This window comes from Dermacentor albipictus, chromosome 7 (genome assembly GCF_038994185.2).
Source record: "Dermacentor albipictus isolate Rhodes 1998 colony chromosome 7, USDA_Dalb.pri_finalv2, whole genome shotgun sequence".
Taxonomy (NCBI): Eukaryota; Metazoa; Arthropoda; class Arachnida; order Ixodida; family Ixodidae; genus Dermacentor; species Dermacentor albipictus.
In genome coordinates this window covers 110,399,706-110,521,601 of record NC_091827.1, presented here as the reverse complement: position 1 = coordinate 110,521,601, position 121,896 = coordinate 110,399,706, and the positions used below count along the sequence as shown (strand labels likewise).

Here is a 121,896-nt window from a genome sequence, read left to right as displayed (position 1 = left end):
GACACAGCTAAAAAGCTCCCCAAAGCCATTGCAGTGCATTTCAAACAAGGTCGGAACATTGATGACCTTAAACTCTACATCCTTCAGTCAAATTTTAGTTGGGAAGGAGAAATAAAATACAGAGAATCATAACTTATCTGTAAGTTCAAGACATTGCAAATTATAGGTATAAAAATTTAAGGGGACCTTTAGAATCTATTCGGTATGCTAAATTTCAGCCTATAGGCAACAATACTTAGTTTGGTTGCTTAGTCTCTTTTGTTCCCTTTCCTTCTTTTTTTCCTTTCATATATTTATTTATTCCATTTGAATGTTTTTTTATACAAATTGTTTTCCCAGGACCGGTTTCTGTCGCTCTTTCTATTATCTCATTCAGACACACGATAGCCCACGACCACCAGCAAAGCAGGTCAAAGAGGGGTGCTTGCCGTTGACAGGTGGCTGACAGACAGCCGTGTGAACGACATTGTGCACTGGACTCCTTTATTCTCAATTCTACACTTTCGCGGCTAACACACCTTCACTCGTTGGTGCTACCCTTTAGAAGGACCCTACCTATATATACTGTACCGAGTAAACCATTTGTCGCCTTGAAAAAGACAAGTCCACTTGCCAAAACGTTGGCTCCCACTTTCACCTTGTTCTTGTTTTGCTCATAGTCTTGAATTTCATTCTATCGCCTTCCACCTGTTTTTCTTGAATATTGCGTGCAGTATTTGCGCTATCAATGAAAAAAATAGTACTGGTGAGTTTTAAGTTGGTGCTACCCTTTAGAAGGACCCTACCTATATATACTGTACCGAGGAAACCATTTGTCGCCTTGAAAAAGACAAGTCCACTTGCCAAAACGTTGGCTCCCACTTTCACCTTGTTCTTGTTTTGCTCATAGTCTTGAATTTCATTCTATCGCCTTCCACCTGTTTTTCTTGAATATTGCGTGCAGTATTTGCGCTATCAATGAAAAAAATAGTAGTGGTGAGTTTTAAGTACGAGAGGCCCGATTTAAAAGAAAAGTCTGTATAACGACTCCCTTTGTACCATCAAAGAAGATTGATGAGCATAACTTTTGTGTTATTCCCAAAAAGGATACAAAGCTCAAAAGACACCATCCACATGCACGCTCTGTTCTGTATGCGCAGAATCACCTAAGGTTTAAGGCAGCATGGCTTCAACATTCTGTTTCTTAAGCTGCCTATTTCTGCTCGTGACCTTTTGTGTCCTCGCTCCAGCGACACGTAAGTAAGATGCGCAAGTTCACTCGATGTTAGGTTAGTGGGAAACTAATCACATGGCTAGCAGCCTCGAAAATGGAGCGAAAGGGCCACAGATATTTACATTACTGTGTGCGTGGGCAAATGTGGAGCCTTACTTGCCGAATGGTTTCTTTTTTGTGGCTCCTCGTCATCTCTCATTCTGCCGTTTCATTTCAGAAGACAATCTTCCCCGTTCTTGTCTATCAATGGCTTGATTAACACGCTTCATGTACTCTCTTTTGAAAGAGTGCGCGCAGACAGGAACGAGAAAACGGAAAAAGCTTATTTTTAAGAAATGGCGAGCTTCTCCTAAATGTAAAACTCTTTGCTATATCACTTCTTAGAAAATAATATTGGCGAAAATGAATAGCATAGTTATGGTGGTCGGCGCATCTACAATTTTATTTATGCTTCAATATTTATGGTAATTCATACTTAACTTAGAAGAGCGCATAAAGTAAGGAACGCCACAGAGAACCCACATTATCTGCGTCATCGTGCCGGTGCTTGTGCCTTGTTGCGCTGTTCGATATTCAATATGGTAAATCATCAGCCCAAATTCTGACGGCTTTCTTTATATAGCTGCGCATGTACAAGCTGACGAATATATCGTAGACATTACTTTTGTTTATGTGAATTTTTTATCGTGCCCTTCAGTGAAGAGACAGAAACGAAATATTAAAATTTAATGGTAACTTTATAGCTTTCATCCAGTAGCTCCGCATTTGTAGCTCCGCAATACAGGCGGCTTTCACATACACTGCTGTGTCATGATTTTTGATCATGGGTGTCATTTTTATTGCCAGGGGTCTACATTCAGAACTGCAAAAGATCTAATGCGGCCTATAGTACTTGATATCAAGATCATCACACCATATACTCATATTTTATATCTCCTTCCTTCCCCTCTGATTAGAGTATCATGCTGGAGGATATAACTTTAGACGAACCTCTCTGCGTTTTCTCAATAAAATCTCTCCTCTCTCTCACGTAGGAGAATGCGCTAGAGATTTGCACGAGTGAACGAGTGCATATTCAGGACGTTGAGATGTGAAACAGAAAATTCTCGTTGAAGACTTAGTAAAATTGTACGAAACAGTGATAGCTGTACAAATATGCCGCCGCAATAGTGGGAAAGTCCAAAGGTCATTTTGTGATGTGATGGTTGAGTATTGCACCATTTTATCTTTGTACGCTGGAACATATTACGCGAACTCATTCCTGAAGGTGCACCAGAAAATGAGGGTAGACAAACGAACAGTCACTAGAAACATTTCTCTAAATAGTGTACAGCACACTTCGATCTGGCATAGTTTCCCTATGCGGGATCGTTGGTAGCTGCACGGTGCCACCATTACGCTTACAATAAGATATAGATAACTGGAGGAATGATTTGGTATCGTTGTGGGGTTTATTCCAGGAAACCTGGACATGTGCAAGTCCTAGCGCTGCATATCACGCAAACGCCTTTTATTCAAGTTATTTGCATTAAGCAAATGGTAAAACCTTTCTTGCACACTCTAGTCAGCCTTCAATAGAGACAATTGGAAAAATAATTGTTTCGAATCTTGGAAGCAATGAAAATTTGTTTGGCCATTAAGACGGGCATGACAAATAATGCGCGATTTCGAAACACTTCAACGTTTCCCTGTGCAAAGAAATATTGTCTAGGTGATTATCGCTTCAATGGCATGCCACTTCTTGAGATATATGTGCGCATGAAATTATACAAACATGGGCACTGAGTTTGCATGATTTATTGTTCGTGCATGACTCGACAAGTGCGTGTCCATTGAATCGATAATGACGACCTAGCTAGCCTATTATAGCACCTGAGATAATATTTGAGCGTCCGCGTCAAAATGTGAATGCGTGGTTAGGGCAGTGTTCCACCTCCAAATACATCGCTGATATATTGTGCTGTGTGCGCTCCTATTTGCCAATTAGAAGCAGAGTTTAAAGTAATGCGACATATCTCCTTGACGGTATTCCTCCTCCGCCTAAATTAATTATTTGCCAATGCAATCTAATATGCAGAAATATTGAATAATGAAGTTCAATATTTATTACAACGTCAATCGCACATCATTCAGTCCAATATTTAAAGGAACAATATCAGTTACCTTATCCGTTTCATTCAAATATTATAGGCTGATAGGTGCGCTTGGACATTAATTTTTCCTTATTAGTGAGATATCAATAAATACCCTGGCCAGGTTTACCTCACGGTATTATCCAGTTATTTATTTGATTTCCGCAAATGAAGATAATGTTCAGTGCACGTGATGGTACTCTGAAATTCATACGGCAACATCATTGATATAAATAAAATTTTGTAACTTACCTTTTATGATGTGACTAAGCATTTCGTGCCACACAGAACGTTAGAAGAATTGCCATTACATAGATTAAGGCGAGCATAAAATATCGTAGAAAGTCAACTTACTTCTCTAATCGATGACATCGACAAGGTCTCTCCTAGGGTTTATTTATTTACGAAAGAGTTACACATGCAATGAAATTCCGCTTGTACGCCAGTAGGAAGCTCCGCAACAGTAGGTACCAAATATTACGCCTTCTGGTTATTTTTACAATGCGGCGACTGCATCATTATGGCATCCTGCTGGTAAAACGAAGTTATGGGTTGAATAATTGGTCTTGCAGGGGAATTGTGGCAGGATGACGTGAAAAAAAAAGCGGTGGTGTAGCTTCGTTTTACAAGTCAAGAACAAGGAATGGGTTCAGCCGCATATACTCACTATAGCGACTCTTTCTATTTGCATCCCTCTCAACGCACGCCTTCAGCGAAACGTAGATGCTTTTAAACGCTTCAATGGGCGAGATGAGAAACACAATCTGACAAGTTCCAGTTTTTCTAAAGAAACATCTGAATATTCAATATTAGATAAGCATAACTTGATTTCATCATGTTTTTTTTTGCTTCATTGTTTGTTTTCCGTTATGGTCGTGTTGATCACATCACAGTTGTAATGCTACATTGGCCAGAAAAGTGGTGTCTTTTTAGAAAATTTTTCTCATAATGTGCATTTGTTCAATATAGAAGTTCTCTATGCCAGAACAGTAATCGAATGGTGCCGTTCTTTCGACGTTCCAGCGACTGTGCCAAACCACCATGATTGGGAGGTTAAAATAGTTCTCATCGAGGACGGTATGAATCAACACCCCGGAACTAGCGTGCATTCGAAAGAAGCATACTACAAGGAGGTGTTTCTATCCGTAAGATCTTAACTGCATATTTTGTACTGTTCGGTGCTAAGTTGATAACCGCTAGCTTCTTTGAGGTAACGGCATCATGGTATTGTAACAATATATATATATATATATATATATATATATATATATATATATATATATATATATATATATATATATATATATACTGATTTATTTCCATTACCATTACGTTGATGGAACTATTCATCCTTATCTTTATCTTCCAAACGGTTAGAATTTATTTTTCCTAAATTTCCTGTTTGCTCTACACCGCTCACTGCAGACATTAAACCAGGCAGATAAACAATGTTAGTCATCTGCACAGCAATGCCACAAATAAGGATGAAGATGTATGAAGCACCCTGAGGGAATAACATTGATGGCAGGTTCATTCAGAGACATAGATTCGGGGGCTACACTTCAGAATTGTGTACCTCTTGTGCCACAGTGGCCCGTAAGTAATGTGGAGGATTGCAGAAGAAAGGACATACACCGAGGGACACATCGCGAAAGGTTATAGCAAAGAATATTAGGAATGTATATTATCTGTTTATCTGATTAACGGCATATTTTAGAAATACCTGTAAGCCCACATGATAGGTTGAGATTTTTGTTTTTTGTGGGAATATCTTTGGTTTCGCAGTTCAAATGTGGGGTTACTGATACTAATTTGTCGGGCACCATGAAATTCATAAAAGAAGAAACGCTTATTTTTACTTGAATTCGGAGTACATATATAGTTAATATGGAACCTTCACTTATAACCTTCAATCACAAACGTATTGACCGAGATAATTGTGATGTTCCGGCGAAGAAGAAGAAGACAGAAGAGACAAGAACAGGAGGAGGAAGAGAAGGAAGGGATCAAGATGGATACCTGTAAATAAATGAGTGTATTTTAACTCGTACTTTATATTTGGCGCAGCCGACAATGTGGCTTGAAGTGACGTTGGCAAGAAGAACAGATGGGCAGACGACCATGAAGACCTACCAGCTTGACGGCGAAGATCCAGTGCTTCTTCAGGAATCAGCGACTTCATCGGAACTGCTTCGCATCATCGCTGAGAAGAGTCAAATGAACGAAGCGGCCCTCGTTGAGAAAGGTGTGGTAAGAATCGATGCTTCTATGTCTGAATTTGAGGTTATGTTTCCGGGACATTCAAGGATAGATTCCAAGAACGAGACTGAGCACACGCATAACGCCTTGTTGCAAGCGCTGTTTCAGCAGCAGACCACGCAGTATAAGCAACAGCGACTGATTTTCGAAGCAGTTAGCGACTCACTAAGAGCACAGAAACCACATCAAGAGGAGTTCAAGCGGGATAGTTTCGATGGGGCGTCTAATTCCGCCAACTTGTGGCTCAGATTTTATGAATATGCATGTGCGCAAAACCACTGGACGTCATTGGACGACAAAGTGTGTAACATGCGCCGTTTTTTATCTGGCAATGCCAGAAAATGGTGGTACATGCGAATCGCAACTCAATGCCGTGATTCATGGCAGAAGTGGAAAGATAGTTTTCTTTCTGCTTTTGAGTGAAATCCGGTTGACAGATGGGACGACGCATTAGCTTTCAGACATAGAGAAGGGACAGTCATGGATTATTTTTTCGAGAAGAGACGTTTACTCTACATTGTCGACCATAATCTACCGGACTCTGCAATCCTTCCCCTGATAATTGAAGGCATGACTAACGAATCGCAAAGAGAGGTTTGTGTTCACCATCCAACCTCCACGGATGACTTACTTGCTTGCCTTAAGTATGTGTCCAGTGATTTTCTGATTCACGGTCCCATCAAGAGGCATAGCACTCTACCACTGAGCATTGACGCACATGGCGAAACGGTAGAATATTTTGATACCGAGTCTGACCAATGTGACACGATGGAAAATGTATACCTTCTGAAGTCAAATCTCCTATTTGTTAAAATGATGGTAAATGGAAAAAGTCTGGACTCCCTGGTTGATACTGGAGCATCTGTAAGCCTGGTAAATCAGGAAATCATCCAACCGAGCAAGGTGTATGAAGGAAGAATAGTTAGTGTTCAAAGCTATGATGGAAAAACTAGAAGGTTGCAACACTGGACAGAAGTAGAGGTTGAATTTGGTGGACATCACCTAATGTAGACGCCCTTGTCATGCAGGGTGTTGATTTCCTGTTTATTTTATCTAGGCCTGATATGAAGCGATTGAAGATGAATATTTCTTGGAGAGACGAAGTAACTATTGACGGATCATTTAAGCCTAACTTGCGTGGAATTGAAAATTCACATCGAAGAGTTAGAAATGCTGATGAGATACTGACAAATTTTCCCGAACTTACTTGTGTTGAGACGTATCCGCCAGCAGCAGATGTCTTCGAGGTACCGTTTAAGCTTCGTGACGTCACAGTAGTGCGTAAAAAGCCGTACAGTCTTTCCCACGAGAAAAAGACCTGGCTAAAGGCCGAGCTGCAGCAAATGCTAAATGCCGGTATTATAAGGCCATCAACATCCACTTTCGCGTCACCAGTCACCATAGTACCGAAAGACGATGGTTCATTTCACCTGTGCACAGATTACCGGCAGATCAACGGCCAGACTGATTTGTTTCCTTTTCCCATGCCCCGAATAGACGAGATTATCAATGAAACTGGTGGATCAAATGTTTTCTCTCGGATCGACCTCTGTAAAGGATACTGGCAGGTGCCACTACAAGAAGATTACAAGCAGTAGACTGCTTTTGTAACAACTTTCGATGTGTACGAGTAGAACCGCTTACCATTCGGTTGGAAGAATTCTGGAGCTTGGTTTCAGAAAATGATGAATGGCATTCTTGATGAGTTCCTGGGAAAGTTTTGTAACGTATACATTGACGACATCATCATATACTCACGCACAAGAGAAAACCATAAAAAACACCTTTCGTGCGTGTTAGAAGCCCTCAGCAAATCAAAGTTAAAGATTAACAAGAACAAGAGTGAATTTTTTTCAGACAAATGTTGTCTTTCTAGGAATAGTTTTTGACGGCAAAAATAAAACAACCAAAGAGGAGTCCACACGAAGGATGAAGAAGCTCGTCAAGCCATATGACCTACACTCAGTCCGTGTTTTCCTCGGACTCGCCGGTCGTTTTCGTGCGTTCATTAAGGATTACGCTTCAAAGACACGATGCCTCACCAAGCTGACGCAAAAGGATCTGCCATTTATCTGGAGTGAAGAGTGCGAGAAAGCGTACGAGTACCTTGTTGAAGCTATATCGTCGGATCCTGTGCTTGTGCTACCTGACTTCAACAAGCCTTTCGAGCTGTGTACGGACGCTTCACAATATGGTACAGGGGCCGTTCTATATCAACGAGACACAAAGGAACAGCAAGGACGCCAGCTCAAGGTGATTGGCTATTATTCTTCTCCGTTCTCAAAAGCTCAAGAACATTATACGACCACAGAAAAAGAGGCTCTGACTGTTGTGATGGCACAACGGTATTTCAGAAGCTACATAGAGGGTCGTCATTTCCGGCTTTTCACTGACAACCGAGCGTTAACCTACCTCTTGGGATTAACCCAGCCCAAGGGCAGAGTGGCGCGTTGGATCAGTGAAATACAACAGTTCACTTTCGATGTAAGCCATCGACCTGGTGATAAGCTTCCTGACGCAGATGCTCTTTCCAGGCTTCACATCACAGAAGTGAGAACATCTGATCATGAACATGTTTGCAGCTTGTGGGAAGGCACCGAAGACCTGACTTGCAATAATGGCAAATTTTGTGTGCCAGGAACTTTGGTGAAAAAGGTTTTGAAGCTGTACCATCACAGCCCAGAGTCAGGAGGTCATGATGGATTCTGGAAAACTTATTGGAAGATAAAAAGTCGATTCATGTGGAAAAATATGAAGGAAGATATCAAGAACTTTGTGCAGACATGTCACCAGTGCCAAATTAACAAGGCCAAGTATCGTCCAAGAGGGAATCAAATGGTCATCGCTAATCATTCTCAAGTACCATTTGAAGTATTTCATCTAGATTTTGCCGAAATAAAAAGGCGAGGAGAGGGAGTCAGTAAGACTCAGGCATTCCTTGTTGCAATAGAAGAATGCACACGCATGACAGCTGCAAAGCCAGGAAAGGAAGACGCCAATTTTGTTTTGACGTTACTGGAGCGGAATATGTTCAAGAACACCAAGGTAGTGGTCTCCGACAACGGGCCAGCTTTCTGCAGTTAGAAGCTTCAAGAATGGGCCCGTGATATAGGAATTGCCCTGAGATTTGCCACACCCTTCCATCCAGAAGGAAACGGCCTAGCTGAGAGGCTCATTCGGGATTTGAAAACATTCATCGCAATTTACCATGATTTCCATGGAGGATGGAAGTGTGCCTTGGAAGCAGCAGTCAGGCACCACAATCGTTCTCATACCATGGGATTAGGATGCACGCCTAACTTTGCTGCATCAGGCGAAGCAACTTGGCTACCGGCCGACTACGCCCTTGGAATCGTTGGGAAAGTAGATCTGCAGGAAAGGCGCAAGAGGGAAGAGGAGCTTGCACGCTACAGAACAACAATGAAGAGACACTTCGATCTGCGACATAGCTCAAAGATGCCTGTAATAGAGCCTGGAGACACAGTTTTAGTCCGGAGGAGTTTAGATGGACCGAAGTATAAATTTTCTGGGCCCTACACAGTGATAAAGACCGTCAAGCAACAAGGAATCTTGAAATCGCTACACTATTTGGGACCGGAAGGAAAAACTGAAATAGCAACAGTGGGAAATGTCATACCCTATCATCCCAGGAGGGATGAAAACCGAAGTCCGGGAGCATGTGATGTTCCGGCGAAGAAGAAGAAGACAGAAGAGACAAGAACAGGAGGAGAAAGAGAAAGAAGGGATCAAGATTGATACCTGTAAATAAATGAGTGTATTTTAACTCGTACTTTATAATAATTAACAGTGCAGCCGCAGGAGTTGCCATGCCCAACTTAGGAATATTGAATATAAAGCTTCAGCTTAAGGTCACAGTGCAGCCGATAAGAGTTGTTAGCGTTAGACTCACTGTGTAATCTCCAACACACGAAGCAATCCAACAGAGGGCCAGAACGGGGCTTCTCCTAGAACTTCAGCAGCATCGACCGCAAAGTAGGCATGCTCCGCATTCATACCCAAAATTATTTCTTAAACTGAGAACACTTACAGAGAAGAATAGTTTTTAGGTTCATTGTTTTTACCCTGTGTTGGCCCCACATGAGTAGAAGCTAGAATGCCAGTCATTCGCCAATGCTCGTAGCAAATGGTCTTTCCTATTCTGAATGTTCTTCCATTGCATGCTTGCCCCCTTAAGCTAAAAAACTTGGCTCATAATCCTGGCATCACTTTGAATGTTCCACACATGCGTGACGTGGCACCAACGCACACACTAGTATTTGTATAGCAGTACTCTCGTTACAGCAGGCATGACAGGCGTAGCAGGTGAAGCAAATAACATTACTCCACAGTGGTATTCAAAATATTGTGTTAGGTTTCGCTGCGTCATTCCTTCATGTGGCCAGAATATAGTGAAACCACGGACACCATGGACGCGAAGCAAGAAATACAAGGTGCCGTCCACCTGTTGCTCAGAAACACAATATACAAGAACAACGAGCTGAACGAAAGCGGCTGTTTTCGAAATAACCACAAGCCGAAAAGCTAGAAAAATCGTGCATCAGATGGACAATGCGTCACAGACAATACCTATTCATTTCGAAGCGCCAAGTTGCAAATCGCATATATGAGTCAGAACAATCTGGAAATTCAAGACATGTGGAAGATGCGAAGCTCATGGTAGATAAAATATATTCTAGAATATTTACATAACATGTAGAAAGCATAGTCTCCTACAGAAATTACTAGAGGGAACTATGGCACCGCAGTCGTTGTCCTACCATGAAAATGATGGGAAGTACATGGATTTGTCTGATCTTCGTGCTTGTGGATTTAGACGTTCTTGTGGCGTTGTATATTATGCTATGTAAATCTTATTGTCGTATATTTCAGCGCAATCTATGTTGTCGAACTGCAGAAGACGCCGGGAACGCGTACAATTGCTATTAATTGCAAAGATAGAGCTTGTCCAGGTGGCCAAATCAAAACGCGCCAAGCGTCTCAAGGCACTGGCATGCCCGCGATAAATTCATAGGGGTGTTTCATTCGCTTGTCGTTGCATGCGTCCGTGGCTTAATGGTTTCAATATCAGGCTTCTTTGGTAGAGTCCCTGTGTTCGAATCCTCTCGTGGGACAATCTTAATGATGCTTATTTAATTATTTATTCCGCAATATACTGTTGAAAATGACGAGTTTACGAAGTCACAAAGCCGTTTGAAGTCAAAAGAACGAAGTTTAGGCAAATCCATGCACTTCGCATAATTCCCATGCTGGGACAACCGCTCCCCTTGCAGCTCCCGTAGACACTAGTGCCAGGGTTCCCTCTAGTATTTCGTGTAGTAAACTCTACGTTAGAAAGACAAATCGTGAGGACGGAGAAAACTTCCAAATTATTTTCTTTGCCCTAGCAAACGCGTTATTCTTTTTTTGCATTTGCTGCATGTAAACATGAAAAACAAGCACTACTTGTGCCACTGATATTATGGTAATCTTTTTATTCCAAAAGTGCGTTTGTTCTGCGAACGCAACATTTGTTTGCGTAATATACAATGGTGCTCTAAAAACAAAAGCATAGCTCTGGATTGTGACCTCGAATAAAACACTGCTAAGCTTGAACGGGATTGTCTTCCGCAGACGAGCGCTGTGAACATGTTATGTGGCAACTTTCTACTGACAGCTGGAAATTCAACTATCAAGTTACAGGATACAAATTGCAGTCTTACTTTTATCCTTGCGGTCCACCCTTTTTTGAAGGCACGTCATTCACAATGACAAAGCTAAATAGGAACAGCAGAAGTAAGAACATGTGAGCTGTAGCCTATCCAGATTGTCCCCTGGAGAAGCTCCGTGCATACAGTTTTAAATTGGTGGATGACGGTGGTGACTAATCAATACTAATTAGTCACCACAGTGCGAGATATATGGAAAATATATGGGAAAACACATACTTCTAGTGTTTCAAGCTCGGGCTGCTTTTATATATCATGGAATATATTTTTTCGCTATAGTGAAAGCCTACTTTCAAATTCTATTATTGCCGATCTCGTCCATGCCTGTGAGGGACCACTGCACCAGTAGCGCTTGTAAGTGCGGAAAGAAACTTCATGTGGCCAATGAAATAGAAACTTGTAATGAGCACAATCCTTCGAAATAAAGTGGGTTTAAATAAACCAGCTCTGTGTACAGCCTCTCTAGGTCTGCATGACTCTAAATGTATCGTCCTCCGAATCGCTCGAAGTTTTAGCTGAAGAAGCAGACAACATTATGGAAGTTGACGACCGAGGCATCACTGCCGTTCACCTGTTGCCGCCGACACACCGTCTTTTGATGATCATCACGATAGCATCACTGAATCGAATGCAAACGTAGCGTGACAGGTCAGCAAGCTTGCGTCTCAGCTGGCTGGATTTCCTCAACACGGTGCTCGTTTATTACTCGAGCCGCCATTACATGGGCTCAACAACCGAGTTTCTCCTTCACCACCTCGGTCGTCTTGAATCTGTTGGTACTACGCTCGTTACAGCACCCGCGCCAGACAGTGCCGACTGCCTGGCAGTACCGCGGGAAACTACCGTGCTTTTGGCTGAGGACGGCTAGTGTGGTCGGCCGCGGCACCACTCGTCTCTTCCACTTGACCAGTTGTGTGACCATGGTTAGCTACTTCGCAGACATAGGTGTTGAAATTTGCGGTACCACGCCTACGTTGTCAGACCATCACCGGTGTGACAATTCTACGGCTTCATTCACCGACATCAATGGCTCAACTGTAAAAACTTAGGGTCAACGATTGGCTACTGTCAACATTTCACTGAAGCAGAAATTTTGCTGGTGATTTCTTGTAGCTGACGCCCGAGTACCCCATAACAGGCGCTGCCCTTTTGTGGCGTATCAAGCTCATTGTCTATGCCAGAAAACATCATCTCATCGACAAGGAAACTCACTCGAGTGTCGAAGGCGCCTTATCGCATGTTTCACCACTTCAGCTTCGCCACACGCACTCCAGTACTCCAACTCCCTAATCTGCAATTTTTTCGCAGTTTCCCGACCTTATCCTTCCGCACTTCACTGATATAGCTGTCGCTAATAAAATAGCGCACCATATGGTAGCACTTGACCGCCTCAAGATTACGTTCAAAGAATTCTAGCATATACTCGAACTTCGTTTTGTGCGGTCCTCATCCAGCCAACGGTCGTCAGTACTCCACATGGTGGCCAGAATGAGTGGCAACTGGGGACCTTGCAGTGATGATGCAGTGATTAAAGTAACCATTCCTGAACAATACCCGATTCTACATATACAGGAGTTCACTGCCGTACTCCACGGCGGCATATGTTACAGTAAAACTGGCTTTTAAAAGCGTTTCACGAGATCCCTGTCCACATACCGAAGATTGCTATCGTCACTCCTTTTGGCATTTTCGGGCACCTTCCTACACCGTTCGGAATCCGCAACGTGGCCCTGACGTTTCAGCGTTTTGTTGAAGAAGTACTTCGCGGGCTCTGATGTTTCATCTGTTTAGATGATATGCTTGTCCTAAGCTGCAGCACATCCGAACACAAGACACACCTGCTTCAAGTTTTCGCAGGAATGCCGCAGTACGGTCTCGTTGCCAACGCCACAAAGAGGGAATTCGGTGCCTCTGAGTTAGATTTCCTTGGCCGCTGTCGACCGTCATGGTACCACTTTTCGTTTCTCAGTTGTGTCACTTCCATTTCCCAGTTTCCCCCAGTGAAAAGAGTGAGAAATATTTGTGAGTTTTTAGGACTCGTGAATTATTACCGAAGATTTCTACCGCGCTACGCCACCATCTTGCACCCACTTCATGACTTGTTGGGTAGCCACATAAGACCAAGTCTTCCTTTACCTTGGAAAAAGCAGCCACCACAGTTTTCAAGAACATCAAAGTGAAACTTGCCGAGGCGGCACTCCTTGCTAATCATATTTCCAACAGATTCACCACCGTTATGGTCACGCTTCGAGTGTGGCTGTTCATGCCGTCGTCCAGCAGTTCGCTCTAGGCACATGGCAGCCACTTTCCTTTTTCTCTAAGATGACACCACATCAGCGACGCTACAGCACTTTTGACCGCGAGTTGCTGGCTTTATACCTTGCCGTCAAACACTTCCGCCAGTACATCCAAGGTCGTCAGTTGTTCCTACTGAGAGCCTGTAACGTGTGCCCGGAACTTAGACAGCACCTCGTTCACTCCCCGTGAGCTTCAAGCCCTGGCGCAAATACCTGAGTTTATAATGACATTCGCCATGTCAACGGAAAGGAAAACGCAGTCACCAATGCAATATACCGGCTGAACGTAGGCTCCACCTCCGTCATCAGACCCGACATGAATTTCACACGCTTGGCCGCAGCACAGCGCGATGACGACTATCTGCACAAGCTCCGCGCCATTGGTACTTTACCAGTACTTGAAGACGTTTTCATCCCTGGCAGTGACGTTCCTGTTATCTGTGACATTTCAAACAACCGCTGTCGTCCATCTGTGCCATCAGCTTCTTGCCGAACTGTCTATGTAGCCCTACATTCCCTTTCACACACACGAACGAGAGCGACGTAACGTCTACTAACCTCTTAATATGTGTGGCCCCGCATAAAAGCCTATGTTTCGACATGGTCACTCGGTTGCTTGAAATGCCAACTGGCTAAAGTTTCTAGACATAGAGTTGTCCTTATAAAGATTTTGCACCTCATCATGCCCGCTTCAGGCATATTCACACAGTAGATATTGTTGGCCCTTTTATACATATTTTATAATTGGCCCGAAGCTGTTCTGCTTACAAACATAACCGCAGAAGCAGTCACGCAGGCTGCTGCTGATGTATGAATATGCCGATATGGCGAACCATCCACCATAACAAGTGACCACGGTCGTCAGTTTTAGTCCACATTTTTCGGTAACATGTCGAAAACACTTGATATCACACACATTAAGGCAACTGCCCTACCATGCAGCATCTAACGGAATGGTCGAACGTTTTCATCGAAAGTTAGATGCTGCTCTAATTTGTTCAGACAAGAGTCTCATGAACGGAACGACTTTCTGTGGCCCTCCTCCGCCTCCGGACTGCACTGAAACCGACATACAGTGCTCTGCGGCGGAACTTCTTTTCGGCACACTTTTTTGACATGCAGTGATCACAACTACTCTTTGAAATCACTATACACGGATGCTGGCTCCTTGAAGTGATGGACGCCATTGTTGCGCCAGCTGTTTGCCCCACTCGTCAAAACACGTTTGTCAATCCGCACCTCACCGACTGAACACACGTCGACATACGCCGAGACGCAGTGAGTGCTCGGCTACAACCACACATACGACATGTCCTTCAGGCTACTCAACGGCACGCCCAAAGACGTTACAGTGGTGGTAAAGGGTGTGAATACATTCTATCGACTAACTATCTCAAACCAGCTCAATTAGACAATGAATCAATATGCATACACACCACAGCAAATGCCTTGGAACCTATATATAGCCATCCTAACAGCCGTTTTGCTACAGATAAGACACTCATTTCTTTTTCCTTACGCACACTCAGCAGCCTCTTAGCTTCATAAAAGGAAAATGAGACACCCACCCAAATGTAGCAATTGCTATAAAGGAAAACCATACGTGTTCCTCGAAAACAAAGCCACGCAGTTGAAGAAAAAAACTTTCTTTTCTTCAACTGCTAGTATTTAATTCCGACGAACTCGTATGGGTTTCCTTTGCAGCAATTGCTACGTTTGGGTGGGTGTTCTCAACTTTCCTTGCTTCATTCTTCTCTCCACTTTGTGGGTTTCCACAGAACTATTACGTCAGCCCCTTAGGTTCCTCACTAGGCGGTGGGTCTGTCGTGTCTACTTCTTTTTGTATAATAAGGATAAAGCTTTATATATAGCAATATTATCTTGGGTAAAAATGCAGCCCTCGAACACCTACAAATTTATACACTGCTAGCAAGGGGTAGCAGGTATCTGCGACATCTTTGTTGCGAACATTCTAACCATTATTGAGTGTATTATCTAAATGTTAGGTTCCTGTACGTCGGTGTGTTTGTGCAAGCGCCAGCCGAGCATATAACTTATCAATGCAATAGCTATGATCATCATCAGCAGCAGCACCTGGTTTATATGTGCACTCCACGTCGAAGGCCTCTCCTACCGTTCTCCAATTAGCCATGCCTTGTGCTAACTGATTCCAACTTACGCCTGCAAATTCCATAATTTCGTCACTCCACTTAGTTTTCCGCCATTATCGACGGTTCGTCCCATCCATTGGCACAAATTTTGTAAATCTAGGGATCCACAGCTTATCTATTCTACGCATTACACGTCCAACCCAGCTCCATTTCTTTCGCCTAATGTCAACTAGAATATTTCCTATCCCCTTTTGCTTTCTGGTCCACATCACTATCTTCCAGTCTCACAACGTTAAGCCAGACATTTTTCATTCAATAAGTTATTGCGTGGTCCTTAATTTATGTTCGAGATGCTTTGTATACCTCCAAGGTTCTGGTCCACACGTTAGCACTGGCAGGATGAAATGATTGTACAATTTTAAATTCAACGATATTGGTACCACGCCCAGTTAGAATTTTGTAATACCTGTTGGATTCAACACATTTATTTCTTTTGTGATTTTTTTTTCATATGCAGGGTCAGCTCTGAGTAAATCACTTGGGTAAATCTACTGCACAGAACGTACAGGCTCTGCGCATTCATGAATTTTTGTTCCCTTCCTAGGCAGCTGAACAATACCTTGGTCTTCGTATTAATATTCAAGCCTACTTTTACACTGTCCAGGTTAAAGTCCGCAATCATTTGTTGCAATTCATCTTCAGTATTGCTGAACCACACAATGCCATCTGCATGCCGTAGGTTGCTGAGATCTTTGCAGAGGGTCGGCACTCCTAATAATTCTCAGTATAACAGACTAATACATTCGCAGTCTCAGATGCAGTGAGTAGCAATGTGTCTACTTGCCTAGCTACTTTCTTGATAAGCAATTTCTACTTTTGTTGTGAAAGGCAACAATCGAATTATTGTATATATTGACACATCTACTTGTCTTTTTCGGGTGACCATTTTTGTCCGTCTAACAAATGTCATCACTATGCACGCGACGCGCCCGGATATATCGGAATTTCCTCAAATATTACCGATGGTTCTTTTTGCTGTCTGTTGTCACCGAACACTATATAATCTGATTTCATGTGTAGGGGATGCAAATGGTGTAGAACTTTATTGAAGGCACACGGGCACAAGTGATTACTCTGGAGCCTTCGATGACTGATGTATAAAAACCGACTCGCTTGACCCACTGATAAGATTTTAGACGATGGCCGACTGTGTTGGCCGCAGTCGCCGTTCTTTGAGTGCACTGTTTTTGAGGGCACTAGTTGGTTCATTCCCAGTTTTGTAGCTTTCTTTCCCGTCACTACTACTTGACATCTGCCTTGTTAGACGGGGAAAAGCGGTCACCTGATAAAGACAAACAAGTACACGTGTCAATGTATTTATTTGTATGGTTGGCATTGCAGCGACAGGTAGTGGCCTGGTGAGGGCAAACGGAACGGCTGTCGAGAACTCCATTGAGTGACGGTAAGGTAGTCGGCGATGTCATGAGGGCGCTCTCCCAGCTGTGGACGCGGTGAGTTGACGGTAAGCCCTCTCAGTCCCAACTCGCGATATGGGCACCGGCGGTACACATCACCGGCTTCTCCGCAGTGATAGCAGAGCGGGTGGTAGACGGCGGCTCGCCAAATGTCCGTCTTCCTCGCGTAGCAGCGCTCGGCGACAGATGGGCGTCCTGGAGGTGGCAGTGGTGGACGACGGGATTGGGGCGTTACGGGGCTCTGGTGCCGGCACTGAGGGGGAGCATGACGGCGGGTGATGGTGGCGTAGGTCATCGTTTCAGGCACGGGAGGCGGTGATTCGTGCTGCACTTTTGAAACACCCCGTGACCGTCGAAGTTCGTCCTGCACCATGTCAGTTACCGAGGACGCCTGAGGTTGCGACGAAAGTAACATTTTGCGCAGCTCTTCGTGCACAATGGCCCAGATAGTCTCGTGGAGGTCACCGAAGCCGAGTGCTTGTGTGGCGTACTGTGACGTGAGCACTTGGTGGTTCTATTACCTAGTGCGCATTTCCAGAGTTTTCTCAATCGTTGTTGCCTGTGTCAAAAACTCAGCTGCGGTCTTCAGTGGGTTGCGGTCAGTCCGGCGAAATATTCTAACTTTACTCCTTGCATCCAGATGTGGACTTTTTTTTCTTCGAACATTTCTTAGTCGGCGTGCCGCAAAAGACGAGTCATCTCTTCCGTGAATATAGTGATGGTCTCATTGTGTAGTTGTCCTCTTGTTTCCAGCAAAATTTCGGCCCTTTCTTTTCGGACAATGCTCGCGATGGTCCTCAGAAAGTTACGGCGGAACAGGTACATCGCACGTTGTAAGGGTGGACTCGCGGATCTCGAATCAAGTACTCGCGGTATCTTCCAAGAGGAAGTACACATGGCGTAGCTTATCCTCAGAGACCCAGTAGTTCAAGGTCGAGATGCTTTCGAAGGTTTCATAGGAAGATTCTGGATCCTCCGACGTATCTCCACGGAAGGTAGGGGGTACTCTGGTTTGTTGAAGCACGATGGGTGGCCCTGGGGCTGTCATTGTTGTTCTTGAGCATGATTTTCCTGGTGGTATCAGGCAAAACTCGTCCTTCGGTGGCAGTCGTTACTGTATGCGGCTAGCTCGCTGGTCTTTGGGGACGTTGGTATACTCCTCTGGCTTCGGGCTTGGATCGTGGCTTTGCGGGAGCGTTCGGTACAAGAACACCCTAGCACATCCACCAAACGTCGCGTAGTAGTGACGGTGAAGAAAGCAGCAAAACTGGGAATGTCTAAACTAGCGTTTTATTGGACGAACTTGCACCCTCAAATACAAGCGACTGTCAAAGAATGGCGACAACGGCGAACACAGTCGCTGATCGTCGAAAATCTGATCAGGGGGCCAAACGCGTCGGTTTTTTACATCAGTCATTGAGGGTTCCCGAGTAAACTGTGGTGTGCGCGCGTCTTCCAGAATCTTCTTCACTATTTGCGTTGCGCATAGATGAAATCGGATTACACAATGTTCGCTGATAACAGACAGCAAAAAAAACATCAGTAACATTCGAGAAACTTCTGATACGTGCCCCGTGCTGAGAGATAACAATTGTTAGGCGGTGGAAAGCGGTCACCCAAAAACGGCAAACAAGTACCCGTGTAAATATTCTTCAATATAACTTCGTACGCCTCCTGCACACGTTGATTAGGCATCACCCTCATAGTTGCTTGTATCCCTTCTGGATAAATTGCCATACCATAATATATGAAGCCCACATAGAGATAGATGTGCAGAGTGCGCGAACGCCACCGCCGGGGCTCTTCGAAGACAGTCAGCGACGCCTAACGGTAGCTGCTGCGCTCAAAATAAGAAGCACCTTGGCACGCATGGCCGACGCATCTAATATCGGGCCCAGCCACTACCGCTGCCACCGGAGCGTCTCGGCGGCAGCCTTTCCCATGCTCTACGCAAGGGCGACGCGATCTGTACTCGTGAAGTTTTTCAATTACCTGATTGCTCACATGGACGTGAGCTATTGTATAATATTTTATTCTGAAGCCAGCCTCTTTGCTTCTGAGATTCAGGTAAAGTGTTGGCCTCATTTCCCAGGAAATTATCTTGATTATTATTTTATACAATAAAATAACGAGTTTGTGGGGCATATGTACTTCATTTCGTTACCGCCTCTCAACTTATTAATTAGTATATTGTTGGCATTCTTCCAGCTCTCTTGTACATTTGAAGTCACGTGGAATTGGGTATAAAGGGCTGCAAGCTATTTAAGCATGTCTCCTCCACTTTAAAACACATACGAGGTCTGTTAGAAAGTATCCGAGGTGCGAACACCTGATGGATATGAAACAAGCGCGCTTGCATCAGCCGACCTTGAACCTTCATGTGCAGGCACGAATTTTTTCCCGCCTGCCGATAGCGTTAGTCTCTGGGACGCAACGTTTAAGTGAGGTAGTGCGCAGTGCTCGCATCGGTTTTTTATTGCAAGGAAAATGCCGGAGTGACTTGAGCCGTGCTACTGTAGCAAATTTTGCCAGTAACTGAGTGACAGCAAAGTAGAAACTGTTCGGAAGATTCAGACGGCTTTCGGCAACGATGCTGTAAGCAGCACACAGATTAGGCAGTGGTACAACCGGCTTAGAGATGGCCGCGCATTGGTGAAGAGGGAGCCACGGTCCGGTCGGCCTTCAACATGCCGAAATGACCAGGTGATTGCCGAAGTGTACGGTGGGGTGATGCGGGACCGTCGTGTGAGCATCAGCAGTTTTTCTGCACATTCCATTATGACCGAAGCTTTGGCCATGAAAAGAGTTACGGCGAACTTTGTGCTGAAGCTGCTTACGGTGGAGCAAAAGCAACTTCGTTTTGAAGTGGCACAGGACATGCTGGACTCCACAACGAGTGACTCCGACTTCGTGAACACCATGATCACTGGTGACGAATCTTGGGTGTACGGATACGACCCGGAAACGAAATCGCAGTCATCACAGCGGAAGCATTCCACGTCACCAAAAACAAAGGGGTCCCGCCAAGTGCGCAGCAACGTCAACGTGACACTGAGTGCTTTCTTTGAATCCCACGGTGTGGTACGCTACGACTACACACCACAGGGTCAAACAATCACCAAAGGGTACTACAGGGATGTCCTCCGTCACCTACGTGATGCTGTGGGGTGCAAGAGACCGGAGTTGTGGTCAACAGGAAATTGGCGCATCCCATCACTAGAATGCTCCTGCACGTTCCTCGCACTTGGTTCAGACTTCTTTGGTGAAAAACCCGACACCTTTTGTTCAACAGGCTTTTTACTCTCCTGATATGGCCCCTTGCGACTTCTGCCTGTTTCCCAAAATAAAGAGGCCATTGAAAGGAGCGTGATCTCAGACAAGAGAGGACATTATGGCTGCAACGACAGCTGATCCATTCCGAAAGAGGCCTTCTTGGAATGATTCCAACAACGGTAGCGCCGCTGGGAGAAGTGTGTGGAGTCCCTAGGAGACAACTTTGAGGGTGATTAGTTTCCAACACTCCAGTTCCACCAGTTTTTTTTTCTTCGGCTAAAGGTCGGATACTTTTCTAACAGACCTCGTAGACTGTTGTTCAATATTTTCCCACCGCGTTTCACTGGACATGGCTTGCAAGACCCAAATAACTTCGTGGCTGGTTATAGAATGAGCTTGTTATACACTACTTCTACTGGAAGGGGGTGTGGCTAATCTGGGTACTGAAAAGGTCAGTACAGAATTCTTCTACTGGTTTATTATATCATTTAAATTGCTGATGAAATTATCCTGCTTATATTTCGCTGGATACGTATAGCCCTATATTATGCAAAGTTATTTACTCACGGACATCAGGTTGCGGCTATTTTTCAAGCTTCTTCAATTTCTTCAATGTTATTTCAAATATCACCTACTTTCTTCTACTTAATAAAGTAGGACAGTTCACCAAATTCTGTCTGATTTCATGAGTTGAACACTATCAGGGTTTGTCGTTTCTTCATTAGGTATTTTGCTAGTTGGTATAGGTTACTGCATGCTGCCTGGACATGTGGTGTCTGATTTCAATCGCTGCCTCGATATAGAGCCTGATTACGGTTTATATTGATAACTTTATGTTATCCATATCTCGTTTTTCCCAAGATTCATATTTATTTGCAGATAAAAAAGAGCTTCAGTCTTTAAGAATACCTAGTTGCAAATGTAAGTAAAAATAGTCTAAGTTGACGAAAGAGAAATGAAAGAAACTTCCGTATTTTGGAACAAACACAATCGTAAAGTATTCACTTTATTACGCAAAGTAAAAATAAGAAATTGAATACATTAGCTAAACTAGTAATGATATACTTAAACGATATTGTATTTTTATCATCAACCCCTACCGCTGATCCAGGAACCAGGCTGTCAACACAGGTACCCAGTGCAACTGTTTATCTACCTGTACAGGGTGTGCTCGCCTTGCATCCCTGTTTAACTGGCGAAGAACTTCTTCACAATATCCTTATGCCCGGCATTTGTTGTCGCCCTACTGTAGCTTGTTGGTTTATTTTCTTGACGACAGCCTACGAGCATGCACATCAATGCCAAAAGCATTTGTCTTCATCGACACCCTCTAGCTGATCCTTTCAATTTCACATCCTGGTTTCCCAAGCCATATATAATAAAACTGTGGAAGTGAAAATATGTGCAAGAAATTAACATTATGACCTGTTTTTGTCTTCAGATATTACCGTAAACAAGAGCATGCACTCTGACCCTACAAAGACAAGCAGCAATACAATTGACAAGGATGTTCCTGCATAACGGAATTTCTGTTCTAGACGATAGCATGTGGAGTGTAGGCACGCCTAGCCACACAGCAGTACCATTATCACATAGTAGTGACGACAAAGAACATGGAAGAAATACTGTGAATGATGAAATTAACCTTTGTTGGGCGAACCTCTGCCAACAAAAACAGGCTCCACTTAAGGAAACGACAGTGGCCAGCACAGTCGGTGATCGTGGAAATTTGATTTGTTGGTCAAATGCGTCAGCTTTTATACATTACTCATCGAAGGTTCCAGATTCATTGGTGGTGTCAGTGTGTCATCCAGAAAGTTCTGCATAATTCGTGTCGCTCTTGCAAACAGATTACACAAGCTTCAGCGACAACAGACAGTACATAGAACCATTGGTAAGCTTCGATAAACTTCCTATGCATACAGGCGCATTCCGTGCTGAGCGGTAACAATTATTAGAAGCTGAAAAGGGATCATTCGTAAAAGATAAGCAAATACACATGTCAATATATTGTAGATCACTCGCTGCTTTTTCTCTGGTCTCTGCTTGAACTTAAGATGATGTATGAATGCCTGTACAAGAAATTTCTGCCGTCTGATGCGAATGTCAAACTATTGAACTAGGAACAAAATGCAGGATTTCGGCGTGTCATGGAAGCCAAAATACTCCAAATGGCAAGGCAGAGTCAGAATGGCAACGCTAAAAACTACAGCATAGCGTAGTTATTGCCATAGGAACAAAAAAACTCACATCAGCCATGTTGTGACATTTCATAAAGAACACATGCTCATAACAAGTAGACTCACCATACGGAAATTCGCTAAAGAGCTGGACACAAATGCTTCTGAATTGCTATATGTGTGAAGAAGAAGACGCGTCTCGCGGCACAACAGCATCGCCAACGCGCGTCATAGCTCGGCTCACGCTGTTAATTGCTGGCGTCTTTTTTAGAAAGTGCTTCGGGCTGTCTCGCCATTCCCGGTCACTGCGCCTTTGCATTAGGAGCCGCCAATAAACTTCTTCTCAATTGGTGGAGGTGCTGGGACCCAAACCCCGTCGCTTGAAACCCTGGAGCTGTGATCAAGAACGCTACCACCCGCCATGACCGACAGCTCCTCCCAAACGGCGCCGACGCCACAGTCCGTCACCTGCACCGGCGTTCCACGAATACGGGACCCCACGATCTTCAGCGGTTCCGACGACGGAAACGTAGAAGGCTGGTTCACGTCATACGAACGGGTGAGCGCGCACAACAAGTGGGATGATCCAGCGAAGTTAACCCACATCATCTTTTATCTGGCAGGTGTTGCCCAACTCTGGTTTCACAACCACGAAAGCGACGTATCCACATGGTCAATCTTCAAGGCAAACTTTACGGAACTGTTCGGCCGACCCGCTGTTCGCAAGCTGCGCGCTCAACAACGCTTGCGTGACCGATCACAGCAGACGGCAGAAACGTTCACGAGCTACATTGAAGAAGTCGTGTACCTTTGTAAACGAGTCAACGTGGCAATGCCCCAAGCGGAGCGAATTTACCATACACTGAAAGGTATCGAATACGGCGCATTCCAAATGCTCCTAGCCCGGAATCCGCGCACTGTGTCCGAAGTTGTCAGCCTATGCCAAAGTTAAGATGAATTGAGGAAGCAACGTGCTTTGACTCGGTATGATCTGGGAAACGACGACTCCTTGGCGAGCCTTGACAGCATGTACAACCCATCATCATTCTTTCAGTGGGTGAAGGACTTCGTGCGTGAGGAAATTGCCCGCCAACTTTTTTTAGTCCCTTTCACTCAGGAGCCCACCTCCCGTTTTCCAAATATGCTGCGCACTCTCATTTCCGAAGAGGTCACTCAAGTTGTCCCTTCCGCGCACCATCAGACACCTGCAGCCACGAATTTCAAATCTGCGCTGGCAGTGCAGCCTGTCAACACGCCTCTCACCTATGCGCAGCCAGTGCTTCCTGTGACCGCGCCTCTTACGTACGCGCAGGCACTAGGCAAGGCCTCCGCTGGCGTCTTTCACGAACCAGGCCCAACCGGTGCCACCGGAAGCCTATGCTGCACCTTGGACCACAGCGAGAGCTCATCCTTGGAGGACGCCTGGCAATTGTCCCATTTGTTATTCCTGCTGCACTCCCAGCCACGTCGCCCGATATTGCCGCCATCGCCCTCAAGCGTTCGGCGGCGCCTCCCGGTCATTCCAGTATGGCAGCCATCCTTTCGCCAATACGCCACTAACCGTATAATAACCGTATGCTCGTGCTGACCTCCCAGAATTTCCTTCGCGTCGCTCGCCATCCCCTCGCTGACGCTCGCTCTCCCCAATGCGTCAGCGACCCACACCACGTGACCAGGAGAACTGAACGTCGCAGTTCAAAAGGCAAGAACTGCGCCCCATTTGAACTGTCTAAGTCCTCGCGCCTGTCCTGCTAACGTGGTCTAAATTTGTGTAGAAGGTGTTCCTGCATTCGCTCTTGTTGATACCAGCGCAGCCTTTTCTATGATAACCGCCAAACTGCCGTTCGCTGCGCAAGGTGACCACGCCGCTTTCTGGACTTTCGCTTCGTACGGCAAGCGCGCTGCACGTCACTGCTCTGGCAGCTTGTAGTGTACGTGTGCTTATTGACGGCATTGTTTACATTGTCGAGTGTATGGTTCTTCCCACCTGCTCGCATGACGTCATCCTCGGATGGGACTTCTTATCCCGTCATATAGCCGTGATCGACTGCGCACGCGCCGAAGTTGAATTTTCCCCCTGGGATGCACCCTTGGACGAAAATTGTGACCAGCCTGCTAAACTTACCGCGCGCGAGGACACAGGTATTTCACCAGGCTGCTGCGCCATCGTAACCGTGTCTTGCGATGCCATGCTCGATGCAACGGTCCTCTTCACACCGTCCGACGTCTTCATGAGCAGTAAATCTCTCCCACTACCCTTCGCAACGCTTGACATGGCCGGCAGCTGGCAATGATGGCAATGAGACTTCGGTTCCTAAATGATGATGTTATAATGGCGGCAGCGTGACGATGAATATATGAGGCCAACGAAAAATCGACGATGGTATAATGACAATGGCGCGATGACGACAGCATGACAACAATCGTATGACAACGCACGCATATCTTCATCGTTCTAGCGATGACGCAGTGACGACGATGGCATCAAAATAGCGCATAATCTTTACTAACTAACGACACTATCATTAAAATATAATGAATAATTATTCATGTCAGTAAAATGACGAGCGCGGAGTGACGACGACGGAACTATGACAACAGGATGACATTAGTGAAGTGATGACGAAGGTATATGACGGCATGATGAGAATCATATCCTGAAGTTTTAATGACTACAACAGAATGATTGCGATGGTATGTATGGCAACTTATATGTGATGACTCTCGGCGGCAGCGACAACAGCATGGCTTCGACAGCATCGCGAATCGTTTATGATGACGATGGCCTGATGATAACCACATGGCAAGAGTCGAACGACGAAGCTGAAGTGATGACGATCGAACGCCCACGACGGCATTCAAATGGCTGTGTAACAACGATAGCATGACGAATGTGTGACGACGATGGTATGAAGAGAGTGGGATAGAAAAGTTCGAGTGATGGTCATGTAGCGGCCACGACGGCCTCACAGCGGTGTTGTGTCAACGAATGCATGGTGCCTGTATGACAACGATGGCGCGGCGACGGTGCTATAAGGATGCTTGAATCAGAAAGTTTCAATGACGATAATGCAACGACCATGACGGCATTACGAGCAAATACTTGTGGCGCAAGCTACTAGACTACTTGTGTAGACATTGTAACGACGATGTATGACGAGTCAGACCATGAAGCTGTAATTAAGCAGATGGGCGGCGGGCAATACGCGCCACCCAGTGGGGCGGCGCGCTGATTTAGGGAAATTTTCGTAACAAAGCCACTAAAGTTCTTTTGGAGACTGTAGTACAATAGAGCACTAAACTTCTGGTTTCCGGCGCAGGAATGGCTTCCACAAAGAGACCAGTCCTCGTGTCTAGGAGGCGCTGTTGTTTTACGTCTACAATCATGTCATGGTCGGTGAGAAAATCAGCACCGATTATGGCTGAACTGGGGCGCTATCACGCAAAGCTATATCGAACTTTTCTATTCGGATTCTGCAATCAACCCTCCGTAATTGGTCAAAAACTTTTTTTACCACCCCCATTTCGTCTGTCTGCCACGCGACGTCACGAAAACCACGATAGCTCCCAATCCGATACGACGTGAGCACTATGACTATGCATGATTGGACCAAAAAAATAGTGATTTCTTATTCCACGCCTTTTTGCCATTAGCCCTCGGCTATTGATCAAGAGTTCTCGGTCTGCACCCACTTCACCTGTCTGTCACGCGACGGCACGAAACTACCCAAACTCATCGCGTCAAAGTGACGTGTACGCGTTAAAGATGCACGAACATGCCGAACAAAACTGATATTTTTTTCTGAATTGTGGCAGGCGGCCGCGTTCTAAAGGAATGAAGGTAGACTGCCGCCGATCGCTCACGACCGTCTACACGCACCTGCCGGAAAGCATGGGTTTATTTGCGTATAATAAATATTTATTTTTTAGAATTTTCGAGCACTTTCGGCACGTTTACGACCTAGTTTGCCCATACTTCCTCACTGAGGATCCGTTTTAGCGACATTCTTAACCTTCCGTTGCACGCCACTGCAATTTTTGACCACCCACCGCACGCTATGTAAGGGAAAGCCGACCGGTCGCAGTCGCCTGCACCATCGTCTTGATATAGTTGTCTATGGGCCCCATAACGTAAAACTATTCCAATATGTTTTTATTCCAATCTTCTGGCGTCAAATTTTCGTAACCACCTACGCAAGCATCGGGCGCTCACCCGGAGGGCTGTCTCAATAGACCAATCAAACGCTCTCCTCGTTCATAGGAGGTCACTTTTATTTGCTTGAAAAACGAATAACATTGCCTACACTGAGCGGCGTCTCTCATATAATTCGCTCGCAAGAGGCGAGGGGCACGCTCAAGCGGAGAGGGATTCGATGTGGCCGAGCCACTGCACTGATAATCGATACCCCGATGAAGAGGGTCGTGCGGGTGTCTGTGATTGGTCCGCTTTCCCTTACATAGCTTATCGTGGCTCTTCGACAATTGCGGCGGAATCCAACGGAAGCTTAAGAATTATGCTAAAACGGATCCTCAGCAAAGAAGTGTTGGCAGAAAAAGGTCGTAAACGTCCCGAAAATGCTAGAAAACGTTACACGGCCACGCAAAAAGATTTATTAGACGTAAATAAACCCATACTCTCCGGCAGGTGCGAGAAGCCGCAGCCATCGGCTGCAGCAATCTTTTATTCTTTTCGGTACGGGGCAGCCTGCGGCTATTCAAAAGAAAATTCAGTTTTGTTCAGCATTATAATGCATCTTTAACGCGTACACGTCACTATTACACGGTGCGTTTTTGCGGTTTTGTGACGTCGCGTCACAGGCAAGTGAAGTGGGTGCAGCCCGAAAACACTTCAGCAATTGCCGAGGGTTAATGGCGAAAATACGTCGAATCGGATATAACTATTTTTCTTTCTTTCAGGGAAATCACGCATATTCAGTATGAGTACGTCTTATCAGATGTTGAGCTATGGCGGTTTTTGTGACGTCTGGTGGCAGACAGGTGAAGTGGGGTGGTCCAAAAAAGTTTTCGACCAATCACGAAGGGCTGATTGCAGAATTAGAAAAGAAACGTTTGGAAGAGTTTTACGTTATAGCAGCCTAGGTCCAACGCGATGGCTCCGCCTCATCGAAACCCTCTGCCCTTGAGCGTGCGCCTCGCCTCCTGGCAGCCAATTAGCAATGACAAAGCGCTCAGTGTAGGCAATGATATTCGCTTTGATGCAAAGTGACGTCCTAGAAACTAAGAGAGCGTTTGATTGCGCTTACGAGGCAGCGCGGTGGGTCACTACACAGTGCTTACGTTGGTGGTTGGGCATATTTGACTTCAGGAGATTGGATCAAAAACATATTGTTATAGTTTTACATCATAGGGCCCCGTATGTCGGTAACCATGAACACCCATTTTAACGATCTTCGAAGGCCCAGATTAAGCGTGCGCGAGCGTTGTCGAACTAGCGCAATTCCAGTTGTACTCAAGGCTTGCCAGCGCAGAACAGGAGAAGCTGTGTGATTCGCTCGTGCAGCAGGGCGAATGCTGAGCTGTATACATGTTTCGATGAGGAAGGGTGGACTGTTGACCTTATCGATGACGTAGAACAGGCGTTGGCGTGGGTCAGTCATCGCTCGTCGTCGTTAGCGGTCGGCCAGACAGTTTCCCAACCAAGTACGAGGAAGGAGGCAGTGGCGTACTAGCGCAAAAACTGGTGGTGATAACAGGAGATGGCTGGCTGATCTGCTGCACAGTAGCGCTGCGCTCACTGGATGGACCGCGCTGATGAGATGGAGATTGATAGTGACGACGGGAGCGAAGAGAAACGTTCCTACTTGCGGTAGCGACCAGGAGCTCGTCCTGTCTATCACACAGATCAGCGACGCGGAATATCGTCAATGCGGACTATGGCCGGTTTGGAGGTGAACAATTCGCAATGTGCGGCACTGACAGCGGCACAACAGCTACAACCAGCGGATGTGGATTGTAAACTTCGATTACCTTGTTTGCCAATTACACTGATCTTTGCCAGATCCTGGGTTGAAGCAAAGGCCAGCCTCATCTAGACTTGAGTGGGAAATCGCTGAAGAAATCGCTCACGTACGAGGGTGTTGTCAGTGGCGGAAGCATGTGGGCAGAGACGATCAAGGGGGCATTCAGCGCGGTAAGTGGCTTGGACTTTAATTGCCCAGCGGTCGAACAAGAGTAGCTGTTGTAATCGTGAGCATTCCGGCGAAGCTGCAAAATTCGTTATAGTGGCCTTGACTGCATCTTAGTACGACGTTAGGAAGTTGTGCGCGAACAAAAGAAGGTCATAAATCCCGTCGATCACGGCCGCTGGAAGCACGTCAACCACAAGAGGGTTCTTACGCCATAGTATTCTGGTTCCAAAATTGCGACAGGCGGATAAAGTTCTAGACAACTGCAGTGGCTGAACCGGGCTTAGCGGATTCCGTGTTGGTTGAGGCTTGCTGTCGTTTGTTGTCGGTATTCCTGGCCCCAATTCGTTCTTGCATGACGCATTATTGCCAGGCAAAGTTCGCGCGTTGATAGAGACGTCCGCGGTCGTCAAATGTAGAGCACAAGAGAGAGAGACAACGAGAGGTTGTTATAGGACTTTGCTTCAATTTAATTCATATTTTTTTTATTTCTTCTGTCTCCATCACCAGCCAAGCTGCCTGACCTGGTCTTATTCTGTCAGGGGGCTCGCGTCGCTGGCGCTACAAATACTTTCGTGTCTCCCTGTGACATCTATGAGCACAGCCATGCCCGAGAACGTCATTTCCGAAACTGGTGTAGATTCCGGCTGCTGAAATGCTTCCTGGAGAGGTTCACGCTTGACTTCATACCGGGGACAGAGACCTAAGATGTGTTTCATTGTTTCTATAGTTCCAGAAAATCGCTCATGGGTGTATCCCCACATCCTATGCCGAACGAGTTGGTCTTTGCAGGCTTGTAAGCAGTGCCGCCTGAGAAGGGGAAACTGAAACTTTTGATGGATTTGTAGATTTAGGGATTGTTCATGTGTCTGAAGATTACATCTGGGCATGTTGGAAGAACATCACTGTTTGTGTGCCATAGCTTTAGCCACAAAATGAAGCTTTTTTGGAACATCAGTTCTGGATAAGGGAGTCGAAAGGGTCGGAATCCTACATAGGAAGACCGGGTGACTTCGTAGGCGCGGTCATCACCTGAAATTACCTGTTGGACATAGGATGGCCAGCAGCCACTGAACTGTAATTTCATGTCCTTTCGCCATAGTTTGAAGCTGGTCTTCACCTACGTCTTATTGTAATGGGAATCCGGCGCCTTGAATTTGATCCAAGCGATACACGACAAACGAAATCTCAGCTGTCTCAAATCCAACTGGTCGCTCTATCCACTGTTACTCTATCCTCCTGCTTGTCTTTCTCTTCCTCTCTTTCACTTCCTGTGTTTTTCGTTAGCGGTACACTCACCACCCCCTGTCCTCTCGAGCACGCACATAAGTGAGACAAGAGTTCAGAACAGGTTTCGCGAGGGATGTGAAACTTCACCTGGCTGGCATGAGCAGGCAAAGTGCGTTAGCGATGGTTGTTATGAAGGCTGGGAATCGCGGCTAAAGAAAATGACACAGAACCCAGAGCGTCCACAACACGGAAAGGGCTAGGAAACCGGGGTAAACCATTTTTCGCAGCGGCAAGGTAAAGGTAGTGTATTTCGAGCGATGACTAAATCACCCGCCTAGAAAGAGCAAGGCAGACTTTTCTGAGAATAAATATCGAACTGCGCTTGGTGGCACAGGTGTGCTAGTCGAGCTCGGAGACGGGCGTGGCGCAGGGTCTTGCTGGAGTCTACTTCTGCGGGGTGCCTTTGCAGATACGTGTCGAAGCCAAGAACGTGTTCTTTCGATAACCTTGAGGTCCTCCCGTAGAGCAGCTAAAACGGCGCAGCACGTGTGACTTCATGTTGGGACGTATTTAGAGTGAATACCGCAACGCAGTACTCGCAGCTGTCGTGCGTGGGGCTGACGTAGAAATGAATGCTGTCTTATATGGGGCAGCTGGTGCACTGAACCCGTCCATTGGTTTGTCGATGCTGAGTGGGACGTGGCGGCGTATGATATTCAATGTTTATACAAGAAAGTGTTGAAGGCACATGACCTAAATGCTGTGCCACGGTCGGAAATCGCGAATTTCGGCGTGCCATGCTGGAACTTGGAGCACTCGTTAAGGAAGATCATGATATGAGTGGTTGCAGAATCAGGGACAGCTCGAACTTCTACCAAGATAGCGAAGTAGTCCGTGGCCACAAGAAGAAATGTATGACTGTGCTTGCTGCCAGGATACCGGCCCCTGTAATCAATGCACAAGATATTGCTACGCGCGTGTCGTGTTTGATTGTTTGAACGAGGCGCGTGAGTGCCATCAGTGAAGAAAAGAGGAGGAAGAACAAACTCGGCTCGCACTGTGAATCTAACTGGCACGCGCTGCAACCGCTGTTGTAAATATAACCTGTAAATAGTTGATCGTCTTACTGACTCGTCATTCGCGTAACATTGTGGAAGAGCTTCCGATGGAGCTTCCGTGGAGCTTCCGATGGAACCACCCCGTCACCACCTACACCTGTGGCGCCAACCACAATGTACGTTACGGTTCCTAGTCTCCGTTATCCTGGGACATTCTGTGACCAAAATTACGCAGACGTCGACGAGTGGCTCAGCATGTATGAGCCTGTTAGCCAAAGCCACCACTGGGACCCTGCCATCATACTTGCCAATGCAGTCTTTTATCTGGACGGAACACCACGTGCCTGGTTGCGCACCCATGATATCGAGCTCTCCAGCTTGGACATTTTCAAAGAGCGGCTTCGTGACCTATTTGGCAACCCGTCAGGTCACCACCAGGCTGCACGAAAAGACCTTGCCACACGTGTCCGGTCGTTGACCAAATTGTATATCTCCTACATACAGGAATTGCTCCCGCATTACCGGAAAGTCGACGAGCACATGACGGAGGTTGACAAGGTGGGCGATATCCTAAAAAGCATCGCGGACAACCCCTTCAATTTACTCGTCTATAACGACATTTCTATCGTGGACGTCAACGTCAAAGAATGCTGGCCCTTCGAGGTAGCCAAAAGCCGCCGCGTCGTGCCACAGTTTTGCCGGCTCCCAAACACCCCTACCACATCCTCTTGCTCCGCTTTTATCGCAACACGACTATTTCAAGAGAACGTCACACGTATCGTTCTCCATGACGTTGAAGCGGCGAGTCCGGCTCCCCTTCATCCACGACCCCCTGACGGTACCTTTGACCAAGCGGCCCCACTATTTGCGTTATTGAAGCAGTTCTGCGACAACAAATTGCAAACCTTGGGATCACTACCACCTGCTCTGTCTCCCGACCTGATTCGGCATCGATTCTTGTGTAATTCCCACCTGTAATGAGCAGTATTTCGCTCCCCGACCACGTAATCCTGCAGAATAGCGAACCCCAGACGACAAACCGATCTGCTTCAGCTACCACTGTGTTAGCCATGTATCCCACCACAGCCGTACCACCAGGATGCCGCCGTACTGGAGCTCATTCCCTGCTCCTCGCTCATACGCCGACGCTCGCCGGTATTCACCTCACCGTATGTACCCTACTTCTGATGCCCCTGACAGCCGCTCCGCCATGCGATCGCCGTGGCTCCCCATCACCCCAACCTTGCCGCTTTTCCTAGCCAAACCTACAGAAAAAAAACAAGGCCATGCCACTCTTGGAGGTAGTGCTTCATCACGTTCGTCCTCTCCAAATCCTACATTAACTCTCCTGACCAACATGAACTTAATTAAAGTAGGCGTACATGGTGCTCCGTTGACGGCATTAATTAATACTGGAGCCCATGTGTCGATAGTGAGCGCTAACCTATGTCATAGCCTCAAAAAATTGGCAGAGGCTTAGCTTGGCTAAGCCTAGTGGATTGCGAAAGCAATCTTCTGTTCAGGCTGTAGAGTTCCATACTGCTCATCGAACGTGAAGGCGCAGTCTCGTCAACATTTAAAGCATCCATAAACCAGGAGACACACAGCACGATTCGGCGTCCGATCCGACGTGAGTCCCTACATGCTCCGGCATGCGGCATACGACGATTCGGGGCACACGGTGCGTGCATCCGAGAGATCAAGTGGCGCGTAATCTCCGCCCAGATCCAACCCCCCGGTTGACCTCACATCAACGTCGAGAAACGCAATATAAACAACTCTGCACAACACTGCTTCGCTTCACGCGAACACTGTAAATAAAATTATGCCCCTAGATGTGACAGAACACTGCATGACGGCGTTGTCCACTGACGACTCCGCTAACAGCTAGCGATAGGGCCGGTTGGCCTAGCTAGGCGGACGGCGCTTACAATCCAACCCGAGCTCGTCGAAGAGCGCTTATGTTTGCCAAAACAATTGTCACTGTACACTTAGGTCACCCGTAATTAAATACAATTTGTTTACTCAACGCAGTCGTTGCGAAGGGCAAGCGTGGAAGCGAAGCGAACAGCCTCGCTCAGACGGTCGGTGTGTGATGTCTGCCCGCGAAATGCCCTCGCGTCGCAGCTCCCGATCTCGCCAGTAGCTTAGTGCTAGTGTACTAGGCGCTGCTTTGCATAACAAGCACACGTTCGAGATAGTTTTACTGAACTGGGAACTATTCCGTGTTGGAAACAAACTGCAGAAACCGGCCAGCCAGCACCGCCTCCGTGGAGGGAATGTCAGAGAACGTCACATGCCAGCCGCGCTATCATTGGCTGCGGCAAGATGACGGTCCGGTTGTCGGACGCGTCGGACGATGAAAATCTGCCCAGTTTGTCGCACGCCGGACGTCCGATCCGGCGCTTCGGCATGGCAAAACCGGCAAAACACCTCGATTCCGGCTGCCATTCCGACGCGTCCGACGCCGGATTGGACACCGAATTGCGCCATGTGTCTCCCGCTTAAGGCTGGCTGTCGAATGATCAGGTGTCGCCAAAGTCGCGGCGGCATTGAGAGCATGCATGATACTTGTAGATGCTCCCACATCAAGAGATGTTCAACGCATTCGCCTGGCTGCATAATATGAACGCCGTTTAGCTAAACCTTGTTCCCGCTTTTCATCCGTTTCTTCCACAACGCGCTGCTTCTTAGCTGCAGCACATCGTTGCAGCTTCAACCTTACAAACACCATCCAACATACCATGGAGGATTCGCTAGGACGACTGCGATGAGCCGAGTGGGGGAGGGGGGGTGCTTTTCCACAGCTGGCATGACGTCACGTAGAGCGAGCGCCTCCCCCACGGCAGCGGCGCGTGCAGGATTCGCTGGGACGATCGCGACGAGCCGAGTTGCGGCGGGGGGGGGGGGGGGGGGGGGTCGCTTTTTCACAGCTTGCATGACGTCACGTACAGCGAGCGCCCCTCGTGGTAGCGGCGCGCAGCTGCAGCATGGAGGATTCTCTGGGACGATCGCGACGAGCCGAGTTGGGGCACCGCTTTTCCACAACTGGTATGCCGTCACACATATGTCAAGCTAAAGGTCAATGGTGGATTCTCCGGGACGACGGCCAAGAGCGGAAACCTCGAGCAGTATTGCTTTCGCAATAAAAAGTTATTACGCCTGCTAGCACTAGAGATGTACGCGTCGCCAATGGCACCACTGCTGCCGCCACGGTTATGTGCACTGCTCGCATAGGAATTGCTGGGCGCCAAGTTCCAGTCCTGTTCACCGTGCTGACCAGTTGCCCTCATGACCTAATATTCGGGCTCGACTTTCTGACGACGCATTCTGCCTTCATCGACTGTGCCACCGGTATACTGTGCCGAGAGTTTCCTCTTGTTTCAGACGTTCGCCCCGACCAACCGAGCACCCTCTGCACTACAGTGTTTGTTCGCTTTCCTCAAAAAGCCCTAACGTTCCTCGAATTGGCCTCAACAGCAACCGTTCCTGATGGCGTCTGTGTCATCGCACCAATTTGTCCTCCTGGCGCATGACATCTCTGTGTCACACTCCGTCGTAACCCTTGCTGCTGATTGGATGTGTATCCCCGTTATCAATTTTGGCTTGACGAAGCAAGCGTTACCTAAAAGCAACGCTACGGTGAGTGACAGACGACCACGTCCCTGCTTTTGCAGCCGACGCGTCTCCAGATCCTCCTGATTACCCGCAGGATGCCCTGAACATTGCCGGCCCAGTACGCCCCATGGTCCCTCCGGACCTCGCACCTGACCAAGCAGCCATCCTATATCGCCTTTTGCTTTCCTACCGCGTCATATTTAGCACTGACAATCAACCACTTTGTCAGACAAGGGACTTGTTAACTATCGCATAAACACTGGTGATGCGGTTCCCATTCACCACCGACCATAGCGCGTGTCCACGGCAGAGCGGCAAGTTGTTCAGCAGCAAGTAAACAAGATGCTAGCCAGAGGCATTGTTGAGCCATCGTCGAGCCCCTGGGCGTCACCAGTCGTGCTAGTCAAAAACAAAGTGGTCACGTGGCGTTTCTGTATTGATTACCGCCACTTAAACAGAATTACTAAAAAGGACGTTCGCCCTTTACCACGAATTGACGATGCTCTTGATTGCCTTCACGGTGCCAAGTACTTTTCGTTCAACGACCTTCAACCTGGTTATTGGCAAATTTCCGTCGATAAGCAAGACCAAGAAAAGACCGATTTCGTCACTCCAGATGGCCTCTACCAAATGAAGGTTATGCCGTTTGATTTGTGCAATGCCCCCGCCATGTTCGAACGGATGATTGCCTCTCTGCTTCAACGTTTCAAATGATCAACTTGCCTTTCCTACCTCGACGACGTCCTTGTGTTTTCTCCTACATTTGAGACGCACCTTGAGCGCGTGGCAGCTATCCTTGACTTCATCCACAAGGCTTGACTCCAATTGAACTCATCGAAGTAACACTTCGGGGGCCGACAAATTACAGTGCTAGGCCTTCTCGTCGATGCTTCCCGGGTACAACCCGGCTCGGAGAAGGTTCGAGCGGTAATGGCTTTTCCTGTACCTCAGTCTGTCAAATACGTCCAGGGTTTTGTGGTTATCTGTTCTTATTTGCTATGGTTCGCGAAAGATTTCGAAGCAGTCGCCAGACCACTCCTAAACTTCTGAAGAAAGACGTGCTTTTTTTACGTGGGGTTCCCCTTAGGCTGCCGCATTTTCACGCCTTATGATTCTCACCAATCCACCGGACTTAACGCACATTGACCCGTCCGCATCTCGAGAGGTCCTAACCGATGCCAGTGGTTATGGGTTCGGCGCCGTCTTATCGCAAAGGCAACATGGACACGACCGCCTTATAGCCTACGCCAGCCGGATCCTGAGAACTGCAGAGCGCAACTATTCGATTACCGAGCGCGATTGTCTTGCTCTTGTGTGGGCTGTTTCAAAGTTCCGCCAATATTTATATGACAAGCTCATCTCAGTAATCACACACCATCATGCGCTCTGTTGACTTTCGTCACTCAAGAATCCTTCTGACCGGCTTGGTCGGTGGGCCCTCCGACCACAATAATATCCCCATACAGTGACTTAGATGTCGGGGTGCCAACAACAGGACGCATATTACCTCTCTCCACACCCAGTAGAAGACGCGACCTCTACGTCTGATACTGACACCGACGCCTGTGTTCTCTCTATTTTTCCACTGCTCCATGTCAACGACGAGCAGCGCCGTGACCCTTCCTAGCGTATCATCATTGACCACCGACAATCGTCACTTGCCGAGAATTCCCATCTGTGATTCACGCTTCAAGATGGCGTACTCTACCGCCACAACGTTCACCATGACGGCTCTGTATTACTCCTTGTCGTCCCTAAACACCTTCGCTCGGCTGTTCTCCACGAACTTCACGACCTTAGAACTGCCGGTCACCTGGGTGTGTCACGTACCTACGACCGGTTCCGCCGACGCTTCTTTTGGCCAGCGCTTACTCGATACGTTCGACCATACTTAGCTGCGTGTGAGAAATGTCAGCGACGCAAGACACCATCGACGATCCCTGTTGGGTACGTTCTACCACTCGACATTCCCGAGGAACCGTATTTTAGGATTCGCTTGGACCCACTTGGACCTTTTATTTTTCAACCTCTGCGTGGATCGATGTGGCCACGGATTACGCCATGCGCTACGCCATCACCCGAGCGCTTCCTACAAGCTGCGCGACAGGTGTCACTGATTTTCTTCTACGCGACGTGATTTTATTACATGGAGCTCCGCGACCACTTCTCACAGACTGTGGCTGAACATTCCTATCAAAGTTATCGCGGACATCCTGCAGTCCTGTGCCACGAGACACAAGCTTTCCATGTCATTCGCAAAATGGCCTCACGGAGCGTCTCAATCGCAATATCACATACATATTCGTGAAATATGACTCTTCAGGCCACACTGAGTGGAACCTCTCTCTGCGGTTTGTCTCATTGATTTATAATTCATCGCGCCAGGACAAAGCCGGTTATTCTCCATTTTTCCTTTTGTTCGGCCGAGAACCAGCATTGCCCCTCGATGCAAACCTCCCTGTTCACGCGGTGCCGACAAGTTTACATGATGCCACCGCCCGCTGTGGGCACGCAAGGCAAATTGCCCGTAACCGCCTTCTAAAATCCCAAGTGTGCCAAAGGCGTTTGTACGACAGGGGACACCGAGACGTGCACTTCCCGCCTGGCTCTTTGTGCTTCTATGGCCTCCGTCACGTCATATCGTCCTGTAAGAAAAACCGTAGGACACACCTAAATTCTGAAGCCCGGTATCGGCTCTCTGGTTCACTGGGGCGGTGACTGAAAAGGCAAGTGCGTGCATGTTCCCAGTCGGAATGTTGAAGAACCACCCCAAGGCCAAAACAAATGGTGGATGACGCTAGGGGCGCCCTCTTGATCGGGTGCGACGGTCGGTGGAGCCATCAGAGCCGCTTTAATATTCTGGAAGGCTGATAAATGGTTGGGGCAACAATGCCGCTCCGTATTTTTCTTCAGAAGTTCATTGAAGGGCTAGCGTGAGCAGCAACCGAGGTACGAAGTGGCGGATGTAAGAAACGAAGCCCAAAAAACATTTCACTTGTTTGGTGATTGTAGGAGGCTTGCTAAAGCTTGTTGGCTCGAAGGGTCGCGGCTGTTGCTGTGTGCGCTCACAACACGACCCAACTTCATAATTTCTCAGTATACAAAGAAACAATTTCAAGGCTTCTTGCGCAGCCCACCATCATCTAGAGTGCACAAGACAAGTTCCAAATACTGTGTGTGTTCTGGAAACATGGGAGCGCAAATGATGATATCATACAAATACAGAACGCCATCGACCCCTTAAAGTGTCCAAGGACGCGGTATAAGCCATCTAGTGTGATAAAAAGCATCTTTTTTTTGCGTGTTTATTGTTGAGCCCGACCTGGCAGCCGCCTGAGCAGAGGTAGAGTGTAGTGAAAAATCTGGCCCCGTGAAGCCGATCTATGACTTGGTCGAGGCCTGGGAATGCTTGTACTTCCGGCTTGGTAATGCTGTTTAGGCTTGAGGCGGCGATAGTCTACGCGAAATCGCGTGATGCTGTCCTTGCTCATGCGAGCTACAGGGGCCCAGCAAGGACTAAACGAGAGATATATGATGCCACGCTGTAACATATCTTCTACTTGAGTTGTAATTCCAATGCGTTCACAAGCAGAAACACAGCGATAGCTGTGTCGAGCGAGTGCGTGAGAGCCGGTGTTGAGTTTGAACAATACAGCCAATTTTGCGCTTTTATATAGCCAAGCGCCTTTCAAATTTCACCATCAATGCTTCCCTTTCAGACTTCTTGGACGGCGTCAGGTTTGGGCCAAAATGGAACGTATTCTAGTCGACGGAGTCATCGCCGCTTTCAGGAGAAGTACAGTGCTACACTGTTGTGAGGACGGAGCAGCGCTAAAGAGTGACCCTGGGCACCATCACAGTTCTAGAGTTCAGACACAGCTCTACGATAGGTTGGACACCAAGACAGCAAATGCAGAATAAGAGGAGCGCAGTAAAGCGCGTGAGATAACAAATTTATTGCCCGGGCGCGAGCAGATACAGCAGTCAACAAAGACATCCAAACCTAAGCATGCGTACATGTCGCAACGATCGGGTACCTACACTGCAGGCGACAAGGGTATATTTACCCTATAAGTTGCCAATAGTCCAAAAGACAGTGGTGGTGGTGGAACTATATGTGCATTTTTTTCCTGGCTTCATAGAAACGTAGTTGTTAGCGCACATATACATGTTAAGAGGGCGCGTATTCTGCTGCAAGAGCACATAAAATGCTTACGCAACGATCAAGTGCTATTGCTTAGAAAGGAGCTAGCTCTCGCGGCGGCGTGGCTGACCGACTGAAATATGCAGCGCACACACGAGGACACTGTGACTGTGTCGCCTTCGAGGTCAGGTGTTTGACCGGGAAGGAGCTGCAGCTACAACCAGCTGCAGCCTAGAAATTTAGTATGTGCAGATCTTTTCATCCACAATGAGAATGGGATGGAATGGAGAATGGACACTTACACTTTTCCGAATAACAGGTAGGACGCTTGCAGTCTCGACTGTAATGGCCGACCTCATTGCTTTGATAGCAGCGCATGGATGCACAGCGCTGACGGTATGTTCGGAGCAGCTCGCTTGATCTGCTGAATCTTTCTGTCTTGGACAAAGACGGGAGGGGGATACTGCAGTGGAATGTTCTACCATGTAAACCTCCAAGGCAAGAGCTAAGGTACGTGACCTGTAGAAGTGCGAGCGAGGCAGACAAGACATTGTACGTTGAAGTCCGATGGCGTCGTTGGAGGCATTAGAAGCAATGAAGCTTGAGCAGTTCGCCTAAACAGGCAGGGTCTCTCAGAACAGACATGACATGAGCAGCGAGCTCTTGCAGGCTCTACCTAATGTTAAAAAAGAAGCACTAAACACGTGCACCGGACAATAATTTCTTTTCCAACAAACACAGCTGTATATCAGGGCCGTGTGTGCTCAATCTTCTAGTAAGTTGTAAGTTGTCTGGTGTGCGTGTTTAGCGTTGTTTTTAAACATTTTCGACAACCGCCAACTCGCCCAATCTGCCGTTCTTCTCACAGGCTGTAGTGGCCAAGTTACACGTGCTGTAGTTCTATAAAATTTAAATGCTGAAGATAGTCATCACCATAGTGAGACTCGAGTGCTGACACGAGATTTGAGTAGTTGGAACGGCTGGCTGCTGTCAGGAGCTCTACAAATTCATCGGCAGCTTCACGTAGGTGAGCCACGAAGATTTGAGCTTTGTGATGGCGTGAGCTGTAGTGGAGTGGAGGGCAGCGACAGGTTCAAACTGCATACGAAAAGCAGACCGTAATGTGCTACCTTCAAAGGTAGGTGAACTTCGGAGGAATCTCTCACAATGCTGCGTGACGTAATAAGCAAAGAGAGATTGAGGTGCTGAGACAGGTGTAGTTTGAGCAGTGGAAGAAGACGATACGAGACTGGAAACACGTCTGGTGAGGTCGTCGATACGACTCTCTGCGGAAGAAATACGCTGTAATAAACAGTTCTGAAAGGCAAGTAGTCCCTTGTCAAGGCGTCCTTCAAACCAGTCCAAGATAGTCGCTAAGCCATGCGTATGCTTGCGGCGAGTGGAATCAGAATCGGCAGGGTGAATATTTGAAGGTAGCGTACCAGAATCAGAAGCCTGAGAAGGAAGCTACAGATGCATAGTGGTGGCGTCGCTCGGTCCAGGTGAGTGTCCAATGACGGCGCCGTCACAGATTTTGGTACTGATGCGAGGGAAGGCATTGTACTGGGGGACGTCTTGCGGCGGGTTAGCATGACCGCTGCCACCAAAAGGTAGAGTTCAGGGCCTTGAACCGGTGTGCAGTGTTACACGACGCAGCCAACACAGAAATCTAAGTCATCTCAAAATCAACTATACCCCTGACCTGCTGCTACTGTATTGTCCTCCTCGCCTTTGTCTTCTTCTTCTCTGAGTTGAAGCGAGTTGAACTTCAAACTTCTTCATGAGTCCTTTTATACAGGGCAGTCTCTGAATTGCTGCCTTAGAGTAGCAAAATGTGACCCATCCTGGAGCTGTATCTTGCAGGAGGTATTATACAGCAGCACGCAAGGCAGCGAGCTCAGACATCATTGATGTGATGTGTCACAGATTGAATTTGATTGAAGTTCCCTTAACCGGAATGACAACGCCAAATCAAGAGTGCGTAGATGCGACCGAACCACTTGTATCAATGTCTGTTCGGTGTCCATATGTCGCATTTAGTTATAGCAGCGCCAGATATACTTTTGGGTGATTTACCTTTTTTACACCCGGAAGAAAGGAAGGAAGGAACAAAAATGGAGGACGCTTAAGCTTCGCCTTCAAGAGTGGAACACGTAAGCGTTCCCATCGACCCGCCAGGGGGTGTAAGACAATGCGCTATGGTGCAGCGATCACTTAAGTGGCACCCCGCATCAAAATTTACACCCACCAATGAGGCGGTGAGCGCAGAGCAACGCAGCGTTCTGTGCGGCAAAGAAACGTGCGCCTGAGCAAGCGGAACGAACCAAAGAACTGGGTGTCTCGGAGGGGGAAAAGATCTACGCGAGCCAAACGTCGTGACCGGCACGGACAGCCGGGCCGTCACACGCCTCGCACCGGTCCCTGCACAGCCCCAATGCACTCAAATGAGATCCAAAGCCGCCTTGTGCCAGTAGTGGCACCAGGCGGCTTACTTTCCATTCGTCAGGAACATTTCCCTTCTGCCATGAGGAGGTGTAAAGACTCAACAATTCTGTCCGTGTGGATTCTCCGAGATAGCTCAAGGCTCGGTATGATATACCATCTAGACCCAGAGATGATGAGCGCCTGCAGAGAGGTAGTGCTGCCTCGAGCTCCTCCATTATAGAAGGAAAGTCCAGGCGGCAATCACGGAAATGGAGAACGTCAGCTCGGGCTGGAGGATCTGAACGAGTCGCTTGGTCTGCGATCTGAGCACAAAAGTCTTCCGCGACATCGATGTCGCAGAAGTCTTGCCGCCCTTGCAGAAGCGCGAGCGCCTTGAATGAAAATGCTGTTCCGGAAGGCTACGCAGACCTTGCACCGTTTTCCAAATGTGAGACAGTGGCTTGCGGGTGTCAAGTGTCTGGCAAAACGTTACCCAACATTCCGACGCTAATCTATCCATACGGCGTTGAAGCTTCTTTTGCGTCCTCCTGGCTGCCGTAAGGTCATGGATTGATTTTGTACGCCGATATCAGCGTTCCGCCCGGCGACGACATGCTCGAAGTCACTCCAATCTTATGTAAAAGTCATTTCGTCGGGAAACGATTGTCATCATACGAGTGGTGTCTTGCATCGTATTTTAATTGCTTGCTCTAACCCATTGGGTAGGCCCTCGCGGCAGGCATTTTCCATATCAGATTTGAAGTTCGACCATTCAATCGTCCGAATGGCATTCCGTGGGCAGATGTAGACGACACGCCTTTGATGTTCGGATAGGTGGAAATGTGATCACTTCCATGTGTCTCAATATCTGGAAACCTCTTCACACACTGGCATAAAAGTTGGAGACGAAAGCAAGGTCAATGCAGCTGCCGTATGTCACGCCTCAAAGAAAGATGGGGCTACCATCGTTCAGGAGAGCAAGGGCATAGTTGTAGGCGATGCTTGCTAATCTTCGTCATCTTGCATTTGCCCTTGTACTTCCCCATGCTGGATGGTGTGCATTGAAATCTCCTGTGTTGACCCATGGGGCGGGACAAACACTCAAGATATCCGCTAATTTTTAGTATCGAAATTGCTTGAAGGTGATATATACGCGCCTATGAGAGTAAACAAGAGTTTGTTCTTTTTAACTGTGATGCATATATATTGATTGTCGCCGTGGGACGCAATGGGCTGCAAAACATATGTGAGTTCACGAAGAGCAAAAACGATGATATTACTGCATGCACCACTTGCTGATGACATAATAAATTCCTGCCCTGACAGTCTGATTGGCTTGACAAATTCGGCTCACAAATGACGATGAGTGGAAACACATTGGTGTACACAAACTGACGAAAATCTGAAATTCGTGATTTTATCCCTCTGGCGTTCCAGTGGATGACGGACGCTGCCTTGACTTCTTTACAGAAGGATGGGGTATGGGTCAAGGCAGCCAGCTTAAATCCCTCAATCATTTGAGGGATTTAAGCACTTGGCTTAAGAAGTCCAGCACTTTAAGTGCGCTTCGAGCAGACGGTGTCCCCCTGTGCACTAAAATTGCTCGGATGGCCTCCATGAAGTAACGTAGCACAGAGATGACTTGATGGTCTGTTTTAGGTGAATTATCCATGGCAGGAGAGGGCTCCGGTGGGGCCCCGACCTTCTTAGGTTCCTTAGCAAGGCAGCGGCTGGGTAGCGTAGGCCATTCCCCTAAAGAAAGAGTTATCTGCTTCCTTCGTGGAAGTCGTGGGCCTTATCGCGGCACGACTAACTGCTACCGCAGTGGAGTGGTTACTGTTACTTCGTGCATGTGCCTTCTTTGAAGACATACAATAGTGCCGACGTCGACGGCGATGCCGTGCTATTTCGGCTGTCTGCCTGTGGGCTGAATTATCTCTGGCCAATCGCTTGAAAACCACACGGTCCCTCTTGATGCAGGGACAGTCTTTCGATGAGGCCACGTGAGGGCCGCTACAGTTGGCGCACTTCAGAACCGTGGCGCACTTCAGAATACCACAGGTCTCTTCTGCATGATGTTCAGCAGCGCGATGGGAACTCAGTAGCGAGTTGGGACACACGCCCTTGACGTGTCCGGGCCTGAAACACTGATGGCATTGAAGCGGCTTCTTAATGAATGGTCGAAACAGATGTCGGAAATGTCCGACTTTAATATGTGGTGGTATACAATTCCTCTTGAAAATTACTTTTACGCAGCGCGTATTCCCAAGGAGGCGAACTTGCGTAGTGATCGTGCCCTCGTTTGCCGGCTAGATGAGCATAGGCAAGTCATCAATGGGAATAGAAATGTCAATGTCGTAAATTACACCGGGTATGAATGTGTCATCGATCGGGATAAAGGGGCGCATTTGATTCCACCTAGCTCCGTGATTTCTTGAACTTCTCCAAGTGCACTTGCGTTCTACACGGCTATGGCGAGTAAATTCTTGCGTGGATTTATTCTTACGTCTTTAATTTGATCCGGCACCACAGATTCCAGAAAAAGGGATAGGGTTTGCCTGTTCAGCAATCGTAGGTTGCTTGATGGTTCTTCCGGCATAAAGATGATGACGTGTGGCCAGTGCGCAGGCCTTGACTACATAGTCGCTGTGCTCGCAGAAGTTGACGGCGCTGTGTTGACGATCTTTCTCATCGCCCTCTTACTCAGGAAGGGTATGAAGCCGTCGTCGAATTAATCATCCTCCAACATTGCGTGCAGCTCGGTGTCTTCGGTGTCACTGGGGGAGCCAACTCGCTTCCTTGCGGTTGACGGCCGTGATGACTTCTGGCCAGGGCCTCTGGCATGCTTCGCGTCCATGACCGCAAGACGAGGGAAGATAATGAACGTGTGCCCTGAGACAATCTGCACCGAAAGATCGGTGGTTACAATCATCCTTGGCGAGCATTATTGATGTATGTGTTGATCTGCAGCGAGCAAGACCTAAATGCGTGTGCAGTGCATGACAGTGTAAGCTATCTTATGAGCAAAAATTTTAGTTGCGTGCATTGGACAAAACTGGAAGGCTGTAGCGTAGAAATACTGGAAATAGAGCTCTGAATGGCTGAAGCATAGAGTGTACAGTTGGATCCAAGCTTTTCTGCATATTTATATCAGTATATGGGTAACCGACAACAGCTTTTCTTCAGACACGCTCCATGAAGGTTGCAGAAAAAGATATCGGTCGATTAATGCAGTGAAAAAACCGTGAGTGTTTGCATAATTGATACCGTGTCCACTGATAGAGAATTGGTGTCGTGTAATAGATTTACTTGTGAAAACAACCAACGCGCATTTATCGGTTGATACTGGAAATCCACTAGTTGGAAAGTATGCGGATGTCAAAATTGCTGCCCGCTGCAATCGCATACCCGCCTCAAGGCCAGCAACCGCAGGAATCCAAAAGCAAGTGTCATCTGCGTATATCATGATGTAGAGTTTTTCTGAAAAAAGAAACTTCAGCTACTTCAGTATATGTCACATTGAACAACGGGTGACTCCAAGCTCCTTCCGGAGGCACGCCGCCGTACGTGTAGTGGTGAGCACCGCCTACCTTTTCTCCATACAAAAAATGACTGGCGAGTTACGAATCCAGATAACAAAAGAAGCATATTGCCGCCTATTCTAATAGGCGCCAGGGTGTTGATGGCGTCCTGTGCAACGTTCTCATGAACGCCTTTTACGTCAGGAAAGGGCGTAACTGATATGTACGTACGGCTTTTCTACAGTTGCACAAACGTTGCGAGGTCAATGATGCTCTGAATGCTGGAACGGCGCCGACCAAGACTTGCCGTTAAAGCGAGGTAGAATTGTAAGCTTTATATACTGTTCTAAGCGTGCAGGGATCTTCTTTTCTATCCCCTTTCCGACACAGTTGGCCAGAACAATGGGGCAGTTTGCCGACAAATACAACGGGCAGTTTGCCGGCTTCATGTCATGGGTTGGTAAAACTGTCGAGAAGTGCTGCTCTTACCCCTTGTTCAAGGAGTGAGAGGATGATCCTTTAGAAACAGCCAGTGGAGCTTCGAGTTATTCTAGGGTAAAATGCACGTCCATTCCTGGTACCAAAATAGTAGGGACAGCACATACATAACTATTGCGCTGACAGATTCGCCAGTGTTCCTCGCCGAGAAACCCGCGCCACATCAAGCTCAGTTTGGCCTTGATGGAGGGCTAAAGATGCAAATGGGTTGTCTTTGAAGACCACACACCGTCTTCTAGATATGTGAGAGTGGTTTGCGAGGATCCATTGATTCAGAGAATGTCTTCCATTACTCAGTCTGTGGTGTGAATATGCGACGCTAAAATTTCTTATTTATTCATTAATGAGTCTCTCAGATGATAAAATCATTTAGTGTGTCTGTGTCGTTTGGCGCATGCCATTGAAGAGCACGAAGTTTCTCAAGTTCAACGCCGAAATACATTCACTTTGACGACAGCGATAATGAACACTTGGCAGTTGTCATTGCAGCTGATATGGTACCTTCTATTTTGATGTAGCGCAAGCTGAGCGACAGGTGCAAGAAAAAGGCACATTTGACACAACGGTCTGTGGGTGTCAAATGTGCCGTTTCGTTGTCGCTGTCATTCACCTTGGGCTAAAACAAAATAGATTATACCATACCAACAGGCCCGTATGGCTATCTTCAGCTAGGCATGGACACGTGGACTTGTTTATTTTGTTCGGGTGAGAGATCTGCACCGTCTAACAAATGTTATCGGTCAGCGCTGGACACGCCTGCATGTATGTGAAGTTTTTCGAAGGGGATCGAATGTTCTAGCCACTCACCGTCATCACTGAACCCTGTGTTATCTAATTTATTGTATGCGCCATACGAATGTCGTAGAACGTTCCGGATGAGAAGCGGGCGCCAACGATTACTCTGGAAAATTTGATGGCTGATGTATGCAAGCCGACGCGCTTGATCCGCTGACCAAAATTCGACGACAGTCGCCCGTGTTCGCGGCTTTTGCTGGGCTTTGTGTGTAACTTGCTTTTGTGTGCACAAGTTCGTGCAATAAAAAGTCAGTTTCACCATTCAGTTTTGCCACTGTATTATTCAAGACCACTACTACGTAACAGTATTGTGTATGTGTACGGCGAAATCTCCCCGGCATGTCTCTTTCATAAGCGACGTGCACAATACAATCAAGTCTTGTGAAGACAGCAGGATGAATAGACTGAGTGAGCGCAATAATCTTTACGCAGGTGGGAATGTGATCACCACTGTGAGTCTCGATGTCTCAAATCATTTAAGTTGTAATATTAACCTTCGTGACACTAAATTAAAGCCCAGGCGGCTGCTATACGTACTACCCCACAAATACGTTGGGCTACTTTCGTTATTGATGTAGAGGTCATTATCAGAGTCCAGTGACGCATTCCTCCCCTTTGAGCTTGCCCAAATCAAGTAGTGCCCATTGAAGTCCCGAGTGATTACCCAGGTGCCACCCGTTTCCATTATCTTATATTTCGGCCGTTCGCAGACAAACCACACTGACGGGGATATATATCAACCAGTAAGAGTGAAAGACACTTTTTTTTATTGATGGGGAGACATACGTGTTGGTTGTATTCATGCAAACACTCTGCAAAACATAAGTCAAGTCGGTGCGGATATAAGCGAGAACTTTTCTACATTCGTGTCATGTGAAAGAAGCAAAAACTTTATAACCAAATGTACTGTAAGGAGTTGATGTGGGGCGCTATAATGTAAAACTATTCCAATATGTTTTTCTTCCAATCTCCTGACGTCAAATTAGCGTAATCGGCGAAGCAAGCATTGGGCGGTCACCTGCAGAGTTGTCTGAGCCGACCAATCAAACGCTCTCCTCATCCATAGGCGGTCGCTTTTGCTTGCTTAAAAAACGAAGAACATCGCCTGCACTGAGGGGCTTGTCTCATCTAGTTGGCTCACCAGAGGCGAGGAGCACGCTCATGTGGAGAAGGATTCCATGGTGTCGAGCCAGTGGATTAAAAATCGATACTCGGATAAAGAGGGTGGTACCGGCATCTACGATTGGTCCGTTTTCCCTCATTTAGCTGGTGGTGGCTCGTCAACATTTATGGCGGCATGCACCGGCAGCTTAACAATAACGCTAACAGTGATCCTCAGCAAAGAGTTGGCAGAACGAGGTTGTAAATGTGCCGAAAGGGCTCAAAAACGTTACACGGCCATGCAAAAAGTTTTATTACACGCAAATCAGCCCATGCTCTCCGACAGGTACGAGCAGCCAGTGCCTGAGCGATCGGCGGCAGCCATCTTTGATTCCTTTCGGAACGGCACCCCTTGCGGCTATTCAAAAGAAAATTCAGTTTTGTTCGGCATATTATAGCTTCTTTAACGCGTACACGTCACATTGACGCGGGAACTTTTGGCGGTTTCGTGACGTCGCGTGAGAGGCAGGTGAAGTGGGTGCAGCCCGAAGACTTTTCACAAATAGCCGAGCGCTATTGGCGAAAAGGTGCCGAATCAGAAATTACTATTTTTCTTTTGATCGGTCGAATTATGCATAATCATAATCAACAGTAACTTCTCACGCCATGTACTAGCTCACGATTGTCGAATCGTCGACGCTTTCGTCGCTGTCGTCTACATGATCCCAGCATGCTCTACATAAAGCACTCCTGTGAACACTCCTCTACATGAAACGCTCTACATGAAACACGTGGTCTGTAACTGAGGAAAAGGTAAGGTAGGGTGTTCGATCCCATAAATGAGGTTCATCTCTAAAAACTATGTGAAACTCTCAAACCTGTTTTTCTCAGGACATGACAGCAGTGTCCATAGGAACGTATCACGGGAATTTAATTAGGAAATTGCCGGAGTTGTTCTCCAAACCTAATGCGAAATGACAAAGATTATGTTGAACGCCAAATGACAGTTTAAGTAATGTTTTGGACTCGATCTGCGCAAGTCACATGGTCGACATCATTGGCAGGAATGAAATGTCGCTCGTTTGAGTTTCTGCCGAACATTTACTACCGCAGTTTGGTCGCTAACGTTGAGTAAAATAATTTTTCGCCAAACCAGTTATATGGTGCCGAATCAGCCAGCGAAGCTGTGGATAGCAGGCTGACCAACTATGGCCAAACTTGCGTCCAGAAACATTCTCTTGAATTTGGAAGTCGTCCCGGGGAAACTCGAAGGAGGTGGCAGCTCACGCTTCTGCCGCTTGGGCGTAGACTCGAACGACTTAGCATGACACTAACGACCGGTCTCCAGTGCGAAATATTCATCGGTAGCTTGTGCTCGACTCTGACGATTAGACTGTCGAATCTGCTCTCGCTGACGCTCTCCAGAGGCAAAGTCACTGGCCACATTCTCCGCTTTCGCATGGGCACGTTGTCATTGGTTATAGTCGCATCTATGCTGTCAAAACGTCTCGTCGTAGTCGGCTTCTCACTCCGTCATGCGCACGATGAGTGATCTTCCTGTGTTCCTCGTTTTTGCAGGTGTTGCAACTGTTGCTCTTCGCTACCTCCGCAATGCACAAATCGGTTCTCATACACTAAGCAGGCTACCACGGCTCACATACGCGTGTTTTCTCGCCACAACTCCTGTGCCATTGTATTGAGGGCACATGATAGCAGACGCAGCTGGTAGCAACGGCTACCAATGCGAGTGCACCCCCCCCTCTCCCAGGTGAGGCGCGCTGTGTGAATCACGTGTACTTTCTTTCTTCCCCGCCATTAGATCAATCGCTCTGCCCTATTCGGCGTTCGCGCCGCCATCTTCATTGTTCAGTTTACAGACGTTGACCAGCGCAAACACACCCTCCAGGAGACCTCACATACGGCTCATTTACACAGGTTCGTGAGGTGATGAGCTTCGCAGTTAAAGCAAAAAAAAAGCTCCTTAGATTACGCACTGCGGCGAAAGTCTTATTAGTAAACCTTACTAAACAGTCGCTATCCTATGGAATGAAAGGAAACACAAAGTAACACAATATTTCATAGATAACGGTAGGCATAAATTACCACATTTAAATATGTTCTTCGAACATTACTTGTTGGACTACGTGTTGACAGGTAGCTATCAGAACAGGTGCGAAAATAGACAACACATACACAAAGCAAGAAGACAGGACGAGGACCGGCTTCATGTTCTTAGAGTGGTCAACCGTGACCGAACAAGCAATGTAAACCAATGATTTGGGAATGTGACTTGTCAAAGGCAAGTCACTTTGTAGAAATATTGGCGAAATCAATATTCCTCGTTCTAGCAATGTTGATTACTAGGAACCACCATTCTTCTTGAGCGTCTGCCATGTTCTAGAATAGACCACAGAACAGTCACGAGCTCCTTCGTAATGCACGAGATAGGTGAGTGCCGTTTTCATTCTGCCACTTGCCGAGGCATCCACATGGTCTCGCTCGGTCGATTCACTTCATCAAACAGTCGGCCGTAATTGCAGAGGAGGACGTGTGTCTGTGGAAGCTGAAGGGCAGGTTGGGAAACCTACCTTTACTAAACGAGTGCAAACTGTCATCATTCTAAGTGCACGAGTCCGCTTATTCAAATGAGTAGGTGCCCGATAAATTATATCAGAATGTCCTTGGCGGAAAATGTTTCATAGACACAGAGCTTTACTGAAAGAGTCATGTTCAATCACATTATTTACGATTCTGCAAGTTCATCATCTGGCAGCCAGCCAGAGATTGAGTTGAATATCTTCGCTAAAACATAACATATTCGTATGTGCAAACATCATTACATGGCCTTCTTACTTTTCCAGTTTAGGGGTTACATTCTGTAGTAATGGAATGCTCTATCTTGGTTTCCCGACGCCTCCAAATGCTTCGTGCCGGAACATTCTATTTCGTGAGAAAAGGATTCTTAACGGTGAGTGCGTACATTTTCAAACTTTTCACCTTGTACAAATCCTGCTTCAGCATGCAACTCCTTATGAAGATCATCCCTACATAGTCTGTCAAGGCGTATTCAATGTATAGAGTGAAGACTGCAGCCGCATGCGTTGAGTCCACCGTTTTAATGAGCCGCTTTCATGAGTCGTTTCAACTGTGATTGAATATTGAGTGCGAAAGAATGAGGCTATGCAGCACGAAAGTATTCTACTATTTAGGCTGATGTTTTGGCAAGTTTCTACCTGCCACTGCCATATTTTGCTTGTCTAAATACAATGTCCTTAATGCTCTGGTTGCTGTGTGCCGCAAAGCGTTTTGTGTGTGTAGGTGTCAGGGGGAGTGTGGTGAAAGCAATTGAATAAGGCTTTCGCAGCAGTTTATATTTGCTCAAGCAGCACAAAGCGAAAGCTGTCTTGGAAGAGATTGTGAATCAGAAATAAAGACAAGTTACGGATAAATTTTGGCGCAAGAAAAATCCTGCGAAAGTAGCGCAATCGGAAAGCTTAACATGTTCGTAACATCAGTAATTTCCACCAATAGTAAGCGTAAGTCGACTCACAAAACATCAAGAACATTCGCAGATGGCGACTAATGAACACATATATATTTTAGGGATGTATCAATCTGCGGAACAGAATTACTTCTATCTGCGCTGCTGGAACTGAAGCGGGCAACGGTTTGCGACACGTCGTTGCGGCTGATTGGCCGGAGGCCACATATGATAGTTGATGATGGTGCCCGCTTATATCATTGTGGCATGCTTGGTATCGTCATTTCGAAATGAATCGGACAGTTTCACTCCATGATGGTATTGAGCGAGTGCGGCTGTAGAATTCTGAAACATTAATGGTCTGCGGCTAACTTCTGCCTAATGTCTGATAGGCTCTGTTTCTCGGTGCACGCGATAGTCTGAATTTTCATAGTCTTCGTGGTATTTAATTGGGGGTTAGCAAACAGAAGTTAGCAAACAGACAAACTTGACGGTTGTCCGTCGCTGACAACCGTCAAGTCTGTCATTGATGTGGCATGCGCACTTCTGTCGTTTATCTTTCTTTATTGTTTGAGCTGTCTCTTGCACATGGGGCTGCAGATATTTATAGTTTTACAATGCTTAGAGGCTTTAATTCTCCATGCGAGATGAAACAAGGAGAAAACGCCTAAACATTTCAAATTATCAAAACTTCTTGCTGTTGCCCAATTCGCTGTTGTCTTCCGGGCTGTTAGCCTCAGCCTTCTATTATGTAACTGACAGTTTCAATTCAGTGACGTTGTCATGTAAAATATACCTCAAGAAGGAGGCGAACAATTGTCGCATGAGTACACACACGCACAAGCATGCACGCAGGAACGCACTTTTACATTGATACAGAGTGTATAACATAATTTGTGCCAAGGATTTAAAAAAAGTAGTTAGCCGCAGCTGGATGAAATCAACGGCATATGGTTTGGCGTCATATGGGAAAATTTATATTTATTATATCATCAAGTGCGTTTCCTTGAATTTTCTGTGACGACGTACACGCCGCGTAGCGATTTCTTTCAGCGTGTAATGAAAGCCCGCAAATTAGAAATAAAACCACGTGGCTGTGCTTTTGCGTTATCGTACTGGAGCGCTCTCAACCATGCATCTAGCCTGTCGCTTATCAGGGGCTATGGCGCTTCCCTTCCTTGTGCCTCCACCAAAGATGCTGACCCACTATGAAGCCAATGCCTAGAGAGAGAGAGAGAGAGAGAGAGAGAGAAAAAACCTTTATTTTTACGCCAGCGTCCGGCGCTCAACCCTGGTCGGTAAGCTACCAGTCCTCACCCAACACGTCTCTGACGTGCTGGATAAGCACCGGCAGGAGAATGTTAGTTGCATCGGATGGTGGAGTGAGCCAGTCCATCCATGACCGTGGGTTGATGTTAGTGGGAGTGTTAGAGAGGGCTGACTGCAGTTTGGGCTGAGTGTGAGGGCAATGCCATAGACAATGCTCTAGGGACGGATATTCCATGCAGTTCAGGCATTTCGGTGGCTCAGGTAGGCCTTGCATATAGTAACGGAAAAGAGGAGACACTATTGAGTTTGTTTGAAGTCTTCAGAGAATAGCGCTGTCTTCTCGCGAGAGGTTAGCAGGGGGAGTAATAAAGGCGACGGCATTGGCGCGAAGTTGCTTTAAAAGTGATGTGCGCTCCTTGTGCAAAGTCTTTCTGTGTTCCCTTGGGTTAAATTCGGATGGCCATAGGCACGGGGGACCCGACAAACTAACTACGCGGGGGAGCTCATGAGCTCGGAAGTACCCCCCCCCCCCCCCAATGCCTTGGTGCCCAGGTATCCACTGCGAGGTAACACAGAGCGAAGGGTGTGCATCCAAGTAACATTGAAGTAGGCTGTGTATATGCTCAGGTAGCAAGTTGTCGCGAAACATGCGGCATGCATCTTGGCTATCGGTGGGAATTAAGATGCGTTGGGTACGATGATGAGACCGGGCGACTGCTTCGAGAATAGCAAGAGCCTCTGCGTCGGATGGGTCGGGGACTCCTATGTGTGCGTTTACATGCTCGTAGTTGGGGCCGACTACTGCAGTTAGACATCTACCCTCCGTGTGACTAGCGTCCGTATAGTAATACGTAGTGTCTGGTAGTGGGTTTTCCCTATTTATTCGTTTGATTAACTGGGAGCCGCGAGCTTCGTGTTTGTGAGGCTGCATATGTTGTGGTATGGGTAGGACCGTGAATCTGGGTAGTGAGTCCCATGGTGGTGAATACAACGCTCGAAAAGACGGTATGGCACCTGTCTGGTATCCTTGGTGTTCGAGCAGTTTACGCCCTTCTTGGGATTTTGAAGCCTTTGAATTTGCGCGTGTCTGCAAAATGTAATGCGTTCATCAAGTGTGTTGAAAAGCCGAGTGGCGGCCACAAGGTCGTTTGCGGCGAATCGGGGTACTCCTAAAGCTAATCTCGTATATTTGCGGAGCGCCGTTTCTAATTTGGAGTGCTGGGTCTTAGTGAGAGATTGATATGGAAGTTGGTAGAGCGCATGGGAGTAGACAAGCGCTTCAATAATCCTTCGAAGTTCTTGCTCCTTTAGTCCTCTGTGTTTACGTGTTGCTCTAGATAGCATGTGGTATATCTGGTTTAGTTGTCGGATCGTTTTTTCCAACCATACTTCAACTCTACCGTCATCCTGAAGAATGAAGCCCAGTATTTTGATGTTAGATCGACGCGGTATTTCAGTGTGTTCGATATGGAGACTGATGCTTTGGCGCTGCTCTTCCGCGCGGCGGCCTATTTGATTAGTTACTAATATGTACTCAGATTTAGTTGGAGAACACTTAAGCCCAATACCGTTAACGTATTCGTGAATGGTATCTAAGCCTGACTGGATGGTGTGCTCCTGTTCACCTAGGGAGCCCTTGCAACACCATATAGTAATATCGTCTGCATAAATATTGTGTTCGAGTAGTGCGATGGAAGAGAGCCGGGCAGGCAGACCGAGCAAAGCAATATTGAAGAGAGTGGGCGATAGGATTGAGCCTTGAGGGACTCCTATACTCAGAGGGTATGGCGCTGCAGCTCTCCATTGATTTGAATTTGTATAGAGTGACCTGTAAGAAAATCTTTAATACAATTGTAGAGGCGGGCGCCGGTTCGTAAGGTCAAGAGATTCTTGAGGATAGCGGAGTGTTTTACGTGGTCGAACGCCTTGTGTATAGAGCCGCGGCCACTAGCTTTGCCACGGTTCGCGCGCACGGTTCCATCGCGCGAACCACGATTGAGAGCTCTGCAATACAATAGGGCATAGGCGCATTCGCTTGGTTGTGTTTCAAATATCACGGGATTTCATTAAACGCCGTAGAAGATCACCACGCAACATGTCACTACCACAAAAAAGTGGATCGGTTGTTTGTGACCCCATCAGCAACTAAACGAAATGTACTTCGCGCTCAAGTGAATGTTAAAAGCTTTGCATAATTCATTTTACTGAATTATCGAATAAAGAGGAATCTAAAAAATATTCTAAGGAGCGCCACATGACGGAAAACCATTTTTCGTTGGTTTCATTCATCTGCGGCTTACTACTTTCGTTTCAATCCTTAGCACAAGTTACGTGATACACCCTGTAGAGCCACACTAACTACTATCACGGGAGATACTCCATTTTTGTTAAAAAAGGGCGCAGCAAAACGTTCATAAAGAGGTCACTGAGTTTTTCAGCGGAGCCGCCGTCGGCTAGTTTCCAGCGTTTCGTGATGTGTGAAGGGAAAAGCGATGGCGGCGTCTATATAGCTAAAATTAAGCATGACACAAAATTGTATCTACGTTCGTGTCCCAGCAGCGTCTGACGCCAGACGTGCCGAAACAGGCAATGGATGAGAGTTGATGCGTTGAGGCCTACTCAAACAACGACTGTGTGGCCGTTGCGCCTTATGCCTTACCGATTACGGGCGAGAGCCTCGACGTTGATTGCGCCGACGCGTGGACCGTACTGACAGGGGACGGAATCGTTGTCACCACCGTATACGTTCATCTCGAAATGTCAAAGAGGGACCATGAAGACTTTACGATCGAAACATTTCGGCGGAGCTTCCAGGTGGACGCCAGTCTCATCGTCATTGTGGTTGACTTTAACGTCGATCTGTCTCGTCCCGATTAAAAGTGGATCTTGGTGTGGCTCTTCGATAGCTTCGACCTTCAGTTTAACACGAAGGCTTCAGGTACACCAAGGCGTGCCGTGGTCTCCACGGCGTACCATCCGTCGTAGATAGACTTAACGTTCACTGAAACCACCTGCAGGGTCGTCACAGAGCCCATGGTCATACTGGATTACGGTGGCACATACGGAGTTACCCAAGCTGCAGGTTGTTCACTGCAGAGCCACACATACTCAGCGCAATAAGGGCTCTTCCGGCTAAAAAGTTGGCTGGAAAGACGTTCTAGTGGAAACGTGGCAGATACCGAGTTCATCTGGGGGACCCGGTCAGATGGCTTTCCTGTAGGACCCCTTTTGACGTAGGGTTGATCTCACTAAGCATAAGAAATTGGAGGGATATGTTACGTCATTGTAAATCGACACATTACCGGGCACATAACTAGTTACCCAGTTGGCGTCAAAGAACCTCATTGAAGCGACACGCACCTACTGCCACATACTGAATAACCTAGCTAAGCTTCTATAGAAAAAGTTTCTTGATAACGAACACTGACCGAGTGGCGCTCATCCCGCGCTCCAAATCGGCGTCATAGAACTTTTCCGACCAGCTGCACCTAACCAGCCTCTCATTCACTGTATCTCGTGTCGGCACGAAGCCTGTGTGGTGCATCGGTGCGGGCAAACGCCACGAAAAGCGTCATGCGGATCCCGAGCTCTTCTCCCGAACTTGTTTATGGACGCACAGCGCCATCTAGGGGCGCTCCATAGAAGTGCGCGGGTGGCCTCCAAGGCGAGAAGCGTGGCCTGCGACTGCCTGCGGAAGCTGAGAATGGTTACCCGCTTGCTGCACACACTCTTTCACATAGTCAGGTACCCCATTCGCAAGTGAGGTTTATTGAACAGCAGCTTCACCCACGCCATTCATTGCGCAGCTCATTAAATCGTTGCTAAAAAAGACGTTCAATGATAAAGTGTAACAACTAATCTCCCAATGACTGTCAACTGTAATGAGTTAACACTGAATCAGTGTAGCGACAGGGCGTGTTGCCACTATCGATACGAGTTATGTATCAGGCGTGTATTGCATCGCGATTGAGGCGAGGAGTGTGGCGCGGCGGTTCTTCCGGAAGCTGAGAATTGTTCCCTCGCTTGCTTCTTACTCAGTCGCATGATGCTAATTGTAATCGCACCGACGCCCCGTTCATTGCAATATCATATCAGCCGGATTTTTATTGCAATGAGCCCTCTAGGGTGCATCACGCACTTTCCCGGGGCTAACTGAATATCTATCGATCTATCTAACCATATTCCCAGTAACCTTGGTAAGATTTCACGCTGACCTTGCGACTTGTGTATGAGGCAAACATCCTGTGCTGTTTTTCAATGAGCCTCTTTGATACCAACTTTGGTATCTAGGTATATATTCGATATACTCTATATTGTCACAGACAAAGCCACAAAGGACTTCGGTCGACGCTGGAGATCTCTTTATTGATCGCTGTCCTGGCACCTTCGTCGTTCTCTTCTTCTGCGAGCCACCCAACATGCCTAGCATGTGGCACCGAATTGCACCGTGTGGCTGTCAGCTGTGTCGAGGTCGTGGCATTACCCCCCTCCCTAGGAGCATCGTCTCGATGCGGAACATTGATGCACTGGAGATTGCCACGGGGATACTGTTAAGATAGACGCAGATGGTGAGAGAGGTGCTGAGCTTTGCGTTCAGCGGCTGTTGTATAACTTCAGTCGAGAGACGTGAACGACATCGGACAGGGGTGGGCGTCGGGGACGGTGCGTGGTGCCTTCTCCTTCAGGAATCACTTCGTATGTGACGTCGCCGAGTCGTTGAACGATCCTGTAAGGTCCAAAGTAGCGGCGCAAAAGCTTCTCCGACCGACCACGCTGGCGGATCGGTGTCCAGACCCATACTTTGTCACCGGGTTGATAAGTGACGTCGCGGTGACGAAGATTGTAGCGGTCGGCGTCATGTTGTTGTTGGTAGCGGATACGCATTCGTGCGAGCTGGCGCGCCTCTTCGGCGCATCGAGCAAATTCGGCAGCATCAGTGACAACATTAGAGCAGCAGGTGGGTAAAAGCATTGCGTCCAACGTTGTGACAGCTTCCCGGCCGTGCACCAAGCGAAAAGGGGTGAAGCCGGTAGTTTCTTGAACGGCAGTATTGTATGCGAACGTAACATATGGGAGAACGTCGTCCCAGTTCTTGTGGTCGACGTCAACATACATGGAAATCATATCAGCGATCGTTTTGTTTAGCCTTTCTGTGAGCCCATTCGTCTGGGGATGGTAAGCAGTGGCTTTGCGGTGAACTGTACCACTGAGAAGCATGATATCTTCTGTGAGCTTCGCTGTAAATGCTGTGCCCCGGTCGGTTATAACCACTCTAGGGGCACCGTGGCGGAGTACGATACCATGTACAAAGAAGGTCGCAATATCATTAGCGGTGCCTCGTGGGAGAGCTCTGGTTTCAATGTACCGTGTAAGGTAGTCTGTGGCAACAGCAATCCAGCGGTTACCAGCCCTCGACGTGGGGAATGGTCCAAGCAAATCTATGCCAACTTGCTGAAAAGGGATCCTCGGAGGATCCACGGGATGGAGAAGTCCAGCAGGACGCACGGGTGGTGTCTTGCGTCTCTGGCAGTCGCGGCATGTCTTCACGTATTGCTTTACGTCACGGCGAAGGTTAGGCCAGAAGTACTTTTGGCGTATGCGTGAAAACGTCCGTGCGAAGCCCAAGTGGCCCGAAGATGGCTCGTCGTGAGAGGCCCGCAGGATGTCGTCACGTAGGGAAGACGGCACTACAAGGAGGCAGGCGGTTGCGGTCGAGTGAAAACCTAATTTGTAGAGCACGCCATCGCGGAGAAAAAAGGAGGATAACTTGCGCATAAACATACGAGGCGGCTCTGGTAGACGGTTCTCAAGGTAGTCGATGAGCGGCCGGAGTTCTGAATCATCGCGCTGTTGCTTGCTGATGTCTGATGCTGTGATAATGGACAGAAATGCGTCCTCTTCATCAAAGTCATTTGGCGACGGTTGAAGTGGAGCACGTGACAGGCAGTCGGCGTCGGTGTGTATACGCCCGGACTTGAATACTATCGTCATATCGTATTCTTGCAAGCGAAGACTCCAGCGTGCAAGACGGCCAGATGGATCTTTCAGATTGGCGAGCCAGCACAATGAATGGTGATCTGTCACAACTCGAAACGATCGGCCGTACAAATATGGTCGGAACTTAGTAATTGCCCACACCACAGCCAAGCATTCCTTTTCCGTAGTGGAATAGTTCCTTTCAGCTGGAGACAAAGTGCGGCTTGCGTATGCAATCACGCGTTCGGCTCCATCCTGCCACTGGGCGAGGACGGCACCAAGGCCAACGTTGCTGGCATCCGTGTGCAACTCGGTGTCACTGTCTTCGTCAAAGTGTCCTAGAACAGGAGGTGTGCGCAGACGTTTCCGGAGTTCACAGAAGGCTTCTTGTTGGTCCTGCTCCCAGACAAACGGAACATTATCCTTAGTCAACCATTGCAAAGGTTCGGCTATCCGTGAAAAGTTAGCCACAAAGCGTCGATAATATGCGCAAAGCCCTAGAAAACGGCGGAGTTCGTGTTTGTTCGAAGGTGTTGGAAACGAAGCAACAGCAATGGTTTTGTCGGGGTCTGGTCGAATGCCCTCGTAGCTGATGACATGGCCTAAAAATTTGAGTTCGTCATACCCGAAATGGCATTTGTCAGGCTTTAAAGACAGACCAGCAGTACGAATTGCGGCAAGAACTGCTTGTAAACGCTGGATGTGCTGCTCAAAAGTTTCTGAGAACACAACGATATCGTCTAAATAGACAAGGCATGACTGCCACTTGAGACCTGATAGAACCGTGTCCATCATGCGCTGAAAAGTAGCAGGCGCAGAGCACAATCCGAAAGGAAGGACCTTGAATTCGTAGAGTCCGTCAGGCGTAATAAATGCGGTTTTCTCACGGTCACGCTCATCAACCTCTATTTGCCAGTAGCCGCTGCGAAGGTCCATCGATGAGAAGTATCGAGCATGTCGAAGGCGGTCCAAAGAGTCGTCGATGCGGGGAAGGGGATAAACGTCCTTCTTCGTAACGTTGTTAAGCTTGCGATAGTCAACGCAAAAACGCAGTGTGCCGTCTTTCTTTTTCACCAGAACCACAGGTGACGCCCATGGACTGGTGGAGGGCTGTATGATATCGTCGGTAAGCATTTGTTGGACTTGATTTCGAATGGCGTCTTGCTCTTTACGAGAAACACGGTAGGCACGTTGGCGCACAGGTCTTTCATTCGGATTTGTAATAATTCTGTGTTTCGCAATAGGCGTTTGGTTGACCTTCGATGTTGAAGCGAAACAGTCCGCAAAAGACTGTAAAAGGCTCCAAATGCTAGCCTGTTGTTCAACTGATAATTTAGAATTCACATCAATATTGTTGTTGGCTGGTACGTCACAGTTAGAATCTTCATCAGTGTGTCCTACAGTTAAACAAGCGGGAAAGTCACTGACTGGCTCCAAATAGGCAATGGCAGTTCGTGGGGCGAAGTGCTGGTATTCACGACTGAAATTGGTCACTAAAATCTGAGCAGTCCGTGACGACAGCTGCAAGATGCCGCGGGCTACGCAAACCTGTCGCGCCAACAAGACTGACAGATTGCCTTCAGCGATTCCGAGACGGGGAGGATCATCGTCTGTTTCTACGGTGATCAACGCAGTACTCCTGGGTGGTAAAGTAGCACAGTCACCCGAAACGCGTAACACCGTGGACTGTGGGTGGGAGTCGCCCGAATGAGTTGCGTGTTCGCTGGAAAAAGTGACAAGTAACTCGCGAAGGTTGATGATTGCGCCGTACTCCCGAAGAAAGTCCATGCCGAGTATGACCTGCCTGGAGCACTCTGCCAGTATAATAAATGAACCGACAAATGTGGCCTCACGAATTTGTATCCTCGCAGTGCATTTGCCGATCGGCGTGAGAACATGACCGCCGGCTGTACGGAGTTTAAGTCCTGGCCATGGTGTCGTCACCTTGCGAAGTGCAGTAACCAGTTGTCCGCTCATGACAGAATAATCGGCACCAGTATCGACAAGAGCGGTTACCGGGTGGTTATCTACAGAAACAAGTATGTCGGCTGAAACAGGTTCACGGTTTTCGCAGGAAGGTGTCGAAGGTACGCAGTCGTCGTTGTCGTCATCGTTATCGTCGTCGTCGTCGACGCCGTCGTCGGGGGGTCGCAGCGGAGGATCTTTCGAAGTGCGTTGGACAGCGGCCCCACCCCCAGAGGTCGCTGTTCTTAGTTTCCCCGACTTGGGCTCGTGGCCCGGTTGCCCACGGAAGCGGAGAACGTAGTGTAGCGGCTAGGTGACGCCGATCGTCGAGGAGGTGGTGATCGTGACTGGCGCCTCTGCGGAGACGGAGATCGGGTCGTTGGCAGGGACTGTTCAACCGGTGGGAACTGCGCGTACGGCAACGAAGGTTGACTGGCCAGATATTGCTGGATTTCTCTCGGGCGCTCTCCCTCACGTGGGCGACGAGCGCCGGGGTGATAGCCCTGGAGTCCTATTCTTCGGTAGTAGCAGGCACGGTACAAGTGGCCCGCTTCGCCACAGTGGAAGCAGAGTGGCTGATAGTCCGGTGTGCGCCACACGTCTGACTTTCGCGTATTGATTCGGGGGCTCGTGGACCCGTATATATTTGTACGTGAAGCTTGGCCCTGGAAGTGGCACAGCGGTTCTTCAGAAGAAGGCGGGTTACGGTGGTTCCCGGGTTGCGATGGTAGCCTCACTGCTTGTGCATAAGTCAGTACGGGGGCGGCTTCAGGTCTGGTTTGCACGAATGGCTGTGCCGCCTGGCGGACTTCTTCGCGGACGATATCTGTGAGGGACGTTACGGTCGGTTGAAATCGTGCTCCCTGTAGTCGATCGAGCTCCTCACGCACGACACTACGCACAAGCTCTCGAAGCGCATTGGTGTCATAGGGCAACGAGAGAGAAGACGCTGATCCCAGGCTGATTTGGCGATCGTAGGCTGAGGAACGTTGCTGAAGGGCTCGCTCCATTGTCGTAGCCTCACTGACGAACTCAGCTACTGTACTTGGAGGCCTTCGCATCAGTCCAGCAAACAGCTGTTCTTTCACTGCACGCATCAGCAGGCGTACTTTCTTAGCTTCTGTCATGCCAGGGTCAGCACGCTTGAAAAGCCGCGACATGTCCTCGACGAACATGGCGACGCTTTCGTTCGGCCTTTGAACCCTGTTCTGAAGGGCTTGCTCTGCTCGTTCTTTTCTTGCAGGGCTGCTGTACGTATCGCGTATCTGCTGCTGAAATTCTTGCCAGGTGGTAATGAATTGCTCGTGGTTAGCAAACCATGTTCGGGCAGAGTCCTCTAGGGCGAAGTACACGTTCCGTAACTTTTTCTGCTCGTCCCAATAATTGACGTCAGCCACACGATCAAAGTCGTCAAGCCAGTCTTCTACGTCCTCAAAAGGCTCACCATGGAACGGCCGCGGCCAGCGTGGGGTGTGGAGAACCAGCGACGCAGGAGGCTGTCCCGTACCGTACGTCTCCTGTGTCTGGCTTGCGGTTGTGGTGGACATCCTCGGCAGATCTTGCAGGCCGTATTCCGGAGGCAGTCTCTGAAGCCGTCGGCTTTTGCGTAGGTTGTCCACTTCCAGTTCCTGGGAGTCAGAGTACATAGACGTGTACCCAGCACGTCCACCAGTTTGTCACAGACAAAGCCACAAAGGACTTCGGTCGACGCTGGAGATCTCTTTATTGATCGCTGTCCTGGCACCTTCGTCGTTCTCTTCTTCTGCGAGCCACCCAACATGCCTAGCATGTGGCACCGAATTGCACCGTGTGGCTGTCAGCTGTGTCGAGGTCGTGGCAATATACTCTACATATAGGTATATATTCTATATACTCTATATTCGCAAGAACAATAATTTAATGTATCCTGTGCTCGATGGAATTGAACCAGCGCGGAAATTACGGCGGGGGATAGACGCGGAAGCCCATGGAGTCGGAAGCAGCTTGTAGTAGCAGCAGCGTAGCTGAAGAGGCCACCAGCAGTATTTTTACCAGCCGGTTGTACAATCAGGAAACATTTAAAATTTCGTTCGTGCTCAGCAGAATCGAAAGCACTTTAGTCGGGTTCCTCAAGGCCAAAAGTCGAATGCTTTAGCAACCTGCACCAGAAGTGCACTGGGTATTTCATGCTATTCAATGAACGTCATTGACGTCAATGCTTTAGCGGGCTGCATCATGAATGTGCTGGGTACGTGCCGCTCTTCTTTGAACCTCTAGCCACCTTGAGTCAATATGTACGTCGCACTGAGTGTTCGACTGGTGAAGGAACAATTCTCAGCGTTCGCACGCATCGGTGTGCTACGCACCTACACTCGAAGGCCACGCGCGGTCTTCTCGGCAGCACCACTTGAGGGCGCAGCGCGTCCAGATAGATCCGCGGCTGATGTGCCGGGCTGCTGCATAACGCGTTTCCCAGCGCATCCTCCCGTGCGCCATCAAGCTCAGGCGCCATGCGCAGGCTTTGCGACGCCGGTCCTAGATGGCGCCGTGCATTCATAGATAAGCCCAAGGGATGAGCGCCGTTGAACTAGACGCTGTATATATAGGGCATTTCGATGGTGGCAATAGGTTGTGCCGCTAGGTTGCTGCAATTATAAGCGCGCTACCGGCGATAGGAATCGAGAGTGGGATTCTGTCGTATTTCTTTAAGTATACGCAGATGGCACATGTCGGAGCGATGGAGCACAATACTAAAGTGATGCTTCCAGGCAGTACAACGCCATGGCATTTATCAAATAACTAATAATGCTGGCGTGACGAAAGCTGCAGGCGTCGCCTCTTGCTCGTGTGCTTTATGATACCGATGGTGCACCGTCGGCCTTAAGTAGAAATCTTGGGCAGCAATCCTAGGTAGCATCAGCAAGGTGTTTACGGCTCACGCCGTAGCCTACCCACGTGAGCTCAGCAGGGACGCAGCAGTGCTTAAATTGTCTGCGGTGAACACTCGTGCACGCAGCGGAAAACAGAACGTGGGCATTGCTCCCTCCTTGAGGCTATTGAGCGTGGTGTTGACGGTGCCCCCAGTTACCTTCCACATCTGTTCTTTAGAGAACCTCTAAACCTCTGCGCACGAAGCGTACATGCGTCGTTCGCGAAATTGTACTACAACGGTTACAGCGGCGACGATTAAGTCAATGCGCATCATGAATCTGTATAATTTCTGTCCGGATTACATTTATGCGTATTTGTTTAACACATGATATAGGGGCGGTAATAAACGTAAATGCTTTTTCTAAATACATTACTTTGAAAGGCGTGTGTATTTTGCTCCCCTAATGACCAACGTGCCCTATATGCCGCGTGGGATTTTGAACAATAAAACGATTATTGAGGCCTGGAAACTGCACTGAAAGTTCCCATACAGTTCTTGATAAGCTCAAACGAATTTTCGTTTGGGACAACTCCAAACACTGAGCTAAAAAATTATAAATGGGAACCAAAAATAAAATATCGTCTTATTGTGCTTGCACAGGTGTAATCTGTTTTGCCTAAACTAAACGCGAACAAGTTGAAATTTTCGTACGTGATGCGATGTAAGTAACCGTTATATGTTTAGCAAGCAAACATTTACTTTTAAGTGATTTGTAATGCTCATATCTCTTGAACGACAACAGCTCACACATCCACGTTTTCATCAATCAAAACATTGAAATGTATTTTGTTTTAAATATTTCTATCAATATTTTACTTGGGATTAGGTAATTACGCATGTGAAGAAATAGAGTGTTCTGTGACTTTCATAAAGACTTGTATGGGAATTGACAAATATTTCACAGAACCAAGCACATTCTATCCTGAATTTTTATTTCGTTTAGCCATACACGTGAACTGACACCAGCTTAACTATTAGGAATACTGGGCATTAAATTTAAATTGCTTAAATTACTTATGAAAGTCAATGTTGTTTCCTTCATTTGAAAGTTATCACATGAAGATAGCCAAGCTCTGTTTCTGAGAACTGGGAGGCCAGCGAATATAAACGAAGTATTTCTCCAATGGAAGTCAACCTTAGCTAACAAGTATAGAAGACATACAGTTGGCAAAGATTTGGTTATCTTGATAACGAGGTAAGCAAACAGAGTTCTTGTATATATCTCCCACTCATGCTTTTTGTTAATTTTTAGTTATGTTATGTTGTGATCATGCATGTTTATTTGCAGACGTAGAGTCACAGCACCTAACGGGGATGGGGGCTCTGGCAAGTATTGCATGCATATTATTTGAAATGTGAAACGCGTTTGCGTTAGACAATCCCTATTCATAGTTGCCTAGGGGATCGGGGTAAAGGCACACAAAGTCTGACAGAGCGTCGATCACTACAGTAATCAATACCGAGCAAAACATTGAACACAAGGGGTAATATTACACGATGATATTATACCACTTTTTTTACATTTCTTGCTCGTTTTGCGCGCAGACTTGCTGCAGAAATAAAATAAACGCTTTATGGGAACATTGCTGTTGGCGAAACGTAGTGAGTGCGTGTTGATGGTGCTGCAAACCACATCCACCATTCAATTTAACACGCACCTCTAATAACAACGATACCGACGTCGAGGATGGGTGACGACGTATTAAAGGGTAAGCGCCCACAATAAATGGGACGATCCCGCCAATCCGAGCTACGTTCTCTTCTCTGTCGCGGTGGGACCATTATCTGGAGCAAAAACCATGAGACCGACATTGCGACGTAGTCCTCCTTCTAGAGTTATATGGTCACTGTTTTTGGTCGCCCTGCTGTGCGCAAGTTTCGAGTGGCATCGCGTTTGCAAGAACGTGCACAGCAGACGGGTGAATCATTTACCATCTGCATAGAATACGTGGTGGACTTGTGAAAGGTAATACGACGATGTCGGAGTGCGACAGAATCAGAAATGTTCTAAAATAGATAGAGGACGACGAGTTCAACTTGCTACTCGCCAAGATCCTCAGTGAGTGACAGACGTAATCAAACTTTGACAATACTACGAGGAGCTACGCAGGCAGCGCTTTTTGACACGTCGCCCTTCCTCGCACGACAGCCTCATTGCTAGTTTGGCTACCATCTCCGACCAGTCAGTGTTGCTTGTTGAAATGAAAGCGTTCGTTTGGGAGGAAGTTGCACGCCAGGTCTCCTCGATATCCTTAGCTCAGCCGCCAAATCTCCAACAGCATGTATCAAATTTTATGCATCTGCTCCGTCACGCGGTCTACCAGGAAATCGACAAAATCCTGCCAGACGTGACCCAACATCTTCTTGGGGCTGCACCACTAAGCTAGGCTGGCGTCGTTGCGCCATCCCAACAGGTCGCGGCGGCTGAAACACTCAGCTAAGCATAAGTCGTCGCGAGGAGCCAGGTACTCACTTCCTGTAGGCCTCTCCGTTCTGCGACTTCGTTCCTAGACTCCTAGTACCAGCCACCATGCAGTCATGCCATCAGCTGCCCCTAAAGCGCGTCCTAAGGCATGGACGGAAGCTGCCCCGGCAAGCCGGTGGCGTAGTCTTGAAAGCCCACCAATATACTTTGTTTGCGGCTACGCCGGTAGCGTCGCAGGTTTTCGTAATTGTTGGCACCCCCCTAGCGCCGCAGCACCCGCGACAACCCAGTCCAACAGTGTTTATTGCTGCGCCCTGTAGGCTATGTCGCCGACATTGCGCGTCGCCGCAACTACCCGCCGTTCACCTTCTCCACAACGTCACTCCCTGTCGCCCATGCAACCTCACCCCGTAACTCGGGATGAGGAAATCTAATCGTAGCTGTCCAAGATGCGAGGGCTGCGACTGCGCCGAAATGTGCAACATGTCACCGCAGTCCCTCGAACGTAATCGAAGTTTTTGATGATGGTATTCACGCATCCGCACTAGTGCACACTGGAGAAGCCGTATGTTTTATGAACGCTAAGCTTTGCCGCTTAGATCGGAAACTAACGATGCCCCTTTGTGGACTGGCCCGCCGCACAGCCAATGCTTAGCATGTTCACCCCTTAGCGGTTTGCGTTGCTCGTGTTGTCTTTGCCGACGTCTTATCCTTTCCTCGTGCTCTCGTGACTTTATCCTCGGCTAGAATTTTCTCTCGCTTCACAACGCCGTTATACAATGTTCAAGGGCCGCAATACAACTCTCGTGGCTGTTAGATTTGCCGCTCACCAACAATTCTTCACTTTCGAGGAAACTACTTGTCCAAGCCGACTCACCCAAATTCATTCGAACGCCTCAACGATCGTGCCCATATCCTGCAGCGAAATCTCAGACGCTGTTGCACTACTGTCTCCAATCTGACCGCTATCTCACATGGAAAGGTCTGCTGCTGCCTTACACGACAATCGACATCACACAGGGCTGACCCACCGTTTTAGTGTGCAAGCCGTTTTCATACTCTGTGTTGCTGCTCCGAGGGGAACGTCTCGGCAATGTAGAAGTGATCGCAGATGTGCAAGTTATGGACGTGCCCAATGATAATTATTGCACTAGTTCCAGTGTACTCAGTGGTTTCTACGTGTCACCTGTAGCTCAGTGATGTGTTCTGTTTTTCTATTGCCCAATGCTCTTAGACCGGCTTTGGTTTGTGGCTTCATAAAGAAATTTTTCTTTCGATGTAGGACAATCTTCCCTGGGCAGGACGCTTTATCTCACACATGGCATCGATATTGTCCGGCAACCGCCATTGCGGCAATGTGCTATCGTTTATATCCCGTTGAACGTCGTGTAATCAACGAACAAGTCGATGATCTGCTTCGCCGCGAGAAGATGACCTTGGCAGAATACCCATGGCAGACGCCAATCGGCCGAGGACAGCTTTTGTCAGACGTGAAGGCTTATACGAATTTTACGCAAAGACTTTTCGATTTTGTAATGCACCCGCAAAGTCTGAATGCATGATGGACACAGTTCTGCTCATCGCGGCACATGTGTTTGTGCTCTCTTGACGACATTGCTGCTTTTCCACCGGACTTCTCCGCGTACCTTCAACGGCTCCGGTATGTTTAAACATGTTTAACAAACGTAGGACTACAACTAAACCGGAAGAATAGCCGATTTGCTGCTTGGCAGCTGACGGTTATACGTTACGTCGTCTCCAAGGATGGAATTCTCCCCTATCCAGACAAACATCGGACCGTTGCCAGGTTCTGTAAAAATTCATCTGTGAAAGACCTGCACAGTTTTGTAAGTCTCGTTTCCTTTTTTAGGCGCTTTATCTGAAACTTCGCCACCATCATATCGCCCTGACGAAGGTCCTTCGAAGCAACGGGCCCCTTACTTCATGTTTGTCAGAGTGTGACTAGGTGTTCGCAATCTTGCACTGCTTGCATATGTCACCTACAATTTTGCGTCACTATGACCCGACGACACCTACAGAGGTACACACTGATGCTAGTGTTGTTGGCATCGGCGAAGTCCTTGTGCAGCGCAAACGCGGGCTTCTCAATATGTTGTGGCTTATGGAAGTCACACGCCTAGGAAAGCGGAAAGTATCTACACCATAACGGGAAAAGTATGTTTGGCGATCATCTGGGCTCTTAATAAGTTACGGTAATATTTGTGTGGCCGCCCATTTCCCGTCGCTACGGACCACCATGCACTTTGTCAGTTCTCGTCCCTGAAGGACCGCTTCGGCTGCCTGGCCCATTCGGCACTTCGCCTGCAGGACTACGATATTCGTGTGCTCTACCGCAGCGGCCGCCAGCATTCCGACGCCGACGCCCTCTCGCGCTATCCCTTGCCCGTCGACAATTACCGCTTCTTCGTATCCCAGCGTGCTGTTTCTTCCCTCGACGTTCCCACCATCGCTTCCGAGCGACGCAAGGACCTCTGGATCGCCTCGATGATAGACTTCCTCTCGGATCCATTGCCACACCCAGTCACTCGCGCGTTACGTCGTCATGCCCACCATTTCACCATTCGCGATGACGCACTCAACCAACACAATTACACCGCCGATGGCCTCCAGTGGATGCTAGTATTACCCCGCAGTGTGCGTCCTTAATGTTCTCCACGTTAATCTTGATAACAACGTTCAAATTGATGCCATCGTTCTAGACTGCTCTAAAGCTTTGGACACAGTGGCTCAAAAACCGCTTGCTAATAAAATTGTCCAGATCGAACTTGGATCTTCCGTAATACAATGGTTAAAAGAATTCCTTACTAATCATTCCCAGTTCATCCTTGTCAGTAACTTTTTATCCGAGCTTCCTCCTGTCACTTCAGGTGTCCATCAAGGCTCAGTCTTAGGACCGCTGCTTTTACTAATATATATTAATGACATTCGGCTGCATGTATCTTGTCCTATTCGCCTGTTCGCTGAACTCTATGATTTATCGTACTGTGACTAACAACTCTGACCAAGCATTCCTCCAGAATGCCCTTTATAACGTGCAGGAGTGGTGCAACCATTGGCAAATGGCCTTGAACCCCGACAAGTGCAATTTTATATATTTTACGCCGTCGTAATCCTTACCTCTCTACTTACAATTGAAAACGTACCAGTAGAATCAGTTCTAGCCTATAAGTACTTAGGCGTAACTCTGTCCCACGACATTTCCTGGAATGTGCATGCGGCTAACGTAGTTTCGTCAGCGAACAAGACCCTTGGGTTCATGAGGCGTCAGTTTCGTCACGCTCCACAGCTCGTCAAACTACTTGCATCAACTCATTTGTCAGACCACAGCTGGAATATGCTACCGCCATCTGGAACCCTCATCAAACATATATTACCAATGCACTCGAGTCAGTTCCAAATCATGCGACTAGACTCATCCATTCTTCTTATTCACATACCATCAGCATTTCACACTTGAAGGCCAATGTAGCTTGACATCTCTTGCTTTTTGTCGTCGCATCGTCACGCTTTCTCTTTATCACTGATTTATTTACAGCTCACTAAGCCACCCACCTTACGTCACGCCGTCATCTCCACGCATGACACAGCGCACCAGCCATCAACTCCAAGTTTCTCTTCCACAAATACGAACTGTCACTTTTAAACTTTCATTTTTTCCCCCGAGCTCTTAAAGAGTTGAGCGACGTACCCTTCAATGTCGCTGCCATCAAATGTCATTCGTAATTTCTAGAAACTTTTCAAACTTGTATTCCAATGCAACACCTGCTTTTTCTTGTGTCCACATGTTAACCACCCCTTATGTAATACCCCGAACAGTAGCTCCGCCCCATCGAATCCCTCTACACCTGGGTGTGGTCCTTGTCTCCTGTGAGCCAATTAAATAAGAGAATCTGCTAAATGTAGGCAATGCTATTCGTTTTTCGAGCAAAAAGAAAGTGACCTCCGATGAACCTGGAGAGCTTTTGATTGGTCTGTTCACCCAACCCTTCGGGTGACCACCCGATGCTCGCGTTGATGGTTGCGCAAATTTGACGTCAAGAGTTTGGAATCACAACATTTTGGAATAGTATTACGTTATAGCACCCATGCTTTTATTGCGATTACCACTATTTGCCTTGTTCAGCCGTTTGAACCTTACTATTTACCAACATATCTGTCCCTCTAGCTTCATGCGCCAACCCAGTGGCCCAAATTGCCACCCTGCTTCGGCTTCGACGTATGAACTCGTGGTTTTGATGTCGTCGTGGTCATTCTATTGTAGTCATTCCAGCTTTAGGACCTAACTCTCGTCTTGTGCTCGTCGTGACCCGTTCTACCCTCAATGAGTGGGCGAAGTAGTCCCATATCTTACACCTATAAACATTTTCTTGCGGTAGTGATCCCGTAATATACGTTGCGTCGACGTAATTCTACTTTGGTCGCCGAACTCTCGTCATGCCAAATTCACACCGCCAACTTCGCAATACCGCTGTCATGTATTCGTTCTCACACGCCATCGTCATGCCGTCGTGGTTGTTCAACCATCGCCATTATAGTTTCGTGGTGTGATGTTCGTCACGCAGTCGTCGTCACAACTTTTACTCCTACCTGTAGTCAAGCCGGCAGATGTGCGAACAACGAGTTTATTTCGGTTGAGCAAGTTACATATATAGAGAAGCAAACGCTATGTAACAGATCACGGGAATACGGGTCCTCAGTGACGACTGCAGATTCAGCCGTGCTACACTACCCAGTGGTAGGAGTAAAATGATTGCCTCTAGGTATGTAAATAGATATAGATGGAGCGTAAAAGATGTAAAATGTATTCAAAAGGATTGGCATTTAGGTAAGTGGCATTGGTTGTGATGCAGCCGGGATCCTTGCCGCGTCCTCATTCCAGTTTTGTCATACAATTCTCGTCAAGCCTACGCAATCACGCCACCTTCATACAGTTTTCACGCATTCGCTGTCCCAGCGACGTGGTGATGCCATCGCTGTATTGTCATTTTAACTACGACATCCAACACTGGACATGCCGTCCTCGTCACGACATCGTTGTCAAAACATTGTCTTCATGCCGTTATCCTCAGGGTGCCCTTTTTATTTCGTTTTCGCTTCGCTAACTCCAGCTATTGTCGTTGTATCACCCTTGGGGTTTCATCGACGTCAATATTCCTTGGTGATTCTACTGTATTTGCACTGTCGTCATTCAGGTGTCGTTATGCCGCCATTTACATGTATTAATCATGAGGCAGGCGTCAAAAGGCGGCGGGCTTGAGGATGCATCAAACTGTAGCGGCGACAACTCCTAATTTACGTCGTTAACTTGACGTAGGAATTCATAGGGCCCTGTGTAGCGAGAGAGAAGCTTCGGGGAGAAACAAACCCGACGACAAGGTTACCAAAGGAGCACCAAAGCACCTGGCGCGAAATGAACATCGCGATGGCACCGGTCGCAACGCTGTTTTTGTATACGCTGCGAGCCTAATAAAGGAGATCAGGCGACTTGACGTGCCTTGTAAGTGCGATAGATGACTTCACGAGCATACTCAGTTGAAACACGTGGCACAGAAGGGAGGATGGTGTCAAATGGCAATGTGGGGTCACGACCATACAAAAGATAAAAGGGTGAATATCCTGCGGTGTCATGTTGGGTTGAGTTATATGCGAACGTCAGGAAGGCCAGCGTGGCGTCCCAGTCGTGGTGATCACTGGAGATGTACATCGACAACAGCTCTCTGATTGTTTGGTTGAGACGTTCCATAAGACCGTTCGTTCGTGGATAGTAGCAGCAGACAGCTTGTGCCCGGTGTGTACAAGAGCGGAGGAAGTCGTGGACTATTCGAGACAAGATCGAGCGGCCGCAGTTCCTAAGTAACTGTTGAGATGCACCGTGGTGGAGGATAACGTCATGGAGGAGAAAATCGGTGGCGTCAGAGCCGCAGCCAGTCAGCAACGCCTTTGTTATCGCGTAGCTTGTTGCGTAATTAGTGGTGATGGTGATAAACTTATTCCCTCTAGTCACCGTCGGAAAAGGCCCAAGCAGGTCATGGCCTACGCGAAAGAGGGAACTTCAGTTGGTTAAGAGGGATCTTCAGTTGGATAGAGTAGACGAACAAGCGCCAGGCGAGGTTTCTTTCGGCGCTTACACAATTCACCAGTTGCGACATAATGACACACCGAGCGGTCGAGACCCGGCCAGAAGAACCGGCGTCGTACGCAAAACTCCAAGGTGTCCTGCCGTCGGTGCATCGTGAAGTTGTTCGACAGCGACAGATCGCAGGTGACGAGGAACCACAAGGAGCAACGCAGGGCCGTCAGGGTTGATATTGGGGAGGTAGAGAATGCCGTCGGGCAGCACGAACATGCGGCACGTGCCGTCAGTGCTGCCATATTAACGCGATAGCGTTAAGGAGCTCGTGTCGCAGAAAAGCCGGTGTCGTCGGCGTCGGTGTCGGTGTCGGCGGCGTTGACCGTGAGCGATAAATCACGGCAGGCGCTTCATAAATAAAAAGCAACTTCCAAGATTGGCCCGGTGGGAATCGAACCAGGGTCTCCGGAGTGTGAGACGGAGACGCTACCACTCGGCCACGAGTTCGATGCTTCCAAGTGGTGCAAACGCGCCTCTAGTGAATGCGGTGTTGCCTTCGAAACGAGCCGTGGAAAGTTATACTGCGGTGTATATCGGTAATTATGAACATGTAACGTACAGAAGTCACAATTACACGAGTTGCGAAGTGCGTTTCCGCTGCATTTCTTCTGCGCTTTCCGCACACGCAGAGCCATCTTGCGGCAAACACAGAAGACCCCCTCCTCTCAATGTACGGCGCTGCCCCGACAGGAGGCGCACCGCGCGCGCATTGGGACCGCTGCCAGGCGCGTCGCGGGACTCCCTCTCCCCTGACGACGCTTCGCCGTGCTCCCGGTCCTTTCTTTAGATTACTATCTATCTCTCTGCCCGTGCCGATCGCGACGTTTGGCTGGCGTAGATCGTTTCCCCTCCGAGACACCGAGTTCTTTGGTTCGTTCCGTTCGCTCAGGCGCACGTTTCGTTGCCGCGCCGAACGCTGCGTTGCTCGACGCTCACCGCGTGATAGGTGGGCGCTAAGTCCGATGCGGGGCGCATCGTAAGTGATCGCTGTGCCGTAGCACATTGTCTTATACGCCTTGGCGGGTCGACGGGAACGCTGTCGCGTCCCACTCTTGAAGGCGAAGCTTAAGCGTCCTCCAATTTTTGTACTCTGGCGACGATGCATTGTAAGTATTGGTCGCGTTGTTGTACAGTGTCCATGTCATTCATGTCATTCATTCATTCAGCCAGATCACGAGGTTATACGGGGTGACGAGAGAGGCAGTCAACGTCCTTGTGGTGGCGTCTGGTGTATTAACTGACAATAAATGGCAATTTCTTGAGCCACAAAGCCCAGCAACCACGCCGTCCTTTCGGGTCCCGGAGGTAAGACAGCCAGCAGAGCGCTTGCTAGTCTGTAATGACCGAAAACGTGTGGCCATACAAATATCGCTGGAACTTCGTGACAGCACAAACTAAAGCCAAGCACTCCCGCTCTGTGATGGAGTTATTTCTTTCGGCAGGCGACCGCAGGAGGCTGGCGTAAGGTATCACGCACTCGGTATCATTCTGTTGCTGGGCGATAACAGCTCCGATGCCATGGTCGCTAGCGTCAGTGTGGACTTCGGTCAGTGTAGATGTATCAAAGTGGGAAAGTATAGGTGGCTGGTCAGAAACCAGATGAGGCCGGCCAACGCGGAATCGTGCTCCGGGCCCCATGAAAAGGGCGTGTTCTTTTTTAAGAAGATCTTGTAGGAGATCTTTTTTAGAAGTTTTTGACGAAATGGCGAAAATAAGAACATAGGCGAACGAAGCAGCACAGGTCAGAAGCAGAACGTGACAGAGGGAAACTGCCTACGGCTCAAACTTTTTGCGCATCTGGTTGGACACCAAATGCGTCAATGAGGTGTCCCATCATGGTAATCTGACGGCGCTTGAGCTGACACTTCTTGGCGTTCCATTGGAGGCTGGCTTTCCGGAAGACCATAAGAATGGCAGCGAGACCGGTAAGGTGGCTGCCAAACGTCGGATATAAAAACAATAATGTTGTCAAGGTAACAAAGACAGATGGTCCATTTCTAGCCTCGCAGAAGAGAGTCCACCATAGGCTGAAATGTCACAGGAGAGTTGCATAGGCAAGAGGGCATGACATTGAACTGCTATAAGTCATCCGGCGTGACCAAGGATGTCTTCTGGTGGTTCATTCCATCAACCTAAATCTTCCAGTAGGCGGATCGAAGATAGATGGAGACGTATTTAGCTCCGTTCAAGCGGTCGAAGGCGTCATCGATGCGTGGCAGTGGCAAGACATCTTTTCGCGTGATCTTGTTTAAGTGCCAATAATCGAGGCAAAAATTACAGGTCTCAACTTTCTTTTTCACAAGGACGACAGGCGAAACCTAAGGATTGGCTAATGGCTCGATGATCCTTTGCGGCGCATTTTGTGCGGTTCTGACTGTATGACTCGACGTTCAGCACGCGACACATGGTAGGGACGCCAACGGATACGATTCGTGTCTCCAGCGTTTATACGGTGGTAAACAGCAGATGTTTGGCGTAGAGGCCTGCCACCGAAATCAAAGATGTCACTGTACGATTCAAGCTGGACACATATGTCCGCGGCCTCAGCAGAGTTGAGGTCAGGTACAATCATTTTCGCGAAATCATCCGGTAAGCAACCAGAGCTGTGAGGCGCAATGGGCGCAAATAAAGCACAATCGGCATTAGGGCTCTCAGTGTGAAATTCAGGACCACAAGAAACGTTGGCTAAGAAGATCCCCGCCGGAATCACTTGTGGGCACAAGCTGAAATTCAGAAGTGATAGAGCGACGTCGGTATTATTAATCCTGACCAGCGTATGCGGAACAGCAACGTTCCGGCTGAAGAGCACGCCGATGATGTGGCGAAGCACACATTCACCGTCAGAAACCTGTGGATGGGTGGTCAAAGTGGCGTAAATAACTGCCTCGAGAGACAGAGGCACATCGTGAGGCAAGCCCAAGTGCGGTGGGGCGGTGCCCGCAGCATAGGCAAGTTCAGGCAATTCAAATCGAACGCCAGTTGCGCAATCGTAGAGTGCAGAATCAGTGGATAAAAAGGCGAATGCACGGATAACGTCGTGAGAGCAGTTGTCAATCGCACCAAAGAGAACAGAAGTGGGGTGGCCGGCTATACTTAAACGCGCAGTACACATTCTAAGAACAACCAGCACGCCGCTGTCGGCCACATGAAGCACTCGGGTGGCTGCTGAGGTGAGGACCTTCTTTAAACGTCTACGTAGGCCAGCATAAATCACACATACGTAGGCTCCAGTGTCGACGAGTGCTTGGACAGGTACGCCGTCTATTTTAACGTCACAAACACTTTCTATGGGCACAAAAAGATGATTTGCTGCAGTAGTAGGCAATGGAGCACCACCTCCGAAGGCTGGAGTTCTTAGTTTTCCGAAAAGTTGCAGCCAAAAGCTACATGACACGAAAGGCGACGTGGCTGCGGAGAAAGGGAAGATGGGCGAAATGTTTATCGACTGTACCACGTGTTCCTAGCAGAGTTCTCAGCGCTGTTAGACATGGTGCTGGGCGAAACATTGCAGGCATTTCCATCAAAACAGCTCAGATTGGTCGGTGTGCGAGGTGTTGAAGGTCCCGAGTTGCGAGGGCAACATGAGTGCTGCGGCGACAGGTGAAACATATCGTCTTGTCAGCAGTTCTGCACTCACTCGGGTTGCGATAGCGCGGAGAGAAGCGTCGGGGTGCAGGGAAGAATAGTAGAAGGGCGTCCGTTAATTCTGGGATGCGCGACAGCACACATAGAATGTAAACCAATGTTTTCAAGTTCCTGGTGAACGATGGCTTGTGCGAGAGGAACGGAAGGAGTGGTAACATCAGGGCTACGCGAACAGAAAGCTGGGGGCGCCATCGCATACAGTTTACGTCGAGCGATTCGCACTACGTTTTCTAGTGGTGACGCATGATTTGCGGGTTGATCTTCACACATCGACGTTGCGGCAGTATTGGAAAGTCGCGAATGGGTGAAAGACGCGTTGGCTTTATGCCTGCTTGAATTGTCGGCACTCTTTAAGGGTAGCATCAACTGTACAGCCGCTTTTGCACATGAGCAGATTAACGGTGCCGTCAGCAATGCCCTTAAGCACGTTCCCAACATTCTGAGCCTCTGTAATGTCGTTATCGGAAGTACTAGCACGTCCTGGAGGGACGAGACGTAGGACTCTGTGGCGGATTGGGCACGGTAGGACAGTTCCTGCTTTTCAGCAATTTTAGGGCAGGCTGGTTTGCTGGTCAACTTCTCTTTGCATTGGTCCCAGCTGGTTAGGTCCTCTTCGCGGTTTTTGTACCACCCCTTTGCCGGGCCCCTTAGGTAGAACAACTGGTTATCCTAGTGTCGTATCCTAGTAACCCTAGTGTCCTATCTGTTGTTTCCACTCAGGCGTTCGTACAGAGTCATCCACTCTTCAACGTCGGCACCATTGGTCCCGTGGAAATTTCCAGGATCCTTGGGTTGCACAACGACAACCGAAGGTTACAGCAACGCAACTGGTGACGGTGACGTTGGAGATGGCAACGATGCTGATTCCGCGTGCTCACCGTCAGTCATGGTGCGGACGGTGATTCGACGTCCGCTGCGAAGCTCCGTTTTCAGCCGTTGTACCCCGGATCATTACCATTATACTACGGGGGTGTTGGGAGTATAGAAAGACTACATTTACAATGTATATACAAAATTGAGTCAGAGTAGTTAGGATGCCTGACCACCGGAAACACAGCATCCAGCGTCTCGCGAACTTCCCCTTTCTTCTTTCATCCTTCCGTAACACTACCATGCATCCCTTATTTCACTGGTGGTCGAGCCTTGAACACCAGTTCAGCTTCGTCATCCTACTTTTGTCATACCGTTCTCGTCACGGCATCGTCACGTGTAGTAAGCTGGAAAGCTGGGCGAGTTAGAATCAATCCATTCTATGAATCAGCGCGTACGCAGAACGGCAGCCCTTGTCCTGCGCTCTGTTTTTCTGTTGCCTTGTTTTCTGCGCTCATCCGAAGAAACCTTCGTCGTCATACAGATTTCACAACACAGTCGTGGTCACGTCATTTTTATCATACACTCGTCGACAGCCATAGTCATAGCACTGTTGTCAGCATGTCGCTGTTATGTATTTGTTGTCGAAGAGCTGTGAAATAGTCGCGGTCGTAGCCCATGTAGTGAATCGAATATTGGCCGCCGGAACTTATGGGGCACGAATAGGCAAGGAGCTGCCTGCGTTGAGTTGGATGCAACCAATGTTGTATTGGGAAGCACGACCTCCTCAAGCTAAGGTGACAAGCCTTTCTCCAGCAATTGGCGGCTTGGGGTCGTTTTGCTGGGTGGAGGCTAGAGCTTGGAAATCCATAGGACCAGCAGACACACCGGCGATTCACGACAGTGCGTTAGCTTCGTGATTTTCGGTCCCAGATATATGGCGGATGTCCGTAGACAATTTGGAGGTAGAGGAAATTTGCAGAAGTTCACGTTCTGAGAAGAAGAAATTGTTCTTATAAATGAAGGTTACCGGCTTGCGGTTGGTCAGAGTGTAAAAGCTACAGCCTTCCCCCCGAAAAAACTTAAATGCTTGAGAGCGCAATAGATCGCCAACATCTGCCTCCCGAAGGTGCAGCAGCGAGATTCTTTAGGTTGAGGCGCTTTGAGAAGAAGCCCAGCTGCCTCTAGTCTGTGCCATTGTGGTGCTGCTGTAGTACACCCACGGCTGGGGTCGACGTGTCTACCATAAGGAGAATTGGCGCGTCGGACAACATATGAATCAGCAGCACTGCAGTCGCCAACAGTGTTTCGGATTCCTGGGAGGAGTGTTCGTGCTCCGAGCTACAGTGGCTGGTAGGCGTTCTTTTTTTTCTTGAAGTCCCAATGAGGCCGGTCGTAAGCGTCTGATGAACTGGCGCACATGATTGTATGAAGCACATGTGAATGTTTGTGGGCCCCTGAAAATCGCGCAACTTGCGGAAGGAGGTTAGAGAGGGGAATTCCTTGATTTCCCACGCTTGTGATTCATGTTGCTTGATGACTTGGGGTGAAATGCGATGACCGAGAAAATCCAGGGCTTCAACTCTGAAAATGCATTTGTGGGTGTTGAGGACCAGGCCGTGTTCATCCAGCCGCTCAAATAGAAGGCCAAGGTGCTCTTTGTGCTCGTCGTCTGTGCGAGTTGCGATGTGAATGTCATCAAGGTAGACAAAAATGAACGGGAGTTCGCACGTAACCTCCTCCACGGACCTTTGAAACGTTGACGCCATTCTTCAAGCCGTAAGGCGTACGGGCAAACTAAAATAGACGATATGGAGTAGTTATTGATGTCTTCGGAGTGTCGCTGCGTTTGAAATAAATTTGGTGGTACGCGTTCATCAAATCGATGCTGCTACATATTTTGTTTGTGGGAGATGGACGCCGAAGTCAGGTATGTGGGCAAGGAAATATTAACCCGGAGTATTGACCGCATTGTAAGCCAGGTAATCACCACAATGCCGCCAATCACCACTCTCCAGCTTTGGAACTAGATAGAGGTGAAGGTAAATTGATAGAGGAACGACGAAAGCGCCGAGCTCATGCATGTGTTTGAGCTCATGACGGGCGACTTTCAACTTTTGTCCAGCGAGCATTGACGTCCTGGTAGTGAAGGGTGGGCTGGAGGTTGTGATATGATGCATCAGGTTGTGTTTCACTGGGCGCGCACTGTCTCCGGGCTTAGGTATTTTCTGGGACTCAGCAAGTATGTTGTCGTACGCTGAGACTGGCTGAAGCACACGGATACCGAATGGAATGCAAGCCAAGCTCATCGAAGGATGTAACGTTGATTTTTGGCGCCGATAGTGAACATTCACATCTAGGTTGAAATAACTGAGGATGTCCGCCCCCAGTATGGCAAAGCCGACGTCTGCGATCACACTATTCTGTGCTAGCTACGGAGTCCGATATTTAACCTTATTACCGGAGCCCATACGACGCCATGTCATTGTTGTTTACTGCGTGGAACATCGGCGTGGACTTGCGGCGTTGGAGGCCTGTGGCCATGGTGGGATCCATAGACAGCTCGGCTCCTGTGTCGACGAGAAGGCGGATGCCGGCGAGGCGATCGACTACGAAGAATGGGCGGATTGCTCCAGGGCCGATGTTGTATTCCGTCGTTAGTGACTTGCCGGTGCGTTTCCCGTCCACGAAGAGAGCTGATTACAAGGAGTGGCTTGTTCGTGAAAGCATTGGTGGTACCAGCAAAACTCCCGTGGCGAGTCTCAAGGTTCACTGCGAAACTATGAAGGCGAATGGTTGCGCCGAAGTTGGATTCCCATCGTCAGCTTCTCCAGTGTGCTGGAAGATGGTTGACTGTTTTATCCAGGCGCGACATTCGGTCTCCTCGCTCTAAAGCTCTCCCAGTGCCTGTAGGTAGCTTTGGCACAATCGAGTAATCGCATATATGGTCAGCGAGTGCAGCTAGCTGTCTCGTTTAAACCCACTTGCACCACGCATGCGTTCTGTGGGAGGCGTTGGAAGAACAGCTCGCGCAATATGGCAAGCTGGCTCATGTTTGCGGAGTGTTCACCCAGTGAGGGACGCAACAGGTGCAGTGTTTGTGACATTCGTTGGTCGCCGAGTTTCTCGGAGTGGAGCTCTTGGAGCCCACTCTTTTGCAATGGATCGTGGCACTGCATGGCCATGTGTCTCATATGGTCTTATGCTGTGGCCAAAGGCGTACCCACTTGCAAGTCGTCTACGGCACTGGCGATGTCGGAGGGTCTGTGCAGGAATGCGCTGAAGTGGAACACCGCCTTCCAGTGGCATAAACCAAACTCGGGGATTCTTGGGCCAAGACGTGCGAAGCTGAAGCCCTGCGGCGATGACATGAGACGTTATCGTGGCGTCGTCTCTGGCAGCTGGAGTAGGAGCAGTGTCGTGCATGTAGAGTGCTCGAAAAAGAAAACGTTCTTGTCCTGGGTCACCACTTGTTGGTAGCCTGGCTTAGCAGACGAAAGGAATACGCGTTTTGCCAGGTTGAGAATGTACCGTCGACTGGCTATATTTAAACGTAACTGCAGGTTGGCCGAGTGGAAATGGTCACCCCCCCAGTCTTGCAGCCGCCTCGTTTCCAAAAAAAATCACCCCCATGGCGAGGCAAGGCGCAGTGATGGACGGTCGCTACATCATCATTAAAACTTGGACATCCGACTCTCGTGATCCCGTCCTCATCACGCTTTCGTGTTGCCAGCTTCATCGCTTCAGTTACGTCATCCTTTTATCGTCATGCCGTCATCATAATATGCTTTCGTCATGTCTACAGCTTCGCTTTAAGGCAATCTGTATTCTTTCAATCGCAATTAAGCCATCATTATCATGCCATAGTCATCATTGCGTCGTCTTCTGGCACCGTATCAGGCATGCATTGTTATTTATTGTCTCCATGCGGTGATAGCATTGCCATCGTCACCATTCAAGATTTTCATTCGGCTGTCATCATATCGTTATCGCCACTCCATCGTTGTAATGCACTCGTCATCCTTTCATTATGCTCAAGTCACTGTCGTCCTCACGCTGTCATAGTTAAAACAAATCTCTTCTTTTAAGAATCGTCCGGCGTCGAATGCCGGTGTCGTTATATCACTTTGTCTTCGGCGTGACCTTCCTTCATCGCCATTCCATGGTCTTCAGTACGTCGGCGTCTTATAGTGTTCGTCCCGCCACCATGTTAATGGGCTACCTTGGCAAGCGTATGCCATCACAGTTTGGGGTAATACTGGCATATGTCACATATAAACGAACGAAGGCATGTCGTACAGTGACCACTACTCTTGTTAAATAAATCTTACTACATGAATAAGGATCGCCAGTACATTGGTTGAAATTTTGTCCCCTTACAAGCGACAGTCGTCGTTAGTTGACTTCTGCCGTAATTTGATTTGTGCAAATAAGCCGAAGGTTTCTGGTCTTCCGCTTTCATAATTCTTGGTAAGCAGCCTCATTTCATTACAAATTGCATTTTGTATCCGTTTTAAGATAAAATTTCTATTTTAGGCTTCGCTCTGAAAGGAAGCTTGTGCACGCCAGACAACCTTGTGTTGGTGAAAGATGATGGCAGCTTTTTAGCCGTGAACAACCTTGTGAAGGTTTTCCTGAATTCGTAAGTTATGCTCTTTAATACTGAGCCAAGTAAACTAACCACAGATGCAGAATATTTACATACTTCGTCATTACAAAAATTATAAATAACATTAAAATTTAATGGGCCCCTAATTATCCCTACGTGCATGAATGCAAAAGTATTGCGGCTGCGCCAGCAGAAGCGGTGCGACGTCCGATGGCGCTACTGGTGCAGTTAGGCGACTCGAGTGGCCACGTCTGAAGAAGCAACGCAACATCGCGTGACCAACATATTAGACCAGCACGCTCTTTGGTGAGCTAGTGCGGCGGTTAGCGCTTGTGCAGAGCACCACTTTGTCGGGTCACAGGAGGGCAGCGGTGGCACCACTATGTGACCTTCATTGTAAACAAACAAATCAATCTTCTGGAACGCAAAAATTTCATTGTTCTACTGGAAAAATAGCTGTAATTCACTTTGTTGTACAGGCGTTCCCAATGGATAGGAAGTATAGGAATTTGGCCAGGTATAAATAAATACTTTGTTATACCAGTAATTTCAATCTAGAGGCGCTAACCGCATAAGTGTTCCACTGCACCTGTCTCCAAATAGGATGAACAATCTTATCAATTTCCAAGGTTTACTTAACATTTGAAGGCATTGCTGAGTTTAAGTAGATTTTACATTCAAAGCTTGATCTTTCCCCTAGAGCTCTCCTCAAAGGCTATACGAAACCCATTTACTGGCAAGTTACTTCCAGGACACTGAACTACCACACCGATGGGGTCATGGACAGACAGGAACACCAATATAAACGTACCATTTCTTCAGCGTTATTGTGTCGCTGATCTTATATCAATACATTTCCAAATTGACAATTCCATATGTCTCGTGATAGAAGGAGTTTGTCGAAAAGTACGTGCTAGAGACTATGGTTTGAGGGCGTGGGACAATATAGCACAAGAAAGAACAAATTTTGAAAAACATCGTTTGTTTATCTTTCTGTGTTACCTTATAATGTATTGATTTTTCGATCAATACAGGATGGGCATAGATGTAGACGGCGTAGGCGCTGCTTGCTCCTGTCGGAAGGATGAAGGACACCTCATGGGAACAGACCTCCACCTCCCTTTGACTTTCTCGGACTGCACAATGCGTCAGCTGCCATAGGCAATAAGGTGACAACTAAAACACAGGACATTTATTTAAAAGCGCATTGAGACTGATGATATTAGAAAAGGCATGCACCATCTCGAGCTGCCAGATTTGCATTCGCACACCCTTACTGAAGAAAACATGAAAATGTTTTGTTTGTTTGAAGCCGTGTGGGAATGTAGTGACAAGGTAAACTGAAGCTCCGACTACCGTGACCTTACAAAGTTGCTGCACCAGTAGAGACACTAAATAACCCACCCGCACCAAATTTATACCAAGAGAGTATGGCGCAGAATAACTCATGTAGCCGTGCAACCGACAATACAAGCTACCCCGCAACTTAATCACCAGCGCAGCTCGCACCACCACGAGGGACCTGCTCATACAGGCACAATGTGCACCCCATGCTTACATCAAACCTCAAATATTGCACAGCTTGTAAGTCAATGAGCAGCAAATTATTCGAATTAAACTTATATGATTGACTGGGAAATTACCAGCATATGGTGCTTAATCGCATCAAGGCCGACTTCGAGTATAGGCCTACACTCGATGATTCGAGGATTATACCAGAAAAACAACCCTTGACGTTTTATACAATCAGAACGACTAAAAAATGTGATGAAACCAGGGAAAGCATGGACAAAACTCATTCTTTCATTTATTAGTAGTGGGTGCATAGTGAAATAAGAGCAAATCATCGTGGATGGAAAGCTGACCTGCCACATGTGGGAGATGAACCCACACCTTTCGTGATACGCGTGCGGTGCTTTAACAATAAAGCCTTACTTCCATTCACCTATACCGGTATTTTTATTTGAGTACAAGACCATCCCTGGTAGTTTTAGACAAGGCTGTTACGGCCAAGGTGGTGGATGCGGAACACCCTCTTAGCAACAGGCATTCGGTAGTACACTAGTTTAGGAGGAGGCCACTGATTCTTCAATCCTAGTATGCCACCTGATGGCAACAAGACTGGCAAGTCTTTAGCCGATCTATGCAATGAACGAGAATATAGAGAACTGAGTAGTCGTATCTTTCTTTCTTGTTAGTCGGAGCCGTAAACATGAACACATACTGAAGGCATGGAGGAAATAATTTATTATTTGAAGTATAGGAAATAGGCAGAAATAATAAAAAAATATGCAAAAAGCCTTCCGCATTTTGGTTGCAGAAATGCAAGAAGAGTTTATACTTGTGTACAGATATAGTCAACATCCAAAGAAAAAAAGATTATTTAATGATTTATTTCTTCATGTACCGTATAAGCGCCAAGTATTTTCCTTGTTTACTGCTTGTAAAACGTTCCAAGGCAGTGGTGGCGGATGGTGTTTCTGCAGTATTTCGTATCGCACACTGCCCACGAGTACTGCTCAAGAGCCAGTCCATCATTAGCTGAGTGAATTTGGCTTTCAGAGTGTTGCCTGACTATTATTTCTAATAAAGTTGCATTGCAGAGCACAGGAAATGAATGCTGACTCACGGAAAGTAAATTGCTGTGCTCTAACGATCATTTGGTGAATTTGGCAATTTATGTGAAAGTAGTACAGTAGACGTGTCAGCTAAAATAAAGTCCCCGTCTTTATCTGTGTTTGGCAATTTTCGGCTCTTTGCACTGATTCCTTCCAATGATAAGTAGAAAGGATCGTAACCTGTACTTATAAAGAAATATCAGTACCTAAAGAAGGTGATACAATTCGCCAACGTTTTTATTTTCCGCACTTCGTTCAAAAAGGTTCCATAATTATGCTTAGCAAAGTGCTTCAATAACCACCTTATCAGTCATCAGTACAAGCAAACATATTGGCGCAAGAGTGAGTTAAGAATGCTAATGTTCCACCTCTTTTGTGCCTTAGCAAATGAGGTTCTCAGTGTTTGCAAAATGGCAGCACCAATGTGTAGATCCGGTATTATATCAAGGAACTTGAAAAGCAAAACATAGTGAGACATGAAAGTGCTGGAACTTGAGATTGGCAGCGTTCTGCGTTTTTGCTTAAAAAGGTATGCCGTACTCATAATGTGCCATATTTTGCCCACAAATCTCTACGCAAATTTAGTCCACGCGCAGACAATGCTTCTTTAGAATAGAGAACTTGGCGGGGAGGATGAGAGAGGAACCAATAGAGAAATGGGTACTTACGTTAAAACGCGTTTACACCATCCGCAATGGCTTTTATTATTCAAATTATTCATGTAATCTTAGAGCTTATTCCTTCAGAAAAAATCTATTTAGGTATTTACATTTTGTCATGAAGGTTGGAGGCTGGTATGCACTATCAGTGCATCCTGTGGACAGCCTGAAACGCTATGGACTTGGAAGCTAAATACTTCCCCCTTGAAATGATTTCCCATAGGTGCCGTGAGACTCATAATAAATGATCAGCAACTGCTATCAAAGCCTTCAGCAAACAATGTTGGCCTTGGCATATTATTAGCGAAGGCAGCCGGCCAAAACATAGCCGAATTCACAAAGTGTTTTGTTCGTAAGCACACTCTTACATATGGTGTACGCGGTAGGTACATCACATAGCACATAACCAGCTTATTATACTGTCTACATCTAGTTCAGCGGCTCTTATATTCGCTATGTTCTTTACAGGAAGCTGACATGTCTAAGGAAGGTTGCTTCTTCAAAATCAGCCAAGACGCTTCCAATACCTCCGTATATTTCAAGACTGGCATATTGTTCAGCGTTGAGCTTAGGACACTGTGACGTAAGCATTTGGGGTGACGTGGCTTTGAACATTTTTGCGTATGTCTTTCCCTACTTGAAGCATGTCAATACTTTGGAGCTCACGTATATGAAGGAGACTAGAAAATTCAGACGGGACCGCTTCATGGGCATATAACGCCAGGCGGTAATTGTGGTGAATGGTTCCCCTTTGCTCTAGCACATTTAGCCCTGTGTGAGAGAATGTTTAGGACAAACAATGACAACCTTTCTTTTAATGTTCCGTGACTAATCCAACGGGCTCATTCAATTTTTTTTTTTACGTTTGCTCGTTGAACTGCTCTATGTATTCTGAACTAGGCATATGACACCAGATTCTGATGAGGCTAGACCAAAGTAGGTGTACGTTCAGGTAACTAGAAACTGAATTTATTTTTCTGTGGTCACAAGCTTACATGCCCCTCTAATAACGGCAGTCTTAGGTAGTGCAAATAGGTGTGCAGTTTCTCCGTCATGTCATTGCCATCGTCAATATGCAATGACATATTGGTTCTCAACTCTTACTTCCACCAAAGAAAATATTGTGCTGCAAAGCTGCATAGGCCAGCAAAGAATAATTTTTCTTAGCAGTGTTGTGGCTTCTATCGTTAAAGCACTTTCTACACGCATGAAGAAGCCCTGCAGCGCTGTGTCGCAATGGCAAAAATTGTTATGGTTTATTCTACTATACGTGAGACAATGCTGCTTTGGACACCCAGTACAAATATTTCTAGCATCTATGCTGTAGGGAATTCAAAATATCACTGTAAAGGTTCTTCATGCTATCCTTCAGCTTCGACAAACCGCGTCTTATTAGCTAACTATGATTAATCAATGGCGCCCTTGAAATATATATTGCCGGAGATTGCGGAAATGTCACCCAAACATTTATCTGAATGAAAAGTCGCAACAGTGTTTATATTATGATCCCTTGCCATATTGCTTGACCCATTGAAATGTGACAACATTCTACCGCGTTCAAAGCCTCTATAAAAATTGTTTCGCACTTCTGCTGTTTGGCGGCCGCGGGCTGCTCGAGTCACGCTAGCTACTCCGGAGGTAAACACGATGCTCCACCAGAGAGGATGCGTTGCTTTAATCACTCACGAAGGTGGTAAGCTCCGAAAGTCCTTACCATCGGGAAAAAGCAACGCTACGAATTGCCAGCATAGCTTAAGGGACTCTTATGAGCCGGATTCGGAAGTAGAGGAGTTAATATCAACACAACTACAAACATGCACTACGACGTGCACTTGGCGGAGTGTTTACACATCATATCAATAAATTGGAAGAACCCCGTTTTCATGCTCGTCATTGTACGCTTTTCAATTTCAACATGAAAGTAAAACAACTAGCCCAGTTGTCTATTGCGGTATAGTAAGTTAACTGTTTGCCCTAAACAAACTAGGACTGACAGTGTTCTTTCTTATACTCCTCATTTCTCACATAGACGTCTAGCCTACTAACGTTTAATGGCCAAACTCAGTCTTATGTGACAGGACGCCACATGGTAGAAAGAAAAAAACCAGTCAAAAAACAATAAGGACGAGGGGAGAGGTTCACACCACAACGACCTTTGTGTTTTTTGACTGTTTTTTTCCTTCAAGTATGTACCAACTGGCCCGGATTGCAACCCTTCTACAAACGTACTTTATGTTTTTTTACTGGTTTTTTCCTTAAAGTATGTACCAAAAGGCCCGGATTTCAACCCTTCTCCCACATGGTAGCAAGGTCTAAGTAATTGATTTCATTCTTTTTTTGCGCAGGACAGCACAGTAACAAATGACCCCAAATCTGTGTTTACATTCAATCAATCAATCCTGCCTATATTAGCACCAGTAACAAATCACCCCAAATATTTAATTACATTCACTCAATCAATACTTACCTATATTACAGGCTCCACTTTTTTTCACAAGGCCTGTTGATGCCTGAAGTGTAAAAAGTGAAGTGTCGTTGTGTTAGGGCAAATTATGGTGCTCAAAACTTTTAGCCACATTGAAGCTTCAATATACTCACCTCGATTGGGATTTATTTGACGAAAAGGAGAGGTTCTTCCTACTGGCAATGAAAAAAGAACAGAAAGATAGAAAAAGTAGGACAAGAATAGCAGGGAGTTTAACCAGATGCACGTCTGGTTTGCTAGCCTGCAGTAAGCGAAGGGGTACAGGAACGGAGAGAGACACAGAGTGCAGATAGAGGGAGAACAACATTCCAAGGAATATGTGGACCTGCTCCTCAGGCACAAAATATCTTCCCACACATTCCTTGGGTTTTCTGGCCAGGTTAAGCGGAAATAATGGACGATAAGTTAACGGTGCATAGAGCCGTCTTTGCCAGATGCCTATTTGCCTAATATTTTCCAGGAATCTGAATGTTACTACTGCAACGGTGACCTGGAACGATGAGAGCGGCATCAAATTCAATTCGTGCTGTGCTTAAAGCTGTTCAAGTGCAGTAAAATGGAAATGTGTGTGGCCAATAATGCGCGCACCATGCACGCTGGCTGTGCAGGCTAACGCTGAAGTTCTTACAATCACAACCTGTAGCGCATTTCCTAACGCTGCAGTTCACCCTCAAATGAGCCTACACAAGGTAATGCTGCCACGTGGCAGAATTAGGGAAGCGTAGGCTAAGTATAAGGTATTTACAAGTTGCAGCAACTGCGTACACAAAATGGCTGCCTGAACCAGCTTAATACTCTTCTAGCGAAATCGTCGTCTTTCTTCATGGGTACATTGTGCCCCACCGCTATGAACATCACACTCCAGTTGGAACGCCGTAGTGTCGGCGGTAACGTTTATGGAGGCGAAGTTGCGATGAAGTAGGGTTTCAGCCTACACATGTGGGTAACATCAATAGGCACAGGGGGCGGACAATGAACGATATTGAAGCGGGGATACTTCGCTGTTTACATTGCCGAGATGGAGCAGAGTATTGTGAAGGCCTGGGTAGAGCCGGAAATGTTTTTCAAACAATTCGATGTGGTAGCATGGTGTCCATAGAAGAGCTTGGGACTCAGGGGAGAAAAGAACGTCCAGGTGGCGGCTGTCGTACCTCCTCTTCTGTGCATCCTGTGAGGCAGTGAGCAATGAGTGGGCGAATCGGGCAAACTTTACGAGCCCTGCTGAAAATGTAGGGGGCATACTCAATTGTAATGTTTGTCGCGAGTGGAAGGAGGGTATCGAAAGGAAAGTTTGTTGGTGGCCGAACAGCAGATAAAATGGAGAAAAAAAAGCGATGTCGTGACGGAAAGAAATATATGCAAATGGTATGGAGGACAACGTGTCGTACAACTCACTGTTACATGAACGGCATCTCGCTCAACGACCAGTTGAGCCACTGAGTTAGTCGATTGGTGTGCGGGTGATAAACGGTGGAGAGTTTCAGCATGGCAGAACAGCAACTAATAAGATCTACGACAGTGCGGGGCAAGGAGGTGCAGCCGCGATCAGTGAGTAGCTGCCTCGGTGCATCGTGACGTAGTATGACGTCATACAGACGGAAATATGCAACGTCCGCAGCGCAGCCTGTTGGCAATGCTTGCGTGATGGTATGACGCATCGTGTAGTCAGTCGTGACCGCAACCTACTTGTTGCCAATTTTATACGCAGGAAAAGGGTCTATGAGATCGATATCGCCGCGAAAGAATTGTTCACAAGGGGCATCACTGGGGCTTAGCCGTCCATCGGGTAATACAGAAGGTCGTTTGTCGCGTTTACAGAGGGAACTAGCTGGAACGTAGTGGTGCAGCGAGCGATACAGTCCGAGCCAGGAAAGTGGCGTCGTACACGGTCCTACGTACGAGAGACACCGAGTTGGCATGCTGTGGGTGCGTCACGTAGCTGCTCAATAACTTTTACCCAAAGATGGCGAAATTTGCGTCGTTACAGAATGCCGTCATGGTGCAGGGATGCGCTGATAGCGGGTTCAGGATGCACATAAGCTAAGCGATCGAGGAGACTTAGAGTCATCACGGCATTGTTCATTCCATTGTCACACCAGTCTAAAATGGCTAGGACGCAAGCATCGCAGTCGCCGGCATCATGGTCTGGGCTGTCGATTGGGTAACGGGGGAGACAGTCAGCATCCTCATGTAAACGGCCAGATTTGTATAGAACTTTCAAAATGTATTCTTGTAGCGTCATCGCCCACCGACCCAGTCATCCCGTCAGGTCTTTCAGCGATAATAGCCAGCACGGGGCATGGTAATCCGTTATAACGAAAAATGGGTGACCAAAAACGTAAGGCAGGATCTTGCCTACGGGCCAAACCATCACCGGGCACTCGCCGTCCATGATACAAAACTTCCGTTGTGTGGGCGAGGGACGGCAGCTAGCATGTGTAATTATGCACTTGGCGTTGTTCTGATGTTGAACGAGAATAGCTTCTGTTCTATGGCCGCTGGCGCCCATGTGGATTTCACAAGTACCTGATGACTCGTATTGAGCAAGCTATGGGGGAGCTGTTAGCAAGCGGACGACAGCAGTGAAGGCGCCTGCACGCGCACGGCACCATCAGAAGAAAACATCATTTTCGAGTAGGTCATTGAGCGGTCTGGTGGTGTCGGCAACGTTCTTGACTAATCGATGGAAATTGGAGTGTAGCCCAACAAAGTTTCTGATATCTGCTATAGATGACGGTAGAGGAAAGTGCTCGATGGCGCGAACTTTGTCAGGGTGGGGTAGAACTCATGTGGCATGGACATCGTAGCTGAGAACATCAATCTGGTAACAGCCAGAGGGGCACTTGAAAGAGTTGAGTTTCAGACTAGTACGTAGCAAGATTGGCTGACAGGCGTCTAAGTAGACTCAAATGTGGGCCAAAAATCTATCATATCGTCTAAGTACCATAAGAAAAGTGTACCATTTATTGCCGCCAAGTAGAGTCCAGCATTCGCTTAAAGGGTCATTTCAAAGAGCAAACGGCATAACCTTGAATTGATAAGGGCTACCCTGTGTTACGTAAGCGCGCTTTTGCGGTTCATGTCTTCTACGGAGATACTGGAATATTCAGAGCAAAGCTGTATGCACGAGAGGTACTTGGCTCCATGCAGCCAGTCCACGGTGAAATCAATACGTGGCAGCGGGTAGACGTGTTTGCACGTGATCCTATTAACATGCCGGTAATCGACGCAAAAGCGCCAGCTGCAGCCCTTCTTCTGAATATTGGCAACTGGGGACGCCCACGGACTAGACGAATGTTCGATGACGCCTTTAGTCAGCCTTTCTTCTACCTCATGCTTTATAGCTTGACGTTCGGCATGTGAACAGTGGTAAGGACGTCGACGTATGGAATTATCATCTCCGGTATACATGCGGTGAGTTACCACTAACCTAAGACCTAAGGGATGATCACCAAAATAAAAGATGTCGTGATACCCTTCCTTTGTAGCACTTGTGTGAAGAAACTTGAGCGGAGTTCCCCATTGTATTGTATTTATTCTGTACTTATTCCGTGTACCACGCTGCTAAGATATTGTTATGTGTACGAGATCGTAGTGTATGCGTATGAAATGGCAGTGTATGAGTCAGTGTATGAGATCGCAGTACTTACAAATAAATAAATAAAAAAGACGTGACATTTGTCAGCAGCCTGCGTTGAAAGAACGCTAGGTGCGATCATCTTGCTCAGGCTGTCTGGTTCAGGAGTTAACTGACCAAACTTGCCTAGGAATAATGATCAAACTTCCGCGTCTAATACGGTTATCTCACAATTATCAATAGGTGTGGTATTGGCAAGAGGCATATTCCGATAGAAGATGACGGCCACTCTAGATAACCTTCGCGGAGTAGTTAAAGTTCTGAAGAAGGAGTGTGGTGCGGCTCTCTTCAACAGCGAGTGGGGTGCGCGAAAAGGTGAAGTTCCCTTCCAGCATTATGTGAGTGCTCGAACACACCACATAAACGTCACCAGTAGCAGGTAGAAATGAGGTCACATTTATCTACCCGGTGACTTGCGGTGGCAGGCGGATGTCATCCAGGAAACATAAGCACGGCTACGCTTTTGTAGAATGTTTCAGCCATTGGCCGATTGCACTTGAATCGCGGCAGACGCACAGTTGAAGAGGGCCGCATCAAATGATAAGAAGTCTACTCCTAGGATAATGTAGTAAAGACACAGTTCTAAAGCTGCAATAAAAACAGTGGCAAGGTGCCCTGCGATGCTGACGCGAATAGTGCGCATTCCGAGCCAGCAAGGCGTTGCTCCATCGCCAACCTGGAGGGTTCGTGATGCGGCAGGTGTGAGGCCGTTGTTTATGTGGCGGCGCAATCGGAAACTCATCACAGACCGTTGCGCAGCAGTGTCGTTTAACGCGGGAATGTTTGCGCCATTGACTCTAACGTCAATGAAGTTTTGGCTTGCTGGTCAAGTGAGCAGTGGATTTTTAGGACAAATCATCAATGCAGCAACCCCTACGGGAGCTGCAGCAGTTAGCTTTCCTGGGAGGAGTGTCGCAGGTTTATTGGGGACGGTGGGCGACTAGGCTGAGGCGATGAGAACGACGGCTGACGAGGTGGTGGCGAATGAGACCGGTGACGGTGGAATGACGGTGACCAACTACTGCATGTAGCAGTAGCGTTGTCTCAGGGCCGTTGTGGCCAAATCAAGATTCCAAACGGCGTAGGCTCAGTGCCGAACGGTAGTACCCTTAAGTCAGTTGTGGAAGCGGAAAGGCTGAACTGCTGAAGGTTGAACTGGCTGGGCACTTGCTGTGCGAAGAGAAAACCCAGAAAGTGGCGTCTTATCTTTTCGTAAAGCGTGAGAGAGGTGTTCGTTTAGGACAGACACGGCTGCTCCAGTATCAATTAGCGCAACGGTAGTGACGGCGTCAACAGTAAGGTCCACAACGCTCGAAGGTGACAATGGAAGACTTGCACAGATCTATGGCGATGCAGTTCCTGCCTCCTGTCCTGCGGCGCTTAGTTTTTCTTTTGGTGTGTGAAGGGCGCCGACGCATGGGGGACAACGAGCGGCGACACGGGGAAGGTGAACAATGTGTAAGGACCGGGCGCTCGGCTGGTGGCCTGTTCGACTGCCGACTAAAATAGGTGTTGTGGAAAGGTTGCACATCGGTGTAGGGAGGTGACTGCACAAACCTATCAGAGTGCAGCATGCGGCGGCGGCAAAGTCCTGCAACATGGCTGGGAATACCGCAGGCACAACATGTGGGCCTGTTGTCATGCGTGTGCCAAGGATTAGCAAAGGCAGGAGCAGGTCGATGAACGGGATGATGAATGGGTTTTAATGACCGTGGATGTAGTGCAATGAATGGTTGACGAGGAGGCTGCGCGGCGACGGATGCGTTAGTGGCGCAGCGGCAGGATACTACTGATGCTGCATTGGTAGAGCCTCAAAAAACGACTCGCCTGAACGTTGGGTCGAGCTGTGTAGGTGGGCTGTTGTGGCAGCGGCCGCGGTTGGGGTAGCTCAGCGAAAGGCAGTAGTGAAAGCTGACGTACAACTTGCTCGTGCACCAAAGCTTGGAATCATGTGAGCAGGGGGGTGTGATCAGAAAATGCTGTCATGGAATAGAGGGGCTCGTCACCCACTGAGGGGCGCCTGGTCAAAACGTGCTGCCTCCGCAACTCGTCGTAGCTTTGGCACAAGTTTATGAGCACTGCTATGGTGCGCGGACTCTTGACGGTCCACATTTGGAAAATGTCATCAGCGATTCCCTTCAGAATGTGCTTCAATTTGTCATTTTCGGGTATAGAAGCATCCACACGTTCGTATCGGTCGAGAAGATCTTCGATATGACAGGTGAATGTTTCACCTGGTTCTTGCGCTCGCCCTCGTAACCGCTGCTCGGCGGGCAACTTGTGGATGGCGGGGCGACCGAAAACTTCAGCGAAACTGATCTTGAACGCTGACCAAGGCTGAAAGTCGGGTTTGTGATTTTTAAACCACAAGATAGCCACTCCCGCAAGGTAGAAGATGACGGAATTGAACTTGGCGGTATCGTGCCATCGATTGTGCAAGCTCAGCCGTTCGTATGTAAACAACCCGTCATTGACGTCCTGTTCACCCGTACTGCTGAAAACCACTGGATGGCGTTGTGGGAGAGCGCCAGAGCAGGCAACGGAGGGTGGCGGTGACGTCGGCTGGGGAGAGTCAGGCATGAGGGGAGGTAGAGTCCCAGACCGGAGTTCCAGGGTGTAGATGTTCTTGAATACCCGCACTTTCCACCAACTATATTGGGGTGTATTGAACACTTCAGATGGTAGCGTCTATTCGTAACCGAGAAGGCAGGTGATGCAGTGCAGGAAGAGCTGGTTGCCCAAGGACTCACACACGTGCTAAGCACTGGCAATACGGCTGGCCCACTGGTTGCACTGCATGCATGGAACAGACGATCCGGCTGGCCTTGTCCTTGTGCTTTTCTTCTTCATCACAAGGTAAATAAATAAAATAAAAATAAAAATGTCATCGACGAAGGATACAGCAACTTCGGCCACACTACCTTTAGGCAGGGCTGTTCTTTCGGCACAATGGGTAAGACAGTCTGTAGCCTCAAAGATCCAAGTATACCTCAATGTTGGCGTGCGATTGGTCCCAATAATTTAATTCAGATTTGTTGCAATGGTCGGCGAGGAGTCTTGGATTGGTGGTCTTGTTGCTGATGCCTTGGTTGCAGACAGTGGTGCCATGTCTTCACGTAGCGGGTGTCGTCGGCGGTCAGGCGCGGCCAATATTACTTCTGTTGTGTTCTTGCGAGCGCACGAGAAACCTGAGTTGCCCGGCTGTCTAAACATCATGCGGATCGTGAAAGACTTCTGTGCGTAGTCCTGCAGTTCAGCGGACTGGACAGAAGCACTTCATTACGAGGATGCAGTCCTCTAGCGAATGGGAAGATAATCTGCGCCTAAGAAACCTCGGAACATAGTCGGTCTCGCCTTGCAAATGCCCAGTATGCCTTCATAATTCTGGGTTTGGTCGCTGTTGTTCGGCGAAGTAGTCGGCGCATATTATTCCCAGGAAGGTGTACTCGTCTTTGTCATCTAGCGGTGGCGGATTCATGGTCGTGCTTGAAAGACAATCGGCATCAGTCTTTCCGTCGGGACTAGTAGACCACGGTGACGTAAATTATTGCAACCTAAGGCTCCACCACGCTAGGCGTCCTAAAAGATCCTTTAAATTTGCCAGCCAGCACAATACATGATGTTCGCTAATAAATTAGAAAGGCCTACGATATAGGTAATGACGAAACTTTTCGGTAGCTCAAATGATGGCTAGGCTTTTTTTTGGCCTAGAAAATTAGCTTCGGCTTTCGATGGTGAGCGGCTAGCGTTATCGATTATCTTTCCAAGCCTGTTTTCTCTTTGTCGCAGCATCACACCGAGGCCTCTGCTGCTTGCGTCGGTATTGACTTCCGTATCAACGTTTTCGTCAAAGCGGTTGACTACTGATGGCAACTTCGGGCATCGTTTTAGATATTCGAATGTTTCTGGTTGCGGAGCTTGCCACTTGTACTCAACATATGATTACCTGAATTCGGACAAGGGTTCGGCGATTCGAGAAAAGTCGTTACCAATAGCGCCTATTCTAGGCACAGAGGCCAATGAATCTGCGCACTGCTTTCTTGATGACGGGCTGCGAGAATTTCGCTTCCGCAGCTGTTTTCTGTGGACCACTATGGACTCCGATCTTTCTAATGGCACCCGGCCCAGGAACATACGCAGCTGTGTAGCTTCATACGCAGAGGCGTATGAAGCTACACAGTGGGCCAGGATGATTCGATTACATCGAGCATGGTTCAAAGCCGCCTGATATGATCGTCGATGTTTTTGGCAAAGATGACGACGTCACTCAAGCAGATGAGACATGTCTGCCAATTTAAACCTGTCACGATCTTATCCTTCATGCGTTGGAATTTTGCAGGTGCGGAGCAAAGTCTGAATGACTTGACCTTGAACTTGTAGAGGCCGTTCGGCATGATGAAGGCGGTCTTTTCGCGATCCCTATCATCGACTTCCAATTGGCAGTAACCGTTCTTAAGGTCTATCGTTCAAGAGCGCTTAGCAAAGCAGAAACGGTGTAATGCGTCGTCTAGACGTTGAAGAGGGTATACTTTCTTCGCTAGTTTCTTCAAGCGGCGATAATCGACGCAGAAGCACAGAGTTGCATCTATCTCCTTCGCTAAGGCCACATGACGTGCTTGACGACTCGTTGATGGCTTGATAGTTTAGCTGCTTTATGGTTTCTCGTTCCCGCGTCCAAACTCGTAGGGGCACTTATGTAGTGGCCGAGTGCATCTTTCGGTAACCATGCGATGTTTAGCAGCTGGTGTTTCTTGAATTCGTAATGATTACGAAAAACAAACCTTTTATTGCTGGGGTAAACCCTTGAGCTGCTCTTGGTTATCCCCGGGAAGACATGGATGAACATCAAAATTTGCTTCAGGAACATGCGCTGCCGTTGTAGTTTCCGTAGAATTTTAGAGGACAAATGCATCACTGACAGCTGCAACTTCCTCTACATATGCAATGTTGGTACCCTTGTGTTGATATTTATGCTCGTGGCTGAAGTTCATCAACATTACCTGCGGTTTTCTTCCCTGTAAGTGAACGTTACCCTTCGCGCTGCAGGTTTCAGAGACGAGTAACAGGCGCTCGTCGTTCTCGAAGATGGCTTCCATCTATTCGGCTGCTTCTGCGCGAACAGAAATCATGATGCTGGCAAGCGGTGGAATGCTGACTTCGTCTTCAAGTGCACTCTAGGCACGCTGATGGGAAGTCCTCTCCGGCAATATTGCTTGGTCTGTGGACAGCATCATGGACTTTGATTTTAGGCCAATGACAAAACCACGCTGAATGAGAAAGTTCACGCCGATAATTACATCGCGTGCACACTCTTGCAGTCTATTGCACATCACTGTGTAAGTGCGATCATGCACTGTAACTCTTGCTGTGCGAATTCCTGTAGGCGTTATTAATTGTCCTCCCGCTGTCCGGCTATGAGGGCCGTCCCATTTAGTCTTGACTTTTTTTTCCGTCATGCGGCGAAGGGTCCACTGATGACGGATTAGTAGGCTCCTGCATAGACTAAGGCGGTGACCATGTGACCGTTGAGAAGCTCGTCGAAGTCGGTGTTTCTTTGTCTCTTGCATTGCAATTGACTCCTGGTGTCGCACCACGGCTGCATCGCGCTGTTCAATAGATGCTAGATCCCGTAGTCTGGTATTCTTTTGTCGGTGTATCTTTGGTTTCGAGGCTTTGTCGGGTTGGCGACCTGTCGTTCCTACGCCATTGAGATATATCTTCAAGCGTCTTCATCCTCGGCGTTGGGTCTTCGGTATTTCAATTCACAGTAACTGCACATCCATCAGTTGCTAATTTTTGTTTTCCTGATGTGGGTTTAAGGACTGGCCTCTGGCTGGTCCTGTGTATGGTCGGCACTTTGGCCACAGGTAGCGTCCTGCTGACGGCAAATGCGAAGGACGTCGGGGTTCGCACTGCATTGCTGCGATGTAGTCGGCGATATCACGAGGCCGTTCGCCAAACTGTGGATGAGGCAAGGTTAGGGCAAAACGCCGTAGTCCGATTTCATATGTGGGCACCAGCGCTAGAAATCTCCCGCTTCTCCGTAGTGGCAGCAGAGTGAACGATGGTCTGGAGGGTGCTACACATCTGTCTTCCTCGGGCAGCTGCGCTCGGCGACCGGTGGGCGAGCTGGCGGCTTTAACGGCGGACGACGGAACAGCCGCGTTAGCGCACCCTGGCGCGGGCGCGGAGGCAGTAAGTGACACTTTGCTACACCGGGGTAGGTAATTACTTCCGGCTGAGAACTCCGTGATTCTGGGACTCCAAGTGAGGGCGGAATCTCCTTTCGGATGGTATCAGCAATAGATGCTACTTGAAGCTGCGTACAAAAGAAAATCCTGCGCAGTTCTTCGTGCACAACGCATCTGATGGCATCTCTGACCTCGTCGGAGCCACGTGTTTGAATTTCGATTTTTCTCGAAAGCACTTGGCAATGGTATTGCCCAGTACGAATTTCCGGCATCTTCTCGATGGCTGCGACTTCGCTGTGAATTACTACGAAAAATAGGTCTTGCTTCATTCCTTGTACGCGGAAACGAAACGAACCATGCCGACCCGACATATTCGGGTCGGCATGGCGGGACAGACAGACGATCTCTTACGCGTAAATAGCAATTTTTTCGCTCAAAAGGTGCACTTGGGCTTCCAGCTTCTCCCTTTTTTTGCACACAAGATTCATTAAGGTCTGCAGGAACTTCTCAACAAATCGCTAGGGTGGTATCACTGTTTTCAAGCCAGGTCCGAGCTATCAAAAAAACCTAGTACAGCTAGCCGTCACTGCTTCAGTTGTCGAATACTGCGGTTGGCTTTTATGTATCCAGCCAGATTTCCGGGTCTTCAAATTATCCTCCACGGAAAGTCGGTGGCTCAGTGGGCTGTGAAAGTACGATGACTACTGACGATGCTGATTCCGTCATCGTGGCTATGGACTTCGTATTTACCTTTCGGCTCTTCCCTGGTTCAGGTTTCACTCTTGGGTCACGGCGTTGCGGAAGTTTTCGGTACCTGAGCGCACAACCACTTCCTCCTCATGTCACGCTGTAGTGAGAGGCAGTAACACAGTAGCAAAACTGTGAATAACGAAACTAACTCTTTATTGGCCAAACTTGTGCCTGTGGGAGCAAGCGAGAATCTAAGCATAACGATAGCTGTGAACGCAGTCGGTGGTCGTCGAGGTCGCATCTGCGGGTCAAGCGCGTCGGCTTTAATACCTGAATTATTCTAAGCTATCAAATAATCACTGGTGCTTGCGTGTCTTCAAGAAGTTACTACACAATTAGGGTCTGGCATCAATTCACATTACACAATATTTGGGGACAACAGACGACGGATAGAACCATCGGCAACATTCGAGACTAGTACTTGTATCCTGCGTTGCATAAAATGTTTAACATTTGTTAGCCAGCGAAAAGCGATCACCCAAGAAAACAAGTACGCGTGTAGGTGCTTTGAAATAAAATTTTGCAAGTTTGCATACTTACGCACATAGAGATGTTCTCAATAGACTAGGATGAAAGAAACTCATGCAATATGTTTGAATATACAGCTAATGTTGCGAATTTTCCTCAAATGGGTATTTTTTCAGTTTGCTTATTTTTTCAAACATTACTTCCTCAACTGGCCACATGGTGTGGCACAGCGGGGCACTGAAGAAGAGGAGAACGAGGTCATTTTGGCACGGCGCGTCGATGTTTACGTGCAGTAAAGGACTAACGCCAGAGGACCAGCGTGCACTTGAACAGGGTATATACGATAATTTTAGTGGAGGCGCTCGGTAAGCCACACTTATCCAGAACTCCCCACTCGGCAGCAAGAACACCGCCCCACAATTGAAGCTGACTCTAGTTCACCGTACAAACTGGCGAATCAGAGGCATCACCCCAGAACTTGGTAACCTTCAAGAAAAAGTAATGGCTACGATCAATGCTACCGCTACCGAATGGGTGACGCTGAATTACTTTACGCTGCTCAACCCTCGAGTGGTAGCAGCATTTCATGACCACACATTTGAAGACTTGGAAGATTGATTGGCTTAGTTCGAGCACGTAGCTGCATTTGACGAGTGGGGCAACAACACCAAACTCAGCAGCGGCTACTTCAGCCTGGAAACTGGTGCTCACACCTCATTTATGAACCGTGAATGCACCCTGTCTTCATAGCTTGAGTTCCAGCGCAAGCTACTGGGGGCACTACAGCTCCGATTGGTGGGAATAAGCGAACGATACGTTCAGACACGCGTTGACAAGCCTAAACAGAGGGTCGCGATGTATGTGGAGGACACGATTCGTCTATTGCAGCCTGCTCATCTGAGAATCTCGGAAGTGAAGGTGTTTATCTGGTTACAGATGTAGGAAAACGACTATTAGGCGGCCTTTTTCAATAGCGCCCGGAGACTGTTGCGAAGTTTCTTACCGACGCCACCGCTATAGAGAAGGCACTTCAGGAGCAGCCCATCATGTACAACCGATAACTTAATGCCGTGTCCTCTTCTAATATGCCTGTACACTTCGGGTGTGACGTCACTTTGCTTTGTGAGCTGATTCGTTCCGTAAAGGTGGATACACACGCGAGGGCAAAATCCCGCCTGCTCCGTGGACAAAATAGTGACGTCATCACTTGAATCCGTGCAGCCGAGTTAGGTCGCATTCCCACAGCCGGAGCGCCGTTTGCGGAATCCGCACGCTTACTCTCGGCGCCAACGCCACGCACGTTGCCAAATTGCTGGGTACGAGTGCGCATTCCAAGATAGACAGCTATCGGAGGCGGCGTTTGTCCGCGTTGGCTGTTCTACTCGAAGTGAGTGAAGACGACTAGGTGTAGGCTGTAAAAAGAGAACGATTATGTTGGAGGAAACCACGAATATCGAAGAATACGCTTTGTGTTCAGAGCTTGCTTTGTGAAGATCTACTCGAGTGTGATCCGGACGAATACAAGCGCCTACTGCGCGTCAGCAGCACGCAGTTTTTCGAACTTCTGGCCCGCGTCCAACATACAATCGAGCGGCAAGAAACCATCGTGAGATCATCTGTGCCAGCGAAGACACGGCTTCAAATCACTCTTCGCTTTCTCGCCGCAGGTAAGCACTAGCGTTTGCTTCAATTTGAAGTATCAAGTGTCACTTTTCATGAGGCGCGCTGACTATTAAAGCAAAGGCATCCCCCAGCTTTCTCGACTGTGACTGCTCCCGCTCTCTTGGGAAGTGCGCGCTTCACGTCGCGTGTAATGTGCGCGTGCACTTATTTCCGTTAGCCCGTGGACGCAGGAATAAAACGAAAAAAAAAGAACCAAACCACTCTTTAGCGTCCTAGATCTCTGTGTAGTGTGTACAATGACAAACACATCTTCGTTGTGACGTGAATGCCCTTGCCTCTCGCAATGAACAGTTCGTGTATTGCAGCGTAGATATAGCAAATGCTACGGCGCATCAACAGCACTAAATTGTTTTGACCGGCACGGCGCATGAACATCGTATAAACATGTTGCATAAGAATGTTGGAAATATGGTGAAATAAAGACAACTGTGTGCATGGAATTTAGTTTCATAGCATGAAAATAGCAGCTTTATAAGAGATCCGCTTTACACAGATTCCAGTGTGAATATCAGATGTGCATATTTTATTCGAATGCGGAGTTCTGTCTTTCTTTGTTAATTTTTAGCGTAACCAACAATTTCTTGTTTTTCTTTTTTTAATAGGAGAAACGCACTACTCCTTAAGCTGACAGCTCAGGGAGGACACTCAACTGTCAACCAGCTCATAAAGAGAGATGTGTGGCAATCTACCTGGAGCTGAAAGACGAATTCTTGAAGACCCCCAAGACTGACGGAAAGTGGTCTAGAGCCATGCAAGACATCAAAGAAAAGTGGCAGTTCCCCAATTGTACTGGTGCGATAGACAGAAAGCATGTGTGCATCATCAAGCCAAATATTCAGGCTCTTTGTATTTCTACTACAATAAAAGCTTCAGCATAGTGCTGTTTGCGCTTGTTGATGCGAACTATATTTTTCGCTATTTGGACATTGGCGCCCCTGGTTCACAAGGCGATGGCGGAATTTGGCAGTCAACACCTCTGCGAAAAGCAATTGATGAAATAAAATGCGGGACTGCCCAGAACCGTAAAAGTGGCAAGTTCGCCGGATCTTCAAATGCCCCCGGTTATTGTAGGAGATGATGCTTTTCCTCTGGGTGAAAATTCCTGAAGGTGCGGCGTTTGTTCGCGAAAACCGTTTTTAGAAACTCTGCAGAGGTTCAATCAGATGAAGAAAACGAAATGGTTCAAATCTAGAAGAGCATTCCCAAAAATGACGTAAATGTTTCGGCTACATGATTCATATGGAACTGGTAACGTGCTGCTGACCACAAAAGAAGAAAAAAGAGAGACAGGGCTTAGCGTCGAAATGACAGAGCACCCTGCCCTCTATCTTTCTTTACTTTTTGGTTGCGCAGCACGTCATTATCCCAAAAATGAAGTTATAGCTAATGATACACACCGACTGAGTAAGGCGCTGATTCTGCATGCCTCTGAGCCATTTCGAGAGCGATCTCTTGCCATAGCCTGTTACGCAGCTGGGCGCTTGCATAATCGGCGAGCTCTATATTCAATAGCGCTGCGAATCCATCAACAAGAGCAAAAAAAGTACCGGTTGCTTCGTCACTTAGCATTTTCTTGTGCACCTCACTCATGTTGAGGTCACGCAGGCTGCGCGGTCTAAATAGAAATGCGCGCGCAACCACGACTCACCCTTCCCGCTGCACCACAACAAAAGCACATGCGGTCACTCCTGCACACTCCTGCACAACAAAAACACACGTGGCATCAAGCCACGGATGCATCAAGCCTACAACACGCCATCGTAGCCACGCCAACCCGTCCAATGTTGGCAGATTTGACGCTGACTACGTTAAATTGAGGCCAGACGACCGGATGGAAATACCGGCGAGCATTTTCAATCCGGACCGCGAGCGGAGGAGGCCGGACAAGGCGAGGGCGGCAAGTTTTGATGACGCGCGCATCACGTGATGCGCCATCCGCTGCGAAAATTCCTTCTCCGTCCTGTCGTGTGAATGCACCTTAATTCGCGATAATCTGCGGATTAAAGCATCCCTTGCTAGAGTGCGCAAATCCTATTATTGGCCGAAACTTGCGGCGTCTGTTAAGCAGTGCGTCCAGCCCTGTTGTGAGTACCAGCGCCGGAAATCGCCAACTGTGAAGGCTGCTGGAGTGCTGAATTCGACTGACTACCTGCCAAACCTTTAGACCAGGGTGCCAGAGATTATCAGGACCCGTTACCACAGTGATCTGCGCACAAGTTGATAATCGTAGCCACACACTATATAACGCAATATCCTCAGACAAAGGTGCGTCCTCGAGGCGCAGCTTCCGAGGTTGACGAGTTTTTCACACAAAGCATCGAACTGCGGCATGGGGCCCCATCGTAGTACATCACAGACCATGGCAAAGCCTTTACAGCACAGCTCATTGAAGACATTTTTGAACTCAGCTACACGACCCACCGAAAGACAGCTGCCTATCATTCGCTGTCAAACGGCTGGTCCGAACGACTGGAGAAAATCATGACACACATGCTGTATATCTACTTAGACGTTCAGCACAATACGTGGGACGAGATACTTCCCTAGGTAACCTTTCGATACAGCAGTAGCAGTGCTACTCAGGAAAACACACGCCTCACCCATATTTTGCTTCGTTTACAGCCCTGAAGTGGACACTATACGAGAAGCAATGCTACCACGCTACAACGTTAATTAACTCGATCTTGCACAGAATGCTGAACTTTTCGTGCAACACGCGGGATAAGCATATCAGCTTGCCCGAGTGAACATAAAGAAACAGCAGATCATCGATGTTCACCATTGCAATCTCCACCATCCCCAAGTGTAGGTGTAGCGCAGTGATCAATTTTTTATCTGCACCAGAGTCTGTGGAAAATGACCGTCCAATAAACTTTTTAGCCCCTACTTGAGACTCTAGCGAGTGTTGCAGCGGCTTAGTAACGCGAATTACGAAGCACTTCCCGACAGAAGCCAGCTTCCCCAGCGTCGACAACAGGAATCTATGACTGTGCATGTTGTATGGTTGAAACTGCTGTACAGCTCCTATTAGCTCGCGTCTTCCGCAGCTCAGTCACTTGTGACTATGTATACTACACACCACAGCGATTGTGACTATATCATTTGCGTTCCTCCCAGGGTCTCTCGGCCTTTTCACACCAAGCCTGTGTTCTCTTATTTTTTCAATATATTTTGGAGAAGTGGGTAATGCCGCATCGTGTAGCAGAGCAGGAGATAGAAGAAAAGAAGAACGAGTATCATCTTGCCAGCGCGCATCCACGCTTACGCTTCTTGCTAACACATGAAGACCACCGTGTACTTCAACAGGCTATACGTGACATTGTTACATTATATTTATTGCTCATTGCATAGGTCGAACAATGTGCTACATAGGTTCCATAGGCTTACCCAATACAGCAATTCTTTACTCTCCTATTGTTGCTTTCACAATATTTCATGAAAAACTTACTTACCAAAACATAAAATTACGTATTTTCAGAGCTGTAATTAGTTGCGGAAGGTAAATTAGGTATGCTTATTCAGGAAAATAGTTATTTCAATTACGCTTTTAGACTTAAGAAGTGTGTGTGTGTGTGGGTGTGCGTGTGTGTGTGTGTGTGTGTGCGTGTGTGCACGCGCGCGCGCGTGTGTGTGTGTGTGTAACCTCCTATCTTAATGCCTGTGAAGGGAAATCTTCCGAAGCGAAGCTCCTGCACGTGTGTTTTCCCACGATGCAGTCCGACAACGTTCGATAGCTGTTTAAATTTCTGTGAACAGATAATGAACTGGCGTACTTCCGCGTCCAACGGTTTATCATTTGGCAAACGCAGAAAAAATCATATGAAAAATAGGTCACATTTGTGGGAATTCCTTAAGACGCGCTCTTACTTATGCATGCTTCATGTGCGTTCCTTGCCCTTTAAGGTCATAGAGAGTTGTTTGCGAGTACAGAAACCATTTCGAAATTATGGCCGTCCAGATGTGCTAAACTATATCCACCGGTGCTCCTTGTTTAGAATTTTCCCGAAATTATTCATGCTTCGATCATGTTGTTAAAGGCCGACAGACTACAAGTTGCACATAAAGTTAGTTCTTTCGATTTGATTTCATTTCAAGACGATGCTATTACGCTACGTGATCAAGTTCACTAACATTTACAAGCTTATGAACAGTTTTTGACATTTCAAGTGGGTTACGACAAGGATGTCGGAACGAAATGTATTTCGTTTTGGTTTTAGTTTTGTTCAATAGAAATTAGCTAAGTTTCGTTCAACTCCGGAGCCAGGAAAAAAAATTATGTTTAGTGGTTCATAACAATTTTTGTTTGCATGCAAAAAAATTCGAAGTAGATTAACCACAAGAAGACAGTAATCCTTGTTCCTAATAATAGAATTACGATATAATGCTCCGGAAAGCCAGTGAGCATGATCTCAGAATTCAGAATTCAGATTTATGCCATTAGGCATCCCCTCTCAGCAGCCAGTTATCGAGCCTGCTAGCCGAAATGCGAGACCGCTGTTCCGATAAAACAGGCATAAAATAAATGATAATACATCAGGAAGAAAGCGTTGTAAGCGTTGTATTTGTCACAAGCTTGTAATAATTACTAGCTTATGAACAGTTTTCCAATTTCAAGCAGGCTACGACCAGGATATGGGAAGGAATTGTAATTCGCTGTGATTTTTGCTTCCTTCCAAAGAAAGAAGCTCAGTTTTGGTTAAGCTCCGCAAACAGCAAAAAAAACATAATAATTTCCGCAGCTGTTCATAACGGTTTTTCTTCACATGCAAAAATTTTAGAAGTAGAGTAACCATATAAAGGTAGTTGTTCTTGCACTCAAAAAATGAATTACGAAGTATTGCTTAGGATAGGCACTGATCAAGATCTCAGAATTCTTAATTCAGATTCGTGGCATTAGGCATGACCTTTAGGCAGCACATCCACGAATCTAGTCGCCGAAATGCGAGACCGCTGTTCCGATAAAACAGACATAAAATTAACTATAATACATCGGGAAGAAAGCGTTGTACCTTTAGAATACAAATCGATAAGCTCTCCAGGGCCGGGGCCCTGGGTTTTTGCTACGATACGGATAAGCTACTGCACCAATCAGCAGGCTTAGGTAGGTGGAGCGCTCTACCAGTTATCGCTCGCACTGTCCTTTCCTGAGACTAGCACATATGTTAACGTTGTCGGGCGACAGTTGCTTCAGAGCCTGGCTTTCCCTTTAAATCGAAAACCGATATAAAATATTTCACTTTTGCTCCAAAAAAAATAATAAATAACGTTTCGGTTAATTTTTTTGTTCTGGACAAAAATAGTTTTCTTCGTATTTTATTTAGTTTCCTTGTGACCCACTTGCTACGGCACCGTAAAAGGTGCCTTTTTTTTCTTAGGCAATATAACGCAAATTTCTGCAGGTATTACGGTTGCAATATCAATTGGTTTTCTTTTGTGCCTTCAGAAATTGGGAATGGGCACCCTAGCTGGCCTAACTTATCCGGTAAGTAAACGTTTCTTTTGATTTCACTTCTAAGGGGGTAAAGAGCAGTGGCATGCTGCAGCAATAGAACAGAACGATAATGTTATCTGATTTAGACAGACATGCTTGCACGTTTTACCTCAAGCATTTCCATGGTACACTAGCATATATCACGATAAAAACCTGATCACTTCTGATTGACATTTAGATATGAAGCTGGAAATTCCTGCAGCCTATTGAATTTTGGCCGAAATCACACAAAAGGCCTGCACTGAGCTTTGGAAGAGCGCGACTTCTGTGCCATTAGCAAACGTTCACGGGTGACTTGATTTAGCTGGATCGTCAGGCAAGCGTGAAGTTACTGAGATCGCAAGTTTCTAGTACCACTTGCTTTCCGCTCGCTTATAATTTCGGCCCACATAGGCACTTTGTTCACGGACGTCAATTGTGGTCCCGAAAGTTTGGCTCTTCCGCAGCTGAATTTCAGTTTCGGAGGAAGTTTGCCGGAATTCATTACGCTGCATAAACCAGCAGCCAAAACTCCTTGCGGGTCTACAACTGGTTATGATCTTCTCAAATAACACGGTTATTCTAGCCACCACGGTTCTTCTCACTCTTCCTGTTCAAAATTCTCTAAAAAATTAGTATTTTTTGAATTCCTGCATGTTGTCACATCAAAGTGTGTGTTTCGTTTAGTAAAAAACACCAGAACAACACGCTTATTATCCCACCTTGCGTATGGTTAAGGAATCTTCAACGTATTCTCTGAAAGTCCACGTGCGCATAGCATCGGGCTCATTGCAATTTACTTAAACCGCTCCTTACTAAATGCCAAAACAAATGCTACCTTTCCTGACATGCTCGAAATTTCTGTGACAGGAAAAGTTTTGCTTCGTTTTCTGCTGCAGAGGCTTTGGGCCTCTTAACAAGATGGTCGCACCTGATGGCCTACAGTGCGGTAAAGATGTCACTGGTTTCATGGACAGGGTAAGGGTACCAATTTTAACTGTGCGCAGTATTTTTCATGCAACAAACAGAAAGTTTCAGTTTGTATATTTAAGAAAGTAGCACAAGCAGTTATTCCCCAAATATTATATTTCTGCACATGCCTAAAGGGATGTCGCAGAAAATAAATTAGCTTCATGAAAATGACGGAAATGCTTAGTTTAAATATAAGTAAATTTTCTCTTCGGAATGATTGCATAGCAATGGTGCAGTCATAGTGAGAGTTGTTCGTATGACAAGTAGGGACATTAGCCTATGTGGACCAAGAGGATAATATAGAAATTGCTCTCTTGAAGTATTACACCTTCGAATCTCCGTAGTTATTTTTGTTGTGCACTTGTTTGACTTTCAGCCTGGTACACTTTCGTAATTTAGAAATTTGCTAAGCAACGGTGCATCTGGACACTATAATTCAGCACAATACTCGATAGCGTTTCTCACTGCAATACTGTGGCCCTTGCGAGAACCCCATCAATAACTATGCACGCCACAATACATATTTCTGTGCCACACAACTGGAACTCCTGCGGTATGTTACAGAGAGGACAAGAGTACAATCCAAGCAGTGTGCTCCTAGCAATGTAACAAGACGAACACAAAAAAGAACAGACGATCACAGGTTCCCTGCGTTTCCGTCTTTGCCTAATTGATGTGCCGCCAGATCACGAACATATTTCAACTCGCTCTGTTCTCAGTAATTGTTCAGTATAGTTAGTACGTATATGGGCTGTTATCAGTGGCTTTCAATAGGCAGCCGCTCTTGGATGCGGGAGGAAGAATAGCATAAAAATGAAGAGGAAACAAAGTAAATATGGTGCAACTCATGCCAACACACTCGGGGAATTGACGGGAGCTCATGCCGCAAGATGCATGTTGCGCATGAAAGCATTGCATGTTAAAGGTAAACGAAACGTTGATGGAAGAAAACGGGCCAGGAGAGTGACTTTTTTATGCCTGTTTCGCCTCTGGGCGGTATTTTGTAAAGCGATATTTTCGCTTACTGTTCTGTTCTATCAATGAATGAAACATCTTTGTCATTTCAATGCTGTAAAAGATATAAAAATGTGAGAGCACAGCGTGAATTTCAGAGTGCTTATTTATTTCGGAATCCGCCTTTTTCTTTCATTTCAGAGATGTATAAATGGCGAATGTGTTCAAGTGAACTAGCCAATGAACACTTTGTGGAGCCTGGAGATAAACTTGGCAATAAATAAACCGCCGAGGGAAGCTTGCAGTCCGCCTAAAAGCATCGGAGGAAACTAGGGTGGTTGCTTGAGCTAGTTGGTAATTCATGATAAAAAATAACGTACAGCGCGAAGGACAAGGACTGCGAAGAGACATACACAGCGCTTTGTATGTCGTCTTGTCGCCTTGTCGTATGTGTATGTCGTCTGTGTAGTCCTTGTCGTTCACGCTGTACGTTATTTTTGATCATCGGAGTGCTTATGTTATTAGCAATAATATGGTACCTGGCACGCTCATGTTGGGCTGACTATCTACATATCTATCTCTCTAACAACTTTGCCGCCTGCGCGCGTCATTGGGTAGTGTATGGTCTACAGGGTAGCGCATCGCAATGCGGTGCTGGTGGAACAGGGTTTGACGGCAAGGGCGAGACCGACTCGGGTCACTGGGCATGGGGCACTCTGGCGTCCTATATGCCGCTTTTCAAAGAACGTCTGTGAGGCCGACATGGGTCGCTGCAGATTGCGTGATTTGACATGTGGTCCTGGTTATGTACCATGCTTCAGTGAATTTCTTTGACCCGAACTTGAGTAAATGGATACGAGCCACTAAGAATGTGCCTGTGTACAACGACAAAAGAGGATTCTTTAAATTTGTCCGATACTCGGCCGAATCGAACCAGTGTCGCACGCGTTGCTTAAGGGCCACCGCTTGACACCTTAGCAAGCTCCGTAAAAATGCACTCGATATGTGCAGCTTTTCAATCAACACCTTTCACGCCAACGATTTATCGAGCTGCTTCATGAGTGCATTTGGTATGTGACCCTCATTTATAAACCTCTCACCAACTTGGGCCACTGAGGGTGTGCCCCTAGGTGTTGGGAAAGCTAAGTACCAATTCTAAGTGTTAGCACGTGCTGGCATTCCACACGTTTGGTCCCAGAGGTCATGCACAGACTTCTCGGCAACGCCTTTACATGGCGCGGCGTGTCAAGAAATGAGTGCGATATAGGAGCTCTACTGTCACATTTCCTCGTTTTCAAATAAACTAGAAGCGGAATAAGAAGAAAAATATCGCAGGATAGGGAAGCACCATTGGAAAGCGCGATCAAACCGTATGCTCCCACCTGTCAATGATGATGACTGCACGGATGCGCGATACCTTCAGTAATGCTTGTTCCCCGCTTTTCGCATTTCTTTGCATCGCGATTGTACAGTTTGTGCTATCATCATTACTGTACCGTCACCTTTCCTCATCTTTATAAAAAATGGCTGTGGCTTAGGTAAGGTTAAGCCCAGGATGCGAAGCATACTAGCCTTTATTGTAGTTGTTGAACCACTGTTTAGCCTGGTGAACTGCTGTTGCTTGGCTATATTTGGTTCGGCTAGACGAAGAAACAACTCATGCATTACTTCTTCGCCTTCAAGAGTGGAACGCGACAGCGTTCCCGTCGACCCGCCAAGGGGTGTAAGACAATGGGCTACAGGGCAGCGACTACGCGCCCCGCATTGGACGCGGTGAGCGTCGAGCAAAGCAGCGTTCGGCGCGGCAACGAAATGTGCGCCTGAGCAAGAGACGCACGCCTTAGAAACAGCGCGTTTCTAAGGCAACACCGCATTCACTAGAGGCGCTTTTGTACCGCTTTGAAGCGTTGTACTCGTGGCTCAGTGGTAGCGTCTCCGTCCCACACTCCGGAGACCCTGGTTCGATTCCCACCCAGCCCGTCTTGCAAGAGTTGAGCCAAAGCCACTTCTCCTCTGTCGTGACGTCACGGTGTCACGTGATTTCATGGTCACCGCCGCGCCTGAGGAGCTGGGTTGAGCCCTCGTAATATGCTTCGCATAAAAACAGAAGATGAATAGAAACAAAAATATCACAGGGTAGGAAAGCACCATCGCAAAGCTCGATCAAACCGAATGTGCCCGCCTGTCAATGATGATGACTGGACGGCGCAGGCGATACCTTAAGTCAAGCTTCTTCCCCGCTTCCTGATTTTCGCATTTCTTTACATCGCGATAGTGCAGTTTGCGCGGTCATCATAATTGTACCGACATCATTCGTCGTTTTCAAATAAAACAGAAGCAGAATAGAAACAAAAAATTGGAGGACGCTTAAGCTTCGCCTTCAAGAGTGGGACGCGACAGCGTTCCCGTCGACCCGCCAAGGGGTATAAGACAATGTGCTACGGCACAGCGATCACTTACGATGCGCCCCGCATCGGACTTAGCGCCCACCTATCACGCGGTGAGCGTCGAGCAACGCAGCGTTCGGCGCGGCAACGAAACGTGCGCCTGAGCGAACGGAACGAACCAAAGAACTCGGTGTCTCGGAGGGGAAACGATCTACGCCAGCCAAACGTCGCGATCGGCACGGGCAGAGAGATAGATAGTAATCTAAAGAAAGGACCGGGAGCACGGCGAAGCGTCGTCAGGGGAGAGGGAGTCCCGCGACGCGCCTGGCAGCGGTCCCAATGCGCGCGCGGTGCGCCTCCTGTCGGGGCAGCGCCGTACATTGAGAGGAGGGGGTCTTCTGTGTTTGCCGCAAGATGGCTCTGCGTGTGCGGAAAGCGCAGAAGAAATGCAGCGGAAACGCACTTCGCAACTCGTGTAATTGTGACTTCTGTACGTTACATGTTCATAATTACCGATATACACCGCAGTATAACTTTCCACGGCTCGTTTCGAAGGCAACACCGCATTCACTAGAGGCGCGTTTGCACCGCTTGGAAGCATCGAACTCGTGGCCGAGTGGTAGCGTCTCCGTCTCACACTCCGGAGACCCTGGTTCGATTCCCACCGGGCCAATCTTGGAAGTTGCTTTTTATTTATGAAGCGCCTGCCGTGATTTATCGCTCACGGTCAACGCCGCAAACGCCGACACCGACGCCGACGACACCGGCTTTTCTGCGACACGAGCTCCTTAACGCTATCGCGTTAAAATATCGCCGGATAGGGGGCCCACCAGCGCAAAGCGCAATCAAACCGGATGTGCCCGCCTGTCAATGATGATGACTGGACGGCGCAGCCGATACCTTCAGTTAAGCTTCTTCGCCGCTTTCTGATTTTCGCATTTCTTTACATCGCGATAGCACAGTTTACGCTATCATGATTACTGTACCCTCATCTTTCGTCGTTTTCAAATAAAACAGAAGCAGAATAGAAACAAAAATATTGCCGGATAGGGGGCGCACACACGTACACCCCGATCAAACCGGATCTGCCTGCCTGTCAAGGTTGATGACTGGACAGCGCGCACTTTTCATCCAGCTATGCTTCGCCCTCGTTTTCCACTTTTCGCTTTTCTTTGCATCGCGAAAATACAGTTTGCGCTGTCATGATTACTGTACCGTCACCGTTCCTTGTTTTCAAATAAAACAGAAGAAGTACAGAAACAAAAATATCGCCGGATAGGGGGCCCACCAGCGCAAAGCGCAATCAAACCGGATGTGCCCACCTGTTAATGATGATGACTGGACGGCGCAGCCGATACCTTCAGTGAAGCATCTTACCCGCTATCTGATTTTCGCATTTCTTTACATCACGATAGTATAGTTTACGCTGTCTTGATTACGGTACCGTCACCTTTCGTCGTTTTCAAATAAAACAGAAGCAGAATAGAAACAAAAGATCGCCGGATAGAGGGCGCAGCATCGTACACCCCGATCAAACCGGATGCGCCAGCCTGTCAATGTTGATGACTGGATGGCACACACTATACATCCAGCTATGCTTCGGCCTCGCTTTCCAATTTTCGCTTTTCTTTGCATCGCGATAAAACAGTTTGCGCTGTCATCATTGCTGTACCATCACCTTTCCTCGTTTTCAAATAAAACAGAAGCTGTATAGAAAGAAAAATATTGCAGGATAGGGAAGCACCATCGCAGAGCGCAATAATACCGTATGGGCCCGCCTGTCAATGATGGTGACTGCACGAATGCGCGATACCTTCAGTTATGCTTGTTCCCCGCTTTTCGCATTTCTTTGCCTCGCGATAGTACAGTTTGTGCTATCATCATTACTGTACCGTCACCTTTCCTCGTCTTTCTAGAAAACAGAAGATGAATAGAAACAAAAATACCGCAGGATAAGGGGCCCACCAGCGCATAGCGCAACCAAACCGGATGGGCCCGCCTGTCAATGAAGATGACCGAACGGCGCAGGTGATACCTTCAGTTCAGCTTCTTCCCCGCTTTCCGATGTTCGCATTTCTTTACATCGCGATAGTAGAGTTTACGCTATCATGATTACTGTACCGTCAGCTTTCGTCGTTTTCAAATAAAACAGAAGCAGAATAAAAACAAAAATATCGATGGATAGAAGGCGCACTATCGTACACCCCCATCAAACCGGATGTGCCTCCCTGTCAATCTTGATGACTGGACGGCGCGCACTATACATCCAGCTATGCTTCAAACTCGCTTTCCACTTTTCGCTTTTCTTTGCATCGCGATAATACAGTTTGCGCTGTCTTCATTACTGTACCGTCACATTTCCTCGTCTTTATATAAAACAGAAGATGAATAGAAACAAAAATATCACAGGATAGGAAAGCACCATCCCAAAGCTCGATCAAACCGAATGTGCGCGCCTGTCAATGATGATGACTGGATGGCGCACGCGATACCTTAAATTACGCTTCGGCCCTGCTTTCCGCTTTTCGCATTTCTTTGTATTGCGATAGTGCAGTTTGAGCTGTCATCGTCACTGTACCTTCATTTTTCATCGTTTTCAATTAAAGCAGAAGCAGAATAGAAACAAAATATCGCCGGATAGGGGGCGCACCATCGTACACACCGATCAAACCGGATGTGCCAGCCTCTCAATGTTGATGACTGCACCGACTCGCGATACCTTCAGTTATGCTAGTTCGCCGCTTTTCGCATTTCTTTGCATCACGATAGTACAGTTTGTACTATCATCATTAGTGTACCGTCACCTTTCCTCGTCTTTATATAAAACAGAAGATGAATAGAAACAAAAAATATCACAGGATAGGTGTAAGGTCGCTCTGATAGTTCGTCTTCTTAAGTGTCATGAATTGGTCGTGTGCTTTGTGTATAGAGAGGGGGTTAACTTCCCCCCATCTCAGCGGGGCGACAGTTGCTGTGTTATGTGGGGTCACAGGCACCACGCGGTGTTGGGTGACGCGTCGCGGCAGGCGCCAGGAGGGCGAGTGCCGATTCCGGGAAGTGGGTATTCTGCGCATGGTGTTGGCAGTCCACCGACGGTCACACAGACCAGCCTTGAAAGGGACCGCTGTACAAGGTATTGTCGGTCTGGCGCCCAAGTGCCTGACTAATTGGAGGCGCCGCCGAGGTTAAGAAGGACTTAGCAACTCTGACCCCATGCGGCATGCAGTGAGCATGGACCTAATCTTCTACGCGTCCGGAACGCAATCGCCAGCCTTGTTGTTGGGTGCGACTGCCTGTGTGGTGTCGAAGGCCAGCTTACAGTGCACGCTGTAGTAATGCGGTGCACACGTAAAGAGTGCATTCGGACGATGGCGTCTCGGAAACACGCACTCGGAGAACTTTGTCTTGTAGACAATAAGTTTGAAGGACAAGGACGGCCATCCGTCTCCCACACGGCCAAACTTTGAGTACAGCGGCACTACGTGGTGTCGATGCCCCTGCTTCCGAGACATTTGCGGCCTAGACGCCGTTGGGATTTGAGGCGGTCTAGCGATAACTTGTTCGGGCCCGGCGTGTTTTGCTGAGCCCGTCCCTAAGTACGGAGAAATGAGAGGGCAACGGAGTTTTAGGGAAGAAGGAAAAGAGCTTTGTTATCCAATATGTTTATTTTTAAGAGTAAGCCCATACCTGTGGGTTGTGGCTTAACAAACGGTTGACTCTGATTGGCAACTGAACCTGTGGGACGGGCCAACGGCCCTACTGCCTTTTTTTTTTCTTTGTATATTTGCGCTATAAAAATCGGCACGACATGCTGTCCTTCAGACCTGGCTGAAATGAGGATTGCTGATAGATCAGTGAGCCTCCGTACTATGTACGTTAAAACGAGTCTGGGCTCTAACAGTCATTGAGACAGTCGAGGAGTGAGACTTTGTTTCTCAATTGTTCAAATTTCTAATGTATTTGTTTTACCTGCCATGTATATAGGAAAGTTTACGTATAAATATTTCTTGTACATCTGATCTCTTCGTTTCCTGCCTGCGTTTGATCAACAACTGCCGATCATCGTCCGAGAAGCTTCAAGTTCCAATGGTGAAGCGAGGAGAGAGAACGAGCAAAACTTTACTGGCCCACAACGAGCAACGAGCAGCGAGCCAGGCGCAAGGCATCAGAGGACCACCAGCCGATTTCCGCAAGGGTTGCAATTCATCTGGACGAGGACGTCAGGCGGCGCCGCCAGCAGCAACGGGTGAGCGGGATTCCTTGCGTTTTGTCTAGGTTGGCATGGCTGTTGTTCAGTGAGGTTAATGGTGTTCACGCGCAGAAAAGCACATGCGATTGAGGCTAACGTAAACATTGATACTGCATCTGAACAAACAGAGGGTCAGAGACGGCAGGAGCTGCAACGCGTCGGAGAGACCGAGTCTGAGACATCGGATACTGAAATGGATAGTGAGATGCAAGGCGCTTCGCAAGCTACGAGCACGACAGATCCAGAGGCCATGGCGGTGAGACGCCTGGAACTGGAGCTGGAAAAGGTGCGCCTACAGCTAGAGGGCGAGCGCACTGCTCTGCGGAGAGTGGAGCTTGAGCAGTCGGGCAGGCCGCCTTCAGTGTCGGAAGGAAGCGATCGTCGCCGTGACATCACGGATGGAATAGCGCAATGTGCTAAAGTGCTTAAGGCATACCGGTTGCCGTGTGACGCTGACGTTCCGATATGGTTTGAGGAGGTTGAAAAGTTGTTTTCATCTTTTCAAGTACCAGAACACAGCCGTGTACATTTGATCATGCCGGCGCTGGCCGAGTGGGTTCGTTATCTGTTGCGTGGCCTTAATGACGAGGAATGCAGAGATTATGAGACTGTAAAGAAGGCAGTAATAGATGAACTTAAGCTCACGCCAGCTAAATACTTGGAGAGGTTTGAAAAGGCATCTAAACGAAAGGAGAAAACTTGGGCTCAGTTCGGGTCCCGCGCTAGAACTTATTTGGCCTATTACCTTCAATCTCGAAATGCAAACACCAAAGAAGCTATGACGGAGCTTATGGTCGCTGACCGTATGAAAGCCAGTCTAAGCTCAGAAGCCCTTGAATATGTTCTTTTGCGGGAGGGCGAAGATTGGTTTAAGCCAGTGGAGGTGGCGAAAGTGCTCGAGACTTTCGAGCAAGCTAAAGGGAAAGGACGAGCAACTAAGCCAGCCGCAACAGCCTCACTGCTGCAGCACTCAATACTAGCTAGCCCGCAGAGGACAAATTTAAAATGCCACGTGTGTCATGTACAGGGCCACCTAGCCAGAGACTGCCCAAAAGCTTCAAATAAAGAACAGCAGGGGAAGGCGCCGACTGTGCAAAAACAAAGGGTACAGAAGGTTGCTGTTGTAAGTGAAGAACCACCACCAGAGCAAGAAAGGGTGCTAAGTGCTAGAGTACAAGTCGTAGCTCAAAATGCTAGTTCAGGGAGGTCAAAGCTGGACCTTATCCCTATCATGTGCGGGGATATAGCAACAGTAGCTGTGTTGGACACAGGTAGTGAGATAACGGTGGCCCGTTAAAGTATGTTGCCCGTCGTTTTACAGGAGCCATCACGAACAGTAAGACTCGAGTCGGCATTCGGAAACACCATTGAGCTAACCTAGCTACGCTGCCCGTAGGCAAGCATCGCCCGGGGGCTGTGATACAACCGCAGAGGATCGATCTGGTGTGCGCTGTTACAGACGAACTTGCAAACGGGGTTGACTGCCTGCTGGCAAAGGAAGATTGGGAACTACTACAGGCGCAGGAAAAAGAGGAGTTTGGAGGAGAAAATATTCCGCGGGTAGCCAATTCTGTTGGGGTCCGATCAGTTGAAATGGTCGATAACACCGACCCAGACTGCGGTCTAAGTTGCGAAGAAACGACAGATGAAATCCCTAAATTGCAAGCGAATAGTTTGATACAAGATATCAATGGGGTGCCCAGTCAGCGTGAGGAATTTTGAGCTGCTCAGCTAGCCGAGAAAGCCTGAAAAACGCCTGGTATGATGCGAGAAACGGAAAAGCTGGCATGTTCGTGTCAGACGGACTTTTGTACAATTGGGATTCCTTAGCGGGAGTGAAAGTGAGACAACTGGTCCTACCAGAAGAGAGACACAATGAGGCAGTGGCGCTCCGATCCCTGGCAGCGAGGGCCACATGCGAGGCTTTACTGGAAATTTTCAGTCGTACTGGAGTGCCGGGAACGATCTGTTCAGACCAAGGTACTAACTTTAAATCTCAACTGACACAGTTAATGTTAGAAAAACTGGGCTGTTCACCCGGGTTCTCCACTGCCGAACACCCTGAGGACAATGGAGTGGTTGAGAGATGGAACAGAGTCCTCAAAAATATGTTGTATCATGTAATGGAGCGGAACCGAAGAAACTGGGACAAGCTCATCCCATTTGTTCTGCGGGCTTATCGCGAAGTGCCGCTTGATACCACCGGAGTGGCGCCGTTCAGGCTATTGTACGGTCGATACCCAAATGGGCCCCTATCAATATTGCAGCAAACTTGGACGGGTGAGATCGCAGTGCCCTCAAGTCTCAGAGAAAAACCTGCCAAGTATTTGCAGCAGCTGCGGGAGCAAAGAACTAGCCGCGAGTGCAGCTGAGTTGACAAGCACCGAGCGCCAGAGCAAATATGCTGAAGTTTGCAATAGGAGGGCACGGACTAAAGAATTTAAGGTCGGGGACCAAGTACTCCACTTTGACACAGATCGGGCAACCAAGATGGCTGCCAGGTGGTTGGGTCCTTTCACAGTTATTGGGAGAGAGAGAGAACACTCGTATCGCTTGCATATAAATGACAGAAAGACTTCGGTAGTGCACGCTAACCGACTCAGGCCGTAGTACGCTAGAGTGAGTCATGTGGGGGTAGTGTTCGAGGAAGACGGAGAATTAGGTGAGGTGGAATACGCGCCACAAGCTCTATGCACTTCAGTGAGCGAGCACCCAATAACTGAAGACAAGCCAACTCATTTGGGTTCAGATGCGCGCACGGAAATCGAGGCGCTATTTGAGAAACATCGCTGCTTCTTTGACGGAAAGCCTGGGAGGGCACAAGTAGGGCGGCACCGCATCGAACTGGAGGAAGGATGTAAACCAAAGAGGACGTTTCCTTACAGAGTCCCTGAACTAATAAAGAAAGAGGTTAGTAGGCAAGCGAAAGAGCTTCTTGAGTTGGGCCTGATATATCCGGTGGAGAGCGAATTAGCACACCCGGTTGTGTGTGTTGGTAAGAAAGACGGGTCAGTGCGCATGCGCGTCGATTATAGAACGCTTAATGCCGTGACCAGGGTAGATGCCTTTGCAATGACCAATCCACGGGAGGTGATCTTCAGAGTTGGTCACTCGAAGTTTATAACAGTCGTTGATCTGATGAGAGGAGTGAGTGAGTGAGTGAAGAAACATTTATTGTAGGTCCGGCGAGGACGCTAACTCGTCGCGCACCCGGCTAGTCCCACGTCGGGACCGGCAGGTCTAGCCCACCGGCCCGGTCGCGGGCACGCCGGACAGCCAGGATTTGCTGTTCCAGAGCGGGGCTACGCAGAAGCGAGTCCCACTCCTCCTTGATGAACTTAGGGTATGTCGACCCGCACTCCCACAGCATGTGCGCTAGAGTAGAGGTCTGCCCGCAGGAGGGGCAGGCGTCGTCGCGATGCACGTCCGGGTAAGCCTCGTGGAGAACGAACAGACACGGATACGTACTAGTCTGCAGAAGCCTAAGAGAAACGGCTTGCGCCCTATTCAACCTGGGGTGAGGGGGTGGAAAGACCCTTCTAGACATGTAGAAGAATTTAATAATCTCGTTATGAGCAGCGGGAGCATCCCTGTGGCCGTAGGGAGGAGGGGAGTCGGTGCTTCTTGCAGAGGAAGCGCGGTCGGTGAGGTCACGCGCAGCCTCGTGAGCAGACTCATTCAGGTTCTGGGGAGCACCCTCGACCGACCCTACGTGAGCTGGAAACCAGTGGATTGAATGATGCGTGAGAGCATATCGATTTGAGTTGCTAAGAAGACGAGCAGCTTGCTTGGCGATGCAACCCTTCTGAAAAGCCCTAACTGCCGTTTTGGAATCGCTATATATCTCGGACCCACGACCGTCTAGCAGGGCGAGGGCGATGGCGGCTTGCTCGGCGACTCCGGGGTCTGAAGTGCGAATGGAGGCGCAATTAGAAATCTTGCCGCTGGAGTCGACCACAACGATGGCAAAGGTCTTCCTATCGCCGTACTCCGCGGCGTCGACGAAGCTTGCTCTAATGTCTCGTTGCTTTATCTGTTTGAGGATGGCTGCTGCTCTGGCCTTGCGTCTGCCCTCGTTATGGACGGGATGGACGTTTCGGGGCACAGGGGCCACTTCGAACTTGTCTCGAATGCACCTAGGGATTGGGGTACTGACCATCGGGAATCCCGCAGGGTGGTAACCCAACTCTTCGAGGATGTGTTTACCTGCCGCTGTGGTGCTCAGGCGAGTGAGTTGCGCACGTTCTTGGGCCTCGGCAATCTCCTCGGCAGTGTTATGCACCCCCAACTTGAGGAGATCCTCGGTATGGGTCCTGATGGGTAGCCCGAGAGCCCTCTTGACCACTTTGCGGATGAGAGCGTTGAGCTTGTCTCGCTCCGCTCTGAGCCAGTTGTGCATAGAAATTGTGTACGTAAAGTGACATAGCACGAAGGCATTGATAAGCCTGAGGAGATTGTTTTCCTTCATTCCACGGTGCCGGTTTGCTATTCTGCGAACGAGGCGGAAAGCGTTGTCCGTCTTTGCGATGATCTTGCGGAGAGCCGTTCCGTTCCCGCCGTTGAATTCGACAAACATGCCGAGGACCCGAATAACGTCGACCCTGGGTATCACCCCCCCGTCACAAGTACGAAGACTGATGCTGCTTTCGGAAACTGGCTTCCAATCTTTGGGTCTACCTCCCTTCTCTTTTCTGTAAAGCAGAAGCTCCGACTTGGCGGGGGAGCATCGAAGTCCGGTGGGGCGGAGATACTCCTCGATCACATCGATCGCCTCCTGCATGGATTCTTCGACTCTGCCCTCGCAGCCGCCGGGGCACCATAAGGTGATGTCGTCGGCGTATATGGTGTGCTTGACGCCCTCTACGTGTGCCAACCTCTCGGAAAGACCAATCATACAGATGTTGAACAGGGTGGGTACTGGCAGGTACCGATGGAACCCCGAAGCAAACACCTCACGGCATTCGTGACACATGATAGGCACTACGCATGGAAGGTAATGCCATTTGGGCTGAAAAACTATGCGGCTACCTTTCAACGGATGGTTAATTCATTGCTGGCTGCGCACCAAGCTTATGCGTCAGCATACCTAGATGACATTGCAATCTTTTCGAATACCTGGAAAGAACACCTGCAGCATGTAGACATAGTGCTTAAACTGCTAAGTGATGCTGGGCTGAAAGCCAGCTCTGAAAAATGCCAGGTAGCGCAAACTCATATCCGCCATTTGGGACACATAGTTGGCTCTGGAACTCATGCACCAGACCCTGAGAAGATAGCTGCCATAGAAGGCCTTGTGCCACCTCACACAAAGAAGGAGTTGCGAAGTCTGTTGGGGCTTTGTGGGTATTATCGGGACTATGTCTCAAACTACGCCGACGTGGCGAGCACGCTTACAGCTTTGACAAGGCGAGGGGTTCCTAATTCAATTACATGGCCGGAAGAAGCGCAGTGCGCGTTCGAAAGTCTGAAATTAGCTCTCTGTCAGGCTGTCGCCATGAACACGCCCGAGCCTCATCAGCCGTACTGGCTATTCACTGATGCGTCGGCGACGGCGGCCGGTGCCTGTTTAGCTCAAATGTCAGCGGACGGAAAAGAAAAGCCGATCGCTTTTGCTAGCCATCGCTTTAACCCGACACAAACGCGCTGGTCGACTATAGAGAGAGAAGCCTTTGCTATTATTTGGGCACTCAAGAAATTTGACTACTGGCTTTTCGGAGCAGTGGTGAATGTTGTCTCTGATCATAACCCATTGTCATAATTGACAACCAGCACCCCGCAGGGGGCCAAGTTAGCAAGATGGGCGCTTTCACTACAGCGCTACAATGTAACGGTGCGTCACCGGAAAGGAACAAGCAACGCCAATGCTGATGCATTGTCAAGGCTCTCGAATCGTTCATGGGAGCCAACCGAGTAAAGAGCAGAAAAGAAAGGATAGACAGAAACAGCCATGCCAGCTAGGACAGGCGTGAATGTCCCCGTTCACCCGAAGGACGTGTGCGTGGGACAGTTCAGCCTTGATGGAACTTTCGGTGGTTGTTGTCGTCCATGTGTGTGAGGGTTGTAAGACTGTGTACATACTATGTATATACCCTGTATAAGTCAGTTTTCTGCTGTTGTGTAGTGCAGCGCGTTGGAAAGTGTTCCTGTACTTACATGAGTATGTCTTTTGCATGCTCACTGCCATGAATGTGTTGAACCTTCGCCCTTTTCTTTTATCGCTGTGAGAAAATTGTTTTTTTTTTTTCGTGGTCCTTTTAGTTCATTTTCCTGTTCCATACGGGCTCCGCAGCACCCGTGTTGGGCGGCGTATGTCAATTTTCTTTGACGGAACCTTGAGAGCCTAAATTTTAAGATACAGCGCCTTTGTCTCTTGTAGTATAGCTGGGCACATTGTGAGCCCAGTATACTCTTTAGAAGGGACGTGTAAGGTCGCTCTGATTGTTCGTGTTCTTAAGTGTCACGAATCGGCCGTGTGCTTTGTGTATAGAGAGGGGGTTCACTTCCCCCCATCTCAGCGGGGCGACAGTTGCTGTGTTATGTGGGGTCACAGGCACCGCGCGGTGTTGGGTGACGCGTCGCGGCAGGCGCCAGGAGGGCGAGTGCCGATTCCGGGAAGTGGGTATTCTGCGCATGGTGTTGGCAGTCCGCCAACGGTCACACAGACCAGCCTTGAAAGGGACCGCTGTAGAAGGTATTGTGGGTCTGGCACCCGAGTGCCTGACTAATTGGAGGCGCCGCCGAGGTTAAGAAGGACTTAGCAACTCTGACCCCGTGCCGCATGCAGTGAGCATGGACCTAATCTTCTACGCGTCCGGAACGCAATCGCCAGCCTTGTTGTTGGGTGCGACTGCCTGTGTGGTGTCGAAGGCCAGCTTACAGTGCACGCTGTAGGAATGCGGTGCACACGTAAAGAGAGCATTCGGACGACGGCGTCTTGGAAACACGCACTCGGAGAACTTTGTCTTGTAGACAATACGTTTGAAGGACAAGGAGGGCCATCCGTCTCCCTCACGGCCAAACTTTGAGTACAGCGGCACTACGTGGTGTCGATGCCCCTGCTTCCGAGACATTTGCGGCCTAGATGCCGTTGGGATTTGAGGTGGTCTAGCGATAACTTGTTCGGGCCTGGCGTGTTTTGCTGAGCCTGTCCCTAACTACGGAGAAATGAGAGGGCAACGGAGTTTTAGGGAAGAAGGAAAAGAGCTTTGTTTTCCAATGTGTTTATTTTTAAGAGTAAGCCAATCCCTGTGGGTTGTGGCTCAACAAACGGTTGACTCTGATTGGCAATTGAACCTGTGGGACGGGCCAACGGCCCTACCGTCTTTTTTTTTCTTTGTATGTTTGGGCTATAAAAATCGGGATGACATGCCGTCCCTCAGATTTGTGTGAAATCGGGATTGCTGATAGACCAGTGAGCCTCCGTACTATGTACGTTAAAACGAGTCTGGGCTCTAACAGTCATTGAGACAGTCGGAGAGTGAGACTTTGTTTCTCAATTGTTCAAATTTGTAATGTATTTGTTTTACCTGCCATGTATATAGGAAAGTTTACGTATAAATATTTCTTGTACATCTGATCTCTTCGTTTCCTGCCTGCGTTTGATCAACAACTGCCGATCATCATCCGAGAAGCTTCAAGTTCCAACGGTAAAGCGAGGACAGAGAACGAACAAAACTTTACTATAGGAAAGCACCATCGCAAAGCTCGATCAAACCGAATGTGCCCGCCTGTCAATGATGATGGCTGGAGGGCCCAAGCGATACCTTAAGTTATGCTTCGGCCCTGCTTTCCTCTTTTCGCAATTCCTTACATCGCGATAGTACAGTTTACGCAATCATGATTACTGTACCGTCACCTTTCGTCCTGTTCAAATAAAAGAGAAGCAGAATAGAAACAAAAATATCGCCGGACACGGGGCGCACCATCGTACACCCCGATCGAACCGGACGTGCCAGCCTGTCAATGTTGATGACTGGAGGGCGCGCACTATACATCAAGCTATGCTTCGGCCTCACTTTCCAACTTTCACTTTTCTTTGCACCGCGATAATAGAGTTTCCGCTGTCATCATTACTGTACCGTCACCTTTTCTCGTTTTCAAATAAAACAGAAGCGGAACAGAAAGAAAAATATCGCCGGATAGGGCGCGCACTAGCGCATAGCGCGTCCAAACCAGATGTGCCCGCCTGTCAATGATGATAACTGCATGGTTGCGCGATACCTTCACTTATGCGTGTTCCCCGCTTTTCGCATTTCTTTGCATCGCGATAGTACAGTTTGTGCTATTGTCATTACTGTACCGTCACCTTTTCTCGTCTTTATATAAAACAGAAGATGAATAGAAGCAAAAATATCACAGGATAGGAAAGCACCATCCCAAAGCTCGATCAAACCGAATGTGCTCGCCTGTTCAATGATGATGACTGGATGGCGCACGCGATACCTTAAATTACTCTTCGGCCCTGCTTTGCGCTTTTTGCATTTCTTTGCATCGCGATAGTGCCGTTTGCGCCATAATCATTACTTTACCGTTATCTTCCGTCTTTATCGAATAAAACAGAAGCAGAATAAAAACAAACATATCGCCGGATAGGGGGCGCACCATCGTACGCCCCGATCAAAGCGGATGTGCCTGCCTGTCAATGTTGATGACTGCACGGCGCGCACTATACATCCAGCTATGCTTCGGCCTCGCTTTCCCCTTTTCGCTTTTCTTTGCATCGCGATAACACAGTTCGCGCTGTCATCATTACTGTTCCGTCAACTTTCCTAGTTTTCAAATAAAACCGGAGCAGTACAGAAACAAAAATCTTGGAGGATAGGGGGCCCACCAGCGCAAAGCGCAATCAAACCGGATGTGCCTGCCTGCCAATGATGATGACTGGATGCCGTGCACTATACCTTCACGTATGCTTCGGCCGCACATTCCCC

At 47.9% G+C, this 121,896-nt stretch overlaps 2 long non-coding RNA genes across 2 annotated transcripts; both read left to right on the top strand.

Moving 5' to 3' along the window:
• The first annotated feature begins 1,134 nt into the window (after positions 1-1,134).
• LOC135907318 (uncharacterized) lies at positions 1,135-64,131 on the top strand. Its single transcript, XR_010565973.2, has 5 exons — positions 1,135-1,235; positions 4,369-4,490; positions 50,063-50,169; positions 63,853-63,998; positions 64,092-64,131. It is a non-coding gene; the product is annotated as an uncharacterized lncRNA (long non-coding RNA).
• A 16,251-nt stretch (positions 64,132-80,382) lies between these two features.
• Positions 80,383-105,382, top strand: LOC135907316 (uncharacterized). Its single transcript, XR_011507234.1, has 5 exons — positions 80,383-80,476; positions 81,478-81,612; positions 84,189-84,303; positions 104,378-104,416; positions 105,275-105,382. It is a non-coding gene; the product is annotated as an uncharacterized lncRNA (long non-coding RNA).
• The last annotated feature ends 16,514 nt before the right edge of the window (positions 105,383-121,896 follow it).